At 39.7% G+C, this 130,246-nt stretch overlaps 1 protein-coding gene across 1 annotated transcript; it reads right to left on the reverse strand.

Annotated features, from left to right (window-relative positions):
- Window positions 1-27,618: 27,618 nt before the first annotated feature.
- LOC126267519 (cystatin-like) lies at window positions 27,619-121,106 on the reverse strand. The gene is made up of 5 exons (XM_049972821.1): window positions 120,949-121,106; window positions 87,134-87,319; window positions 60,561-60,665; window positions 33,747-33,852; window positions 27,619-27,978 (listed from the first exon to the last, which is right to left on the reverse strand). Exons 1-5 carry the CDS (start codon window positions 121,030-121,032, stop codon window positions 27,944-27,946), a joined length of 516 nt encoding a protein of 171 aa, XP_049828778.1. The 5' UTR covers window positions 121,033-121,106; the 3' UTR covers window positions 27,619-27,943.
- Between the last annotated feature and the right edge of the window lie 9,140 nt (window positions 121,107-130,246).

The raw sequence follows: 130,246 nt of genomic DNA on the forward strand, positions 1-130,246 counted from the left end.
GAAGACGATTTGTTAGCGTGGGTTGCCTGCATCAGGGGCAATTATATATTCAGGGGCAAACTTACTTGTCTCTTTTGATTGGCAGCTCCTTAATCTATTGTTCTGCAAGGAGGATTATGACCCTCTTTGGATAATTTTTCCTTTTATTATTCGGTTAAGTGGTTTCAAAGAAACCCCCACAAATCCCCCTCCACATCCTCCCCCTCCTCTGCCCCCATATCCCTATGGTAATATCCACACCAATATAAGCACACTTTTGATATCAATTTCATTGACTAATAAATTAAGTTGATCAATTAATTAACCTATCGCCCTCCATCCCCAACCTGGAAATCGCTGAGAATAATACTCAGTTGATTAGATATTAGGCAGGAAGACAATTGCAAAAAAATGCTTCAAATGGCTCTGAGCACTATGGGACTTAACATCTATGGTCATCAGTCCCCTAGAACTTAGAACTACTTATACCTAACTAACCTAAGGACAGCACACAACACCCAGTCATCACAAGGCAGAGAAAATCCCTGACCCCACCGGGAATTGAACCCAGGAACCCGGACGCGGGAAGCGAGAATGCTACCGCACGACCACAAGCTGCGGGCAAAGACGATTGCAGTGTATGAAATATTTATTAAACAGTTTAGAAAATGTGTGGAATATTGCTTATTTAAACATAGTTTATTTATTTAGTTAAACAACTTGTAGGGAAACTGACTGCAGTATATGGAATATTGTTTATGTGGGTGACAAGGCGACATAAAATATGTAAGCAATTGTGGCACTTTTTTCTTCTGATTGCGCATGGAAACGCTGAGTGCGTTGACTTTACATTTGTTGCCAGAGCCAGGGACGTTAAAGCACTTATTTTTTGATTTTCCTCTCGTTCCAAAGCACACTGGCCTCTAAGCACAGAAGAGAAAATCAGAACAATTGAATATCTAAAACTTCGTAAACCTACTGCCAGTTTCTGCAGACAGACGAATTACTAGAATCTCAGTGGCAAACTATTTGGTACAGTTCGAGAAATATAGAGCAGACATATTGCACTGACAGTTAAACACTGGTTGGTTGGTTGTTTTGGGGAAGGAGACCAGACATCGAGGTCCTCGGTCTCATCGGATTAGGGAAGGATGGGGAAGGAAGTCGGCCGTGCCCTTTGAAAGGAACCATCCCGGCATTTGCCTGGAGCGATTTAGGGAAATCACGGAAAACCTAATCAGGATGGCCGGACGCGGGATTGAACCGTCGTCCTCCCGAATGGTTAAACCCTGCAAAAGTGGTTTACACATCATGAAGGGAATGGAGAGTGCTATAGAAGACACTGTTTGGGGTGTCCCGCATGTATGCCTATCGTCAGGACGCCGTCACAACGGTCAAAAACGCACCACATTCTGATTACAGATCACATTGCTAAATACCACTGACGTCGATCTCATGGCCCCCAAACAAAGCATCAAGTGGCTGTATTCTGTTGATCAGGAAATACCAGACGCACTACCCGTTCTGTCTCTCTCAAGAAGCCACACCATGTTTGTCTGTAAGAACTGTTGTCTCGAAACACGCAGACGGATTTTTTCAACTCTCCTCTGAATACATTGTCCCTATTGGATAATTCTGGAGACAAAGGGAGAGCTGACGACATTTCGATGTCAAAAATAGAGTGAAATAATCAATTTGCACTAAACTACCAAATTAATTGTTTAACAGTTTACAAGAGTCAAATAGATCGCTTAAAACACCACCCACACGTTACGATGATCCTTCTTTGTAATAAAACGTATTTTCGAAGTTTGAGTATCACACACAATCATTATGCAAATCAAGTAATGAAATTTCCAGGACAAATTGATCGTAGCAATAAACGTATCCGATGTCTTGTACACACCGACGTATGAGAACACAAACACTCTTCTCCACCACAATGTTTCCACCAAACGTATCTGGTGAAGCAAAAAAATCATACCGATCACACAACCTAGTGATAGTGAGGAGCACACGTTGCACTGACTACATAGTAGCCCCATCCGCCCTGTTTAGGGGAGAGACACCCACAAACAGGCCATGCCTGGCTGTACCGAACACTTCTGTTTTGTAATACATGTAACGGAAATAATAAATTGATTAATCGGGAATTTGATGTTGCGATTGGGTTTTTAAAGCACTATACAATTCTTCTCCAGTACGTTGGAAAGGAGGGAGGAAAGGGCCTACTATCTGATAGGATAGTAACAACAAGTACTGCTGCGACTCTTACATCACACATACTCACCTTCAGGACGTCCACATTCAGCACACTGTGCCGCAGTACAGCGCCGTTAGCAGAAACTACGCCGGAAACGTGGCGCATGGCCGCAGCCAAGACAGTGCGCGTCGATAAGATAGAGGTCCGCCAGCTGTGGAGAGTCCTCTGCGGGATGAGGTGAGTGATAGGGATGTGAATGCTATCAATACCCGAGCGCCAACACTCGTCAAATTGAATCTTTTCAAATATCCATGTACTTGCAACACATGCGATCTGAAAGCTGCTCAGTGCAAACTGGTATACAAAGGATGGGCCACCCCCATCCCAGAACAAAGGCATCAGCTGAGATACTGTTTCTAGCCAAGATCTGACTGCTTCCGGCTACGCTTTCAACGGCCATCTCGAGAGGCGCAAGAATACTGGAACCCAGACACATATTTAAATATCAGTGTAAGTACAATTAAATATTACACTGAGCGACGTACTGGAAATGTCTCCTCTTGATGACTTTTGTTCTGGAAGGAACCTCACGTTGAAATCTCAATCTCTATACCACACGTAAAATCTCTCTCATACCCCTACAGTTATACCTTCATCATGATAGGACGCACAGTCATTTTCTCTGCACATGTCGGAACATAAGCCACAATAAATGTACACTGCAACATAATAACATTTTAGACAAGCACTGCAGTTACCGTTTAAATGTGTACATCACCTGAAAAAATTATGGTGCACCCAAACTTATAACGGCAAGGTGTCTCGATTCTCCTCAGTTGTAGAAATTTTTTTTACGTTTAAGCCTTCCAGTCAGCACTTCAGGAAGATGCTGCACCCTGCTTAGACTCTCTCAAATAAGTATTGTACAAGCACATGCGTCTGGCACGGTGTGATAATCAATAGCGGTCCCGCGCATGAAAGAGTTGGAAAGACGACACCAATATGGGTTGGTGTACTGTAATCAACTTCGCAGTCGATAGCGCAACAAGGAAAATGTGAAGATATGGTTAGAGAGGACGACTAGGGGACGTTCTGTGTCTCCATTTTGTTACAGTCATATTGCCCATCCTGTTTGTACACTATAGCAGATCCAGCTGAACCCTCACATTGTTATATTGTGAAGCTGTTTATGAAAGGAATCTGTCACAGCTTACGTCCAGACATAGTCCTCAATGCGTTGAAATCACAACTCACCACGTGAAATCTATCCTCCCCTTACGACTACACACATATAATTCTGTTTTCTTTTTAGATGAACAGTATCTTGATTACTTCCCACAAACGTCTGGTGAATGTTGGAATATAAGCCACAGCACCTTTACGTTCAAGCAGCAGCATAACATTTCTGAATATCATTGACAGGTGTATGAAAAAATTATTATTTTATGGATTTCACCACTTCCACGAAACCTTTTCATATTTTTCTTGCTTGTAAATCCAGCTAACACAGTGGTGTGTTTTATATATTCAGACCGCCAAGTCAGGATTTGTGTCAGTGAATTCCATTCATAGCTACCGTAGACCTATCTTCTATCATGCAGATCATACAATTTTCCCCTGACTAAGAAACTAGAGTACGTCCATTCAGAGTTAATTTTCAGGGGTCATGAGAATGAGTGGAGTAACCGCAAAATTGTTCTAGTCGAAGCGCATTTCTAAGTTCCTGTTACTAAGCGCCGTACCTGTTCTACACTTTGAAGCAGCAGTAAGGCATACAAGAGACTTCTGTTTGTCCCTTTCAACGAACCAACTGTATGTAACTGAATAATCACTATGAATCCATCACCATCGAGTTATTCAGCTTCAAGTGTGTGGAGGATGTCTGTAAATAAGGGTAATGCCATAATTCTAAGAGTGAATTTGAGGAATGGTAGTGAGTATATTGTGCAAATTACGTTCATGCCTTAGTTATCGCTATTAAAGTTGGAAAGTGACTGCACAGTTCTGTTTATTCAAGAACAGAGCTGTAGTCACACATTAGAAAAAATAATTCTAGATGTTTTACCTCCTCAGTATGTTAAGACAATTAGCCTTGGAGCTTGCGGATTCGCTGGGAAAAGAGAATGTTACTGCTAACTACGTGTTTGAGTGGGTGGAATCAAGAAATGCATTCAATGTGCTCTCGGATGTTTATATGAAACTGATCAAGAGTCATCGCCATGTGAATGTTTTGCTTACTACTGTACATGTTCCCTACATAACTTGTACCATTACTATGTGATATATACAGCACAGATTTGCTACCTGACGTGTTTAAAAGGGATGAACTCATTTCAAAGTATGAGCCCTGATTTAAGCACTATGATTCGGATGTGCGATGCCAGATTGACGGGCCACCATCAATTAAAATATGTTGTATTGGGTGTATAGCTTGAAAGATCAACAACAATAATAATAATAATAATAATAATGTCTGTTCCATAGCAAGCAAGATGCTATTACTTCTTCAATGGCTTATTTCTTTACTTCGTGTTTTCTGTAATGATGAGCATAGACAGTTCATATTTAAATATTCCTGGAAGATACTGGGATAATTGAAAGATTCCGAGCAACCATTGAATCGGCGAGGTCATTCAAGAATTTGAAGTATACTAAAATACAGAAGAGTCGTTAACACATTTCTGCTATGGAGTTCACTGGGATGATCGTCACACACTCTATACAGATATGGTGACATCGCTTTAATCATTCGACAACACGGATACCATCACCCACGTCAAGGGGAAGGAGAAGATCTCATGGATGCATGGAATCTTCAAGTTTTCTGCTACTCAAGATTTGGAATTCTCCATCGACTCAAGAAGAAGAAGTGAAAATGGTGTCATTGTTATATCTGCTAATGAAAATGGAAAATTACTTTGAGAAATAAATGAATTTTTACTTCGTAATATTTTTATGATTTCTCTTCATCCTGTTCACGCTTTGATAGTACACAGTTTCATCCAGATACTATGTCTTTGGCTTTCCTAGATATAATTTTACAGCCATGTTTGCCTTTGGTAGCAGACGTGGCCACGCTGCTTCTACCGCTATAACCCAATGCATACTCCACGATAGATGTAATTCCATGCCGCGCGTGATTAGCCGAGCAGTCTAGGGCGCTGCAGTCATGGACTGTGCGGTCGATCCCGGCGGAGGTTCGAGTCCTCTCTTGGTCATGGGTGTGTGTGTTTTTCCTTAGGATAAAATGGCTCTGAGCACTACGGGACTTAACTTCTGAGGTCATCAGTCGCCTAGAACTTAGAACTTCTTAAACCTAACTAACCTAAGCACATCACTCACATTCACGCCCACGGCAGGATTCGAACCTGCGACCGTAGCGGTCACACGGCTCCGGACTGTAGCACTTAGAACCGCTCGGCCACTCCGGCCGGCTGTCCTTAGGATAATTTAGGTTAAGTAGTGCGTAAGCTTAGGGACTGATGACCTTATCAGTTAAGTCCAATAAGATTTCACACTTTTTTTGTAGTTCCATGCAAGCATTCTATATATTTTGTCTTAAACTTCACGTCCTTCATAGCAATCATCTTCAGAAAAATGAATGACATTAGGCTCGTTTTGTAAATAACAACAACAAAGACGTATGATAACGAATTCTTTCGTTTATTCAGTTCACAAAGATACAGTATAGTTCTTGAGATTACAGCTCAGTTCTTGATATTACAATTCAGTTCTTGATGTACAGTTCATTTCTTGAGGTACAATATAGTTCTTGAGTTACAGTATAGTTCTTCAGGTACAAACTGACTCTGCTATTCCAAAGCAGATCTACTTTTATCTTACATTAATTGGTTGACAATTTTTTTTCCAGCAGCATTGGACGAGAAGGTTTACAATTTTTCCAGAAATAGTGCAGAGATACGTCTACTACAACTAACTTTCACAGTCCCAATATCATACATTTTACAATGTCCGCCCTGGTAGCTGAGTGTGGCCGGCCGATGTGGCTGAGCGGTTCTAGGCGCTTCAGTTCGGAACTGCGCTGCTCCTACGGTCGCTGGTTTAAATCCTACCTCGAGCATGAGTGTGTGTAATGTCCTTATTTAGCCGGCACGGTAGCTCAGCGTGTTCGGTCAGAGGGTTAGTTGCCCTCTGTAATAAAGAAACTGAGTTAATAGAGCAACAACGAACTTAAAACGGATGTAATGACGTCCGCCCCGAGCAGATGCAACGAACAAAAGCGAACAAAATGAGATTATATATGTATAAAAAAAAAGTGGTCAGTTCGACAGAATGTCAATCCTAAGGGCCTGGGTTCGATTCCCGACTGGGTCAGAGTTTTTCTCTGTTCGGGGAATTGGTGTTGTGTTGCCCTAATCATCATCATTTCAACCCATTCACGCGCAAGTCACCAAAGTGGCGTCAAATCGAAAGACTTGCACCCGGCGAAGGGTCTACCCGACAGGAGGAATTAGTCATACGACATTTAAATTTACCTTTTACACTTATTCTGGTGGACAGTGGACACTTAGAACCTAATTTTCACAGTCCCAATAGGTTTTTACAATAATAGTTCTGATGGGCTGTGTACATTTAAAAAATGGCTCTGAGCGCTATGGGACTTAACTTCTGAAGTCATCAGTCCCCTAGAACTTAGAACTACTTAAACTTAACGAACCTAAGGACATCACACACATCCATGCCAGAGGCAGGATTCGAAGCTGTGACCATAGCGGTCGCGCGGTTCCAGACTGTAGCACCTAGAACCGCTCAGTCACATAGGCCGGCTGTGTACATTTAAAAACTAATCTCAATCAATCATCCAATCAATGGCTAACGACAGGTGAAAACTTAAAAACTATTCTATTTACAAGATACATACGGTATATGTTTATTTTCCTTGTTTCTTTTTTTCGACACATGGTGTGTGTATAAACACACATACATAGTACACATGAATAAATAAATTTTACACTACACTACACTACACACACACACACACACACACACACACACACAAAATTACTTACAATAAGATAAAAGGGTCATACTACTACTCAGCAGTCTCTCTCTCTCTCTCTCTCTCTCTCTCTCTCTCTCTCTCTCTCTCTCTCTCTCTCACTGATTCTCTCCCTCTCAATCAATCAGAGCCCCGCCTATCTCTTATGTTGTTACAAGTGAGTAGTGTGAGTATGGGACAGTTTCAATCCTGTCACCACAAGTGACCCTTTTACCATCATGAGGAAACAGGCCAATTTTAGGCTGCAGCACAGTGAACATCTCATATCCTCTTGATCCAATACTAGTTTGCCGTACCATATGCGGTGGCTGCAATGCAGCACCGCAAGCAGCGCTACACGGTACCGCAAATAGTCTTCAATAGAGCGGGCCCTCAATGCCATAGGATGCACATCCTTAGCCTGCCTGTGGATGGCACCTTCCAATGTGCGATACCCATACAGTTTTGACCTCAGACCTACAAACTCCACAATTGACAATCCAGTCACCACATCTTTCATAAGGCCAGTAACGTTCTTATTCTGTGGAACAATACTGTAAGGATTATCAGCTGCGTATGATGACATGTAGAATTCATTACCATGGCACCTCATTACTTCACATGAACCGCAGTTCTTCACCTATTAGATGACGCTACCTGTAACCATATATTTATAATTTATTATCTGCAAAACGAGTTTTAGGAAACACTTAATGAAAGCAGTAAATGTGAAGTTTGGATAGCTGTAGCGTATACATAAATAGGTTTCATAAACTCTACTGTGGCCTTTGTCATCTCCACAGCAACCCACTTAAAATTTGGTCTGGCAATGCATTTCCTTACGCCATAACGTTCACCCCATTAGGTTCTATCAGAATTTCACGTCGTTCCCTCAAATTTTCCACTGTTTTGCTGAAAATGAATTATTGATTAATTTATAAAAATCTTTCTCAAAGTCACACATCATGGAGGCTCTCTGTCTCGTCTTCAGAGCAATACACTCCTTCAGCCAGGGGGACTGTCTGAAAGAGATACCCCAGATGATTCTAACCAGCTCCATTCCCAAGCTGAGACACTGCTGGAGATTATGATAACGAATAGTGTATCTCCACTTATTCTCCAGTGTTGTCATCTGTTTTGGGATGGAGTCTCCTCATGGAATAGATGCTCTGGACACAGTGACAAATAGACATGCGCTTCATGCAGACTAATAGGGTATGTGAGTTCTGGGTCCACCACATACCCTACATCAGAGTCAGCTGCCATACTGCTCATGATTTTTCCACCTAATCCCTTGCATTCGTCTTTGGGCACCCATCGAAACTCAACAATCGGCAGTGGTTGTTGTACTGCGTCGCCTTATAAGTTATTTACAACCAAGTGTGAGTTAATGAGCATCTCACTCTCATTTAAATATATGGGCGAAAGAGTCAGCCTTCAGGAATTGTGAAACTAACCCTGTTGTCCAGGACTGCGTGCCATAAAGGGCACAGATCACCACGAGGTGGGGAAACTCACAGTCGTCAATTGTCTATTTAGGCCTAAGCGCTGTAGTGTGTGAGTGAGACAGACAAGGACCTATGTCGCAGGGAAAGCCAGTAGAAGGCTTTTGTGGCCAAGGAGATGTATCAGTGTTAAATGTGGCGGACCTAAGATCAGCATAAAGGGAAACATTTATGTAAACTATTTAATTCTGTAGTAATGCAGGGAATCAAGCCACAGAATTTTTAATCTGCCTCCTCCATAAATTTTCATCGTGATACCAATAAAACTTGAATATTGCTAACATCTATAACAGTTTAGTATTTACTCTTAAAGTGAAATTAACATGTTTTGTAGCAAAGACCTGAATGCTAAAATCTGAACCCTTTGGTCAATCTTAACGATCAGTATTTCATATAGAAGCGCGTCATTATAATGACAAACATTGTAAATTTCAACTCTGTAACTTCATTTGTTTAAAACATGCAGTAAATTTAAATTATCAGTATTTTCAGTTAAGCATCAGATCATAGTTTCCTCCACACAAAACACATTGAATGATGACTGAATGACACCTTATTGAATCATTAGGTAATAGAATATCTGTTGTAAAGTTTAGTGCATAGTATATACTTTTGTTCTTTGTTTGTTTATCAGAAAGCACATTGGTGCAAGGCTACTGGCGGTGACATTCAAGGTTTAGAAGGAAATTGTATTGGTTTTGTGTAAAAGAATTTAACGTTTATTATGTAATGGATATTATTGTTAATTTATTTAGAACGTAAAAGTGGTAAAGCTTTGATTATTTTAGTATGTTAAAATGTAAATTAACGCAGGAAAGGGAACTGCGCTAGTCAGTTGAGTGATGATGTTCGGTCGGCGGGAAATGCCGACGGAGATGGGCAGAGGGCAGTGCTGGTCGAGGCAGGCACCAAAGGTTACAGTTCGGATTGAGACGCGAAAACGGAGAGTCGATCTTTAGGCAGCTAGGAAGTGATAAGACTTACAAAATTTCGCTATGTGTGGTATCCAGGACTTAGTCTCTGAGCGGCGAGCAGCCATGCGCCTGTTGTGAACTTTTCACGTAGTTAATGAGATGGAGTATTGGAATGGTAATTCGTGATGAGATTGTGAATGATCTTCCTGTGTCAAATGGATATGTGCTCGAGTGTAACAGTTACTCTAAATACGACCACTTTCGCTATTAGTTTGCTTTTTGAATGAAAATTACTCTAACCAAGTCGCAACTGTGTGGCTTACATCAATTATGAGTCGTTAATTTAGTTCCTGATATTATTATTATGTGTTACAGTAACTTCGTATTTCGCAAACTTGCCATCAGCCATACAATTTAACCAAAGGGTCACAAGTGTCTAATTTATGGCGTGTAATACGACACGTGTGGTTCAACCCATAGATGAGTTTGAGCCAAGACATTTTGATGAAGGAGAACCACATGTGAGCCCGAACAACTTTGGGATGTTAGCTCACAAAGTACAGTATGTAACTCGAATCAAGAGATGTGTTGAACCTGTCATCCATCTGTGCGTTATTTGCCTCCACATGCCTATGGCCAAATTGGCAGAGTTCCCCAGGGATCCCTCGCTCAAAGAAAAGTGGCATGTCAGCATCGGTCAATAGTTTGATGCTGCACTTTGTTTTCTTGTGCATTGCATCAAATGGTTCAAATGGCACTGAGCACTATGGGACTTAACATCTATGGTCATCAGTCCCCTAGAACTTAGAACTACTTCAACCTAACTAACCTAAGGACATCACACAACACCCAGTCATTACGAGGCAGAGAAATGCATTGCATCCAAAGGCACTCAAGGTACCATGTCGTAAAAGGTGGGATACAGAGAATTAATGGTCACGCATAGCCTCCGGAATTTCTCGAAAACTACCGCAAGCAAGCGGCCATCTGTGTATCTGTGGCTATATAAAGCCGCGTGTACTCTACTAAAGTGGAGATGTTGAATTCCCGACTGACATTCACAGGATGCTCATACTCTGCATTCATGGCATCGCCTATAAGGTTGCTGGAGAATGCAGTTATGTTAGGTAGCCTGGTTCGCTCAGTTTTGCCATACTATACACTACTCGTATGGGAAAACCCCTTCCTAGTCACAAGTTGAAACTTCTCCTCATTGGGAAATGCAGCTCGAGTGATATCCGTATCCTCCCAAGGTAGAGTTTCAATGAGTTTCTGGAATGGCGTCTGCAGAAAATGTAACGTGTCAAGGAAGCGGAGCGTCATGAAATGTATTTCTTGACGCTCTCAGGTAGGGCACTGACCTGATTTTTTTCCCAACCAAAATCAGCCAAGTCCTCAGCTAGAAAGTGAGTGTCATACCAACTTCAAGTATGGAAGAAAACTTGTAGTGCCTTATTAGCTGGTACATCGAATTGTATGTATTGTGTGCTTCCCCATATGATGAAGTGGTCCTTATGAGGAGTTTCTGCTTTTCTATCTAACGGAGCACACAAATATGACCGTCAATCGTGTTATTGTACAAATCTTCGTTCTCCTCCAATTATGTCATGGGAATGTTGTCGCTGTGAACCTTATCAACCTCCATGATAGTTTTTCAAGTTAGTAAGCAGCGAAACCGCAGGATTATCCCTGACATAAGCTTTGTTGTGGTTAAGGCTGAATTAGAGGATGATACAATTTGGTATGTGGCCGCATATGGTACGTGTTTTTCTATAAAGGTGGTATATGAGGTCTTGGGGTTACCTTCACAGCAGGTCACAGGAGCGAGGAGGCATTCAAAGTGAGCATACACTATAAACAGGCATCACTCCTAGTTGTGAGCATTTTTAAGCTTTATGAATTTGTTTTCCTCAGTAGACATAATAACAAGTACCGGGTCCTTGGAAGTGCAATCTAATAGATGCTCTATCAGTAATTTGTCTGAGGGAAAGTAATTTGGGCAACTTAAGGAAATATGCTTTTTACTCCTGTAGTTATTCAGTTGAGAGAATAGGTGTTGGGACATGTCTTTGATCCAAACATTATGATAATTGGCTTTCTCCATATTTTTCTCATCAGAGAGTAAGAGCATGTCTACATACATCTTATGCTTACTGGCAAAATTTGAGAAATGAAGGAGTCGATGACTATATACTTCTGCTCATCTGTCTTGCTTTTCTTCTCCAGGTCATAATCATGAACCGAAATTCAGGTATTCTGCACCTCAAATTTGGTACGTCCTGAATCTTTATGGGGAACTCGATACCATCACAGTTATAGCACTTTGTCAAGGTATCTACCGTATTGAGATGTGCGCTCTGGATGTACCTTGTAATTTCTCTCACAGACCAGGACAGACCACGCAAAACAAGCCTGATCCTTTCTATTTTCGACATTGATGCATGCCTGCTTATTAGCCATTTTCTTAGAGAGCTTGATATATCTAGACCCTCCTTTTACCGGATCATAGAAATGTGCATGGATGTCTAGGTGTAGCATTCAGCTGAGTGCTTTAGTTGACCCCCTAACTTCCACCTCGGAAAACTGGGCAAATATAGCACTCAAGGTGCATTTACGAAACCATTCAACAACTGACGTGCTCCATGTTATCACGTCTCTCCCCCCCCCCCCCCCCCCCCTCAGGGATAGTGAAGACTTGTCTCTTCAATTGCACAATCAACTTTGGGGGCAGGGAGTTCGATAGTTGATGCAAAGCACCGCATTGCATTTAATAGCGGAATAACGCAGATCATTGACTACTTTGAGAAGCTCCATTTCCACAACAGGAAGGCACACTGTTAGAGACCTGACAGAGTCATGGTATCCTCGTGCTGCATTCTCTATCGTTGTGAATGAGATTCGCACTTCAAAGGCGCATGCAATCACTGAGTGTTCTAACTGCTGTATGGTGTCACTGACCAGATGTCCTTCACTAAAAGGACGGGAGAGGGAACTGCCGCTAGCGACAGGATCATCTCTATTACTAATACTATAACTATAACTAGTTGTGAAGCTGCTTGCGGTGATGTATTGAGGGCTATGTGAGTATTGGAACAACAGGGATATGAGCACAAAGTACCGTTATCCAAGATGGCGGCTGTGACATCACAGACACACCCCCATTGACGTCATTCAAGATGGCGGCCATGAGGTCACAGACACACCCACTGTGACGTCATCCAATACGGCGGCCGTCACGTCAGAGACACACCCCTGTGACATCATCCAAGATGGCGGATTTTTGTGGGAAGTTTGGATTTTGGCGGGAAGAAGGGCTACCTCCACTAACCCAACCCCTCTCCCCCCAGAAAAATGGCCGAAAGTTCAAATTACATCATAATGCGTCACACCCCTGTTATCTCTACTAATGAAGGAAAATAATGCAATCAAGCACAGTCCACTGTCCCCTGTCCAGTAGAGTACTCAGGAGGTAGCAATAGGTGACGCATCCATCAGATGTCAAACTGTGCACAGCCCTTGCTCGGCTTCCACAAGCATGAAGTGGCGGCACCCCCACTTATACGTAACACATGAGAAATTCCTATCCGCTAGACACCGATGATGACACCATCGTATGTACAATCGACGCAGCCGTCAGCTGTCAAAACATGCTCAGGCCCCACGCCAGGGTCCCGCAAGCATGAGATGGCAGCACCCCCATTCATACGTAACACCTGAGAAATTCCTATCCAAATACGTGTTCACCTACAGACATGTGCTGACGTGATCGGGCGGGAGTGCAACCGCGAGCTACAGCTGAAGGCAGGCCTAGTTGTTTCTGTCACCAAGCCTCTCCCTTCAACATAGTGCATGGGCACAGCAGTGAAGCTGGTTCACTGCACGTTAATGACTGTAAGCGGTGATACCACAGAACCTAAACGATGTCAAAGTTAGCGTAAGGAGGACTATGCGTGAAGCGTTCAGTGAATTCTATAGTAAAATTCTATGTACCGACTTGACAGAAAATCCTAGGAAGTTCTGGTCTTACGTTAAATCAGTAAGTGGCTCGAAAAAGCATATCCAGACACTCCGGAATGATGATGGCTTTGAAACAGAGGATGATGAAATACTAAACACCTTTTTCCAAAGCTGTTTCCCAGAGGAAGACCGCACTGCAGTTCCTTCTCTAAATCCTCGCACGAACGAAAAAATGGCTGACATTAAAATAAGTGTCCAAGGAATAGAAAAGCAACTGAAATCACTCAACAGAGGAAAGTCCACTGCACCTGACGGAATACCAATTCTATTCTACACAGAGTACGCGAAAAAACTTGCCCCCCTTCTAACAGCCGTGTACTGCAAGTCTCTAGAGGAACGGAAGGTTCCAAATGATTGGAAAAGAGCACAGGTAGTCCCAGTCTTCAAAAAGAGTCGTCGAGCAGATGCGCAAAACTATAGACCTATATCTCTGACGTCGATCTTTTGTAGAATTTTAGAACATGTTTTTTGCTCGAGTACCATGTCATTTTTGGAAACCCAGAATTTACTCTGTAGTAATCAACATGGATTCCGGAAACAGCGATCGTGTGAGACCCAACTCGCTTTATTTGTTCATGAGACCCAGAAATTATTAGATACGGGCTCCGAGGTAGATGCTATTTTCCTAGACTTCCGGAAGGCGTTCGATACAGTTCCGCACTGTCGCCTGATAAACAAAGTAAGAGCCTACGCAATATCAAACCAGCTGTGTGGCTGGATTGAAGAGTTTTTAGCAAACAGAACACAGAATGTTGTTATCAATGGAGAGACGTCTACAGAAGTTAAAGTAACCTCTGGCGTGCCACAGGGGAGTGTTATGGGACCATTGCTTTTCACAATATATATAAATGACCTAGTAGATAGTTTCGAAAGTTCCATGCGACTTTTCGCGGATGATGCTGTAGTATACAGAGAAGTTTCAGCATTAGAAAATTGTAGCGAAATGCAGAAAGATCTGCAGCGGATAGGCACTTGGTATAGGGAGTGGCAACTAACCCTTAACATACACAAATGTAATGTATTGCGAATACATAGAAAGAAGGATCCTTTATTGTATGATTATATGATAGCGGAACAAACACTGATAGCAGGTACTTCTGTTAAATATCTGGGAGTACTCGTGCGGAACGATTTGAAATGGAATGATCATATAAAATTAATTGTTGGTAAGGCGGGTACCAGGTTGAGATTCATTGGGAGAGTCCTTAGAAAATGTAGTTCATCAACAAAGGAGGTGGCTTACAAAACACTCGCTCGACCTACACTTGAGTATTGCTCATCAGTGTGGGATCCGTACCAGGTCGGGTTGACGGAGGAGATAGAGAAGATCCAAAGAAGAGTGGCGCGTTTCGTCACAGGGTTATATGGTAACCGTGATAGCGTTACGGAGATGTTTAGCAAACTCAAGTGGCAGACTCTGCAAGAGAGGCGCTCTGCATCGCGGTGTAGCTTGCTCGCCAGGTTTCGAGAGGGTGCGTTTCTAGATGAGGTATCGAATATGCTGCTTCCCCCTTCTTATACCTCCCGTGGAGATCACGAATGTAAAATTAGAGAGATTCGAGCTCGCACGGAGGCTTTCAGACAGTCGTTCTTCCCGCGAACCATACGCGACTGGAACAGAAAAGGGAGGTAATGACAGTGGCACGTAAAGTGCCCTGCGCCACACACCGTTGGGTGTCTTTCGGAGTATGAATGTAGATGTACCACAATCTCCGCTTCAATATTTCTATGTCCTAGTCCGTTTACAATCTCTTCAGCCATGCCAACAAAAGCTTTTTTGTTTGTGGACACACTTTTCAGCTAGGGTGGAATCGTTATCAAAGATGTCAGCCTCAGCTCTCTCATGTAATCTTTTTACATCCTTATTGATACGTTTGTACTCTGTTTTCAAAATAGTTTGTCCAAAAGTCAGAAATCCTTCTTTTTTGCGTGACTTTTGTTCATCATCTGGTAAATTTTCGCACTTGGACTTCATTTACGATACATGTGTTTGAATTGATACTACTTGAGCTAAGCTTTCTTGTACGCTTTGTAAACTGTTGTGCCATTGCAAGTTCCTCAACTGGGCGTTCTCTTTCACGTTGATTTTAACACAGTCTTCAAAGTTTTTTGTCTAGCTGATTGTTCGTAATTGTAAATTCTGTATGTAATTTATTGGTTGCATCTGTCAACTACATGTTCAAATTAGTATGCACATTTTCGAATTCTTACAAAAGTGTCATAACTGTTTGGTACAAGTTACTGAAACTTATATCTAAATTTCCAAGAACAATGGAATGTTAGTGATTTCTGTACTCAAGTCTGTATGTAACTCAGTATTCATTTGTTAAGTATAGTTCTACGGTCGTTGCCCGTAAGTAATGACTGTCAGATAAACATACAGAATGTGCGTGTGTCTGTTCCGTTTACTCAATATCGAGTTTGGAAAATTTCGTACGTCTGTTGCATACTTGGTTTAAAGAAAGAAGATTGGCAAAGTATATTTACTTCTTCAACTACAAATGAAAAATATGACAATTTTCTGCAGGTATTTGAATACTACTTTAATTAAAGACTATCATTAATAAAGGAAAAGAATGCTTGGGGTCACAAAAGATATTAAAACTTCAGCAGAAAAGATGAGGCTGTTGCACAGACTTAGCAAACTGGACAATGGCAAATACTAAGAGTTCAAGGTATACTACAAACATTACAAAACCACATACAGCAGAGTTGCCAAATCGGCTAAAAGAGCTCTTAATGATAAAACAATTAGGTGATGCTCCAGCAAATGTAAGACTGTCTGGGGTATAGTAAATGAACAGACTGGTAGAAAGTTAACGATATAGGATAAAATCAAACTATATATAGAAGGACAAAAGACTGAAAATGCACATAAAATTGCCAATAAATTCAACAGCTATTGTTCAGAAATTTCCACAAATCACCTAACCAACTCTTCAAATACTGTAAACCCTCTCCTACAAGTCTCCTGACCAACTCCCCTAACACTGTATACTCTCTTCTCAAAAACAATACTCCTCTGAACTTCTTTTTCCTATCTCCTACAACACATTATTAAAAAAAGAGTTAAAAAGATTTATTCTGCAGGGCATGATATGATACCCTGGTCCTTATTTCATAAGTGTTTGAATCACATCAGTGGACCCCTGTCAAATATCATAAATACCTCATTTCTAGAGGGAACATTTCCAAACCAGCTAAAATTATACCTCTCTACAAAAAGGGAGAGAAAATGGACAAATCAAACTATAGGCCAATTGCTATACTATGTGCCTTCTCAAAAATATTTGAATACTGTATGTCAATTAGATTAGAAATATTTTTAAATTCTAACAACATAATTATCATCCCAATACAGATTTCGGAAAAAATTGGTCCAAGTTCCGTTGACCATAAACAACCTGCTTGAGCAGTCCAAGGCATTTGACATGGTAGACCACAAGCTGCTTCTTATGAAACTCCAGAAGTATGGTATTTGAGGAGTAGCCCATAATTGGTTCCATAGCTACCATAGTGAAAGAAAGCAATATGTAGAAATAAGAAAATCAAAAACATTCAGGCATTGCAGGTGAGACACATTACATTCAACAAATGATGTCCCTCAGGGATCTGTTCTTGGCCCTGTTCTTTTCATATGTTCCTAAATGATCTTCCAGAACACATACCAAATGCCAGCTCCTTTCCATATTCCGATGACACAAATATTCTGATACCCAGTAGAGGTGACACATTGCAGAATGCAGTCAATGAAACTACTTGTCAATTACAATCTTGGTTTGAAGCAAACAGACTACTTATAAATACTCAAAAAACTGTAAGTGTGAACTTCCACACTAGACACAAAAGACCCCCTTCAATGCTGTTATAGTTATTGTCAAAGATGACGTTACAAACAGGCAGGACACCAAATTTCCTGAACTTACCATCAGTAACACTCTAAATTGGAAACCACATATTAAGGTACTGTCACAGAAGCTTAATTAAATCTGTCATTTATTAAGATCATTAAAAGACACAGCAATTGTATATACCTTGAAGCTGGTGTACCATGCCCTGTTGGAGTCTGTCTTGAGCTATGGCCTAATCTTCTAGTGAAAGAGCTCTGAATCTCTCAGAGTCATCAAGTTACAAAAACAAGTTGTAAGAATAATGAAATGTAAAAAAGTACTGAACACTGTAAACCACTATTTCAACAGTTAAAAATCCTGTCACTGCCATGCCTCTATATAATGGAACTAGCTCGTTTTACATTATGGCACTTGGAATCCCTCCACAGAAATGCAGACCACCACCACACATGACACCAGAAACAACACCCAATTACGAATTATAGCTCACAACACAAAATTATATGATAATGGGGTTAAGAGTATGGGCATTAAAATAAACAGACACTTCCCAACAAATATGAAAACAAGCAAAAAACCCAAAAATAATGAGAATTAAATTAAAGGAATCGCTATTAAATCACTGTTTCTATTCTATACATAAATTTCTCGAAACAAAATTTTAATTACTTATAATTAGCTGTTTATTCACTTGTAGGTATTTCTACTTCTCTCTGACAACCACGCCTCCATCCTTGCTACCCTCCCTGTTTACCTTTCCCTGTTGCTTCATAATCTGGGTTGTGAGTAACTGAATCCACTTTCCCTTCTTCCCTTTTTCCCCCTCTCTCCTCCTTGATGAAGGAACAAAGTTCCAAAAACTAGGAATGTAAATTTTCTGTTCTGTTTTGTGTTATCTATTGGCTGTACAGAGCTGAGGTAAATACTGGCCAGCCCCTTTATCTCTTTGTTGGTATCTGTTTCTACTTAGTAAGATAATTTAATTATTGTATGTTATTTACATTCTGTCTATATCTCTTACATGTACCCTGCTATGTACCACCACTGTCATCTCTCTTTATATTTTGTCTATCTGTCCTATATGTCTTAACATAATTTTCAAATTGACCTGTCATATATCATGATGTGCTTTGTTGTAAAACATGTATGCTCTAGAGGACTAGTAAAAAATAAATAAATAGTTTCTATCCTAATAATTTTGAAACAGAAATTTCCTACTGCGGATTGTGAATTAACCTCATCGACTGTTGTCCTGTATTGTATTGTATTGTATTGTATTGTATAGAACTGGGGACCTACAAATGACGGAGAGGCTTCGTCCCTGGCACAGCCCACAGTGGTACACTAGCCCACAACAGTCTACAGCAGTCTGCTCGCCCCACCGCCACTCCAAACTGATCCCTGTGTTATTCTGCGGTTTGGCCTCCAGTGGACACGCCCCCCCCCCCTCCCCCCAGGAAATGTCTTCATACCAGACGAGTGTAACCCCAATAATTTGCTCATCGACTGTTTAGTCATATAACATAATTTAGTCGAACATTTTGTCCATTCACTCTAGTTGATTTCAGTTGTGTATTGTTTTTGACTGTGACAATGCCATCTTGTTGCAATGTATCATCATTTTCATTAGCTAATACATTACAATCTTACTCAGCATTTTTCTAATCTGTACTGTTAGTATTAATTTTCTCATTGATACTAGGTACACACTGTAATTGAATTATTGAAATATAACAGAAACCCAACAGTTATGGACAATTTCACTTGTGATATATGTTTGTGACAAGATGACTTCTCATTATTGTTACTGTTACAATATGAAAATCGCTTACTACTGCATTGAAAATTCAAGTCTACCACAAGTATTGTTGCTTGCAGAAAAGTTTTAAGCAAGTTAAGGATCATTATATCAAGGCAAAATTGCTTTCATATTGTATTGTACTGTATGGGGATCTAGAAACGACTGAGAGGCGTCGTCCCTGCCATAACCCTCAGTGGTTGACAACACCACAACAGGCTACAGCAGTCATCTCACCCCAGTGCCACCCCACATCAAACCCAGGGTTATTGTGCAGTTTGGCCCCCAGTGGACCGCCCCAAGAACGTCTCACACCAGACAAGTGTAAGCCCAATGTTTGCTTCATAGAGTAATTGTGGTGTACACGTATGTGGAGAAAGTGTTTACGCAGTAATCGCAGACATGGTGTAACTGAGGCAGAGTAAGTGGAACCAGCCTGAATTCGCCGAGGCAGATGAAAACCATCCACAGGCTGGTCAGCACACTGACACTAATCTGCCACGAGGATTAGTGCCGGTAACCAGCATTCCTTCCCGCCCGGAAAGCAGTGCTTTAGACCGCATGGCTAACCGGGCGGGCAGCTTTTGTATGCTATGATCAATGGAATATTCTTTATCCTACCTTTCGTTGATGTATTTCTGATCACATTCCCTAAAATTCAGTTACTTGTCTCTGAAGAAAATTTTTTCCATAATTTTATTCCATATATTATATCCTCATAAAGATATCAAAGATTTAAGCAGTAAACAAAAGAAGGCAATGCACCTCAACCACTTCTGCACCTAGTACCCAAAGCCAAGTACAACACTTTGTTATATGTAAACCCGAGACAAAAGGGGTCAATGCACCTCAGCCACTTCAGTGCCTACAGCCTGCAGCCTACAGCTCTTATGGAAAATACATCAATCCTTATAAAAATTTGGAGGGTCTATCTGATATTAAAAAATGAAAATACTTCTATAATGTGATACAATATGTATTTTTTTGCTTAACTTCATACAAAATATCCACATTAGTTTTGTGACAAACTGGAGAATTTCAAAATAAATGTTAGACTAGGTTCCAAGGTAAGTACAAAGAATCTTTGAAATCTGCTATGAAAATTTTGTTACTCTATTCATAGTGAAATAATAATATAGAAACTGTACATTAAATACATTTCCGGAAACAGTGAATAAGAATGATAACACAGTCTGACAGCCGGCACTTGTTACTGCACCACGGGAGGAGTTAGCTTAGTTGTGGGTGATAAACATTTCCCCTGTCTTCTCTTTCCCTTTTGACATAGTTGCTAGGGAATACCTTTCTACGTTGTTAACAGGGTCTGACTGACCATAGGCTGCATACTGTTTGATGATGAGAATAGCTCATTGTTTCGGCAATGACTGTGAAATACGGGCACTAGAAACCAGAGGAAATAGGCCAATTTCTTGAATTCTGACCACAACATGTGCTGTGGCATTAAAACCCAACACCCCTGCTCGCCATAAGTGGCCATACTGGAAGGGTTCTCTGGCGGACTGTAAAAATTCAAGAGCCTAAAGGAACTGTCTTTTTTGGTTGGCCCATGCACACAGAATGGTATTCTTTGTGGATTTCAGGTCCATATAAGTCGAATTTCTGTAAGGCAAAAACTCTGGGGATGAGAATAAGCTTAAATATTTTGCAGCAAGAGATGTGCTAATACAATGTGGAACTATACTGGCCAGTATACTGGAAGTATTTGAGAATGGAAGGGAGACAATTAGAATAACAGGAGATGGAAATCATTGCCCATAATGTACATATATACAATCGTGCCAGTCCTTAAAACTCGTTAGCAGAAGCAGTTGTAGCATTTCACTGAGTATGAACAGAGTCTGTTGTATCTAGTGTTAGAAGAATTCAAGGAGAAAGCAATAACTGTGAGCTACTCACTCTGTCTACCTCAGAATTCACACCAGAGATGCTAGAGCTAGTCCAATACCACAGAAACTGTACAGAATCCTGTATTATTTACAGTCAGTTATGGAAGAAAGTGTTCAGCAATAGGTCATTGCAGAAATTGTACAACCCTCTACTGGCCTCTGGGCGTCACCAACAGTGGTTATACCCAAGAAATCTATTAATGGTGAGAATAATTATCGCCTGTATGTGGATATGAGGATGGTAAATGAAGTCGCCACCCTGATGTGTGTCATTTGCCTCATACTGGTGAGACTTTGGGTAGACTGAGAAACTGTAAATACTTCACAACTTTACATATAAAATCAGAATGTCATCAGATTCTGATTGCACTCCAAGACAGGCGAAAAACTGCCTTTGTATTGCCCTCTGGGTTGTGTGAATTCTTGAGGATGACTTTTGGTATAAGAAACGTGCCTGCCACATTTTGAAAAATCTCAGACTTTTTGCTATCTGGGTTAAAGCCCATAACATGTTGGTCTATTTAGATGGCATCATTGTATTCTCTAGGACAACTGAGGAAAAGTTAAGTGATTAAGAAATGTGCTGTGAAGGTTACAAGGCACTCACTTCAGTCTGAAACTGGAAAAATGTTTTTCTGCGGAATCGCAGGTTCAGCATCTGGGACATTTTATTTGCTCTGCTGGAGGAAAGCCCGATCCATGGCAGATGGAAGAATAGGCAACTTCCCTGTACCCTCTAATATAATTAATCCCTAAGATTGATGTATTATTATTGTTGATTTGTAACTAAACCCTTAACAGAGTTATTGAAGAAAGGAGTAGCTTCTGAATAGAATGCAGAATGCGAAACTAATGCAACAGGTTAAAGATGTGTTAATTTGTTTAACCTTGCTGATACACCCTTATATTCAGAAAACGTTTATACTGTCATGCCATGCTCGAGATGGTGGTATGGGTTGCATTCTGAGCTGACCACAAGATGGCAAAGAAAAACCGATTGACTATTCCTCTCACCAACACAGTATGGCCGAAATAAATTACAGTAAAACAGAAAAGGAATTGTTAGCCATGCTGTTTTGAGTCAATTACAGTAAAACGACCTCAAATGGGCACATTTATAATTCAGATATCTGCCCAAACCGTACAACTATTTCAGTCCCGATGCATTCAGTGCACTTTTATAAGCTGATTTTTGTATAAAGCGGAATGTGCCTAACGCGGGAACGGAAAGCAAATCTTAGAACATACTTAATAATTCATTGTATAATGCGGAAAAGACCCTAAATAGTACTACTGTTTACATTCATCTGTTATTCATGACTCTACAAAGACGTTACTTTTAACACCTCTGTTAAGCGGCGCAAAACGAAGAAAAGAGGTCCAGCATAGCGTGCCACTGCTGGCATGGACCTAAGGGCCGTTCCACAATGGGACACTGGTGACAGTCACCAGCAATGATCACTGACAGAGATACATTTGTTTGGACTGGGCCATTCACACCGGGACATTATACTGCCTCACCAAGCCACTGTGACCTAGCAGTGACTCACTCTCACCACATGTGATGGTCAAGGTCACTGTGTTTACAGCAATCACCACCACACATGCGTTAGTTTGATTTGAAGTGTTCACGCTGGAACACTGATCACAGATATAACACTGCAGATTTGCCAACAGACAGGCAGTCATTTCTGAGACAGTGACGTGAAATATTCATTGTACATTATACTGTACACACTGTACCCATGAGTTTAGATTTGATTAACAAGGAAGATTTTCTAAGTGAAGTAGAAAGCTGTCCTGCTATTTGGGATGAGAAAACAATGACTATAGCAACAAAGTGATGAAAACGAATGTGTTGCAAGAAATTATAATGAAGTTTGTGCCTGATTTCAATAAGAAGATCATGGATAAGAAAAACAAAATTGGTAAGTTGTATGTTCTTTTTCCAAATTTAATACCTTATTTTTCAGATCATAAAAGGGTAGCAAAATTTAGTTGCTACCCCTGCATGAGTCCATTCCACTAACTAATCTGTTGGGTATACCTGCGGTGTCGGGCACCAGTGATCCGAGAGTGTTCACGTCACCAGTGACCATCACTGGTGACCGTCACCAGTGTCCCAGTGTGAAACGGGCCTAAAACAGCATCGCTCTGCGCAACAACGAATAAGTTACCCTTGGTGTCAGTACAATACATCAAAGGACACGGTTCATTCGTCATTGCTCTGCTTGTTGGCTTTCTTATTTTTCCTCATTACTGACACACGCCGGCGCATACAGGAACATTGCTGTGCATCTTCCAACACACTGCTATAATGTGAAGTGAAAGAGGTGGGTATTGTTCCATTAAACAATGGTTTTACCTGACAAGGTGATTATTTTCTGCCAGTTTCAGTTGACTGGTAGCACTTTAAAAGATATAGTAACATGATGTCAAACAAACGGTATATGTCATTAATACTTAATCGAGGTGAATGAGAAAGACAAATTCTCTGAGCGCGAAATTATGTTGCGTTTCAAATGCTGTAAAACACAACATTTGTGAGACTTTAAGAAACAAGGATAAGATTAGAGACGAATGGATGAAAGGGAACAGGCAGATGAAAAGAAAGGCGAAGAAGACCAGAAATGAAGAAATTAACAAAATAGTGTGAGAATGGTTTGTAAGTGCACAGGCAGAAAACTTACCTTTATCTGGACCCATGTTGTAGAGTGACACTCTGAAAGTCACTAAAGAGCTTGGAATCCACAGGATGGCTGGAGAGTTTCAAAGCTAGGCAAAACATCGTGTGGAAAGAAGAGTGTAGGGAAGCTAAGGATGTACAGGAAAGTGTAGTAACAGAATGGAAGACAATGATTTCCAAATTAATTGTTAATTATGACCCAGTGAGTTTTGTGTAATCTGGAAACTTGTCCACTTTGGAAAATTATTTTAGTCCCAGGCGATTCCATTTTGAGCAAGTTTTACTGTATTTAAAATGCTGTTCATATGGCAGGAAGTTCAGAGTGATAATTGACCATACCAACCTTTTATGGCTCCTGAATTTGAAAGACTCCACCAGTCATTTAGCTTGTTGGGCAGTGAAATTAAGTGAGTATGGCCATGACATACACCATAAGCTGGGAAAACTTTATCAGAATTCACATGCCTCAAGTAATATGACCTGTCTAATATAAGCAGATGAGGTAATTATTGCAGGTACACATCAGTATGGGCTGCCTTCCTATACACATTGTGTCCCTTAGTGCCATCTGCTTTGTGCTTGACTAGGACATCCCAAACAGGGAGTTCACCATTCTCTTCCACATCCATGGCAAATTTGGTGCTGGGGTGCAGAGTGTTCAGACGTTGAAACAATTGAAGCCTTCCACACCCATGTGGCTACCAACAAATGTGTCACCACCATATCTGAAGAAGCATGCCGGGTATCGGTGAAGCTTTTTCTAGAGCTTGGTCTTCAATATATTCCATGAATATGTTTGCTACAACTAGTGATAGAGGATACTCTATGGCAACAACATCTGTTTGTTGATAATAAACTGTAGATTTCAGGACAAATTCTAAGAGGTAGGTCATTGTGGAGATGGACTTCTCTCTGATCAGAATAAGGGAATCAGAGAGCAGCACTCTGGTCAAGAGAGAGAGATATCATCAAAAATCTCCACAAAATTCTGGTTATGAAGGCTTCTAGCCAGCAGGTTGTGAGTGAAGGGGCGGACACTGATATGAGTATAAAGGAGGTGTGATAAAGCAAAGATGCTCAATTGACTGTTATCACTCGAAGATGGCAGCAAATATTATGCTTCAAAAATGTCTGCACCCAGCTGGACATGAGAGAGGCAATGCAGTCTAACTGTGTCTTTGTGGTCCCTACAGGAGCAATTTTATGATGGTCTTACATTTCTATATTCCTCAATTCATATTGGTTCTGGAAACTTTGTAAGTATGTGTTCACAAGCAACATTATACCATAACTTGATTAAATTAAGGGTAGTTTTATAGGACATATCCTAAGGCACCAAGAATTAGTTAATTTGGTGTTGAAGTCTGGGATAACATTTTAAAAGGAAACTGAGGCTTAACTACAGTAAGCGGATTCCAATGTAAGTAAGATTTAGTGGTTATGCAGATATGAGGGGATGTTCCCAAGAGAGACTAGGGTGGATAGCTGCATGAAACCAGCTGTTGGCACAGCTGCAGCAGCACCTGCAGCTGGTTTGTCAGGGTGAAGAACTAACGTTGGTATAATATTTTAATTCTTCTCAGATGTTCAAATCTTTGTTTGCTTTTTCAAAGATTTTATCAGTGATACTTTGTCTAGAAGAAAATAGAGAATATTTTTAAAGACTTTCTCATGTTCAATCACCTTTGAAGCTAATGACACCTCAACAATATTCTTAGGGATTTTCTTAGCATATCTTTTGAAAATCATAATTTAGTTCATTCCTAGTATGTCAATTTTCATTAGAATAATCTGTGTAGCTGGCAACTCTCATTGCAGAATGTTGTGGCTGCAAACTACATTTCTGAGCACTCAACAACCATGATAGAAATCATGTCCAAATCACTTTTCAGATTGAGTGTGAGGATGGCTTTACTCTCCTTCACTACATGAAGCCTGTTAACAATTCTTATTCTCTAAAAGTGGGAAATGCCTGCAACAGTGTATCAAAACATTAACTTTCTTTACCTGTATGGTTACCTAGACATAAAGAATAGGAATTATAAGCAAGAACAATTTTTGGTCTACTCCAGTAGGATAACGGATGGTTGCTTTTGGACTTCAAGCTCTGCACTACTGTAAACAGTTTTTGGCAGCTTCATAATTTTACTTCCTGCACCAATATGATAAGTAAATTCTGCATTGCCATCCTATTCTCATGCCACTGCAGGTGATGTCTATACTCCATACAGCAACAGAAGAGCTCTGACAACTTACACAGCTGTCGCACATGTGCTTCGTGCATCGACAACAGCCAATCAGATCATGATCTTTTGTTTACATTACCATGACAATGCCCTCGTGTTACCATAGTGCTGGCCAACTGCTGATTTCAGTCAGTTGCACCACATGCTACATTCAGGTTTGTGTGTATACATGTGCATTCTGCTACTTCTGTGAGTTTCTTGCAGTATGTGTAACTGAAAATTTTTACATGTAACATGTGGTGTCACCACCAGACACCACACTTGCTAGGTGGTAGCCTTTAAATCGGCCGCGGTCCATTAGTATACGTCGGACCCGCGTGTCGCCACTATCAGTGATTGCAGACCGAGCGCCGTCCCATGGCAGGTCTAGAGAGACTTCCTAGCACTCGCCCCAGTTGTACAGCTGACTTTGCCAGCAGTGTTTCACTGACTTCTACGCTCTCATTTGCCGAGACGATAGTTAGCATAGGCTTGAGCTACGTTATTTGCTATGACCTAGCAAGGCGCCAGTATCCGTACTATTGATATTGTAAAGCATGTACCGTCAAGAGCGAAATTCGTCATTAATGGATTAAAGTTAAGTATTCCACCAGCTCCGCCCGTTTTTCTCAATTCTAATTCCCTTGTCATGTTCCAGACCTCACACCAGCCTGCGTGAGCTAAAACGCGTGCCTTTTGGCCTCCTGTAGTAACGGTGTTGGCTCTCCTGCCAACCACAACATAACATTTGTGCAGTTTGCTTTACCTTGTTAATGTTGAAAATTTGATTGTGTGGAACCATATTCATGGTAATTGTTTTAAAGATGTTACCACCATTTGATGGCAATAATTTTCATTTTATTGATTATACGATCCAGAGTTTGGCCATAGGCCATTTTCAAGCACAGTAACTTATTTATCTGTCAAAAGATATCAGACTGGTATGAAATACAGTGAAATCTCAACTGCATAACAATAAAATAAAAATTATTGCAGCCAAATGGCTGCAATATCATTAAAAAAATATTCATGTGTGTGTTTGTGTAAGGTGACAAACACTGGTAGCAAATGTGAAAAAAATACTCCATCAAGGAAGATATCGGTCAGCAGAATGCTGCCCCTACAGGAATGCTGCAATGAATGACGTGGCATTGTTAGGTTCTGAAGGAGCACGAGTGTTGCCGAAGGGCGGGACGGGAAGGTCTGTCACCCTGTTCTCCCTGCCGCTGGCTCACTGCCCGTCCGTGTCAAATAGCAGCAAGAGTACTGCCAGCTGTCAGAGCTCTTGTCTCAATGTAAGGAGTATAGTATAGGACAGAGCAAGTGTAAATCTATGATCGTGTGTAAAATTTGACAGTATACACTGCATATACTGGAAACAAGATATCAGTTTTCAGTAATGTGTAGGATTAACACTTGCTGGCAGATGTCTTGATGGAAGAGTTTTCATTCTTTATTTTGTGAAATAAAATTACATGCAAAAAACATTGAATGGAAGCAACAAGGAAATTTATTTAATTAAAACGTTTGTTCATACATTGTAATTTAAAACTTCCTTTATTGTTTCTTTTATATCTTTTACATTAATCTACTTGCATTTTTTATAATATATAAAAACAAGTTACAAAGTGCTTTTAATTTTTTTATAAATTTGTCCATCCTTCTTCACAATATATGGATCTTTTCATGCTTTAGATATAAGCATGGATTAGCCACATCATGCCATTTCTCTATACCTATGTTTCATCAACTTAAGCAATGGGCCCTGATTTAAACAGTCTGTCTGTTTTCATGTGAAGTATGAATATATGATGTCTATTCTGGAAGTTATCAAAATCAATGTTCTTTAAGATCAGTACCTATGAAGGAAATTGATGTGACTTCCACAGAATTCCTGGAAAACAAAAATAAAGTTTTTCACATTTTTACAAAGATGGTATTTCAGAGTAGAATTCAGTCGTTTGTTGAAAATTAAATTCAACTGACAACTGAATTCTATACATAAATGTATACTATAACTGCTGAAAAATAACAGCTATGACTAAAATAATAAAGTTGGAACTGCATGCGACCTTCTAAGTGCTAGAAAAAGAGTAAAGAAGAATTTGTAATAAAACTGCTCACTAATCACAAACACATTTTTCATTTTATTTGGACATAAAGAGGAGACAACTGTTTTAACTTATATATTCTTGACCTTAACTTACAACAATTTTAGGTTTGTGTGGCAACACTATTGTGTGCAGTATAATGGATCATTAACTTATATGATAAATTAATGCATTACCAATTCTTCGGAAAAAGGTGTAATTTGGTAATTCAGATTTGCAGGCAGTAGAATTATCAAAAGGTCTGCAGTCAGTCTGTGCTTGACATTAAGGAGTCACTTCCTGGAAAGAGTTTAATAGCGTGTCCGCATAGTGGTTTGAATTATGTGATGAACTGGAATTTCATACGCATTTGGAGGGGTTAGTTCTCATGTTAGAGCAAATGCACAGTAAATGCATGGCCCTTACAGGTCTGCAGGGAATATATGGTGGAAATGTATATGTGTGTGTGAAATATCTGAACAGACACATGATTAGATCAACACAAACATACATCAGTACATTGTTCTTACAAAGACAGACAGTCAGAAGCAAAAGTAACGTCTGTTATGATCAAGATAGCCTAATGAGGCCACCTCTGGCGCTACTGTTCACAATATATGTAAATGATCTTGCAGATAACTGATGTATTTCTGTATTTCTGTTAGACTGGTGGCATCATTAGCAACTTACTACAAAATGCAGCGACACATTCAGATGATCATTGCCTGATGTGAAGACTGTTAGCCTACCCTCAGTGCCAAAACGTAATGTAATGCACATAAACAGATGAAAGTAACTGTATTAATAACATTTCATTGCACAATAGGTGATCAGTCATGAAACACAAGAATCTACAAGTTTGTATGCAAAGATATCATGTGGAATGAACAAACAGATATAGCTACTGGGAAGGCAAATGCCAATCTGATTTATTGGAAGGATTATAAGGAAGAGTAATTCATGCACCTAAGGCATTTCTTACAAAACATTCTCATAATTGCATTATTAGAGAAATTCTGGACCACACAGAAGGGTACTGACGATTTCTCTCTCCGAGAACCAACAGCGAAAAGAATAGAAAAGGGGTACAATGATACAGGTGCATTATGTTTCCCAATGTGGTACCCACAGGTGGGGAGTGCCACAGTTTCTCTGGAAAACTGCAAGTGGCTGAAACAACTGAGTGGATAGCAGCTAATCTTACACAAATAAAAGAGAACACACAAGAGGAATTCAAGCATGAAGCTCAGAATCATTAACAATAGACAAACAAAATCTGAATAGCAAACCAAGAGAAATAACTGAGAATAAGCATGTTATTGTGTGCAAATAGTAATATCAGCAACCAAAAAGCTTTGGATACGTCAACACAACTGGCTGATGAATGAGCCCGCACTTTTCTAGTGGTCTATGCCACCTGAAAGTCTTGTTAACAAGCCCGTGTGTGGCCATGACATCATAAATCTCTGGAGAGCCAATGCTGGTACATCCATCTGTATATCAATGTCCAAATGCAGTGAAGATACTAAATTCTTCTCCACTTTAATGGGGTTGGAAGTGACCAGACCTATTTTTAGCTACTGGGGCAATGGGGAGCATTGTGCCCTGGCAGTGGCTCCAACAGTATCTCAATTTCCAAATTTTCCATCCCTTTGGCATCTTATTCATTTGCTGTCTAGTTCAGTTGAGGCTGTAGCTGCTGCTGAGGCACTGAGACTGTCAGTGATTGTAGCATCAGAGAAAGTGACTCAAATTCCATGAGTTGCCAGACCTGTGCTGGTTCAGTCATCAACTGCTGCCACAGCTGGTAGTAATGGAATGGTGAAACATGTTTGGAGGAGCATGGTGTTGTCTTTCCAGAAAATGGAACCAATTACTCCACAGAACCACAGAGTACCACTTCAGTAAGCAAACAAATCAGAGCTGACCAGGATGTAATTTCTTGCAAGTTCTAGTTTCTTCAGCTTCTCGATGAAATGTCCCAAGTCCTTTATGTATGTATCAGTCTCTCAAACATGCAGCTGGAGTAAAGAGGCCAAGTGTTTTGGAAGATTATACATTGGTGAACCAGTAGCACTAACAGTCAGTCTTAATGGAACATTATTCTTACGGATCTTTGATAATCCATACAGCTGAGGTGTTAGTCTTCTGTGTCCTGGAGGGTCCTCTTTTTGTCTGCTGAGAACTAAGTGCAGATCCACTACATCAGATCTGCACTTAATTTTTGGTGCACATTGCATCTAATAGGTCCAGGTTCTTCTGCTTGTAATCTTCAGTTTTCATTATGATGGTCACATTTTCCTTATCCAAGAAGATCAAAGAGTGTCTTAGATCAGCAAAGGAGAAAAGAAACCCACTTGTGATGTCAGGAATATACTCCATACCATGTAAAGGTGGAAAAGTCTATGTTGGAATGACTGGATGATAAGTCAACACTAGAATCACTGAACATGAGTGGCATTTGTGGTTGGGCCAGGATGAAAAATCAGTCACGGCAGAGCACATTCTGTGGAAGACCAACCACATAGTAAAATTTGTGAACATAGAAGTTCTTGGTGTAGAAAAGAGTTGTCACACCTGCTTATGCAAGGAAGATGTAGAAATACACAAACATGACAATAGCTTCAACAAGCAAGAAGAAAGCCTCAAGTTAAACAGATGCTGAATTCCCATGTTGCAGCAAATGATCTTTGCAGGTAGCAAGGGGAGAACCCCTCTGCAGTAATTAACACAGAAAAGCTCTTGGACACTGGTGTGCCATATACAGAGTGTCTCACCTAACTCTGCCACCTCAAATATCTCTGGAACAACAATAGATATTCAAAAATGGTTTCCACCAGCATGAATGTATGGCAGGGGCTTAAGAAACCAAATACTATGTGAAATTTTAAAATGTAAACAAATACTATTTTTTACACAAACTTGTGTATTTTTAAATGGACACCCCCTATTATTTTATATGCAATCAATAGCATGAAAAATCACAAACATAATGGCATTGGTTGCATAGTAATATGTCAGTTACATCCCGAGAAATTCTGAAGCTAAGTTGACACTTGAAATAAATGAATGCACACCTAGTGCACATCCTGAGACTCAAGCTGCCAATAATTGTGATGTGATTGATGTACTATGTCAGTGGAGTGTTAATGTATGGTGTGGTAATGTATGACAACACAGCATTGGCCCATATTTCATTGATGGCACTCCTAAAGGGGAATAGTTTAGCCCCTTCTTGAGCTGTACCTTACTTGAACCTGTCCTCCTCTTACAATGTGTTTTCTTGTGGCTTGTTACATTTGCCATCATCTAGTCGATATGTAGGCCTTCAGTAATGAAGAAAAACTAGATATTATTTTAATTTATGGCAAATGTCACAGAAATGCAACCACAACTGTGACACTGTATGCTGAATGCTAGCCAGATCAGCAGTGTCCATTGTGTCGACCCAATGGCAACATCTGCAAGACACTCATGGAAACAGAAAGCTGGGTTCCCACAAAATGTTGACGTACAACTCCAGTGGCTGGCAATGGAAATGGATTTGCTGTTCTGGCTGATGTAGCGGATAATCCTCAGGTGGGTGTATGAAAAATTGCTCGAGGTGTAGAAATAAGCCACAGTAGTGTGTGCAGAATCTTGCATCATCATCAGTTTCATCCGTTCCATATCTCGGCTGCACCAAGAACTGTACAGGACTGACTTTGAATTCCACATTGCATTCTGTCATTTTACACTTCAGCATTTTCAAGGCACTCCAGTATTCAGAAGCAATACATTGTTTATGGATGAGGCTTCATTTACAAATCATGGTAATGTGAATCTGCGGAACATGCACTTCTGGTCCATGCAAAATCCCCACTGGATTCGCCAAGTTGCTCATCAATGACAGTGAAGTGTCAATTTTTGGTGTGGATCATTGCAAACTGTATTGTAGGTCCCTAGTTTTACCATGGAGCATTGAATAGACAGTGATATGCATCATTTCTTCAACACACACTAGCAATCCTCATAGATGATCTAAGATTGGAAAATTGTCTGTCATTGTGGTTCCAACAAGATGGATGCTCTGCACACAATGCAAAAGTTGCCAAAGACATTCTAGATGCAACATTTCCAATTAGGTGGATCATCCAAGGAGGTACTGTGTAGGCGGTCCCCCCCCCCCCCCCCCCCCCCCCCCCCCCTACTTAACATCATTAGACTTCTTTCTCTGGGGTGCAGTGAGAGACAGAGCATATCGAGAACCCCCAATGACAGCAGAGGATATGCAACATTGTATTACTGAGGCATGTAATGGCAATATCTGTAGAAACTCTGCAAGCTGTGCAACACTCTCTCGTTACCCATCTGCAAACATGTATTGATGCCAACAGAGGGCACTACTAATATATGTTGACATTATACAGTTTCATTGGTCAAGATGTGGACGTATTTTCTAAGCTGGATGTAATGCAGAACAATATAGTTCCTGTGGGCGACAGGGCACTAGTAAATGTGTTTAGCAAAGTGAATTAAAGTGTAGCTCTAGCCGTCATTTTGCTAGAATAAAAATACATTTACAATATGAAAAATGTAACTTTGCATTGGATGTGTCCCTTACGTGGTTTTGTGGATTGTTCATACCTTCCCATTGTGTGAGCCCCTGACACAGGCAGCATGAGGTGCATGCTTAAGTCTCAAGATGCGTGCTATCTGTGCACTTCATTTATTTCAAGCATCATCTTTGCTTTTCTTGGGATGTAATTGATGTACTGTGATGCAAACAATGCCATTATTTTTGTGATTTTTCATGTGATTGATGGCATATGAAACAACAGGAGGTGTCCATTTAAAAATACACAAGTTTGTGTTGAAAATAGTAGTTGTTTACGTTTTAAAATTTCGCATAATATTTGGTTTCCTAAGACCCTGCTGGTGAAAACTATTTTTGAATATCTATTGTTGCTCCAGAGATATTTGAGGTGGCAGAGTTAGGTGAGACACTCTGTATATCAGCTGCACCTGTGAGCTCGACTCCAGTCCACCATCAGCAAAGCATGTTGAAACTTTGGCAGTGCCGGCCACTTGCGCTGACAAAAATCAGAAAAATCATCAAACATATGTCAACCAAAGACTCAGAGAGAGAAGGGATATTACATGTAATGTAGGTGACACTTAAAATACTTAAAAGTTTAAAATTTGGTACCCTCAGCCTGAAAATTAACCTAAACCAGTCTTTTTTGTTTATTCTATTTCTTGTAGTATTTTCCAAATACAGGCAATACATGGCACAAGTTTAGAATAGGTATATGTTAACTTTTTGTCAGATACTTTACATCAGTAAAACAGATAGTAATTTTGATTAGTCAAAATAAGTAAAAAATAAATTTTCTCAATGAGCCTCTCAAAAAGGGGGATGGGGAGGAGAGGGGGGGGGGGGGGGGTCACCTCGTATTCAAGATCATCTTATACTTCAGTAAATGTGGTAAACATTGTGAGGCAAAGAACAATCCTCTTATACTCACTGCTACTAGATAACACAGCTGCCTAAAAACATTTCATAATTTGTTCTTCAGAACTCTTCACTCACCTCTCTTTTTCCGCCTTGAATTTATTGGAATGCAATTTACTTGTGTAACTTCTCGTTTAGGCAGCCATGGTCTGTCCCACACCTGTACATCACACACTTGCTGGTTCTGAAATAACACCACACCATCAAATGAAAATCTGTGGATTTAGTTTTAACACACATATACACAAAGAGTCAAGTTGTATGAAACTGAGAAGTCTCCTGAGAAAATTTAATAACTACAAGGAGACAGAATGGCTGGCAAATGATTACTTTCAGGAGCTGAAGCTGAAAGTACTGCTGATGGACACAATTAAAAGTAGAAAAAAACTACACGAAATTTTTGGAATTGTCAGTTTGTTCCACAAAGATGTTAACAATTTTGAGATACTACAAAGACAAAAGTCACTAATTTTCAAAATAATTATGACAATTTGTGCTATTATGCAACCCAAACCACAACAACAAATCTTCAGATGATGCCTTTTGTGTAAAGGCAGCATTATTGTTAACACTATTAAAAGCTCTATTAAATATATACTGAAGTGTGGACATGGTTGTCACTGCTTACAGTCATAAACATACAGTGAACTGGTTCTATTGCCGCATCCAAGCGCTATGTTCTAGGGAGAGGCTTTGTGATGGGAAATGTTGAGGGTCATTTTTGTCGGTGACTCACATTTGTTTTTCCATACCTTAAAACATAGTACAAACAATGTTTATCATTAAAGTCCATACATACAGATTCATTGCACTGGCAGTATGATTCAGTCACCGATCCTGGAGGGTATATACTCTGGTGATGAGCTGTAGCACAACCATGTAGATTAGACAAGACAAAGGCTGTGTCTCCAAAAGTTCAGTTTTTGCCGTGACATGTGGATCGTTATGACTTTCATGGGTGCGAGAAAAAGCTCTACAAAATGAATGGATGCATGTCGTGAAATGAGCAAATGTGCAAGATTTCACATAAATGTTTGTGGTGAATCACGTTAACTTGACCCTCGTGGTTTATGGTAAGAAAGATCAGAGATGGTGAGAAAGGTTGGAGAGATGAGTTGCTTCGCTTAGACCAGCTCACACTGCCTGCCTGCTTTGCCCCACCTAGAACTGTGCATGATGCACCATTGCCAAAATTTGGTGTAACAGGAAAGCTCCATGTTTGGGCTATGCGAATACCTGGCACCATTTGCATGTGTCAGTTGTGCTGCAGCTCTGCCCTTCTCTCGGAGGTCAGAGCTCCATAGCCACGAAAAAATATGGTGATCAATCTGTGGCACTCATTTGTTTAAGTTCGCACACTGCATGGTGACAGTGTGGGCGTGGCTGCGATTGGTCGCTCAGCAGTTAAAGGGTGGTGGCCATAATGTCAGCACACCAGACTGGTGTTGTTGGGCTTGTCCTCGCACGGTCAGCTAGTGATAATGCCGCAGCATGCACTAGCTAGGAACTTTCCATAGAAAAGTGCGGTGTATGTGCATGGCTACAAGTCAGCTGGGAAGATGTCTCAAGGGCCAATGCACTGATATCTTAATAATGATCCAGAGTGTTCACTAGTGATACAGTTAACGCACTACAGTAGAACAAATTTCACTTTTTAAATTGTTCAGAGTGACATCAAGAATGACAAGTCCAAGTGTTCACACTTGCATGTTCCGCAAGTTCATCAACTGACTCAGATGCAGGAGCACAGTGCATTTCTTGATCCCGCCTGAAGGTTCAAGACAATGGAGGCCCAGAGAGTATACATCAGTATGGTGTCTTCACGACTTGAATGCAGGTCCTAGAGCTGCTAAGGACAAATCTGGTGGCAGTGTGGGTGATGTGCGGAGCTCAATGACAACGCAAATACAGTAGCTGGCACAAACGCCACTCTGGCCTCAACATCCAATGCAGCAGAAACACAGGGGTGCAAACAAAGGTCCAGGAGCTGTGGCAGACAGAGGAGGCATTATCTGGAGCTCAACTGGAGCTCCTGGCTGAAGGTGTGTTCAGCTGGAGACGGGGTCTCTACAGCTCAAACATTTGAATCAGAGGCGGTGGCTGGTGCATGTGATATAGTCCGCTGGTGGCTGTGGTGGGGGTGACCAGTGCACCTGTGTTGGGTGTGGTCCAGGCTGCAGCACTGACTACCTGGGTGGTGTGGTGGGAGGTGTATGTGGTGCCACAATGACAGCAGGCTGCTGGGTACAGGTGCGGGATCTGTCAGACTGCTGGTGGAAATAGTGTTGTCTGCTGTCAGATTTTCCTCCGGGTCTAAAAAGTGTGTGGATGCTGGAGCAGGCAAGTTGTAAGCTGGCTTGACATGGTTGGTTGAGACTGTAGACTGCTTCATGTTGCACTCAATGTTCAGCATTTTTTCCGTTGGTTGATCACATGGTGTGGTCCAGAGCAGGGCAGCTAGAGAGGTGACTGTACTACATTGGTATGCAACATAACCTGCATGCAGCGCTGCATGTTGGTGTGCACAAATACCTTCCCTGTGCCGTGCTGCATCGGCTTGTGCTCTCAGAGGCCAGCCATTTGAGTGTACAGGCATTTTGCCAGAGTGGGTGCCATGGCATCATGTGGAGGCGATACTTCTACAAAATCACCCAGGCCTGTCAGAGGCTGTCCATAAACAAGATCGGCAGGTGGCACATCGATCTTCTCCTATGGCATTATTTGCAGGCCGAGCAGCACTAGTGGGAATGCCTCTGTCCATGAGGTGTGATGGCAAGTTAGGGCAGCTTCCAGAGTCCTGTGGAGCCGTTCAATCATGCCATTTGATGCCAGATGGTAGCGTGTTGTCCTGTGTAATAGAGTGACACTGTCTGACAACGTGCATGAACAATGCACAGTGAAACTGGCAGCTGTGATCAGTTGTCACATTACTGGGACATCCAAAGAATGCCACCCAGGTATCAATTAATGTGGTGGCAATGGTCTTGGCAGTGAAGTCCATGATGGGTGTTGCCGCAGCCAGTGAGTGAAGCAGTCCAATATACTTATAAGATAACACTTGCCTCAAGAGAGGGAGAGAGCAGGCCAATGAGGTCTACATGGACATGCACAAATTGACTTGTTGCATTGGGGAAGGTGCCCACGGGTGCGTGGGTATGCCTTCAAACTTTGGCAAGCTGACATGGCATACGAGAGCATGCCCATACGCAGCAGTCCTTCCAAAGCCTGCCAGACGAAACACACAGCAATGAGGATCAAAATGCTGTTGGTGCCAGGGTATTACAGCATGTGCACACAGCTGAGGGCACTGCACCGGAATTTCTCTGGGAGGAACAGTCAGTGCGCACCAGTTGACATGTCACACAAAATTTTCCATGTAGAGCTGCGGACAGGCACCAGCCCCTGTTGCAAGCTGCTGGACATGGCGTGACAGAAACTGTGCAGTTCTTCATCGTTCTCCTGTACTTTGCCAATGTCCTCAAAGTTTTCACAAGGATGATATAATGGCACACGCTCAGGTCAAACAATCAGCAACTATGTTGTCTATCCCCAAAATATGACGGGTGTCAGTAGTACATTGCTGGAGATGACGCAGTGAGCAAAGTGACTGTTGTGAAACGCTTGAGTAATCAGTTTTTGGGCAGTGAAAATGACGAATTGTCAGGCTACTAGTGATAGGTGGAAGTATTTTACTGGTTGCATATACCGGAAGCAACTCTCAGCCATAAGCACTCCAAGCACATTGCAATTCAGATACCTTCTTAGAGAAAAATCCGAGCATGTGCCAGGTCCCATCTAGGTGCTGTTGTAATGCCGTGCTGACGTTGGTCTGGCTGGCGTCCATCACTAAGACTGCACAGTGTCTGGGTGCGCCAGCTGTGTTCCTTCTGTGAGATTCTGTCCTGAGCCTGTGGAGCTCTGCTCCACAGTGTCCATCCAATTAACAGGGGTCTTCCCTTTTGAGTTGGGACTGTGGAGTGCCTTAGTCATGGGTTTTTGCATGGTTGCAGCATTGGACAGAGCAAGTTCAACATGCTGTGGTAATGGTGCAATTTCTTGTGCATCTGAGGGTGCAGCATGTTTAGAATGACTTGCACTTTCTGCTGCAGTGGTGTCAATCTGGAAGGAGTAATTAAGTGCCCATGGAACTTGTTTTCCATCACACTGAATGCACACTTCACTCAGGTGCTGAAAGATGGTGGTTAGGTGGTGGCAGTGGAGCTTGGGCAACTTGGACTGCAGTAGGACATGGACTGCTGCCAGATCTGGGCAGCATTCCAAAGACCAAACGTCACAGACAGGCTTTCAAAAAACCCAAAGGGTGTTACAATAGCTGTTTTCTCAATGAATTCGGGTGCCACTGGAATTTAGGTGTACGCCTTTGTGCAATTGATATACTAAATAATGCACAGCCTGCCAGTGCGTGGCTGAAGTCTTGAAGGTATGAGGTCAGATCTGTCTGGCACTATTTGTGAATTAAGGGCATGATACGCCACACATGGGCACCATGAATTGTCTTTTTTTGGGACTAAATGTAGCACCAATGCCCATGGGCTGCTTTACAGTCAAACAACGCCTTCCCACAGCATGACCTCAAAATCTACCTTTGATACTGCAAGTCTGTTGGGCTTGAGTTGACGTGGGTGGCTTGATATGGGAGGGCAGGATGTGGTTGTTATGTCGTGCAACATCAAATGTTTAATGTCATTTGGTGCACGAGCTGGACAAGTGAGGTCAGGGAATGTTTCGAGGATGTCAGCATAAGGTCTAGGGCACTTCACAGGTTTTATACTGTAGAATGTGGCCTGTCAGTACTGTCCCACTATCTTTAAATTTGTTGTTGAGTCAATGAGCTGGCTGGTTGTTATGTTGGCTAGCAGCCTGTAGTGGCCAAGAAAGTCTGCACCCAGGATCAGCTCATTGACATCCACCACAGAAAATATCCATGAGTATGTGCATTGTAGTCCTAGGTCTAAATTGCTGTTGTGTGCACCGTATGTTTTAATGGCCGAATTGTTCACTGCCTGTGAGGGAGAGTGCCTCAGCCTGCATGTGGTCTCCTAATATAGAAAGGGTGGAATATTGCAAGGTCTGAACTCGTGTTAACAAGATACGTCACGCTGCCCACTCATTATGCTACGAAAAGACATCTTGATCCTGAATTGCAGCCAGGTGTGTGTCGGCCCAGTTGCAGTTGGCTTATGGGAGCTTGCAGGGAGGATGACACTTTGTTACTTCATTGACGAAGCATGCATGGAACAAGCAGAAGTTGCTAGCCAGCTGCTCTGCTATCCATGGAGTACTGTTGGAATGGCTGGTGCTGTACTGCCAGTTGCATGAGCCAGTTCATCAGTGGATGGGTCAGCTGCCACTGTGGTGCCTGCTGCCCTCCGCCCTTGAATGCGCCAACTAGTCAACTTGAGTGACAAGAGCTCCCACCTTTGCGGCCAAGTTATGCACTAGCTGGGGCAGGTCAGTGTCTGAGGTGGTGGCTGCAGTGGGTCACGCTGCCATGGAGGTGGGAGAAAAGTGTCATAAGCTGCTGCAGCTGTAGCATTAGGCGCCATTGCCAGTGCATTGTGCACCCAGTCAGCCAAGTTCGCAGCAGCATCCAACAGCATCTCTATCTGTTCTGTTATCACTGCCTGCTCCTGAGCTGGTAGGCTGCACACCCAGATAATGCGTAAAAACGAGCCCGGCACCAAGTCAGACTGTGTGGTACTCTGCAAGTGGTGCAGGAACTGTGAGGGCCACAGGTCATTGCATTCCTCTCGTCACAGTAATTGGTGCTCCCCTTGTTCCTCAGATGATGAGACCTACTGAGTCAGCTCTTCCTTGAGGCATTTATATGATGACTGTGTCAATGAGGTGGTGATTATATCCAGCACTTTGGCTTCATTTATTTGGTAAAGCTGGCTCACTACATGCCCACATTTTGCAAGTTGTTAGGTTATGTGGTTGCTCATGTAGACTGCCTCCACTTGGCTGAACCACATTATGGGGTCATGGGGCCAAAAGGGGGGTAGCCTGACCAGCACCTGTCCAGTGCTTGTGGCCACTCCAGCAATTGTAGGAGGTGTTAGTGTGGCGGGACTTAGTATGCCAAAATATTGCTGAGATGTCTGCAGTTGTGCAGAGTCCATGTGTGTAGGGCATGCTTGTAACTCACTCTCCAGCCTCTGGCTGCAGGTGAACAGGTCTTTGATAATCTTTTGCAGCTTTTATTATGTTGCTATCTTAATTAAGTCCTCACACAATGGGAAAGCATACAATGAAGATAACAAAACACATGACAAAAAAGCACAAAAAATAACACTAGGCAGTTCACAAGTGAAGCATACAAACACAAAAAGAAACACAAAAAACATGTTCATCCAAAAACCTCAGTAATTTTTCACTATGGAATACTGTTCAGGTGCCAGTCAACTCATAGTTCCATGTCACTCATACCAATGAATGTTCATAACCAAGTGTTAGCCTCAGATCACGTTGGGGTCAACCGTGATGCAGAGACGTGGTTATCACTGCTTTCAGTCATAAACATGCAGTGAACTGGCTTTACTGCTGCGCCCATACACTGTGCTCAAGTAAGAGGCTTGTTGACAGGAAATGAGGAGGATCATTTTTGTTGGTGACACACATTTATTTTTCCACACATTGCAAGATGGTAAGAGCAGTGCTTATCATTAATGTCTGTCCATACGGGACGGTTGCACTGGTGGTACTGCTTGATCAATGAGCCTGGAGAATATATACTCTGATGACGAGTCATGATTCTTGCAGATGGGAGAAAAAGCACTGCGAAAGGAATGGATGTGTGCCATGAAATGAGTGAGTGTGCAAGATTTTGCATACTCGTTTGTGCGGAGTCATGTTAACTCAGTTCATGTGATCGACAATAAGAAATGTAGGACATTTGTGTCGCGTTGCATTACCAGCTTGTACTGCCCATCTGCTCTGTCCTGCGCACATTGGCCACGTGAATGAAGGCATAATTTGCTTATGTTGGCAGTGCTGCAGTTCCACCCTTCGTGCATTTCTGTGGTGTGGCTGCCACAATATTATATACGTGGTAGGAGATTTATGCTTCATTTTACCTTCATATAATGAAAGAAACTACAAAATTCATTGTTTGTTCTGCATGTTTGATGTAAACATGTGTAATAACATTATTTTTTGGATGAATTGTACATCTGAAACTAATAAGAGTGTTTGAAACAATTTTGTACTTATGTTGAAACAACTTACTGTGATGATTTTTAATTATGTTATCAAAAAATTGTACTGTTAACAATGGAGCATTTGTCCAAAGTCCTATGTAAGGGTGGGAGTTGACCACTAGAGAGCATTGTTGATCAGAGGATTTGTGACAGATCACTTGTGTCACTTTGTACAACAAAAATGTAATGAAAAGTATAAAGGCATAGCTGTTACTTAATCCATATAGCACACTGAATAGGCTTTTGATCCAAATCCCATTCTTGGAAAGAATTCCTGTACAGTTAACATGATAAACCACCCATACGGAATGTTAACATTTTGTCAAGTTTAAAATTGCAGCAAGTTTATATAATTTTTTACTGTTAAGAACAAAAATACACTTATTATAGAGGAATGAAAGATGATGTTGCATTACAGCATGATGAAGGAGCTGGAATCCGCTGAAACTAGTCAGGATGGTCATATCAATTTCTTTCAAGTTGGTTGTATTAACCTCTTGTAAGTTTCATGTGTATTCATATCACATATCATATTTCTCAAAAATCAAAGTCACACACAGCACTGAGGACCTATAAGGGTGTAACAAATGTAAAACTGAGTGATGGTTTTGAAGTAAACTGAAGTTTACTGCCTGCTGTTATCAAAAACTGGAATGAAAATCTGGAATGAGAAAAGTGCAATAGCAAACACAATAAACATGGAACACCAAAACAGAAGAGTACAGTACAAAACTTTTATTTTACTTTTGTGGGTGCTATGCACAAAAATTGTTTGTGATGGAACGTTTTTGCGATATTTCAGACTATAAGTAAACAAAAAAAAAAAAAATGTAAAATCAAACTATAGTCTGTGACAGAGAACAATGGGAAGGGACAAGTTTGGGCTAACATAAAAAGAAACAGAAAGTTATTGAATATCAGAGTGCTGATTATTTCAAGAATTTCTAGACTGGCTTAAACCACATGTTGTTAATGATGTAAGAGGACAGAGTATCAAAATAGATGGAAAATGTGATGAACTGGGTCATAAATTATCTGAATAATGAAACGGTTCAGTTAAATAGTGAACCAATTATTCAAATTTTGCAGGCAGGAGGTGATTTGACAAGTGCCAATGTAAACAGTGTTCATCTTGCAGAAGTTAAATAAGGAACACATGAACTTCTGATTACCGACAAATCTAAGGTAGAACGAGAAACTCATCAGGCATATCTTGACTTTCAGAATGAACTAAATGATATAACTACAGTACTGCCAAAAATGTTAATGGGCCTAGTAATGACAAAGTAACTTGTGTGATGACAGTATACAACTCTATACTTTCAGCGACATAGATGACAATTACAATGAGATTATATATTTTCCAGTATTAAAAGATGAATATCTAACCAAAGATTAGGAAGACATTATATTTGAAAATTTTGGAAGTGGAGAAATCTACACCTTTAAATGATGCTCAAATTTCACAAATTAAGTCTGAAGTTCATGAGCTAACTCTTAAAATTGACATGAAACAATTATGTGAATATGCAGATTCAGTTTTAGAAAACGAACAAAGTAGTGTGACTAACATGGAAAATAGTCATGCATCAGTTGCAGCCAATGACAATCTAATTATTCCATGCAGTGATAATTTAGAAACAGACATTTTGAGTGAAACAGATTACACTGAAAGTGTTGTAACTAGGCTGTCTGAATTAGTCAACTTTTCAGCCGACTCTACAAAAAAAATTTTAAACCTGTTGCACGGAGGGGGGGGGGGGGGGGGGATACACTCAGTACATGAAACTCAAAAACGATACTACATGTGGATTTACTAGAATTTTATGAGTATTTACAGCTTGACTGGTAGAAGGCATATACAAATATATTGGAAGGCATATACAAATATATGCTGCAAATAGTTTAAAACAATGAAACATGAGTCTGTAGTAACACAGAGCACAATGTAGACTTGGGCAAGACACTTGAATCTGTGGATAAACTGTGTAACACTGTGTGACACACCTATTTCTTGTTCTGTCGAAAACTTACAAGGTACTGTATTGATTGGTTTTGAGCTATCATTTGTTTCAAGTAAAGAGTAACAGTGTTTTGTAATTACAGAACTGTATTTGCTTGTACTAAAAGGTCAAGTAGATCGAAAGTAGACTTGAAGGAAAATTAATAATAAAGTTTAGAGACACAAACATGTTCATTATTGTTGGAAAGGTTCCACAAGAATGTACAAAAAGAGAAGCCATGGACACCTCCAGGTAGAATAAATGAAGTGCAAGACCAATAGTAATTCACAGAAGTTTGCCTTCATGAAGGAACAACATTATTTTTTAATCCCATTTTCAGTATTGACTGTAACTTTGGACACTGATAATGTTTATGTTTGGAATTTATATTGCACTGAGATTATGTCATCACTGTTTGATGCTTTTGATTGTTTTGTGTTAGGAGATATAATATAGTGTGAACACTGAGGACTAAGTTGGACTTGGTTTATTTTCTATTTTCAGTTATTTAGTAGTAGGATTGAAGCTGTGTTCGTAATGATTAATAGTTTTACTTTTCTTTATGTCTTTTTCCACAAAATGGATTTACTATTTTCTATTTTCATAATACTTGCTGAAAGGTGTGATAAGTTGCACTTATTAATAGCACTATACAGTATTAATGCAAAAAATGTTGGGAAATTAATGATTATGATGTATAGTAGCTGATATAGGAAGCTTCATCAAAGTTTTACTGGAATAAATTACTGATTTTTTTATATGAAGAAGGAGATTATGTTGAGAAAGCTTTGTGTTATGCTGCTGGGGAGGATAATTTTGTAAATGGACTCATCCATCAGACACTTGTAAATCTGCTATATGGTTCACCTTGCTGCATAGTGATTGACATTAAAGGCTAGATTGCATTATGATGTCTTCATGAACTAATAATTAAACCTTGTTCATAATAATCAATAGTCAGTGAAATGTGTTCTAGTACACTAAGCTAATGGTTGATGGTAGGGAATGTCATCACAAATTGTGGAGATTCAATGAACTGTGTATCATATCACGGACAGGATTTGAAACTCAAATACTTTATCTTTGTGTATATTACACTGAAGAACCAAAGAACTGGTATAGGCATGCATATTGCAATACAGAGATATGTAAATGGACAGAATACAGCACTGTGATTGGGAATGCATATATAAGACAACAAGTGTCTGGCACAGTTGTTAGATTGGTTACTGCTGATACAATGGTAGGTTATCACGATTTAAGTGAGTTTGAACATGGTGTTACAGTTGGTGCAAGAGCACTGGGACACAGTATCTCCGAGGTAGTAATGAAGTGGGGATTTTCCCACATGACCATTTCATGAGTGTACTGTGAATAACAGGAATCTGGTAAAACATCAAATCTCTGACATCACTGTGGCCACCTGAAAGAATGGGGCCAATGATGATGGAAGAGAATTGTTCAACATGACAGAAGTGCAACATTTCTGCAAATTGCTGCAAATTTTTCAATGCTTGGCCATCAAAAACTGTCAGCATGTGAACCATTTAATGAAACATCATTGAAATGGGCTTTCAGAGCTGAAGGCCCACTCTTGTACCCTTGACTGCATGACATAAAGCTTTATGCCTCGCCTGGACCCAGCATCACTGACATTGGACTCCTGATGGCTAGAAACATGTTGCCTGGTCAGACAAGTCTCGTATGAAATTGTATTGAGCGGATGGATGTGTACGGGTATGGAGAGAACCTCATGACTCCGTGGACTTACATGTCAGCAGGGGACTGTTCAAGCCAGTGGAGGCTCTGTAATGGTGTGTGGTGTGTGCAGTTGGAGTGATATGTGATCCCTGATACATCTAGATAGGACTCTGACAGGTGACACATACGTAAGCATCCTGTCTGATCATCTGCATCCATTCATGTTCACTGTGCATTGTGACGGACTTGGGCAATTCCAAAAGGACAATGAAACATCCCACATGTCCAGAATTGTTACAGAGTGGCTCCAGGAACACTCTTCTGGGTTTAAACACTTCTGCTGGCCACCAAACTCACCAGACATGAGCATTATTGAGCATATCTGGGATGCCTTGCAACATGCTGTTCAGAAGAGATCTCCACCCCCTCTTATTCTTATGGATTTTTGGACAGCCCTGCAAGATTCATGGTATCAGTTACCTCCAGCACTGCTTCAGACATTAGTTGAGACCATGCCATGTTGTGTTGCGGCACTTCTGCATGCTCACAGGGGCCTTACACTGTACTAGGAAGGTGTACCAGTTTCTTTGGGTATGCAGGGTATGTTTGAGGAATGAAGCACTGACATGTAGCACCTAAAGTTGACACCACATTACAATGTTTAATCAATACACTTCTAGTTAAAGCATGACATAGCTGTCATTAGGAATATGTTCTGTGTGACTGAGTCATTTTATTTGTGTAAGCATTATCTAGTCTTAGTCAGTTTGGGAGCATTACATACTCAGTTTCAATTTATTTGATTAGTAAGAGATTCAGAGATATTTTGGCTAAGTAATTACATTCTTTGTCAGTAGATAATAATGGAAATGTTACAGAATATTTATGTAATTTGATCAGATTATAGTTTCAGAATTTTCAAGATTAGTACGGGATCTTCATTAGCATGAAATCAAAAGTTAATTAATTTGCATTTTACTGCTCCTATTTCATAAAATATTTCAGTGTGTTGTGCTGTATGAGCACATAGTAAGCACATAGTAAGTAGTGAGAAGTTAGTTAGGTTGCATTTCATTTTTCCTGCTAAATTCATTGTGACTTGTGAGAACAGAGTTTATTGTGTGGAATTAACAACAAATGTTGGCAGTAAATGGCAGAGTATGGTATGGAAACAACCAAATAAAGTTCAAGACCCAATTGTCCACAGGAAAACTGATGCTTACAGTTTTTTGGGATGCACAAGGCCCAGTACTGGAACATTATTAAAGGGGCACAACAATAAACAGTGTACATTACAGTGAGATGCTTACTGCTAGGCTAAAGTCTGCAATTCGAAGCAAATGCTGAGTATTGCTGTCAAAAGGTGTTTTGTTGTTGAACGACAATGCCCATCTCTATACTGCTGCCCAGACTGCTGAAACGCTCCAGAAACTCAAATCTGAAGTACTGGATCATCCTTCTCACTATCACTTGTTTGGTTCACTCAAACAGGCATTAAAAGGCTGTTGATTTGCCTTTGATGAAGCTGTGAAAGAAGCGGTGCATTCCTGGTTCACAGTTCAACTGAGAACCTTCTTTTATGAGGGTATCAGGAAGCTTGTATAACAAGGGACCAAGTGAGTTGAAACTCAAGGAGACTATGTCAAAAAATGATCTTTTGGTTAGTTTCCTATTTGGGCACAATAAAATTTTATAACTACTTTGTGGATAATAATTGACTTAACCTCATATTTGTTTAAATTAAAGAATCAGTTGCATTATGTTCAATTTGTGGAAGATGTGGAGCAGAAAAGTTTCAATGTGTTAATATAAGAGGACTTCCTTATTGTTATTATGATTATGTGGCTCATCCAGTTAATTTAATTAACACTTGTACTTATTATGCAGCATTTTACTGACATTTCTGAATTGCTTTAGTAATGCATCTGCTACAGATATTTATTTATTTATTGGTCCAAGAATCAGTTTCGTACATTGTTTCTACTTGTATATAGGATAGTGGTAAACCTAGTTAGTGTACAATACAGTAGTCATTTGCCTACATTGTTGACTTTATAAAAATGCATAATAATGTAGGTTGGTGTACTACATTGCTTCTAAATGTGATAATAGCAGTTATTAAGTGAGATGACATGATAAGCATAATGTAAACTATATTACGAATTGACAATTAGTGAAATTTAGTCAATGAGGTTTACTTATATGATTTTCCATAAACTCAGACAAAGAATAGAAGCAGTGGTCAAGCAAGAACTGTTTTAACTTTATTTCAAATGCATTTAATGTTGGTATGCATTTTAAGTAAGAAGGCATATGGTTATATAACATAGCTCCAGAATGAAACACTCCTTATTTGCATAAGTTTGTATTTACTCTGTTCCTGTGTAGGTTCATCTTCTGTCTAGTTTCATATGTGTGTATATCATAGGTGTGTTTGAAGAGATTTTTCTTTTTTAAAATGCTCCCTTTTGTGAAAATTAGTATTTCATGTATATACAAACAAGGCAGTGGCAATATTTTCAGAGTTTTAAAACAGGAATCCTTAGATTTAGCTTTTTTTATCACCCTGATAATCTTTTCCTGTATTTTAAATGTTTCTGTAGTATTTGTAGCATTAACCCAAAAAAATTTTCCGTACTTAATTAGCGACTGTATATTGCAATGATACATTGTCAGCACTGTCGAGCAGCTTGTGTTTCGAGTGAGGATCCTAGCAGCATATGCTAGTGAATTCAGTATGTTATATAAATTGTTTAGGTGTATCTTCCACTTCAGATCTCCCTGAACACATACACCTAGAAATTTTGTATGACTGACCTTCAACATATTTTTTCCTTTGATTGTGAAACGAGGGTTTGCAGGATGGAGGTTTTGTGTGGTATGAAAGTTAACTATCACAGTTTTTTCAGAATTTATGATGAACCTATTTGTCTTGAACCAGTGTATTAAGGTATGCATAACTGATACTGCAGCCTTCTGCGGATTTTCCTCATTCTGTGATTTAATTAGAATATTGGTGTCATCTGCAAACAGTACAGTGCAATTATGTGGGTACGCATTTTAGGTAAGAAGGCATATGGTTATGTAACATAGCTCCAGAATGATACACTCCATATGTATTTTACTAGCCAATTCATTTACATACAGCAGAAATAGGACAGGTCCTAGAACTGACCCTTCCTTGTCTCCATACTTGATTTTTCTGCCCATCCCTGTAAAAACTAGAAATTTTTTGTCTCTCACTATCTTTGTTTTTTATTTCTGTAATCTGCTGATGATTTCTGAGGTATGACTGGATCCACTTTTCAGACTGGCCTATAATTCTAAAATTACTCAATTTACACAAGAGAATGCCATGCTCACTCACATCAAAGGCTTTACTTAGATCCAGAAATATCCCAGATACATGCTGTTTATCATCCACTGCTTTTAATACTTCATTTAAGAAGGCAAAAATTGATGACTGAGTTGACTTTCCAGCTCTGAAACCATGTTGGGAGTCACTTATTAGCCTCTATTTATATAAGAAAACTTAAGCATCTAAGGAACATATTTTCCATAATTTTGCTGAGGCCTGACAAAACTGGAAGTGGTCTATTATTAGCAATATAACTTCTGCACCCTTCTTGTGCAAAGGTGTTACTTTTACAGTTTTTAGATTAACTGGAAATACAACACTCTCAAAAGATGAATTTACTATGTCCATTAGTGGTTCCACAATAAATGTTGCACTAGCTTTGATAATAGCATCTGGTATCTCATCAACACCCACTGAATATTTATTAGGTAATTCTTTTAGGATTCTTAGCAGTTCCTCATGCGTTTGAATGAATTTTTTGATCTGAGTGACTGGTTGGCTATTGGTCATGGTGTGTATTTATTAACTACTGCACTATATTTGAGAAATACTTGTTGAAAGCACTAGCAACATGTTTTGGGGTAAGTTAGTTTATTTTTATTCATAATCAGCTGTCTATTACTGTGATTGAGTGGCCTTGAACCCATTTCTTTCCTTATAATTCGCCAGGTTGCTTTAGTTTTATTCTTGGAATCACACAATATTTTGTCATTTTCTAGTTTTTTTTTTGCTTTGAAATAACTCATGTTAGTGTTCTTTTGTATCTTTTGAAATATGCAGTAAAGTCAGGACTGGTATTATGCTTGGAGTACTCATATAATCTCCTTTTGTTTTAACATGATATCCTTATCCCTTTTCTAATGCACTTGTTTGTTTTTTGAGTAGAGGTCAACATAGTTGTTTTCTTGGGAAAAGCCATTTCAAAAATATGTTTGAATGTAGTCATAAACTTATCATATTTCTCGTTGATCTCATTACAGTCATATACATCTTTCCAACTTTCACCTTCTAGGAGAGGAAAAATTCCAAATTTTTTTATACTGAAATTCCTTACAGTGTATTTTATTCAACTGGGGATTTGGGGTCCTGAAACATTCATTGCAAGAATTTGAGCATAGTGACTGCTAAAACCCATGTTTACAACTTGTGTGTTATATGCATATTTGCACATATTTATCAAGATCTGATCAATAATAGACACAGAGGTAGGTGTTGAACGATTGTAGTAAATTAATAATGTCACCTATGAATTTATTGATTGTAAAATACTTTTTGTCTCCATCTGGTGACCTGTATACAGAAACATACATGACCTGCACGAATTAACTGGAGGAATGAGGTTTCATTAAGCTGACTGATACTTAAGCTGGCATTAACATAATAATTAGTATAATGCATTAAATTAAGTAAAATTCAATTATAATAACCATAATTATGAATTATACATTAGAAACGAAAGAATAAATTATTTACACTTGCAAGGATGAACTGGACTTAATGATGTTTTTACAAATACCTACATTTTCAATATTTCTTGCTACACGGTTGCTTTCTTGTTTTGTTGGATCAGGAAATTTACTGAGTAGCATACTATAAACGGAGATAAGTAATTAACATTAATGTTGCTAAACAGCTGTTAATGAAACTTAGTACATAACTAAATTTTTCAAAATATTTTCTTGCTGATTTTAACATTATGTGTCTTTATGAGAAAGTAATATTTACTTTGCTGTGCCTAGGTTTGTCACAGGTTCAGATTTACTGTAGTAGTTGTAACAACATGTTACAGCTTAACTGTGAGTTGATGCAGAAGTAGCGATCTTTGAAGCTATTCATTTTACTTTAATTTTTTGAACATCCATGTTATCATGTGCAATGATATAGGACTTGTCATATGTTGATGTTGTTTGTTGTTGTTGTCTTCAGTCCTGAGACTGGTTTGATGCAGCTCTCTACAGTAAAGCTGCATGCATGCACATGTTGATACAAAAAGAAAAAAGCTTAAATAATAGTCTCCCTATAGATAATTAAGTACATAAACAGAAACAAATAACACAGATAAAATCAAACAGATTACCAGATACATGAACCAAACAAATTCTAAGTTTATATTATATCTAGTGACACATGGCCACATTTAACTTTAGTTGTGGATGTCCTTGAATTCATAAAATGCATGTGCTCATCAACACTGTAAAAGCTTTCAATTACAAGCATTTTCTTAGGCTCATTTTTTTTAAAAAGGTAATATTTTTTTAACTCTTAAACGAAGTGCACTAAAAAAATGGGGCGATATATTATACTTTTTTGATACTGGGCTTTCTTAGGTACTTCTCCATGGAAGACAGTTCTTTATCTAGTTTCATAGTCATGGTAATCCCTGTTAACAGCAAGGAAGTGGTGATGGGATTTCAAAAGGCATATATTTTCATGGATATACATGGATGGAAGAGTCATAAATTTCAGTTCTTTGAATATTTCACCACAGGACTTCTTAAGTGCAAACCATTTTATAATTCTTATTGCTCATTTTTTTAATAGTAAATGAGCATTTTGCTGGACTTGAAATACCCCAAAATATGATACCATATCACAGTACACTATGCATGAATCCATAAAAGGCACTCATCACTGTTTCTTCATTGCAGAAATTTTTGAGTGTTCTTAATATATAACAGCTTTTATTTTTTTTTTATTGAGCCATTCTATATGTTTATCCCATTCAAGGTGCATGTATAACTGAATTATTAAAAATTTTGTATTTAAAGTTTTTTCCCATCTTTTGGTCAGTGTATGAACCCCGCATCAAAAAAATTGTTCACCTTTTGAAGTGATACATGAATCGAACCAATTTGTGACTTCTTCATGATATCAAAAGTGTTGGTCAGCAGGCCATGCTACACTGATCTAAACAGGTGATAGTCAGAGGCAGCAATGCCTGGAGAATATGGCAGGTGGGGTAGGACTTCCCATTTTAATGTTTCCAAGTACATTTTGAGCTCTTTTTCAATGTGGGGTTGAGCCTTGTCATGCTGCAAAATAACTTTATCATGCCTCTTGCTGTATTGTGGCCATTTGTCTTTAATTGCTCTGCTCAAGTGCATCTGTGATTGTTTCACTTGGTTTTAACACCTCATAGTACATTACATTGGAGCTGTGAATATTCGGTTTGGCTGTCAACATGGAAGCGTGGCCGGGATATCCCCATGATTTTTTGAATTTAGGTTTATCATAATAAACCCATTTTTCATCCCCGGTCACAATGTGATGCAAAAATCCCTTCCATTTTTGCCTCTGAAGCAACTGTCCACAAACACACAAACGCCATTCAACACCTGTTGGTTTCAGCTCACATGGGGCCAAAGTTCCTTCTTTCTGAATCATGCCCATAGCCTTGAGACATTTTTAAATGGCTTCCTATGTCACTCCCACTAATCATGCCAATTTTTCTTGAGTTTGATGTGAGTCTTCACTCAGCAATGTCTCCAATTCTGCATCTTCGAAAACATTCTCTCTTCCACCACTATGACCATCTACGACGTTAAAATCGCCGTTCTTGAAGTGTTGAAACCACTCACGATACATTCTTTCACTAATAGCATCTGTACTGTATGTACTTCAGAGCATTCGATGAGACTCAGTAGCAGGTTTCTTCATATTGAAACAAAACGGTAACACCTCCCGCAAATGATGAGAATTAGGGTCATAAACTGACATTTTCAATCAAGAATAACTATGAATACACAAACTGACTATTGTTTGAATGAGGTTATGTTGGATGAGGTCCAAGCTAACTGCATGATGTCTGCAATCTGTTTCTTTTGACCGCTACTTAACATTGTCACCACCTATTGGCAAATGACCGAAGCAAAGTTGTACACCTTATGTATATCAACAAGCAGAGAAACAATATATTTGCTGTGTTTAATTACTTTAAGTGGAATACCATCTACACCACATGAAACTTTGTTCTTTAGTTTGCTTATTGCATTCTCTGCCTATTGTACTCTTACAGGATAGAAAAACATACATGGCTCTAAGCACTATGGGACTTAACTACAAAAACATAGTTTTGAGATTTACAGAGATGATATGATTAGTCTTTATATGATTTTCTACTGTACTTGTAAAGGGCCTATTGGATATAGTGGCAATTTTTAAAGGAATATTTATAGTTTTAACCTTGGTTTTTGCTTTGCTTGTGCCTAATTTTGTATTTATCACATTCCAAACGACTTCATTTTTTTGTTACCCTTGTTTCAGTTGATAGATGAACCATTGCTTGATTTTTTGTTGTTGCTGTGTTGACTTTCTTGTACAATTTTCTGTAACAGTTTACATACTGTTTCAGAGATAGATTTTCCCTAGCTGATTTAATTAATTTTCTAAATTGCTCTGAAGATTTTCTTGTCCCCTGTGTTATCATTTATTTCTGTTTTGACGTTGATTTCCTTAAGAGGGGATGGAATTTCATTGTTATATTTTTAACAAGATAAAAATGACTCAGACTTCATATCTGCATGCTCACATTTATCCAAATACGTTTGAAATTTTCAACAATGAATTAAAAGTCCTAACATTGTCCTCATTTATAATTCTCACTTTTCCAGGAATTTGTGCTGAGTAGATTAATTACAGTAAATTTTGTTGCTTCATTATCTGAGAATCCAGTATCAACCACTTCCATATTATTACAAATGTTTGCACGTCAGAAAAGATTTGATCGATTGTAGTTTTAGAGGTCTTTCCAGGTTTACTGTATTCATGGCCAGTGGATGGTAAATTGTGTTAATACAACAAATTATTCAGTTTAAATACATTTTGATAGGTTATTTAAAAGTTACATTGAAATCTCCAACTAGAATAATGTTTTCTTTAAAATTCCTTAATTCACTAAAGAGTTTTTCCACACTGTCTAAATTGCCATAAAGGTGCCTGATGGGGATTGGTATATGCACACAATGATTATTTTGAGTTCTTTACATTTGCAAACACAATGTTCAAACACTTTTTCAATGTTATTTATATTACTGAACTTAATTTCTTTGCATTCAATTCCTTGCTTTCAATATATGCATTTTCTCCACCTATAAAAGTCTCTCTACAAAAGTTACTAATAATTTCAAATTCTGTTATTCTAGTGGTACAAGCTTCATTTTCCTTCAACCTCATTTTCCTTCAACCAGTGTTCACTCACACTTAAAACTGAAATATCCTTTAGCTGATCAAGCAAAAGTACTTCTAATTCAGCAGTCGCACTAGTTCAAATATTCTTTCTTAATTTGCATTTCATTAGTGGAAGTGAAGAGTTTTTTTCACTGTAATGTAACTTTATGTGCATTTATCAGTACAGTTCATTCTTAGATACATTTTAGTTGAATTTCAGTAATTATTACAATTTATCCTAGTGTTTCAACTTTTCTTTTCATAATATTTGCACTCCACGCAGGATTTTCCATTGTTTGGTTATTGACATGAAAATTGAAAAGTAATGGAAGAATACAGATGTAATTGTTACAATGGACACAGAGAGCTAAATGAAAATATTTGGCATGTGTATCAGATATCGTTGCTTATCCCATTTATGTTTAATGACTTTTGTTGACCATGAGAGAAGAATAATAATATGTCAGACTATGTTATTTGATGAAAGACTTCTAAGAAAGTTACTTGTCCTAATCTGAGTGTAGCTGTTGCACTCTATGTGTCAGCTTCCATGTGCTTGAATGAAGTCGTGTGTTTTGCACCGATGGTACAGTGCCGTGTTTTCACAGCAAGAGAATCACTATCAAGTAGTTGTGCACTGGGCACCAGGAGAGCTGAGTTGCATGTGCAATTCATTTCTCCATGCTCATGTTTATGCTTAGATTTAAATTTATTTTCTGTTTCAACTACACTCTGATACCATGCTATGAAGTTTTTCAGCACACTTTCTGATAAAAAACTGTGATCCTGAAAGAATCGAGTTATTCTTGAGTTACAATTGGAGAGTAGCCTAACATGATGGAATTAATAAAACCTATTTTTCCATTCCTGTGGTTTTCCTCCTGTAAACAGAACACATCTGACAACTGTAGGGCAGCATTTCGCTTGTAAGCACTGACAAATGGGGATCCCAAGGTGCCTGGAAGGAAAAGTAATGTGTCAGAGACACAGTGAACCATGCAATAGCCAAAGAATGCATTGTTTCAGGATTAGCACAAAGCCTTTGCCACCATTCTGCCCACACAATCCTGTTCTTTGGTTTGCACAAGCAGAAGCATATTTCTGCTGCATGGGAAAAATGGCTAATGTGACGAAGTTTGCCCTTGTCTTAAGTCCATTGGACCACAGATTTGCAGCCGAGGACCAAGATATCATTACCTCACCACCTGAAACAGGCTCATACACTAAGCTCAAGACAGAATTGACACAACATGCGGCTGCCTCCCAGGAAGATCACATAATCACATTCGGCAAGTGCTACCACAGGAAGAGATCAGCAATATCAAGGCATTGCAGTAACTGAGTCATGTGCGCAGTAAAGATGACATGGGCACAGTATCTGATACCTTGCTATGAACATTATGGGATAGCCATTTGCCACTGCATATCAAGGCAATCATTGCCTCACAGACAGACATGCAGCTCAATTGAGCAACACATGGATATGTTGGTAAGATTGTTGGTTTGGTGATCAGGCAAAGAAGTGTTCACCATCTTGTTTGTTCCCAAATGTTGCTGACAGTTGGTAATAGATGCAACTTACTGCCGAACATCCTCCAAGTGACTGTTTTAACTGATTGAGGGTCCGGCATCAAATTCCTGGTAGACACTGGCTCAGACCAGAGTATATTGCCTTGTATGCCTTTGCATCATTGCCAGGCACCAATTGCTTTTTGCCTAACAGCTACTAATGACTCATCAATTGCAATGTATGCCACTCAACAGTTGGACTTTAACATTAGACTGTAACACCACATCACAGAGGCAGAGGCAGAGCAGCTACTAGCAAAAGCGTTGAATGCCTGCTTGGTGGACAACGTCACCAGCCTTGCTGTCACCACCTTCCACCACTGCATAGCAGTCCACAGTGCCAAGCTGATGTCCAGTGGTGAGTATGCTGCATTACAGAGGGACTACCCGACATTTACCAGGCCACCCAGTGCCCCAAGTTGAATACACCACAATACATTGCACCATATTAAATCAATGGATGGACTCTCAATGGTGTGTATGTCTAGACGTTTGCTAAATGTTTGGCTCCTGACTTTTTAGCAACTGCAAAGGCCAAATTTGATTTCATGTTACAGGAAGGCTTAACGCGACCATCTAAAAGTTCGTGGTCATCGGCATTATGTTGTTGTTGTTGTCTTCAGTCCTGAGACTGGTTTGATGCAGCTCTCCATGCTACTCTATCCTGTGCAAGCTTCTTCACCTACCAGTACTTACTGCAACCTACATCCTTCTGAATCTGCTTAGTGTATTCATCTGTAGGTCTCCCTCTACGATTTTTACCCACCACGCTGCCCTCCAATGCTAAATTTGTGATCCCTTGATGCCTCAGAACATGTCCTACCAACCGGTCCCTTCTTCTTATCAAGTTGTGCCCCAAACTCCTCTTCTCCCCAATTCTGTTCAATACTTCCTCATTAGTTACATGATCAACCCATCTAATCTTCAGCATTCTTCTGTAGCACCACATTTCAAAAGATTCTATTCTCTTCCTTTCTTCTTGAAGTCTGAGGGTATTTCACCTGTATCATACATCTTGCTCACCAGATGGTAGAGTTTTGTCAGGACCGGCTCTCCCAAGGCCGCCAGTAGTTCTAATGGAATGTTGTATACTCTGGGGGCCTTGTTTCGACTCAGATCTTCCAGTGCTCTATTAAACTCTTCAAGCAGTATCATGTCTCCCATTTCATCTTCATCTACATCCTCTTCAATTTCCATAATATTGTCCTCAAGTACTTCGCCCTTGTATAGACCCTCTATATACTCCTTCCACCTTTCTGCTTTCCCTTCTTTGCTTAGAACTGGGTTTCCATCTGAGCTCTTGATATTCATACAAGTGGCTCTCTTTTCTCCAAAGGTCTCTGTAATTTTCCTGTAGGCAGTATCTATGTTACCCCTCGTGAGATAAGCCTCTACATCCTTACATTTGTCCTCTAGCCATCCCTGCTGAGCCATTTTGCACTTCCTGTCAATCTCATTTTTGAGACGTTTGTATTCCTTTTTGTCTGCTTCATGTAATGCATTTTTATATTCTCTCCTTTCATCAATTAAGTTCAACATTTCTTCTGTTACCCAAAAATTTCTACTAGCCCTTGTCTTTTTACCTACTTGATCCTCTACCGTCTTCACTACTTCATCTCTCAGAGCTACTCATTCTTCTTCTACTGTATTTCTTTCCCCCATTCCAGTCAATTGTTCCCTTAAGCTCTCCCTGAAACTCTGTACAACATCTGGTTTAGTCAGTTTATCCTCTTTCATTTCTCTCCCAAAATCCATATTCACCCACTATGTTTCCTTCCCTGCCTTTTCCTACTCTCGAATTCCATTCACTCATGACTATTAAATTTTTGTCTCCTTTCACTACCTGAATAATTTCTTTTATTTCATCATATATTTCATGAATTTCTTCATCATCTGTAGTGCCAGTTGGCATACAAACTTGTACTACTGTAGTAGGCATGGGCTTCATGTCTATCTTGGCCACAATAATGCATTCACTATGCTGTTTGTAGTAGCTTACCCACACTCCTATTTTTTTTATTCATTATTAAACCTACTCCTGCATTACCCCTATTTGATTTTGTATTTATGATCCTGTATTCACCTACCAAAAGTATTGTTCCTCCCACTATCGAACTTCACAAATTCCCACTATATCTAACTTTAACCTATCCATTTCCCTTTTTAAATTTTCTAACCTACCTGCCCGATTAAGGGATCTGACATTCCACACTCCGATCCGTAGAACGCCAGTTTTCTTTCTCCTGATAACGACGTCCTCCTGAGTAGTCCCCACCCGGAGATCCGAATGGGGGACTATTTTACCTCCGGAATATTTTACCCAAGAGGTCACCCTCATCATTTAACTACACAGTAAAGCTGCATGCCCTCAGGAAAAATTACGGCTGTAGTTTCCCCTTGCTTTCAGCCGTTCGCAGTACCAGCACAGCAAGGCCGTTTTGGTTAGTGTTACAACGCCAGATCAGTCAATCATCCAGACTGTTGCTCCTGCAACTACTGAAAAGGCTGCTGCCCCTCTTCAGGAACCACATGTTTGTCTGGCCTCTCAACAGATACCCCTCCGTTGTGGTTGCACCAACGGTACGGCCATCTGTAACGCAGAGGCACACAAGCCTCCCCACCAACGGCAAGGTCCATGGTTCGGCATTATACTTAGTGCCAAAGAAAGGTGGCACCTGGCACCCATGCAGTGATTATTGTGGCTTAACTTTCAAACAGTTTCTGACAGATACCCTATACTGCTGTTAAGGGACTTTTTACATGCTACATGGTGCCACCATTTCCACTGTCTTGGACTGAGCAAAAGCTAACACCCTGATACCTGAAGCTGCAGGAGACATACCAAAGACAACCATAATCTCACCTTTTGGTTTATATGAGAGCATGATTATGACCTTCAGCTTATGCAGTGCAGCTCAAATGTGGTAGGGATTTCTAGATTCTGTTCTTCACAGATTACCATTCTGCTTTGTTTCCTTGATGATGTCCTGTTGTTCTCCACCAATCTGGAACAAGATGGTCAGCACCTGCTTGAGGTCTTCGGATAACTAGAACAATATGGAGTCATACTGAACATAGCCAAATGTGTTTTTGTGCCACCAGAAGTGACGTTTCTTGGTCATAAAATCTCAGCTGTGGGCTTCCTTCCTCTAACCCAGAAGGTAGAAGCAATGCTACAAACACTCAGGCCACCTACAGTCAAGGAATTATGACGTTTCTTGGGTTTACTTAATTTCTACATATGACACCTTCTCCATGCAACAGAGATACAGGAACCTTTGACTGCAATATTGTCAGGTTCTAATGTTAAAACAGGAAGTCTCTTGTGCACTGGACAGAATATATGTTCTCTGCATTTGAGGATGCGAAGTGGAGCATGGCTGAGGGCAGCATTTTAAGCATCCCCAAAACTTGGTGCACCACTAGCTACAGTCAAACTTGGTGCACCACTAACTACTGTCATGGATATGAGCCAGATACCCTTTGGTGTGGCACTCTAACAAAGCCTGGCAGCCACTGGCATATTACTCCCACAAACAAAGTGGAGTATATATGACTGTGAGCTTCTGGTTGTATATCAGGCAGTCAGATATCTTCATCTACAAGCCAAAGTATGAGTCTTTACTTTCATGACTTCTCTTCTTCTACATTGATCTATAAATGTTTACCAACCACAGGTAATGTATGTGTGTGAGAGGGTGGAGAGGGGGAGGGGGGAAGGGGGCTGTGGTAGGTAGAAAGCAGAGCCAAATCTTGTAAATAGGGTGGATAAATTTGAGCTCCAAATCCCTCAGCTTTCCTTTGCCAAAGGACACCTTATATGCAGATGCATTCTCCTGAAATGGGGTTACTTTGTTTTTTTCCTTCATCACCTTTTTCTACAACATTTGTGTTGTATGTGCCAGTTATTGATTTGCCCTTAGTAACATAATTATCAAGAAGAACTCTTTTTGTATTCCAAATGAGACTTCTTATCATCTTTCTTACAGATGAGATCAACTTGACTTTTTGGTGCAAAATTAATAGCTGCCATTGACTGCAAATGGGTTTGTTTCTTACATGAGGTGTTATCCACAGTAAAAAAAAAAAAAAAAAAAAAAAAAAAAAAAAAAAAAAAAAAAAAAAAAAAAACCAGTTCACAAGGTTGACTGCATTCTTTTTAAAACGATCCAAACATTCAGTCTTCATGATTTTCTTTTGGCAGCTTGTTCTTGCTCTCAACTTATAAAAGTGAGGTTGACAATTATCTTTGAGGCCATTGCTTTCCATTGCTTTTATTTATTTGTTAATAGTGGGTATATCTTTCACAGTGTCCACAGGAGCATGCGCGCATGCGTGCTTGTGTGTGTGTACACTTCTGCAAGAAAAAAAGCAAGAACTTCAAAGCTAGTGTGAATGCTGTTATTTCCTGTTATGTGTCTCTGTGCACTACATGTTGGTCCGCTGTAGGTGAGGAACAGCATTTCTCATATTTTACATATACACTGTGTATCACTCAAGTGTATGATGGAGGATTCTTTTCATTCATATTAAGATTTCTTCCTGCTCCATTCATGGAGTATGAGTGCTTGTTCACCTGTGCGTAAGTTATTATTTGCTCATATTTAATATGTTCAATCAGTATGGGATAGATATGTAGAGGTCCAAAGAATGTCCATACTGTGTGTCCTGAAATATGGTTCACGGATTTTTCTGAGCTAGTTCTTGTGATATATATATATATATCTTTCTTTCAGTGTCTCCCACGTGAGATTTTACACTATCTCAGTTGTACTCTTTCACAAATCACACAAGACTATGACAATTCATACTACTCTTCTTTGTATACACTCTATGTTTCTGCAGTGACACAGGTCCCACCCTCTTGAGTAGCCTGCAAGCATGGGCTATGTATATGTTTTGTGTGCAGATATTTGTAGACAAACTATACCCAGCATCCTATCAATGATTTGTAGCCTGTCATTTGTTTCACCTATTACTGAGGCTATATGGTTGTTCCACTTAACATCTCTATACATGGTTACTCACAAATATTTGTATAACATGACTGACTAGTTGTAACTAATTAATCCTGTAGTCAAAGGATATCACACTTATGTTTCATGAAATGAAACATTTACCATTTCCCTACATTAATAGCTACTTGTCAGCCTTTGCACAAGGCTGATATTTTGTCCACATCTAAACAAGTACTACTGCAATATGTACTGGATTGCATTTGCTCATATACAAGTCCATCATTTGAGAAAACCCTGAGATTGCAACTAATACTATCAGTCAATGCATTATGTATAACTTGAACATCAATGATCTTACTACACTCCTCCGAGTCAAACCAAACCTCCTTTGGTGTCAGTAGATTATTCTCAATCCAGAGTAATGTGCTGTGTCCTCTTTGTCAAGAAATTCTCATGTGTCTGCCTTATAAGGCAAGACAATCATCCCTATTGTCATTTTGCTCAGTAAGTTGGAGATGAGTGGGGTAGCAAATTAGGGATGGAGTGGAGAAAAGTAAACACAAAAGAGAAGCCAGGTTAGAGTCAACTCCATTAAATTCATATATATGAACCCATAGTACAGTGATGGTAACAAGACGTATAGCAAGGCCAGGTTTGGTATGAGATTTGAATGCACTGGACTACAGAAAACATTACAAATGGGAGAATACAAGGCATGAGAGGCTAGGCTCAGCTAGTTACATTCTTTACTATATGAAACTTAAATGTCATACAAACTATTCACAGTGGGAAAAAAATGAGATAAAAGAGATACAATTTCAAACACAGGTGACAGTGACCACAGATATTATGAAGAGAAATGGAGATTCATTAAATATGAACTGTTTTGTTTCATGTTTCTATGACATAATGCTTACCGATTCTCCTGTTATAATGCAAGCAGAACTGGCATCATCTTCTCCACTGTTGGAGTTGGTGCTACAAACTTCTAGCCGGATGTAATAAATTACACCTTCAACAACCTAAAACAAATGTGCCTTTTTATATATCAGAGCCACAATGAAGTCCAAATCTGAAGGCAGGTTCATAAATAAAGCATAACACTTACAAGAAAAAGCACATTTAGTACTGACTCCAATGTGCAACCAGCACAGAACTGACCTCTTGGATGGAGAATGCAGCTATTTATACAAACAGTGAATATTGCTGGATACCAGTATTTACACAATTATCAAGTATTCCTGAATTTACAGAAATTACAATCGTAAGATATTTCAGCAACCTTCCACTTTCGTGTGTGTGTGTGTGTGTGTGTGTGTGTGTGTGTGTGTGTGTGTGTGTGTGTGTGTGATCTTCTCCCAAACCCCTACATTTAAACCAAATGTAGCCTTTGAGTATCATCATTGTAGGATTTATATCCTCCTAGCTCCAATAGGAGTATAGATGCAGGCAAAAATGTCTTTTTCAGACCTTGGCATGTTGTCTCCCTGTACAACAGACATGTTCCACTGGAAGGATGGTGCCAAGTGTAAATTTTGGTTGTGTTCATTACCAGAATAAACTCAACATAAATGTTAAAAAGTGTTTAACATGTGAAAAAATTGATGTATATCATGATAATATGTGTATCGCAGGTTTTGTTATTGAAAAAGTTTCGGAAGGAAGACATGGTGTGCCCCAAAATTGCATAACTGAAATCACGCATGGAGCTACTACAACATCTTACAAATCACAAGAGCAAATACAAAGACTTTGCTACTGCAAATCATGTGCCATGAAGAGTATAATGTGCATAAATTGTAAAACTGTATACCATTTCGTATGTGTAAAGAAAAATCCAAGACGAAAACTATAGTGTTGCAGAAGGTATAATGAATATCGCCTAGACAAAGCACTACAGAAGAGTGACTGCAAAGTCAAAATTATTTCTATGCTGTTAGAAGAGGTACATTCCTTAAAATACAAATATACCAATAACAATCAATGTGAGTATAAAATAAACAGTGACCTTGTAATTGATAATCATACTAGAACCAGCAGTAACAAATATGATACCAACTGCAAAAAAATCTAGGAAAATTGCAAAAAGTGGTATAGCATGTGTAAAATGTGGAACAAAATTTCACTTTCGATGTGCAAAGGTGGACTGCACATTGAAAGGAAATGAGAAGTTTACAAAAACATTGAAGTGTAATATGTGTAGGCCTACTGATATACTAAGCAGGGCCACAAATATCCTGCTAACAAACAGATTTGCAGTGCTCGATGTAGACAGTAATGATGATACTCTTGAAGCTCAAACAGAACACTCTCAATCATCGAATGATGCAGTAACTCTTCCTGATAGCACTACAGCTTCTGAACTTCAACAAAGACATCAAATTCTGTGTGATGCTGCTATTCCTGTTCTGAAGACCACCTGTCAACATGAATCGCTTTATAGTATTCCAAGGAAGCTTATCATTCTTGCTGATAGTGACAGTTGAGAGATTGCTACTCGTATAAATGAAGTTGCTGAAACTGTGAAGGCAACAGGATTTGTCAAGCCTTGAGCATCTCTCTCTCAAATATGTATGTATATACATTCAGAAGAAATCAGTAAGTTGTCATCCAAGGATTTCATTGTACTACTTGGTGGCTCTAATGACATGCACCGTAATGAAACATCAGTAGCCTGCCAAGAACACACAAATGTAATATATTAAACATTCTACAGAGGTATGACTTACATCAGTTGTCTTGTGTGAACAGAGAGATCAAACTTGCAAATGAACAGCTTGCAAACATATGTAAACAGTTTAAAAATGTAAATGTTCTAGATGTAAGTGGTGTTGGTTGAAGATTCCATACCTCACATGGGCTTCATTTGAACAGTCTTTGAAAAAGATTTTTAGCACAAAAACTAATTGAAAGAAGCACAGGCAATAGTTTTACTACAAATTCAACAGTAATGACAAAATGTGATTCGTCGCCAACCACATAAATGAAAAATAATTATTTTTTTCCCACAGCAACACATTCCAGTAATAGTCAACACTCCAATAAGACCTTTTTAGGCAGAACAGAAAAGATCACAGTGTAAATGTTGTACATTTTGATAATTTAACTTGTGTGAAAGCTAACATTAAGGAACCAGTTAAAAATACAATTGATATGCTATATTGTTTAAAAATATTTCATCAGAATATAAGAAGTCTTTTGATTAAAAGTAGAAGAGTTGCTGCTTCCTCTGCAAGAAACAACTGACACAGATGGAATTATTAGTAATGTGCTCTGTTTAACTGAACATCACTTGGAAGCCACAGAAATTAATCAGCTACATTTAAATAGTTATAAAATTGGTTCTTCCTAGTGTCAGAACAACTTAAGACAAGTCGGAGTGGCAATTTACACACACAATACTATTAAGTCACAAGATGTAGATGTATCTAAATACTGTATTGAACAGCACTTTGAATGTTGTGCAGTCAAATTAGAGCTCAAAACACAGTTCCTGGTCATAGTAACAGTTTACAGGGCATCTATGGGAAACATTCAAAAATTTCTCTCTCAGCTAGAAACAGTTCTTACTAAACTTTATAGAAACAATAGTAATGTCATCACATGTGGTGCCTTTAACATAAACTTGCTCACAAAAAATAACAACCAGAAACTATTAGAATCACTACTGTTAATCTTCAATCTGCTCTACATGACCTCATTCCCAACAAGAGTACATGGCCACAGCAAGACCCTGATTGATAAACTGTTCCTAGATCCCACAAATTACAATGAAGAGATGACATGGGCTGTAACAAATGGTCTGTCTGATCACGATGGTCAAATGACAACCTTAAAACTTGCCAGCAGAAAACCAGCACATGGCCATTGTAACCAAGTCAAACATGTTAGAACAATAAATGCCAAATCTACTTGCTTGTTCAGAAATAGTTTATGCCATGAACAATGGGAGGAAGTATACCAGGCTGACACAGTGAATGAGAAGTTCAACTCTTCCCTCAACTTATTCCTTAAACATTTTGAAGCTTCTTTCCCCCAAAGACAGATTAAAATCATACCATCCTGTAGTAAAAGGAAAGAATGGCTAACTACTGGCATAAAAATATCATGTAACAAAAAGAGATATCTGTATGTACAACAGAGGACTTGTACAGACCAAGCAGTAAAGTTACATTAGAAGAAATACTTTAAAATTCGAACAAGTCTAATCAAGAAGGACAAACAGTTGCACTTTAGCAAATAGCAACTCAAAAAATAAAATAAAAACCATATGGCACATCACAAAAAGCGAGACAAATAGGGACATAAAACCTGACAATAATAAACACAAAATTGCAGCCTCAGAGTTCAAACATTTTTTCTCACTATAGCTGAAAAAACAGTGATCCATAATAAACAGTCTCGCACAGAAGCTATTGAACTACTTAATCCCATTCAAATAACATCTAAAGTAGCACTTCATTTCAGAAGTACAACCCCTAAAGAAATTGAAAAAAAACCATAAAGTTACTCAAAAACTCAGATTCCTGTGGATACGATGGCATATCAAGTAGGATTTTAAAATCATGTGCAGTCTTAATCAGTTATATATTGTGCTATTTGTGCAACCAATCTACGGAAACTGGTGTGTTCCCAGATAGATGAAAACATGCAGTAGTGATACTAATCCACAAAAATGGGGCAAGGGATGAAATAACCAACTATCGGCCCATCTCTCTGTGCCAGTGTTCTCAAAGGTATTTAAGAGAAAAGCATCTGATAGGATTTATAGTCACACTACACAAAATGGCTTACTGGCTCCAATACAGTTCGGCTTTCGTAAGGGCTCCTCCACAGACAGAGCTATATTTAACCTAACAGATGAAATTTTAAGTGAATTACATTACAAAAGGTATCCAGTGAGGATATTCTGTAACCTTTCAAAGGCAAATGATTTTGTAGATCACAACACACTCTTAAAAAAAGCTTCCACATTATGGCATTAAAGAGAAATCTTTGACTTGGATAGAATCATACTTACAGAACAGGAAGCAAAGGATTGTCTTAAGGCGGACAGGTACAACATTAAAACCAGACTGGGGAAATATAAGGAATGCAGTTAAAATTTCTATTCAATCCAAACCATGACCATGAGCAAATTTACCTGCTTATATATGTCAGTAGCATAAAAATATGCACTATCACTTATTCTACTATTTTAAACAGCCACTTAAACTGTTTCTGGCATAATGCAATCTTTAATACTGCACGCAAGTAAGTGTTCTTGCTAACTAAACAAATGTCTGTGCAATGTAATGGATAAATGTTCATGTACTATTGTAATTGTATCAATTGACTTGTACTATATTACTTGTACACTGGTTCTATAATATGCAATCAACAGGGCCAAATAAATAAATAAAAATAAATAAATAAACAGTGTTGACCCTCTGACCACTTGGATGAAGAATACAGCTATTTATACAAACACTGAATATTGATGAATACCAGTATTTATATAAACATCAAATATTCATGAATGTACAGAAATTACAAACATAACATATTTAAACAACCTTCCAGAAATGATAAATATCAAATCTGTTAGTGTGTGTGTGTGTGTGTGTGTGTGTGTGTGTTTGTGTGTGTGTGTGTGTGTGTGTGTGTGTGTGTGTGTGTGTGTATGTGTGTGTGCGAATGATCTTCTCCCGAGTATTAGCATTGTGTGATTTATAGCCTCCTAGCTCCAACAGGAGCAGAGATGAAGGAAAAAATATGTCTTTTTCAGCCCTTGGTGTGTACTCTCCCTGCACAACAGGTATGTTCCATGAGAACAGTGTTGACCCGCCAAATCATTCTGCTTTGCAGGGCAGTTTACATTCTGGGGTAAGAAACGGTGGTCCATGCCCCTACAAGTAGGCTGCCTATCATGACTGATATGTTGTGTTAGAGTAGTACTGGCCTACATTATCCATCTGTTTTCCAAGGCAGCCTGTATGTCAGGGGCAAATAAACGATTTTGAAGCCCCTGATGTATAGCCTGCCCTGTATGACAGATGTGCTGTGGGAGCAGTATCAGCCTGCATCACTTAACAGTACTGCAGTGCCTACATGTGGAGATGAGCTTGGCTGGACACTGTCTTAAATGGATAGAGGAAGGGATGGATAGAGCATAAGGATGCAAGGGAGATGCATGAGGCAGGTGGAAGATGTAGAATGGTAATGTGCAGATGGAAAAGGAAGAGAGAGAGACAGAGCTGGAAGGAAGGAGGATTGGTTAGAGGAAGGGGAGAGAAAAACCCAGTCACAGAGAGGGGATGGAGGAAATACAGAGAAGTGAAGGTGGAGATGAAGAGACAAAGAGAGTGGGGAGTATGAGATTGACAGATATAGTTGGGAGAATGGGGTGTATACAGAGAGGGGAACAAGGTAGTGTGTTCAATATACATGTCAAACTCCTACGCAGGAGAAGCCAAGGGGGAAAAGCTAGTAATAAATAATTGCTGGTGGTCAGGTTTGCACTGGTGATCTGCAATGTGCCAGCCAATGATGCAAACCTTTATGCTATGGTGCATACCATGACATTACTCCCTCACCTGTAGAAACAGCAACTTACTCTTTCAGAAGTTGTCATTGGTGCTGACAACAGCACCCTGGATCTAGACTTTGTCTATGGTTCTACTTATGGTGGCACTGGTCATGTTACTCTTCATTGTGGTGCACATCGAAGGTAGCCCCTCCCACCATAGCTCCACAACTGTTGAGAGGGTCCTTGTTTCCTTGAACCCCCCACTGTTAATCTGCACCTCTGGACTGTAGCAGGGCTTCATAGGCAAGATAAGGACGATGTCCATGTACTTTTGTTGTCTTGTTGAAGGGTTATAATTCTCAACTTCAAATGTGACATCCAAGTAGTGACAAAGTATATCATACCACCAAAAGCAGTGCTTTAGAACTTTTTTCATAGTCCTGTTGTCCACACAAGTGTAAAAATCCATACCAAGCCTCCTGGACTCTATCTCAGTCACCAATGCTTAGCCTTACAACACTTTTGTCTTTCTCCTGGACATCCAGTGTCCACATGCGAGCCAGCTGTCTTGCTTCTTCGGTGCTGGTGATTATGTATGAGAGTTGCCCAGAAAGTAACGCAGTGCACATTTTTTCTTCAGTAACTCTTTATTGAACATAATGAGAATTACACACACAAAAGACTGGTGTTTTATCTACACACACTATTTTTCCACATAATCTCTATCCCATTTTAAGGTCTTCCTCCAGCACAAAACATGGGCATGTATGCCTGTTGGTACTAATCCTTGTCCTGATGGTGGAGCCAGTGATTCACTGTTTAAATCACCTCCTCATCACACTCAAAATGCCAAGTCATAATGCGTCTGTCCTCATGAATGACAACATCAGCTTGCTGCAACATGTTAGGTGTGACAGCTGTGAATGTTCCCCCCGACCACTGCAAATCATAGAGGTCCATCGTGCCCAGTAACTAACTGTAGTTCTGTCGACAGCAGGTGCTCCATAGACTTTCCACAAGCGTCTGTGAATGTTCCCCACAGTTTCTTTCTCTGTAGTGAGAAATTCAGTGAAGGCATGTTGCTTGTAACGTACGTCACATACACTATTTTGAAACTGTCCTGCAGCTATGCTATCTGTTGGGTGTGACGGAAACTTGGCCTGCACACTAAGGAGATTTCAAATAATACATATGTAACATTTCACATTCGTAGCATTGTTTTTGGTAGATAAAAAAAAATGCTGTTCATTTTTTTCTGGGCAACACTCATATTTCATTTAGAGATCCTGAGTACCATCTGACTGAACAAAGTACTTATTGTTGACTAGACCTCATGACAGTGAAGCAAAAAGAACAGTGTAAAGTGTTCAGTGTCTTGGTTCACTGTGCTGTATGTGAATGTTGTGACAGGCAGTACAGTACCCCATTCTCTCCATTTTACATTGATGTATATTGACAGCATATCTGCCAATGTTTTATTAAAGTGTTGTGTGGGACCACTAATCTGTGGATGGTAGACAGTTATTATTCTGTGTGTGATGTCAGAACATGGAATTATCTTTGGTACTAGCCTCGACTCAAAAATCTTTTCAGATGAGACATCATTACACAGGGTGATTTGTGCTTCCAAAAGATGTCTTCTGCAAGGAACTCCAAAATTTATGGAGCTGCAGCAGTTGGCGCTTTTGGTGACTGCATAGCAAGTGAGGCAGTCAGTGCAGACTATTATCCATCAATTCCTGTTTGTTGAGTTCGAGAACCTCCGTTAGAGATTGATATTGATTCCTATACAGCACAATGGCACTGCTACAGTTGGGACTGGTACCAGATGCCCCAGAGGTAACTGCAGCATGTCCTTTTATTATTGGCATCCCTTACAGTGTCTCACAGCATAACGGACCTGTCAAGACATGGACAGTGATTTCTGCATCTCTTTCTATCTGAGGGTGTATATGTGGACAAGGAAAAAAATTCCAGGATTTTTTCCCGATTAAAAATAAACTTCAGTTTTATATACCGATGTAGAATATCCTGGCACTTTAGAAAACAAAACTCATGGGGGGGGGGGGGGGGGGACACGTTTTGAAAGACCTTTGATGTGCAGCAACATGTACGCTGCATATTTTCGTATTACAAAGGTATAACTTTGAATTCCACCAAACACCACATGTCACTTTCCAAAGCATTGAAATCGAGATTGCGATGCACTTTTGTTAGCCAGTCACAGCTCATGTCACGTGATCTCGCCAGCTGATGACAGCACAAGACATGTGATGTAGTCAGTCAATAGCAAGATCTCTCTTAAGTAGCGCGAACACACAAATAAGAAAAGTTAATGGTTTAAACTAATATACATAGCATTCACATATAATATTGGCCTTTAAGATAGATAAGATGGAAGAAGAGCTAAGCTCCCACTTATAATGTTGATCTTTTTTACTTTAAGATAAATCACACAAATGTGCCAGTAAGATTTTTAAAAATAACATAAATTTCTGATCTTCTGGGCTCGAAATTCTTCTAAATGGTCATCCTCAAAGAGTTGATTTTTAAATGAGTGTCAAATGCTTTGTGATTTAAGAAATTCATCGTACATTCTTGCATGTAGTTCATCTTGCATAAAAGGAAATTTACTTTGAAAATAATGCTTTTCAAACCACCATTCACAATATTTTCTCGTGACCTGTTAGAAATTAGTTTGTTCCAACAGTTGCCAGAGAGTGCCAGATAATACGCCTCACTGTACTTGTGCAGCTACTATGACGTAGGAAGCCCATATGCTCGTACGTTTAAAACATTTAAAGATCTTGCATTATGTCATAAAAGAAACAAGACAAAGGATAGAGGATACTTCAAGAGCATCAGAATTTTGCTAACCATTCTGAAATGCATAATTTGGCTTAAAGTGCACATTTGTATGTCCAGATTCAGATGTAAATTTTCTTGAGTACCAGTATTGTATTATCTCATGTTTGGTTCTTTATTATGGCATAATGACATCCGAGGTAGAAGATGAAAAACATGCACTTGAAATGCAGCAAACAGTTGAAACTAGTGAACAGCGTGAAATTAAACACTTCATTTCAAATAAATGATTAATAAAAGCCAAATCTCTTTAGCATACCGACAAAAATAGCTTCATTATTCTGCAAGGTGACTGTCATAAAGGTGGAAATAAAACCTGAAACTAATAATATATTTTAGCCTTCCATAATTATGTGAACGTATTTTAATTCATTTGATGGCTCCCAGCCAAAGAAATCCATTTTGTTTTCATTTAATGTGAGAGCAATAAATGAAGCGGAAACAGCTAAATCACTAAATGTAAAACACAGGTCATGTGGAGACTCCCCACCTCCCCACTACAACTCAGACTGCTCTCTGCATCAGCCCCGGATCTACGATATTTTCGAACAGGGGCAATACTGGACACTGCCACACAGCTGTAGCCAGAAGCAGGAGAAGGTACTACTCATACGCGACTCAATTGCGCATGCCCAAGAGCCCACACATAACTGCTCAAACGAATCTAATTCAAACAGTTGTCACATTGGAGTCAATTTGTTGTTATGAAGCATTGCATAGTCTTCCTAAAGCCTTTGACACACTTTGCTGTTGGCAGATGCTTGTATGAGCACTGTTTTGTCATTGTATACATCGCATTTCCTTTGCAACAAGTTTTATTTTCATTTTTTTCTCTTGTTAATGTTTCGTTGCTGCAGTATTATTCTGCAGTAGTGGAATACAGCAATATCCTTTGTTAGAGTATCGGTTTTTACCAGTCAAAATCACAAAAATTTAACTGAATACGAAAACAATGAAAAATTCCCAGAATTCTAAACAATTCCTGGGTTTTTCCTGGTTTTCTCCTGGATGAAAAAAATTCCTGGGTTGTTTCTGGATCTCTCGGTTATCCCAGGTCATATACACCCTGTGTATGGAGTTGTCATGAATCCCAGGTCCCCTGATGTTGGAGTGTCATGGGAATACTTGAAGACAGCTGGCTGTAGATGAGCTGGGATGACTAGCACCATTTCAATCCAACTGGATCACAGTTCCCCGTATACAATGCACCACTTATTAATTAGAACTCTCCTTTGTTCAGTTACCGATCCTTCAAGGTGTCTATGGTTTTCAGCAGTGCTGGATCTTCCCTCTGTTCAATAGTAATGCCATTTAATGAGGCAATGACAGATTTCATGCATACTTCTGTGTTCCACTACAGTATTACTTGAAAGGCAATTGGCATCTTTGTTTTTGCATCTACTTTTGTATACCACTGTGACATTGTACCCTCAAAAGCCTCAGTGACCATCGTGGTAGTCAACCCAATGGATCCTTCAAGCCAATAAGCCAGCATAGAGAATGGTGGTGTATCACAACAAAGAATGATTGGCTAAACAAATAAATCCAGAACATGTATATGCCCCAAACAGCTGCAAGGCACTCTTTCTCATGTGTAGAGTACTTCACCTCTGACTTAAAGAGTACTCTGCAAACATAAACTATCACATTTTAGTCACCTTCTTGAATTTTCACTAGAACTGCACTTATATCATAACTGACAATGTCAGTTTAAAGTTCTGCCTCAACAATCTCTTACTACAATGCTAGGACTGAAAAGTTATTGCCTCCTTAATGACAAGTAAAGAGCTTTCTTGCACCTCATTCCAGGAAAATTTCTCATCTTGCAACATTAGTTACTGTAATGGACATGCCTTGGTACAAAAGTCCAATCGCTGGTAGCATGTGCTCTTTCCAAGAAAAATTCTCAGAACACAAATGTACTGGGAAGTCAGAAAATATGTGATTTTTTGGGTGGGGGGTTGAGAATGACACCCTCACACTAAGTGCCCAATATTTTTATTTCTTGGATGGTGAAAAGGGACCTTCTTGGACTGGGATACAGGCCTGCAGTCTGAATACATTTTGCCATGGTTGCCAGGTGGCTGAGATGTAGTTCAAATGTTTTCAAAAAATGACAATATGAACCATATGGCACAGAGATGTCAACCATTTAAGATTTTGCAGCAGGTTGTGCTTCATATTCTGGTGCACTACACAGTCTAAATGAAATAACTTTAAAGTCGCAGAGGCTGTCAAGAGTTATGAAGGCAAGCTCTTCCCAGTCAGCCTCATAAACCCTGATTCACCAGTATCCTTTCTCCACATCCACAGTTGAGAAATATGTAATTTTCCCCTTTCAGGCAGTCTACGATGTTAGCAATCTGTGGCAATGGATAGACATCTTTCTTCACTTTAGAGCACTTGCCCGCGAAAGGCAAAGGTCCTGAGTTCGAGTCTCGGTGTGGCACACAGTTTTAATCTGCCAGGAAGTTTCATATCAGTGCACATTCTGCTGCAGACTGAAAATCTCATTCTGGAAACAACCCCAGGCTGTGGCTAAGTCATGTCTCCACAATATCCTTTCTTTCAGAAGTGCTAGTTCTGCTAGGGCGTGAGTTGTGCTTGGGTAGCTCAGTTGGTAGAGCAGTTGCCTGCAAAAGGCATAGGTCCCAAGTTCAAGTCTCGATCTGGCACACAGTTTTAATCTGCCAGGAAGTTTCATCTTTCTTCATGATTTTGTTCAGTTGTTGGTAGTCAACACAGGAACATCATGTGCTGTATTTGTTCACCATGGCCACATGAGATGACCAGAAACAATCTCAAGGTTAAGTGATGTGATTTTGCAGCATCTTCTCCCCTTCCTACCAGATTATCTGTCATTTAGCCAGTGACACTATATGAGCACTGGCTAATTTGAGTACACTGAACAGCCAGAACATTTGACCCCAGAATTATTGTTGATATAAACACATCCCAGCAATATCAGCGTCACCTGGTGAGAAATGACTGCTGATCAAACACACAAATAGTGCATGTAGTATCAGTGAGTGTGCCATCCATGTACAGAATGGGGAAGGTCTATCTGAGTTTCCCAAGGTCAGACTGTAATGGCCCAGAAGCTCAACACAAGTATGTTGGAAATTGTATGGCTTGTCAGGTCTTCAAGGAGTGCTGTGGTGAGTGTCTGCAACATGCGACAAAACCAAGGTGAAACCACATCCTGACATTGTTGGTTTTGGTGGCCACCCCTCATTACAGATATCAAACTTCATAGGCTGGGTATGCTGGTACAACAGGACAGGCAATGAACTGTCGTGAAACTAACATCAGACTTTAATGCTGGGCAGAGAAAAGAATGTCTGAAAACACAGTGCACAAAATACACCTAATGAAGGTCCTCTGCGGCTGACAACCCATGCACATGCCAATGTTAACACCATGACATTGACAACTATTACTCAAATGGGCACATGACCATTGGCAGTGGACATTGTCATAGTGGCAGAGTGTTGCATGATATGATGAATTCTGATACCTCCTTCATCATGAAGATGACAGGGGAAAAGCTCCTTGACAACTGTACTGCAGGACAGAGACAAGCTGGCAGGACAGAGACAATGTGATGTCCTCTGGCCTTCAAATATCTATTTTCCTGTGGGGCATTGTACTTGGTGGAGAAGCTACGCATGCACTGGTCAGGAGATGGGTTTTCATTTGACAGCTGCAGCATAAGTCTGAGTTGCTCAATCCCTTTTCTTATGCATTTGGTGGAGATTGGTGCTAATTGTTGATACACCTCTTCTTATACATTCTCCATTACCTCCCGACTTACGGGTGGACAGTCATGACAGGTAACTCTTGTGGGCATGGTCCAACATCTCTGGCCATCATATTCTGCTGTACCTATTCTTTTCAAAGCTAGCATATGAGAGAGGCATGCTCATGGTGGTCTTCCATAACTTCAGCAGCTGGTCATACCTCTTTTATTCAACTCCTTTGTTTCATTTCCTTGATTCAATGGCTTCTGATGAGTTCCTTGATCATCATGATACCCCCTACCAGAAGAGCTGGTATATACCACCTGTGACCTTTTTTATCAAGTGTGTGATTTTGTCAACTTCTGTCCTGTTTTGATTAAAGATGTTGCATGGAGCCAAAATGTTCTGTATGTATGACTGTGTTGTTTTCCCTGACAAGTGGCCTTGTTCTTAAATTGTTTGTCCACTAAGAAGACTTGCTGTTCATTATCACCAAACATTTTCTTCAGCTTGACTTAAAATTTGGTCCAACTACTAGGCTTCTCTTTGTTTTACTCGAATGACTATTAGGCTGGTCTGTCCAAGTAAAAGTACATATCTACTGAACACAAAATGCAAATCCAAATGTTGTAACTGGTGAATTATTCAAACTCTTAGAGCAATTTCATCAGGTTCTAAGCAATATCTCCTCAAAACACTGATGGGTGCCTGCTGTGCAGCTGACTGGCACTGCTGTCTCTCTTCCAATATTATCTGGTGTATGAGTATATCCTGAATATATGGGTCTTAGGAACCATGTACTGTTTTTGTAACACTGTGACTTTGTCAAGCACAAAATGCATGTGGCAAGGCCACAGCATCTGTCCAGACCAGACCTGCTTCACAACAGAAGAGAGAGTAATAAAATTAATTCTTTAATGCTGATCACAGATTTGAACCCCAAATAAAATTTTGTGTAAACTGATACATAACTGAGACCATTTGATTCATTAATTAACAATTCATCAAACCTAATTACTGAACTGACGCTGCTGGATTAATTTTGCCAAATCCACAGAAAGTACCAAGGTAATGTCTACAAAGAGGACCATCGTTTGAAGAAGGCATGGCAAATTTAACATTTCTTGTCTAATTAATATAGATAGTGGCCAAAATGCCGAAATCTAGCTTGGTTTTCTGGCCATTATTTCAAAGTATCATTGAAGCCACATGGTGATGGAGGCACACACAATTCTGAGAATTTGTGCCAGGTCAGATCACCCAACTTGAGTGCTGGAACTTGGCCAATCTAGGCAGCCAGGACAGTAGGAATCGTTCCATCTCTCAACCACTGTTAAGTTGGCTATAAGGAGAAACCTGGGGAGCAGCTCTCCAGACCATTCCATTGCAATTTCTAGAGGCATCAACATCGCAAGGTTCAGTGTATGGTACTTAGTCCCTTTAGCGGCTACTGCTTCCCATCACCTCTGGAATGTTAGTCATCTCCAAATCACTTGTGATGTTTAGGGTTACTAAGCACATTGGAATTACAATGACCGCCACTTTACTACGACTACATATGTATCACAAGATACTGGAACTGCAGATTGACATGTACAGTAGTGTGGTACGCTGTTTTGACCCTGTTACTGTTATAATAAGCATGACCCATGGTTAGTTTCTTCTGTTATTGTGATACCTGCTATTTTAGTTCTGTGCTCTGTCTGGGGACTGATCTTTATTGTAAAGCTGGTTTTTTTGTATGAATGTGTGTACTTTCAACTTGTCCTATAGGAAATCTGTTGCTCATACAGTGGCTACATTTTGTCAGAGATAGTTTATGGAAACTTGTGACAGGGCTACCCGGTCATTTATGTGTTCATTTTTGAATATATGTTTCTCCAGATTCTCCTGACTTTCATTGTCAGTAGCTACCCTACAGCCCCTTTTGTAAATCAATTACTTACTAGGCAATGAAACACCTGTAGTAAGAAACCAAGAGCGATGCCTGGGACCAAATATCTGCAGGTAAGTGATATGCTGGGTAACAATGTTAGTTGGAGCTTCTTTCCTAATCTGCTACAGTTACATCCACCAACAACTGCAGGCTACAGGCATGCTGACTGTGACAGGACCAATTAGGTTTCCCAGCCTGGTCACAAGTTCCAGTCACTGCTGTTGTTGGCTGCTCTTTGCCAAGTAACAGTTACAGTAATGTGACTTGTTTTCTGCTACCCTTATTCTGTAGGTGGCGACCTAGGTTTATTTTTAAATTCAGAGAGAGAGTGGGTCTTATTATTCATTTCTTGTTGCAAGCAGCAGCAATGTTACCATGAAGGAATGCTTGCAGTACAGAGCAGGTGGTTTGGCAGACAGAGAAGAACAAAGGTAGGATGACTTGTGAGATGCACAGCACTTTCCCCCAGAAGCAGCAGAACCCAGCCTTTGTATGGGGTTTTCCTTGCTAATAGACAATGCTCAGCAACCAAGGTGGGAGAGCTGGCTGATCACCCTGGCTCCTTGCCCCAGGCAATGAGAACTGCTGGCCACAGCTATGTCTGACACTGCTGCAACTAAGCCGCCATCAGTGTGGCAGTGACAACTAATGCGGTTGTGGCCCACAGTGCCACCAGTGACACTGACATCACTGCCCTCAGCATGCCAACATCAAGGAGACTCCCATGCCTCCATCAACACTGCAGGTTGCAGTTGCAAATCACAACCTGGCAAGTGACACTTTTTTTGACGAGCTGTTGTTGCAGATGTGATGCAGGCTATGTTGGACCAGTTGCTGACAGTAATTACAACTCAAAGCACTGGAACTGTGAGCATAATTACTGGAGTTACATGTACAAAGTGCAGAATTGTGCACATTTTTCATTGCAGATTTGTGTGCACAACATGAGGAACTAAGTTCAGAGTTAAAAAGCAGGTTTTAGCCGCAATTGCTGATGTGCACACTGTTGATCTGCAGAAGCTTGGTGATGTGCTAGACTAGGTTGAGTTGAAAACAAGGTAGCATGGAATAAGATGGAGGAAAAGCCCTGTTCATAGGTGTTAGTTTTAAAGGGGTTGATGAGCAAGTAGTAAAGGTCGCTTGTGAAATTGAAGGGTGAAAAAATTAAGCTTGAAATACTGAGTAGATGGGTAGGAGAGTCCAGTACAGTCATTTCTGTTCACAGCAAAATGTTCAGTACTCTGGAATTCTGGTTTGAGTCAGCAGAGGAAAAACTGGGAGAGTTTTAAACAAAGATTGTGGACAAGGTTGCCATGTAATACATGGTATTTCAGTTAGAATCTAAAATAGGTGATAAGATTGCCAGTGCAGTGCATGTCCAGAAAATTTCTGAGTCTGGGATGGGACAGCTGTTGTCTCCAAAAGTGCAGTGGAGGGCAATGTTATGAGTGGCTGCTCTGAGTATGCACATCACAGAGAATGGCAGCCTGTCAGAAGGATTAGATTTGGTTGCTCTCCTTTTGTCAGCTGACGAAGGGACTTTGGTGAGCACCAGTGGCTGCACCCACTGGTGCTACTGAGGCAGACCAACGAAATAATATTAGATCTAAAGCTTCTATCAAGAGAGCCACTACTGTTCTGGTTTGAACTAGCATTTTGAATTAGATGAAAAAGGAATTACACCACTTGCTTGGAAGCTACACTCATCTGTTTGTACAACAGACAATTCCTTACATTTCCCCTAATTGGGAGTGTTTTAGTGGAATGAATTCGAAAGTTCATCCCATGCACTTCTCCAAAAATTTGCAAGATTGGCGTGAGTCTGGAAAAATCAGTCAACAGCAATTACTGAACCATTTGGACAACACCTCATATCCAAGGCATGCCTGTGGTGGAAATAACTGGATGGTAAGGTGCAGACCTTGTGCAGCTGCGCCTTGAGTCCCTGGCTCACTACTAGAACTGTGCACATCAGGAGAGAGTTATATGATGTCTGATGACGGAGCCACATTTCAGATGTAGTGGCGCGAGTCTGCAGGAGTTTTTTCTATGTGAAGATTTGGCTGTATAGCAGAGCTATAGCCACCCATAGATCCCAAGGAAATGATTACATTAAGATTAGGATACCAGAATGGGTGAGGTAACAATTATTAATTGTCAGTATACAACAGTCCTTGGAAATACTGTCAGCACTAAACAACTTTCAAGAGGAAAATACCTATCTTAGGAATGGGTCACAGCAATGCCCAACTACTGAATCAAACTTCTAGAGCCGATAGGTCCAGACAAGACAATGGTCAGACAGGTCAAGGACAAGGCAAAAACTCCCATCTGAATAATCAGGGTGACAGCAATGTTCTGTCAGTGCAGCATTTTAATTTGAAAGGAAGGAAATGCAAGGACAATTGGTGCTGTGTGGCATCTCAGAACAATAATGACATACAACTGACAGCTTTTGCTTCTATTATGGGAGTTGTGACATAAAACTGACAAGCACAGTCTATTACTCCTGCTGGCTTTGTGTAGTTATTCAGCAAGGGTGGTGAACTCCTCACTGAATCCTTTGGAGGACTTATGGGTGGGACAGTGGGAAGTATAAAGGGCGCCACTGATGCACAATCCAAGCTGGTAAAAAAAGCAGTTGTTATTGTAATTGTCACTGCAAAGGATATACATCACACCAGCTTGCTCTGGTTGTGGCCTGACTGTCAGTACCTGTAATCCTGGGTACTTATTGACTGAGTTGTATCAATGTCATAATTGATTGTGAGCATGAAAAAGTCAGCATTTGATTGAACAAGAGCAGACACACTCTACAATTCTGTGAGCCGCTGAAGGGGTGCTCCCCAGTAGTGTGGCTTACCCAGCTGCTGGCAGCTTAGGTGGATTCCCTGGTACAGCCTCGCAGTCCTGCAAGAAACAGATGGCCCTGCCAAGTGAGGGTGTCCCCCATCCCCTGGTTGCCTGAGGAAAAGCTTGATAAAAGGATTAGGGTAGGGAGCCATCTGACCTTGAAGCAGCAGGCCACCTCATTTGTGGAAATGCAAGACAGGCAAAGCTCATGGAGTGGACCTACCTGTTATTTAGACACTATTGGGTGGCAAAGTGTCCCGCTATGCTGAAACAGGATGTGCACTCCAAGAAGATGGAATCAGTTACTGTCAAACAATGAACTGTCTTCTGTGCCAGAAGGCTAAGCCAGCAAGAGAAAGAATTATGAGATTAATGCAGCATGTCTTTGTATCTGCAATGTGAGAACTATTGTCAGTAGATATGTAGTGGGAAGTCTCCCTATAGGCAGAGGTGGCACTCAGTTTCTTTTTGCCATCCTAGATTAATTTACAAAGTCCTGGGGTATCAAAAAGAATCATCCAGTTCCGCGTGCCTGTATTCCTGAAACTAGTAAACATAAACAATGATTTTGGTTTTTTGGTGAATGGGAAATTCAAAAAGTGTTTTTTTTTCATACCTTTTCATAAGTGTTTAATATGCACCCTTGAGATGCATGGCACATGTTGATGCAGTATTCAAATTGTTCCCACACTGCAGGGAGCATGTCTTGAGTTACAACTTCCGCAGCTGCTGTTATGTGAGGTCTCAGTTCATTCATTGTTGTTGGTAATCGAGGCATATAAACAGAGTCTTTTATAAACCCCCCACAAGAAATAATCACATACAGTCAGGTCCGGTGACCTTGGAGGCCAATAACATAAGGTTGAATCATTTGTTCCAGTGTGACAATGGCATGAACAGTTCCAAGAAACAAGCTATTTGTGTAAAGGCAAATCGCTGGGCCATCCTCAAGTGCCTGACAGACTTCGAATGCATCCACCATAGTTTCACAGGGAGGCTGCAGAAACCAGTTTGCCATGCAGCTCAACATGCCCCCGATGTCCATCTAGCAAGTGCTGTGTTGACATACTCCATATTCTCACATTATGATGGTTCACCTTTCCATTTAAATTGAATGTTGCCTTGTCACTAAACACTTCAGTGTGGAAGAAAACCATCATCCTCCATCTTGCTAGATGGACATCGGGGGCATGTTGAGCAGCATGGCAAACTGTTTTGTGCAGCGTCCCTGTGAAACTATGGTGGATGCATTCGAAGTCTGTCAGGCACTTGAGGATGGCCCAGCAATTTGCCATTACACAAATAACCTGTTTCTTGGAACTGTTCATGCCATTTTCTAATGTTCTGTGCTATAGGAGTATCCGCACCACACCCAGTACGAAAGTCATGCTGAACTGTACAAAATGTAGAACACAAAACACTTTCTGCTGTCCCGACACCATTTTTACTAGACCTGAAGTGGGTGCACACTGCTGCTATCTATCAGGAACCATGTAAAAGTTGATAGTCTGCTCTTTCCAACAGTACATTGTTCACACACATATCTCAAGTAACATAATAGTTATGATTTTTTTAAACCAGATGATTCTATTTGATAGATCCTGTTTATTATGTTCTACTCCATGAGAATCACATCAGCTATTGTTCTTGTGAGGTGTTTGTGGCATTACATTGATAAGTTTGGTAACCCTAAAGTGATCTTGTTGGACAATTGACCACAGTTCATATCTTGGGCCTTGATCACTACAATGCAGCAGTGAGGAATCACTATTCACCTGAGGCCTATGAGAAAGACAGGCCGCGGTGCATACATCACAAAGGTAGGCCGAGCTCACTCACTAGCTTGCTCTACTCAGCAGAAAAACTTGCTCGCACTACTCAGCAGAAAAACTGCATTTCTATGCCTGTTAGCTCATAACTGGAAGTGTATGTACAAACAAGAATTGTATGTTCTTCTGGAATCCACTATTATGGTGATAGAAAGTGCTTAAGCCTAATAATTATTCGTTATGGCTGCACTGGGGTACAATAAAATTAAAATCATGTCAAGATGATTAAGAGTAGCATAAGACAATACATCTTGTATGAAATGAGAACTGTTATGCAGCAGAGATTAAATGCAACAAACAAGCTGTTATACCATTTATGTCGAGAATTGATCTTAAATTTTGTTGTATGACCAGTAGTCAATAAGACTCCACAATACCAGATTCCAGTAGAAGATGCAATTTCCATTGGCACATACACACCCAGTTGTGATTTAACAGGATTAGAAGTGCATTTTGTCAGCTAAGTTAAGTAAGCGAGTGAGCTCAGGCCTGCCTTCATGATGTATGCGCTGTGACCTGTCTTTCTTGTGGGCCCTATATTCACCAGACAAGCATTTACCATGCAGACATGAACACAGCTTAATGGGTTTTCACAAAATGGGGAATCTGGCAAGGATTCACTGTTCAGCTCGAAATACCAAATAGGTTCCATATTTCGTGCAGTGCATAGAGATCATTAACAATTTAACTCACAATGCTAAAAGCTGTTTCCCAGCTGAACTTATGCTTGAGGGGCCAGTAATTATGCCCCTCAGAGTCACAGTGCAATTACCTTCTTCCCCAGAAGAGGAACTACAAACGAAATTGTCAAATGCCTTAACAAGAATGAGGAGGAATGAAGCACGCAGGAAGGTCACCATGATTGCATAGCCAAGAGCCCTATGATTAAGGAAGGTGATTTGGTTCTAGTCTGAAACTATCATTGGTCTGATCTCTTAGAAAAGAAAGCCAAGTTCTATCAACTGTATGACTGTCCCTACTGAGTTGAAAAAGTTCTATGTGATCACTCCTATAGCTCCTACATAGTTGCCGGCCGAGATATCAGTGCTGAAAAAGGCATACAGAGCATTGCAAATATAAAGCTGTTCATCAGCCAGACCCATTCATGCCCTTAAATAATTTCAAACTCCAGTTTAGCATTCATGAAATCAAATTTGTGATAATATTGAAGTCCATTTAAATTTCATTTGCTTAGAAATAAAGGGTGATTAAAACAATTTTGCCCTTTATGCAGTGTGCGCCTAAAGTAATGTTTTCACATGGGCTAATATAACAATGAAAACAATCAGTTTTTGACAAAGTACTTTAATAGGATAGAAAAAAAAGCTACTCATCAAACAGCGACAGAACACATTCCCCAGTTATAAGTTGTGTTGTGATTAACATAACTGTGTAATGATAGCAAGTATTAAGAAGGAAATTGAGGAGAAATTTACAGAGTTCAAGAAGGACAAATGGCTGATACTGTTGGGAAAGGCTTGGGTGGATTGAAATAGTGGAACCTGGAAATATAGAGCACATGTCTTGCAGTGGGTGTAGGTGGAAAGGGTAGTAATGAAGCAGAGTTTGTTCCCCTTGAGGCAGCAGGAGGCACCGGGAATGGAAAAGTGAATGCCATGTATGACAGGCATGACTGGGTGCAATCATAACCCATCTCCCCCTCCTTATTATTTGCCAAAGACAGATAATGTTTGCGAACCAATCTCTAATACCAAGGACTTCACAACAGCACAACAGTATCAAGAAGTTAGATTGAACAACATGACAAACACACACACACACACACACACACACACACACACACACACACACACAAACACACACACATGTATGCACGCACACAGCTGTCACTCGGAGTACTATCTATAATTGAATCATAAAATTTATATAATGCTAACATTACACTAGGGAAATAGGATGAAGGGGGGTTAAATGTGTCAAGTTCTTATATTTTTATGTCAAGGGAGGTCAAACCCTACTATCAGGAAGCATCTCAAGGAATACACTGCAAAAAATGCATAATAAGAGGAGAATCACTTAATGTGGGGAAGAAAATTAGTTAAGAAAAAGGAGTAGCTGGAGATGAACAATCACTATACCATTATCACTGTGTTGGTCCCAATTCACAGTTCTTTCAGCACTTCTAGAGCAGATAGTATGGGAAACATGAATCTTAAAGGAAAAATCTGTCTTGTGTTGAGACTAGTATCTATCTAGCAACCTCATCCAGGCATAGTGATTTCAATGAGAAAATAAATGTGTGAGGGAAGAGAAAAACAATAAATGTATTTTAGAATAAACAAACATAATATATTTCAAGAACCTTCCAAAAATGATAAATACTAAATAACAATTAACTGTTGGGGCTATGGTTTGAACTAGCCCACAACACATCAGTTAACAATGATAACTGCTGCACTACAATGCGTGCACCAAAGCTTGTGGCTAAGTCTAAGTGCTTCTAAAAGAGCTTTTGATTTTTTTAAGTAATGTGAAATTGTCCTTTGGTAACTGCAATGTCTGCAGTTTTGCAATTTGTTTGGACAAAACACTTAGAGGCCAACAGAGCTAAATGCATTTTCTGTTTGTATAGATTTGGGAGTGTTTGTGTCTTTTGTAGAGAGAATGAGGAAGGTAAGTTGGGAATCTGATGGGTGCTGAAATTTAGCAGGAGAACCAACTACAAGGTCTGATTTCATCAGTTTTTCTCAGTGGACAATAGAGATAACTGCATAGCCCTACTGTTCTTGTTGTTACCCTCAAATGGCACACTGTGATTTGGAAGCAATAAATATGGATTTTGATATGGACTTTGAACTTGACAACACTTCAGGGAGTAAGATTTTCAGTCGCAATGTTAGGGAAAATCACAAACAAATTGATCAGGTGAAATGCATTAAGAGACTGTATGATTAAAATTGACATCACCAAAAACCAATTTCTTGCTTATTGAGATTCCTCCAAACATGGCCACCAGGTGTGAAGTACATTGAAGCCTTTGGTTGTAACTGTGGTTGGGAAAATAGAAGCCATCTGGTAGTAAAATTCTGTCTGGGGGTCGTGAACAATACAGGTATTGCAGCATTAACCACCAGTTGAAAAATGCATCTGTCAGAGCACAAAAGGCAAATATGCTCCTCTTTAAAATACTCTGACATGAGTGTAAAATAAGCTGCATCAGTCCTCATTCAGCCTTCTTCACCAAAAATTTAGCATGCAAACAAATTTGTACTCTTAACATTCTCAATCCTTTTCTGCTTGTTTCTCTCTGTAGTGAAACCTTCACCAAAGGCCTTGCCACAGTGGTAACACCAGTTCCTGTTTGATCACCAAAATTAAGTGCTGTCAGGCTGGGCTTGTGCTTGGATGGGTGACCATCCAGTCCAGTGGGGTGCACTCAGCCCTTGTTAGGCAAACTGAGGACCTACTTGACTGAGAAGTAGCAGCTCTGGTTTCATAACCTGACATACGGTCGGAGGTGCAGTGTGCTGACCACATGCCCCTCTGTATCTACATCCAGTGACACCTGTGGGCTGAGGACAACATGGCAGCTGTTTGGTACCAATGGGCCTTCGTGGACTGTTTGGGCATAGTTTTCTTTTTAGTTTTAGTTTTTTAGTAAAACCATACTCAGTATCTCCCTCCCACTGCACTGTCTATATACATCCATCTCCCAACGACACATGGTTTTTCTTCAACTGGCACTTTCTTTTGTCTGTCTGTTCCACTGTCAAAAGTCTTCAACCATTCATCCATCCCACTGTCTCCTTCTCCACGACTCTGCCCCACTGCCATTGTCTTTGCCCCATTCTTTTTCTCTCCCATTGCCACTGTCTCTTTCTTTCTCAATTACAGTTTGCTGCCCTTCTCTTCAACAAACATTGTCTCCTCTCCACACATGCCCTCGAGTATGGAATGGTGTGGGGGTTTCAATTCCTAGAGCAGTCAACTTTGATACATGAGTATGTGATATGGGGCAGCATGATCAAATTTTTTCATTTTAAATTTCGTTGGTCTTGATGGGTCCACACACCCCCAAACCTAAGTATGGGCTCCACTCATCTTTTTCATTTCCATCGTCTCCTCACTCTTTGGCTCCCACTGCAATTGTCTTCATTTAGCCCTCTTTCTCTCTCTGACCATCACTAAGCCCTTTCTCTTCCTGTCTGTCTGGCACTGTTTACCCTCTCTTCCATGCCACTGTCTCTCTTGTACTCTCTTTCAGCACAAAAAAATTGTGAATATGAACACATGCCGAAATTTTTGGTGAGAAAGATAGAATCACGATTGTAATAACTGGTTCCCCTTTTTTCTCTCAGAGTTCTTTAAACAGGACAATATTCACCTTTTTACTCTCCATTTTTCAACTTCTTCCCTTCTTTCTCCGGCTACAGCAGGGTGTGCTGCTTTTATAAAAAGAATTCTGTAGGTCAGTAGAGTTTTGACAGTTTATCTATATACTTCTACACACTTACATACTTTGACATGTAAAAACAAGAAATAAGTAAGCCTAAAATAACTCAGCCAAATAGCTCCTCAATTGACCTCACAGAGGCTTAGTGCTTCCCCCTTGCCAGTGGCACTGAGCAGACTCAGACCGTCACCCATCCAAGTGTTAGCCGAGCCTAACAGCGATTACCTTCAGAGATCTGATAGGAACTGGTGTTACAACTGCAGCAAGGCCATTGGCAAGCATAATATAAGGTTAACACAAAATCATCTCCCATCAAATGAAAGTTCACTGCACACTACTTTACATAAAAGTGCACAACATTTTTAGGCTACACCTACAGTATACCAAAAAATGTGGTGTTTGATTTGCAAGTACAAAGAATGTAATATGACAGAATAAATTTTTATAAGGTGCTTACACTGCCATGTGGCACCACTCATTGTTGAAAAAAGCCAAATAGAAACATAGTTTACTGAACTCAGAATCCTTACAATGACGTCAGAATGACCCCACATCTCTTGCCAAGTGTTACATTGGTTAAAACTACATTTATTCCTCAGACCAGATATTACAGGCATATTTTATTTGCATAAATATGGTAACTTTGAACTTCCTGATCTTGGCAATGATATCAAAAAAGTTTCTAAGTTTCTGAGAATATCATCATAAGAATAGATGGTGAAAATTTCTACAATTTGCTGTGAACAGAACTAATAGAATTGGCCATCCCCACAATCAGTACTTTTGGTACCCAAAAATCATGGTTTTTTGGGATTTCTCAGGAACTGCCCATGAGCAAATGGTGCTTTTATAAGCTGCCTAAGACCTGTCCTAAACTACACCTAATGCAAAAGAATCTAAATGTGACAAAGTTATGCAAATGTTTGTTTCACATACAAGCAGAAAAACCACATCCACGTGCAGCAATTGCTCCTGGATATCTGATGATGGATAAATCCCAAAAGGTGTCATATGAGCAATAATGTCTTTTCTTGCCTGATGGTTGACTTTTACCATTGTGATCCAGTCAGCGTGTATGCAGAACTACTGATTACTATAATGCAAAAGAACCAACCAAAATCCTCAATTTTCTTGGTATGGAGGAAGTGTCTAATGTTAAAATTTTGACCCTGTGCTATAGGAGACCTAAATTATGCCCTTCCTTCTGATACGTATAGAAATGGTCACTAGGCCGAGAGCTAATACATTTGACCTTATATCTCTATACTCAATTGAAGCCACATATGACTCCCAGAAAAATCACATTTTTTGCATGGCTTTTTGTAACATGATGGTACATGCACTGTCATGCATGTGCAGATAAGGCTCCACTGAGTCAGCATTATCTGAATGAGTGTCATTATTTAAGGATCACTGAGAAAACTAAATGTCACTGTTGCAGAGAAATTTATGTTTCAGAGCACTGACAAGGCGTGGTTGCTCAAGTTTTGTAAGTATTTCCTATCACACGGATGGAAAAAAAGACTTGGAAACAAGTTAACCCCTGAGACTATCTTTAGAATGTAGTGAAAGGCATATACCATATGTAGTGTATGCTTTTCAAGAAAGGAGAGTCATTAAAACAGTTTTATAAGCAGTCGATTAACATAATATTGGATTTTGAAAAAAACAGACCTGAGACCACAGTTCTGGGCAAGCATACACAAGTTGTGTTTCCAAAGCTAAATAAATTTAAATACATAAACTTTATGGGCCTACTGTGCTTTGTACTTCCAATCTACGATCCATCTGACACATATCTGCATTATGAACACCCATCTACACTGCTAGGCAAGGCTTGCCACAGTACAGAAGTGTTGCAAGTATTGCCTTCGAGAAAGTGATATACATCAAGAGCGTAGAAAGCTTGAGCATCTTGTTGTAATGGTGTACAAGTTGATTGTGTACCTTCCTTTAGTTTGAATTGTGTGTGATCTCACTGGGAATTTACACAACCTTTGTAACCCATAAACTATGATTATGTTGCAGAAAAATAAATCAAAAGCTTTACAGAATCCATATGCTGGCTAATTATTCACATAAGTGGGTTCAGCAACTATGTTGACTTGTATAGGTTATAAAAAAGTAAAAACAGCAACCAACTCCTTATATTCCATGGAAGAATTTCTGTTATTGTAAAGTGTAAAAGGTGGCAGGTAGGAGTAGTTAACTCACATCTGTGTATTTAAAAAAATATATAATATTATTAATAATAACAGTAACTTGCATGTGAACATACAATGACTTATTTCATACCATGATGAATTATCATGCAACTTATTCATGGAACATGAAACTAACTAAACAGCCAATCGCTTTTAGTAACATCATTTATTATAAAAAAAGTGCCATTAATGATACTGCACCAACATATTCATATCCAGATGGGTGTTCATATTTAAAACTGAATTTAACTTGTGCTGTACTCGTGATGTTTAATTTTTCTTGTTGTTGCAAAAACAAGCATCAAGTATATAGCACACGGTACATATAATTTTAAACATTCACAGACATCTGGGAATGCCTCTGTCAGCTTGGAACCAATAGTGATACTACATGATTTAAATAAATAGTACTATTAATTTTACTTCTTTGTAATAATGCACTTTTGTTTTTACACAACATAGTCCCACTGTTGCAATTTCCAACAAAACATCATACTGATGTACATAGTTTAATACAAGTGAATTGAAAATATTAAATAGGAGTGACAACAATAGAAAGTGGGAAATCTTCAGAAATACAATAAAACGAAAGGAAAATACACACTTTAGAGAAGAAAACTGATAACCATGGTGTTATATAAAAACAATATGGAAGAAGGAGGCATTTTAACACAATGATTCTTGCAAGATGCCTAGTTCTAAATAAAAGATATAGCCTACTGATATTAGTAACGAACTCCTCCAAATGAACCTCATCACTTCAGTGAAAATCATTGACAAGCAAGTGCGAGAGGTATCTTTACAGCAGTTCATTAATACAGCAGCAGAAAATTTTCACAAATCAGACTTAAGATTATCCATTACAATAACCTTAATAGAAATTCTGCAGTAATAACTGATATTTTTTTGCAGCTAGCTGTAAAGAATAAGAGGGGTATTACTATTGTTGGTCACAATAATAATAACCTGATAGATCAGTAGTACCATTCAGTGATGCACAAGAGTATTTTATTTTAAGAGATTATACAGATATGTCCTTGATGATTAATAGCAATAAAAAGGACAGACTGAAATTGCAGCACATTAACTTCAGCACTTCCAAATGTTACAATCATATTTTGAAGTTGAGTTTTTTCTTTACCTGAGTTTCTGCACTGATTATTCGAGCTATCTTGAAAGTTCCATCTAATCTGTTATCAATTACAGGCAGCGCAAAAGCTGATATATTCTTGATGATTGGATCACTGACATTAGCTTTCGTACGACCTCCAGGAATAACAGTAGGATAAGTGGTATTACCTTCTGTGTGACCTGCATTAACAGCAAGCTGTAAAATAAAATAAATTTCAATTAAAATGTCAGACCCGGAACATATTATATATACAATGTTTTGCTGAAAAGTAATGCCTCTGATTTTTTAATGTGGAAACTCTTAAAGCTCTTTAAATAAAACAAATGTTATTAACACTCTACATCCTTGTTCTCTGTGTCTACGTATCTGTTTCTCAATGGTGATAAACACGTTTCTCCAAATGAGAGACCAGTTTGATACTCTCACTGTAGAATGTTTGATTTTACTGATGGAGCCACAATCTCACGTCTGCTTGCACCACTTGCTTACTATCTCTGAGTTTTTGAAACAGGTAAATCAGACAGATCAAGGTGGGACCATATTTTGGATGAACAATAACAGTAAACCCAATGTGTCTTATTGTTGCAGATATCACAGTGCTCAAGTGTGCCCTGGCAATGTCACACTGAAGGAGATGATGCTCCACATGTGGACAAACGTTTTGAATGAATGATTTCAGTTTTCTCAATTACAGCATACTGTTCCTCATGCACTGAGATAGGTACATTGCACACCGGCATGTTATGCTACCCAATGTGGAGCCCTCTAGTGGCAGAGGATTGAATTTGTGACAGTGAAGCAGGAAAGCTCACTGAGCTTTATAAATGACATGTAATACCTAAACCAATATTCAGTGCAGGATAAAAAATTTAGAGGCATTACTTTTCAACACATTCTCTTATTGTAACATGGCATGATCACAAATATGACCTTTAATGTAACAGAGTCTCCATAAGGCTCTAAAAATGCTTTCATCTTTCAAGCTATTGATGGATAACAAAACACAGATAATTCAGTAAAATCTTCTTCCAGAGTCCTTGAGATTTTTCTCATCACTCTATTAACCTGCTGGGAACATACAACAACTATAGTTCCTCAACATACCTCACTGTTTACTGTTTTGCTAATAGTTGTCCTCTCTCTCTTTCTCTCTCAACCATGATTTTTTTTACCAACCCTGAAGACCAAAATTGGAAACCCTGTTCCTGAGTATTTGTTTTGTATTTTTTAATTTTTTTCCATAGTCCTGTGATCCATGCTATCTTTGTCTTTTTCCAGAAATTCAGGAATGTTTGTTTTGTTAGCCTGACCTCATAGATTTGGTGGAAGGGTTCAAAAAGGGTAACAAACCTTTATATCTAAAGATTTACGCATATTTCAGTGAATCATAGCATTGCTTCTCATTTTCCAACTCTTTTGTTTGTGTTCAACAATTTGTCTTTATAGCATCTCTAGTCTAGCTAGCTTGCAGTTCTGTATTAAAGCTTCATACGCATATAAACATTCTGACCTTACAATTTTAGTATAATGTTTTTTTTTGTTATTTCTAGAACTGCAATACTTGAGGCAAATGTTTTTAGTTGGATCATAAGGTCTTTACATTTTATTAATTAGCAGTAAACCACTGATTATTTAAGGAATTGAACTCAAATGTACAGAGCATCTTCAAACTTCTGATTACTTTACAAACGAGTTAGTGTGTTAAACATAAGCATATAAACAAGAAAAAGTTTAGAAAAGTTTTGATATCCTGTTCAAAGTTCATTAGAAGTCACTAAGTGCTCTAATTGTCAAACATTAAATGAGTACAGTCTGGGTAATTTGTACTCTGTTTTAAGCAAAAGCTAGTTTTTCACACATCTCAATTCTTTATAATGCCATATCACCTAAAATGTGTGTCATACACTTATATAACTCTGTAGGGACATTTAGTGGAATACATGGACAATGTCTGCAAAATGTCATGTGAACAGAGTTAGTTGTAAAGAAGTAACAAATTAAATTTTCATGCATCATGTGGCAACTTTACTGCATAAACAGAAATTTTTATTTTATTTAATTTAATTTTATTTATTTTTGTGCTCTGTGGATCCTTAATGCAAGTGTTGTGTTAGACTGTAGAATGTGTCATATTATTACACTAATTACTATACATAAATGGTAATGAGGCTTACAACCTTATTTAAATGTTAATGGATACATCAAAAGTGCAGTGTAAGGATTAAGGTGACAGTAGTAATAATAGTGATACGAACAGTTTGTAAGGATTATAGTCTAATTAAAAAAATAAAGTTTTCTTTCAATAAGGATATACCTGTGCTATACAGTAAGTTCCCTTTATAATACTTCCAAGAAAACTCAGTTCACATCGTCAAAAAAATTTCTATAAGGAACAGGAAGAGCTATCTAAAATACACTCCTGGAAATTGAAATAAGAACACTGTGAATTCATTGTCCCAGGAAGGGGAAACTTTATTGACACACTCCTGGGGTCAGATACATCACATGATCACACTGACAGAACCACAGGCACATAGACACAGGCAACAGAGCATGCACAATGTCGGCACTAGTACAGTGTATATCCACCTTTCGCAGCAATGCAGGCTGCTATTCTCCCATGGAGACGATCGTAGAGATGCTGGATGTAGTCCTGTGGAACGGCTTGCCATGCCATTTCCACCTGGCGCCTCAGTTGGACCAGCGTTCGTGCTGGACGTGCAGACCGCGTGAGACGACGCTTCATCCAGTCCCAAACATGCTCAATGGGGGACTGATCTGGAGATCTTGCTGGCCAGGGTAGTTGACTTACACCTTCTAGAGCACGTTGGGTGGCACGGGATACATGCGGACGTGCATTGTCCTGTTGGAACAGCAAGTTCCCTTGCCGGTCTAGGAATGGTAGAACGATGGGTTCGATGACGGTTTGGATGTACCGTGCACTATTCAGTGTCCCCTCGACGATCACCAGAGGTGTACGGCCAGTGTAGGAGATCGCTCCCCACACCATGATGCTGGGTGTTGGCGCTGTGTGCCTCGGTCGTTTGCAGTCCTGATTGTGGCGCTCACCTGCACGGCGCCAAACACGCATGCGACCATCATTGGCACGAAGGAAGAAGCGACTCTCATCGCTGAAGATGACACGTCTCCATTCGTCCCTCCATTCATGCCTGTCGCGACACCACTGCAGGCGGGCTGCACGATGTTGGGGCGTGAGCGGAAGACGGCCTAACGGTGTGCGGGACCGTAGCCCAGCTTCATGGAGACGGTTGCGAATGGTCCTCGCCGATACCCCAGGAGCAACAGTGTCCCTAATTTGCTGGGAAGTGGCGGTGCGGTCCCCTACGGCACTGTGTAGTATCCTACGGTCTTGGCGTGCATCCGTGCGTCGCTGCGGTCCGGTCCCAGGTCGACGGGCACGTGCACCTTCCGCCGACCACTGGCGACAACATCGATGTACTGTGGAGTCCTCATGCCCCACGTGTTGAGCAATTCGGCGGTACATCCACCCGGCCTCCCGCATGCTCACTATACGCCCTCGCTCAAAGTCCGTCAAATGCACATACAGTTTACTTCTACGCTGTCGCGGCATGCTACCAGTGTTAAAGACTGCGATGGAGCTCCGTATGCCACGGCAAACTGGCTGACACTGACGGCGGCGGTGCACAAATGCTGCGCAGCTAGCGCCATTTGACGGCCAACACCGCGGTTCCTGGTGTGTCCGCTGTGCCGTGCATGTGATCATTGCTTGTACAGCCCTCTCACAGTGTCCGGAGCAAGTATGGTGGGTCTGACACACCGGTGTCAATGTGTTCTTTTTTCCATTTCCAGGAGTGTATAAAGTTTGGCTATTTTTTTGAATTTAGTCAGACCCTCAGTGTATGATTTAACATGAGCTGGAAGTTTATTGTAAAACTTATTAGACTTCTTAAGTGCCCTCATTCTCAAACACTGGAAGAATTCAAACTGGGTATTTTGCATGGTAAGATACATATACACAATGTCCAACTACAACAACTGTCTTATAAAACCTATAAACCAACATCGTAACTCTTAATGAGTAAATTACAGAAGCATTTCAAATTTTTAAATTTTGCCAATTGTTACACAAAATATTGAAAACCAAATTTTGACTGGCACTGAACAAGATGTTGGATAGGCAACTTGCAACTGTTCATGTGAACCATGAATCAGGATATCTATTTAGTAACACAGATTACATCAGTTACAGATATTTTGAACCCATTCAATTGTATTGTACCTCCATGATATTTAAATTTATATACCCTTTCCATTTTCCATTTGCTTGATTCGGGTAGTAGCATTTCGTTGTTATATTACCAATGGTAGTTTGAATTGAAAGTGATCTGTAGAATGCCTCCCTTCCATGCCTCATCCCAAAGATATTAGCTGTTAATGGACAAACATTGTGTCCGGTAGGTGACATGCATGGTAAGTTGAGAATTCTTTGTTTTTCGTGGCTGATTTACTGGGTGTCATGGATTTTTCAGTTAACTTATCTCTGGGTTGCAATTTCAAACACTACACAGGGCTTGTATTAGATTATGCTGGTAAGATTTTTTACTTAAAATTTTTTCCTTGTCTTGCCAAGGGGTGGCCTGAGTCAATGCACTCTAAGCCTAAGGTTCTGATTTTTATGTCAGTAATCTCGCTGAATCAAGGCTGAAAACCTATTGCAACTACTTGCACATTTTCCTGACATTCTGACAAATAAACTGAGGATCAGCAACAGAAGTAAGTACAAGATTTGCTTGGGTGATGATGTACCTGTGAGGTAAACCATGTATAGACTGTCACCCCCCTATGCCTTTCCAATTTTTCTCATCCCTACCAAGCAAGGGAGGGGGGGGGGGGGGAGATTATTTATGACCTGATGTTGACTATAAGGCATTGAATGAGTAGGTTATTTTGGAGTTTCTTCCCTTTCTGGATCTCTACAGTAGTTTTACGTGGTTTCTGGAGCATGTTTCTTTAGTGTGTTGAATTAAGCATACTATCACATTCTCTTAACTGTAGGTGCCAAACAGGTTTACTGGCATGGCCAACTATCACAAATTTGTGCCTAATGTGGTACAGCCCCCCTTAATAGCATGTGTAGGAAGGGAGAGGTTTTTGAGTGGGGCAAAAGTTAACAAGCCTCATTTGAATCCATCAAAGAAGCTCCTAGTAATCCACCAGTTTTGATGATACCTAATTTTGAGTTGCTGTTTATTGTACAGAATGTTGCCTTCAGCACTCACTGAAATCTATATGAATTTAATTTGGTTTCCTTCAGCCTCTCAACTGGAGCGGCTGTGTTATCTCAGCTACTGTGATCTTAAATTCAAATCCATTTATAACTCTCTGAATGATATCATTATAACACTACACCTACTGAACATCTGGGACATCTTGGGCAAGTCTTGCTTCAGTTTAGTGAGGCTGGGCTCACTCGTAAGTCCTCTAAGATTAACATAGGCTGTTGACAGATCTCTTTCTTCGGCATTTGGTGTCAGTCTAGGGCGCCAGAATTAATCAAGAACATACCCATGATTTACATAAATTACCTCCATCTAAGAACAAGGAGGGGTAGCCAGGTTTACTGGCATGGCCAACTTTCACAAATTTGTGCCTAATGTGGTACAGCCCCCCTTAATAGCGTGTGTAGGAAGGGAGAGGTTTTTGAGTGGGGCAGAAGTTAACAAGCCTCATTTGAATTCATCAAAGAAGCTCCTAGTAATCCACCAGTTTTGATGATACCTAATTTTGAGTTGCTGTTTATTGTACCGAATGTTGCCTCAAATGCCAGCATTGCTGCCATTGTTTATAGGAATCTGAGGGCCAATGCAGTCCAATAGCATACATCATGAAGAGATTATCTCCTGCTGAGTTTATATATTTGTTTTATGGGTGGGAAACTCTTGTTAGATAAATTTTATCTTGAGCTTAGGGAATTCCAACTTGAGACTGATAACCATGCCTTAAGTTGTGTGTTGGGGTGCCTAAGGGAGATGAGGAGGATTGCTCTTCAGGCAGTCCACATCTTGGCTTTCCAAATTACTGTCAAATACATTAGAGGCACAGAAAATGAAATTGCTAACTTCCTCAGCCAGGGACAGTCATGCTGGGAGTGGTTGTGAAGCTCCACCTATAGCCTGTGTGTGTCTTAAGTGACGCACTAGAACTCTTTTTGGGTCTGAAGCACAAACAGGATCAAGAGCCTTCTATTCATTCTACTAAGTGTGGGTTCCTGGGGAAATTATGTTTTAAATAAAAGTATGATTTGCTGTAAGGAAAGGAAGGGCAAGAATTTTAATATCTCCCTACCCAAGGAGTTGGCACCAACCGTCTTCCATTATCTCCACAATTCTGTTCTGGCTGGTCATTTAGGAGTGTACAAGACTGTTGCTAAAACTAGACAACATGTGGCATAGCCCTCCTTGTACTTCACTGCCATTATTACCTTGAAAATCTTTGATCATTGTTTGTAGTTGTTGTTTTCCGTCTTTTGGTACTGTCATTTAGGGCGTTCCAAGCAGACTGGCATGCCGAGCAGAGATTATACTTGACAGCCTTATTTTCTCACCAGATATTTGGTGGGGAGTTTTGGGTGTCACCTCTGCACTTGATAAGCAATGACTGCAACTGAATACTTTGTGAACTAGTTTTATGGCAAATTTAAATGTTGTTTTGACCCAAATGTTTTAAGATTTAAATTTCCTTGGGTTGTTCTCTTGATTTGGATGTAGCTCCCCATGTGTTTGTAAATTGTATTCCATATGCTCAATTGAAGTTGTATCATTACACTTAAGGTTTCATTCGCACGTTCTGGGCTTAGTTGTGCTAATTTGATTTTGTGTGCATCCAGCTGGCATCTTGACAATTTAATATTTACTAATGTATGCTCCATACTCCAGGTGTCTATGTTAAGCTTGATTGCTTGTGTGCCTTATACTGATGCACAGAATTCATATAAAAGATATGTTGTTTTTTACTACCCATCAGTGTCTTTGATACAATTTTGGGTTTCATATGTCAATGATTTCCTAAAAGTGTTGGTGGGAATGAAGAATTTCACCTGTTGTATTCACTGAGGGTATCAGGGTCTCTTGTCCCTGCTAGTGGTGATTGTTGCATATTGTTCATTGTTACTCCAATAAGCAGGGTTTGTGATCCCTCACTTTCCTGGATAAAATTCTTGCCCTTTCTTGGCATAATCTTGTTCCTTCTTCAGGCTAATTATTATTAGCATGATCACACCCCTTTGCACTTATTATCAATTGTTAATAATTTCTGAGAATTATCATTCTCTGTCCGACCGTTTGTCAACTGCTAAAATTGTAATTTGAAGTAAAGTGTTTCTTACTGATCTCTTGCCCTCTAAGGGGTTGTTGTAGGGTGAGACAAACAATTTTTTTGTTCCTTTAAATTGAATTATTGTCTTTTTCTATCAGAAAGCTTTATATTGTTGAATTAGTGTTTTAAAATCATAAGTTCATTTGAATTTCAAAAATCATCTATATTTTCATGTAAAGTTTGTTGCTTATTTAATTCTGAAAACTTGGATGAATAAATCATTTATGTGTAATAAATGGCGAATAAATGGTGACTGATGGTCCTAAACCTTGATGTCCAGTCCTTCTTCTAAAACGCTTTATTGGCAATTAAGGGTACTTTATTGGTAATTCAGGGTACCAAGACTTTCTGATTACAATATATTACTATATATTTTTGTGCATTTTTTGTTATGTTTCTCATGCATTTATGTTTTTTCATCTGAAATTCTGGGATCAGTTTCTGTTTGCTATTCCCCCTTTAAAATTTTTTATATGATTGTTTCTGTAAGATTTGGTGGATGTATTGCAAATGCTATCCAGCTCACATCAATATCCTCTCAGATTTTTTTGTCTTCAATTATGTATGTTTTTCTTTCTGAAGAAACCTCCACCTGCATTTGTTCACTCGTTCATTAGAGTCTTACAGCCCAGCAACTGTCAGAGACAGTGTAAAACAGAAGTAGTGAAGAGATTGATTTGTAAACTGTGAGGGCAGGCTAAAAGTAGTGGCTCAGAAATTTTTATTCTGTTCTCAATATGACTGACTTCCTTACTTCATTGGCACAAGCTGCTGCCCTCTGCTATTAGTGGGCTCAAAATTATAGTGTATAACCTGGTGGTGTGTAACACCACTATATCTGTGCATGAGAAACACCACGCTATAGTCCAGTCTCTAACAGCAGAAAACATGCCGCCAATTGAAACCCATAAATGATTGCAAGCAATGGTGATTGTACTGAAATCAGTATTGTGGGATTCTGGATTGGCAGTGCTTGTAATGAAGGAAACAGTGGTATTAACCTTAATGTGTGTGACAGAGCTTTGAGTGGATGTCTGTATATATCAAACAACAAGGCTCATTGGAATTCGGTTGATGAACTCAGCACAGAAAATCATAGGATAACACAGATGCAGCTCTTAGGCAAGTGTGGCATATAATGAGAAGTGAGACTCTAGATCTGTCAACAAAATCAAAGATTCTACAGAGATGATGTCAACAAACTGTTACTCATTGGGAGAAATGTGTTCATCACCAGGATGACTAGATTGAGAAATAAAGATGTAGACACGAAGGATAAAAATGTAGAATATTCATCATGTTTGTTTTGTTTAAAAAGCCTTACAAGTTTTCATATAAACAATTTGGAGGTAAAAATTTTCAGCATGCCCTCATATGTACAGAGATAAGTAGAAACACTAAAATAGATACAACAGGTATGAAATTGGAATTTAACCATCCACATCTTGAGTGTAGTGTTTCTTTACAGTCTCATCAACAGATGACTGCCAAAAACTATATGAACTGGTAACAGACATAAACAATTTAGTGTCTTCAGTCACTACTGTCTCACAGAAAATCAACACTACAGCCTCCACAAACAGCTATTAAAACTGTCTCTAGATGTTTTGTGAAGTTTAAGATATCTCCAAACACCATGACTAAGTCATTATTTATGATTTTGCAGTACAGTATTTATCTTCTTTGATGTGAACCTAACAAACCAGTGTGTTTTGTTGTTTACATTTCACAATAAATGACTACCACTTTTACATTAAAATCACTTAAGGGGTTGGGTCTATAATCAAAATGTCCACTGCTCTTCCACTAAGTCCTGGAATCGTCAGAGGGCACTTCACTGCATCTTGTTGCTTGGTAGCCGTTGCTCATCAGTGGTTATATTTTCTGCATGGCAGTAAGTGCAAATACTGTTTTCAATTAATTTTCACCAAATTTCAAATGCAAGAGCATATTTGTTGACTGCCAAAAATTCAGCTCAGGTTGATCTGTCATCAAAACGGAGAAATCTGCAAAACTCCTGAAATCTGTCCCTTGGCATAATGTCCCTGATAAAAGCAGGCTCCTAAGAGTGCAACCACAGATCATCCACAGACAGACCTTTTGTGCAGAATACACTCCAAACACACATGGTGGCTATCATTTTCTTCAGTTCCTCAAGTGACACAGTCCAGTCATTGTTGTTAGTACCTTTCGAGCAATTGTGAATTTCTTCATGAGACGTAGCAGTGCTTCATCAAAAATAAGACCTAAGGCACTGATGTCAGAGCTGTCTACTCATTAGCACGCATAAGCAGTTTGACCCCATCTCTCCTTCAGAACATTCACAGCTGACCGTCTTCCAGAAGATGAATAATTTAATATCTCCCACACGGTTCTATCCCCTGCAATAATAGTTGTAGATGCTTCCAACTGTACCTGCTGTGATGAAAGTGGTGATAACTGACATATCATCATTTGAATCCTCTTGCACTAATCACCCCTTGATCACATTGACTTCGTCTTCACTTGTGTCAGGTACATAGTCATCATTTTCACGTGCAAAGTCAATTTTCGATTCAGCTTCAGAATTCCCTAAGAGATGTAACACTTCTTCATCAGAAAGTCCCTGCTGATGATACGTGTTCAAAAACATGTTTCACAGACAGAGAATGCCTGAGTGACACAACATAAGCTGTGGTGGACTGGAATGTGCATGTGCCAATTTGCAACACAGCAACTGTTCTGTATTACTGCTCATTGTTGCCACTGTATTGTTGGAGAATTTACTTATATTCAGAAGAGAAATTACAGTGGGCTCAAATTGACCCCTTCCACTGTTCTAGGTATACTGAATGAAGTGGGGAAGAAAATTAAAATATTTTGTAAATACTAGTACATCTTCAGAAAGAGGAGAAAAAATTAGAAAAAGAAATATAATTTCATTGACAAAGTAAATAAATTGGATATGACAATGAACGAAAAACATACTAGTGTAAATATTTTGTGGTGATTTCTATGTAGATTTTCTAATGGATTCACATGAGTGTATCACCAACTTCTCCTTCGGAAATAAAAAAAAAAAAAAATGCATGATATTTCAAATAAGGTTTCCAAATCATTTTTGATCTGGAAATCTTATATTAATCCTACAACTTTCCCTTAGTTATTAACTTGCCAACTCGAGTCAATTATGACAGTAGGACTCTAAGTGATAATGTTTTTGTTGGTGAAGTTTAAAAAAGCTCAAAGCAAGAAAATAACTGTTTACACAGAAACAAATGCCCTCGCTGATCTTGATTCACAGTTAGGATAAATAACATAATGCTTCTAAGTATGAGTACTCCTCAATGGAAATTAGAATAATTAATGACTCCAGGACAAATGATTTTAAGAATAGTTTACAGATAACGACCTGTGATGAAATTTATAATGAACCAAATGCTAATATTAAATTTAATCTGTTCCATGATAAATTCATATCATTTTTTGATAATAGCTATCCATGTTAGATAACCAGAAAGGACACCAAGCAGACACTAGATAGATTAAAGTATCTTGTGACAAGAATAAGTAGGGATCCTGTAGTAGTTGCACACTATAAAAACTACTCAAAATAACTAAGAAAGCTATTAAAACGTCAAGAAACCAATAATTCCGATGACAGCCTTAAGGCTAGATGCAATGTAGTGAAACAGGAGACAGAACAACTACCCACAGAAGAAGATTACATCAAGTGGAAATGCTAGAAATGATGAGTCACAAGTAGCAAGTTCATTTAATAATCATTTCTTAAATATGGTAGACAGTGTAGGAACAAAAGTTCAAGAGAAAAATCGTAGCACCAAGTTGAAAAAGTAGCTCTCATAAAATTCAGTCACATGAGTGAATCACCAGCTTCTCCTTTGGAAATTAAAAAAAAAAAAAATCTCTCAAAAATTCGAGGGTCATTCCATAATTAAAGAGACAAATTGGTCTGGAGAAAAAACTGTTAGCAGGGAAAGTTTGGTACTTTTATGGATTTAAGTTGGCGTCACTGGTATGAGCCCTGACCAGCTGATGTATCAACATTGTTTTGTTTATAACCTCAAAAATACATTTCATGATGGCGAGTATTCTTGAAACGTCCACTTTAGATGGACAATGTTCTGTTATTAGTTTTTTACTTTCTGCGGGAGAGAATGTCTAACGTTCATGGTGAAGGTTGTATGAATGGTGCACATTCTTGCAAGTGGGTAGAGCAGTTCAAAAATGGTCGTGACTCAGTGACTGACAAACACTGTTCTGGCTGACCTGTTGCAGATTCAACTCCCTCACTTGAAAGTCGAATTGAAGACATTATTTGTCCTGCCCATCGTGGGACTGAGGAAATGACAGTTGATAAGATTGAAGGTAGTACTGGTGCAGTTCATAACATTATCTGTAACAGGCTGAAGTACCGCAAAACATGTGCAGGATGGGTCCCAATGGAGTTGATGTGGCTACACATTGAAACAAATTTGAGACCGTGCGCAGAGCTAAAGGAACGTTATGAAAGAGAAGGTGAGCACTTCCTTGACAAATTTTTAACTTGCGGTTGGAAGCACACCGACTCACCTGTCAAGAAAAAATTCAAAACCCAAGCATCAGCAGGAAAAGTCATGTTGACGGTGTTTTGGGAGGCTGAACGTCCAGTCCATTGTGATTATCTTGAAGAGCAGCATACAATGAACAACCAATACTACTCGGATTTGATTTTAATCAAAGTGAAGCCAGCCATGAGAGACAAACATTATGGATGTCATCCTCATATTGCTCTACTAATCCACGAAACCGTAAAATAATGGGCTGGAAGTACTGCCTCATTCCCCTTACAGTATTGATGTAGCACCTAGTAATTTCCATTTGTTTGGTGCACTGAAGGAGACATTACATGGAAAGAGTTTCCAGGACAACAAGAACCTGAAAAAGTTTGTTGGGAAATTGGTTCAAACATCAAGATAAAGAGGTATTTGCAGCCATAACAGAAAAGCTTATAGGCCATTGGAACAAGTGCGTAAATGTTCAAGGGGATTTTGTTGTAAAGTAGAAAAAGTATTGTTTTGTAAAAGTAAGCGGTTTTTTTCCAGACCAATTTGTCTTTTTAATTATTGTCTGACCTTCGAAAGAGCTCATGTGGTGTTGGTGGGGTTTCCAATAGGGCAATAAAGATTTGTTCCCATACAACAAGCTCAGTCACATCCAAAATATGTAATGCATCACAAACTCAAGGAATTTTTCCACAGAGAGTGAAATTTGCCATTGTTAAACCCCTCTTTACGAAAGGCAATAAAAAAGATGTCAGTAACTACCGACCTGTTTCAATGCTGACTACCTTTTCCAAACTTTTTGAAAAAGTGATGTATTCTAGAGCATTATCTGCCTTAACAACAGTAATATCTTGAGCAAATCACAGTTTGGGTTTCAGAAGGGTTACTCTACTGAGAATGCCATTTATAATTTCACTCACCAGATTTTACAAGCATTAAATAACAAAATAGCACCAGCTGACATCTTCTGCAATCTCTCTACAGCATTTGAGTATGTGAATCACCGTATTCTCTTGGATAAATGGAGCTTTAAAGTACTGACAGTACACCAAACAATGCGATAATGTCATATCCAGCCAAAAGAAAGCAAAAAGGTGTAGTTTGTAATTCCACCAATATGTTCTGGGGACATAATTCTGACAGGAGAAATCACATATGGGATTCCCCCAGGCTTAATTGTAGGTCCACTATTATTGCTCATATATGAAAACTATCTTTTGCCTAATATACAAAAAGCAGAATTAGTTTTTCTTGCAGATAGTACTAGTATTGTAGTTAATAAGGCACACACATAACAGAAGAAATGGCAAACAAAGATTTAAGATCTTAGTATTAAGTATCATCGACTAGTTTTCTGCAAATGGCCTCACACTCAATTTTGAAAAGACACAAAGACACAACAGCTTCAGTCCTGCACTTCTAGGGGTACTACATCAATGATAAGTGTAACACATGGTGAGAAAACAATAAATAGGTTGTAAACATCTGAATTCCAAGGTGTCGATGATAGTGAAAAGATTTTGGAACTGCTACAACAACTTAGTTAAGTCATATTTGTATTTAGAATCAGAGCAAATCTTGGGGAGAGACAAATCAGTAAGTTGATATATTTTCATCTAGTAATGTAATATGGAATAATGTTCAGGGCAGTGGCGGCTCGTAAGTACACATTCTGGGTGTTCGCAAATTTTTAGATGCATAAATTTGAGAGTGTGAAATTAATAGCGTATGCTGTATAACAGTTATGCTTATCAACACTTATATACAGCTACAGCCACTGCCAACAACAATAACAATAGTAATAATAACAATAATAAGATGTGCAACTTATCTGACAAAAGAAAGAACTGTTTTTGTGGAAATTTGTTGTTTTGTACATAATTAAGTACAGTTCAGAGTAATAACGAAATAATAATCTTCCGCAACTCCCCATTTCACATGGGGAGTTTTCGTGCTTTTCCATTTTTCGGACAAATGTACAAGGACCCTAATAGATATACTAGTTCACGAATTTACTTCTGGGCTGAAAATCAGACATTGTTATCCTGCACGCACACAACAACTTGTGCTAACTCTACACTTCCTTATTAAATGTCCTCTTGTAGTCATCCTTAATTGATGCCGTCACTCTCTCAATCAAAGTATCTATTCTCGGTGGCCATAGTTCCTTTGCGTCTAACTTTTCCTGGTAATTTACTTTTCTGTTCCCATAGCGAGATTTTCTCTCTCCAGTAGAGTGTGCGCTCATATGAGACTTCATGTCAGATTAACGTTGTGTGCCACACTGAAACTCGAACTCGTGACCTTTGCTTTTCGTGGTCAAGTGCTCTTCTGACTGAGCTATCCAAACAGGACTCAAGATTCGTCCTCACAGTTTTTCTTTTCGGGCAGCATTTTAAACAAATTCAACACAGTTCATGTTTACAGTGCACACAAAAGTAGATTCCCACAGTAAACAACCAACTCCAAACACAAGGGGCTGTTTGTGGAAATAATTAAACTAAAGTAGTGATGTCTACCAATATGGTCATTTGACTAGAAAAAAATGAGACACTGAGATCCGTAAGGGCATAAAGCACACCGCCGTCGATCCCAAATTTAAATAAATATCAGAGAAACCAGTGATACAGCTTTTCGCCAATTTTCGTATACACTATGTGGACCTACAGCACAGATATACCTGACTCACCATAAGATCAACAGATGACAGAAGCATGGATGAATGCTACAGTCTCACAGTTGACAGCAACGTGCTTTAGGTCCTTATTGTTCTCAGCGCCTCGAATGGATTACTGTATGATAAGACTTCTCTTCAAATCATATTAATCATGGAATGGAAACACACAGCAACAGAACGTACCAGCGTCACTTCAAACACTTTGTTACAGGAAATGTTCAAAATGTCATCCGTTAGCGAGGATACATGCATCCACCCTCCGTCGCATGGAATCCCTGATGCGCTGATGCAGCCCTGGAGAATAGCATATTGTATCACAGCCGTCCATATACGAGCACAAAGAGTCTCTATATTTGGTACCGGGGTTGCGTAGACAAGAGCTTTCAAATGCTCCCATAAATGAAAGTCAAGAGGGTTGAGGTCAGGAGAGCGTGGAGGCCGTGGAATTGGTCCGCCTCTACAATCCATCGGTCACCGAATCTGTAGTTGAGAAGAGTACGAAAACTTCGACTGAAATGTGCAGGAGCTCCATCGTGCATGAACCACATGTTGTGTCGTACTTGTAAAGGCACATGTTCTAGCAGCACAGGTAGAGTATCGCGTATGAAATCATGATAACGTGCTCCATTGAGCGTAGGTGGAAGAACATGGGGCCCAATCAAGACATCACCAACAATGCCTGCCCAAACGTTCACAGAAAATATGTGTTGATGACGTGATTGCACAATTATGTGCGGATTCTCGTCAGCCCACACATGTTGATTGTGAAAATTTACAATTTGATCACGTTGGAATGAAGCCTCATCCGTAAAGAGAACATTTCCACTGAAATGATGATTGAAACACTGTTGGATGAACCATTCGCAGAAGTGTACCCTCGGAGGCCAATCAGGTGCTGATAGTGCCTGCACACGCTGTACATGGTACGGGAACAACTGGTTCTCTTGTAGCACTCGCCATATAGTAACTTGGTCAACGTTACCTTGTACAGCAGCAACTTCTCTGACGCTGACATTAGGGTTATCGTCAACTGCACGAAGAATTGCCTCATCCATTGCAGGTGTCCTCGTCGTTCTAGGTCTTCCCCAGTCGCAAGTCATAGGCTGGAATGTTCCGTGCTCCCTAAGATGCCGATCAACTGCTTCGAACGTCTTCCTATCGGGACACCTTCGTTCTGGAAATCTGTCTCGATACAAACGTACCACGCCACGGCTATTACCCCGTGCTAATCCATACATTAAGTGGACATCTGCCAACTCCGCATTTGTAAACATTGCACTGACTGCAAACCACGTTCGTGATGAACAATAACCTGTTGATGCTACGTGCTGATGAGCTTGATGCTAGTACTGTAGAGCAATGAGTCGCATGTCAACACAAGCACCGAAGTCAAAACTACCTTCCTTTGGGCCAACTGGCGGTGAATCGAGGAAATGCAGTACATACTGACGAAACTAAAATTAGCTCTAACATGGAAATTAGGTGTTTCCGGGCACGTGTCCACATAACTTCTTTTCTTTATTTGTGTGTGAGGAACGTTTCCTGAAAGTTTGGCTGTACCTTTTTGTAACACCTGTATACATACGTACAGATAAAATAAAAGCTAGCAAAACACCTTTGTTGATTTTACTAAAACTATTATATACCAGTACTTTAGTTAAATATCACAGAAGTTAGGTGGATAATTAGATACATACATGGATAGAAGAAGTTTTGTTTTATATAAAAATGCTTTGCTGTATATGAATTTTTGGTTAGAGAATCATGAAGCTGATCTATGGATTTGAGCAAAATCCCAGGTATTCATTAATGCTGTAGAAGCTGTTGTTTATTAGTATATTTCTTAGTTCTTTTTAAATGTATTAATATTTTGGTACTTTTTTGATATTATCTGGCAAAGCTCTGTAACGAATTTTTGGTTTGAGAAACAGAACTGTCCTGATATATTGATTTTCTGTGCACATCCCTATAATAGTTATCGCTGTTTCTTGTTTGATAATTGTAGATCTCACTATTCAAAGCTGAAACTTGATGGTTTTTAATGAAGCAGATACTTTCAAATATAAATATAGATGGTAAGGTCATGATTTTTGATTCCTTAAAGATTCCTCTACATGATACTCTGTAAACAACATCACTTATTAATCTTAGACCTTTTCTTTTGAAACTTGAGAGATTGCTTTGCAAAAGAAGTATTTCCCTTGAATACTATACCATACCTCAGTAGACTATGCATTTATGCATAATAAGCAATTAACACTGTTTCAGTAATGCAGTAACCTTTAAGCATTCTTAATATGTAACAGTACTTGCTTAATTTTTTGTTAATCATTTCTGTATGTTTTTACCATCTTAGATGCTCATCCACCCATAATCCTAAAAATTTTATGTGATTCTTTTGCTGAATTTGGCTATTTAATAATGGGAATTTTAAATTGATCCTTTTTTTTGTTTCCTTAAAGAAGGGAAAGCAGAAAGGTGGAAGGAGTATATAGACGGTCTATACAAGGTCGATGTATTTGAGGACAGTATTATGGAAATGGAAGGGGATGAAGATGAAGATGAAATGGGAGTTGTGATACTGTGTGAAGAGTTTGACAGAGCACTGAAAGACCTGAGTCGAAACAAGGCTCCGGGAGTAGATAACATTCCATTGGAACTACTGACAGCCTTGGGAGAGCAAATCCTGACAAAACTCTACCATCTGGTGAGCAAGATGTATGAGACAGGCGAAATACCCTCAGACTTCAAGAAGAATATAATAATTCTAATCCCAAAGAAATCAGGTGTTGACAGATGTGAAAATTACCGATCTATCAGTTTCATAAGTCACAGCTGCAAAATACTAACGCGAATTCTTTACAGATGAATGGAAAAACTAGTAGAAACTGACCTCGGGGAAGATCAGTTTGGGTTCCGTAGAAATATTGGAACACGTGAGGCAATACTGACCCTACGACTTATCTTGGAAGCTAGATTAAGGAAAGGCAAACCGACATTTCTAGCATTTGTAGGCTTAGAGAAAGCTTTTGACAATGTTGACTGGAATACTCTCTTTCAGATTATGATGGTGGCACGGGTAAAATACAGGTAACGAAAGGCTATTTACAATTTGTACAGAAACAAAGTGGCAGTTATAATAGTTGAGGGGCATGAAAGGGAATCAATGGTTGTGAAGGGAGTGAGACAGGGTTGTAGCCTCTCCCCAATGTTATTCAATTTGTATATTGAGTAAGCAGTGAAGGAAACAAAAGAAAAATTAGGAGTAGGTATTAAAATCCATGGAGAAGAAAAAAAAACCTTGAGGTTCGCCGGTGACATTGTAATTCTGTCAGAGACAGCAAAGGACTTGGAAGAGCAGCTGAACGGAATGGATAGCGTCTTGAAAGAAAGATATAAGATGAACATCAACAAAAGCAAAACGAGGGTAATGGAATGTAGTCGAATTAAGTCGAGAGATGCTGAGGGTATTAGATTAGGAAATGAGACACTTAAAGTAGTAAAGTTTTGCTATTTGGGGAGCAAAATAACTGATGATGGTCGAAATATGGAGGATATAAAATGTAGACTGGCAATGGCAAGGAAAGCGTTTCTGAAGAAGAGAAATTTGTTAACATCAAATATAGATTTAAGTGTCAGGAAGTCATTTCTGAAAGTATTTGTATGGAGTGTAGCCATGTATGGAAGTGAAACATGGACGATAAATAGTTTGGACAAGAAGAGAATAGAAGCTTTCGAAATGTGGTGCTGCAGAAGAATGCTGAAGATTAGATGGGTAGATCACATAACTAATGAGGAGGTATTGAATAGGATTGGGGAGAAGAGACGTTTGTGGCACAACTTGACTAGAAGAAGGAATCGATTGGTAGGACATGTTCTGAAGCATCAAGGGATCACCAATTTAGCGTTGGAGGGCAGCGTGGAGGGTAAAAATCGTAGAGGGAGGCCAAGAGATGAATGCACCAAGCAGATTCAGAAGAATGTAAGTTGCAGTAGGTACTGGGAGATGAAGAAGCTTGCACAGGATAGAGTAGCATGGAGAGCTGCATCAAACCAGTCTCAGGACTAAAGACCACAACAACAACATATGGTTGCAGTTCATCCATACAGTTTTCTTGTTATTGACAACTAGACAGTTACCTTTAAACCATTTTTATGCCACTTTTGCTGTTTCGCTGATTTTTTGCTGCATCTTATAATCATTCTTTCCTTTTATAACGAAGGTGGTATCATCAGCAAATAATATAGTATCAGCTGCTGAAAACTGTCGTGGTAGGTCATTAATAAAAACCAAGAATAACAATGGACCCAATACTGAGCCCTGTGGCACCCCATAATTTTTTGTATTCAGAATGGTGCATATTTCCATCTGGAGAAATTTGAACTCTTTGTTTCCTGTCAGCTAAATATGGCTTGAACCGCTCATAGGAAACTCCATGGATACCATAATTATATAGTTTTACTAATAGTAGATTATGGTTTATAAGATCAACCGCTTTGGAAAGATCCAAAACAGCCTAAAGATCAGTTCCTTGTCCTCAGTAACTTTGTAAACAAGTTTTAGGAAATTGAAGGGAGCCATTTGTGTAGGTTTGCCTTTTGTAAAGCCATTCTGTGCATTTACAAGAGTTTTATTTCTGTTTAGGAAGTCTAGCAATCTGTCATACATCATTTTTTCTATTATTTTCGAAAACATAGATAATAATGATAGTGGTGTGAAATTTTTAACGTCAAACCTGTCACCACTTTTATAAACAGGTATTACTGTTGACTCTTAAGTTTACTCTGATTATGTCCCAATTTGAGAGACAACATTATCGGTAGTATATTTAATAATTTTGTCAGGGACACTATCAAATCTGCAGATCATTTTACTTTTTAATTTACTGATAGCCGTTTGTACTTCTTTGGGTGTTATGTGGCATAGCTAGATTGTCCATTCATTTACTGGAGTTATTACCTTTGTCTCTGAATCATATTTAGTTGTGATCCAGTTTTGGGCAACATTAACATAATGATAATAAAATATATTACAGTAGCTGTTAGAAGTGGATCATCAACAACTTCATTTCTGTGTTTTATGGTATTTCATTACTTGCATTTTCATATTTGCCTGTATGATTATTAATAACTTTCCACTCTGATTTCATTTTGTTGTTTCCTTTTGATATATGAATCTTTATTCTTCTTTTTTGCAGCAACTCTAACTTCCCTGTGCTTTTTCCTATAACACATTACATGTGTATGAAACATCGTAGCAGTATTTATAATTTGACAAGAATGTGTTGAATTGTTTATCTTGAATTATTGGTTTCCATGTTCCAATATACATTTTTTAACATGATACATGAGATTAAAGGCCCTAATTCTGTCATCATTAATTAATCTTCTCTCAATATACCTCCTGTTGTCACTTTTCCATAAGATTTCCTTTAAGTCAGAACATATACATGTTCCAATATACATTTAAAGAAAAATGAGACATGAGATTAAAGACCCTAATGCTGTCATCATTAATTAACCTTCCCTCAATATATCTCCTGTTGTCACTTTTCCACAAGATTTCCTTAAAGTCAATTTAATTTCTTGATGCTCAGAGAAACCTGTATCCAATACCTCAAATTTAAAGCCACATTTTGATTTGTCAGTGAATATTTGGTCAATAGTACTTTTACTTTTGCTGCCGTATGTGGTGTTATCTTCTACACGTATGTCCATATTGTACGTTTTTAGTAGATTAACCAGTTTCCGCTCTTTTTTAACAGTTGTTCTTGAAATTATCATTGAAATCCCCAACCACTACTATTTATTCTGACTATTTAGACAGTTCAGAAGATTTTCTAAATTTTCAAAGAAAGATTCAAAATTGCCAGATGGTGATCTATATAAACATGCAGTTATAATTTTACTTTCTGTTAGTTCACATAAACAATATTCAAAGTCTTTTTCGATACAGCAGACATTTTCAAACCTAATTTCCTTTGATATAATATCTGTTCTGAGATATACACATGTTCCACCATCTCTGTATGTTCCCCTGCAAACGCTGGTGATCAACGGAAGTCTGAAATCCCAGCTGCACATTTTTGTATTTCTAGCAGCCAGTGTTCAGTTACACAAATGACTGAAATGTCCTTCAATGCATCATTCGAAAGGACCTCTAGCTTGTATACCTTACTGGTTAAGCCCTGTACATTATGATATAGGAGAGTTAAAGAATTATTCAGTTCTATGAGAGGTATATTTCTTGTCTGGTTAATTCTTTGAAGAGTAGGATCTAGTCTTCTTTACGTTTCTGTCTTGATTTTCACCTCCTGGGGGTCCTGGGCTTCTTCTTAGTTCTTTTCTTGTGCAGTGGATTGGGCCATAAAGAATCGTTCATGTGTTGTTTGGATGCTGTCCTCTGCTTCGTGCTTCGCCGTGATCTGTTGTTTTTGTCTTCCGTCCACCGCCTTAGTCTTTTTACTTGGTGATATTGTCTTCTGTGCTGCTTCCCTGCCATTTGTTCATTCTACTGAAGACATATTTTTTGTTAACTTTCTGGTTTCTTCTCTTGTTATTTTCTCATATTGTGGTGGTTTTATCTTCTGTGCTGCTTCCTTGTCACTTGTTTGTTCTATAGCATGCATATTTAATATAATTTTTTGGTTTCGTCTTCTGTTATTTTCCCATATTGTAAGCATTCAGTTTCGATGACTGACTGATCTAAGTGCCATATCTTTTGGGTTGTTGCATCTACGTTGCGTTTAACAACATGCAAAGAAAAATTACCAATAAATGTGCAAAGGTGTAGAAAGTAAGGTTGTTCAGTATTCACGTGTTCTTTGTCCTCTCAGCTGCCACTGGTTCTGGGATAACTCATCTTTAAGAAAGAAAGTCGTCATTGTGCAAAAACGCTCTGGAAGAATAATATATGGTGCTCACCAACAAACCTCTTGTAGACGCCTCTTTAAGGAATTGGGCATTCTGATTATTGCTTCACAATATATTTATTCTCTCATAAAGTCTCTTCTAAATAAGACACTCTTTGAGTTCAAAAGGAATAATGATGTACAAAATTACAATATCTGAAATGAAAAACGACATTCATCACTCCACATTAAGGTTGTCTTTAGCACAAGACAGATACACGACGCTGCTACAATAATTTTTGGTCATTTACCCAGTGATGTAAAGTGTCTGAGGAAGGCAAAGTAAAATTTGAAAACATAGTTAAGTAGTTTCTCATTGACAACTGTAAAAGAATATATACATAACTTAGAATTGTTCAGAATGTAACCACATGCATAAATTAGTGATGTGAATATAAAATGACTTGTTCCACATCATTATGATCTATCTCGAAAAATGATCCATGGAACATGTAACTAACTAAATAACTAATTACTTCATAAGCCACCTTAAAATCTGTGGCAACGGCTACTTCTGATACGACTTCCCTTTCTCCCTTTCCTGTTCTATTTGTAAAAGAAATACAGGAAGAATAAGTGTTGGCCATTCTCCACACAGGTTCTAAGTTATCTGATTTTCTTGTCACAGTCATTTTGTAAGAGGTATGTGGAAGGATTTAATACATAGTTTGATTCTCTTTGGCAGACTAAGAAACTTAACAGGAAACATACCTTATGATGCACTAATCTCTCTTGTAATGCCTACCACTGCAGTCTGATAAGAATTTCTACAAACCTCTTACACTTACTAAATTAATCCTTGTTGGAACACACCATTCTTCTTTGGATCTTCTGTTTCATATATATAGTTCATATCCAGTAATGGCCTCAGACTACCAAGCTTATATAGAAGTGCAACCAACCTTCACTGACCGATTCTGCCAATTAATGTGTAACTTTGCTATTTCTACACTGCTTAATGCTCTACTTCATAACATTATTTATGAACACGATGGAGAATGAATCCTGACAGTTTTACTGCCCTCAGCCTACTTTACTTACATCTATATGCTACAAATCACTACAATGTGTGTCTCAAACAAATTTCACATTGGTATGTACATACATCCACGAAAACCGAAGCAGAATAAATCAAAATGAAAGACAGCATTAAGCCACTTCCTTGTGGTAGCTTAATAAATATATATTATAAAAGTAAGTGTATAATTTGTGCACCACTAAAGCACAGAAAGGACTCCCGCTATGATCAAGGGAGTTTTATGGTGTGGTAACCCTTTATCCCCCATCCACGAAGAAGGTTCCCGTTTTTACCTGAAGGGCGTGATTCTGAAGATATAAGGGCTGGGAAGTTTCACCCTCTATAAATTTCTAGAACATTCGAGAGTATTCGAGAACATTCCAGAATATTTGAGAGTATTCGGGACCATTCCACGACATTCCAAAATGATACACAATGGTCTGGGATGGTCTGGAATGTTCAGGGGATAGTCTGGAACATTCAGGAAGATTCTAGAATGTTCGGGAACATCCCAGATCACTGTGGAACATTGTGGACCATTCGAAGCCTTTTTGGTATATTCTGGAATTCGTCACTGGTGGGGCTGCCCATTGGAAAGGGTAAATAAAGAAAGACCTGTCGTGGGTTCGAACGTCAGTTTCTTATCAGTGATGAAGGAAGGAGCCAAAAAAGTACTGCAGTGAGCGCATAAAAACAAACAGTGAAGCGTGAGTAGTCAAAGTGATACAGTGACAATATAAATCGAAAATAACGTGTGAAAAGTATGCGAAGTATATTATGTAAGTAAAATTTTTATTTTTAGTTTGGACAATGCCCAAACGTAAAAGTTATGAAGTAAAACGGCGACAGTAAAAAGAACACGAGATTGAGCACCGTGAGAAGCAAAGAAACCGAAGAATAACGAAATTAACGGACTGAAGAATCAAGAATTGCGACACAATCTTATAATAAAAGACTGCGAACTGAAGTGAGCCATGAAAATATCACTCTACGAGAAGTGCGGACAAGGAAAATTGAACAGTACAACTTGGCATTCCAGTACGACTCGACGAAAGAATATTACAAACACAAACATTTCGTAATCGGAAAAATGGATAACATCTGACAATTTTGCAACGCGAACGAATTCAGTAGAGAAACACCAGGATTCTGTTGCATGAATGGAAAAATTCGACTAACACCATGGGAAGCGCCTCCGCAAGAATGTTTACATTACATGATTGAGGAAACTCCAGAATCAAAACACTTTCATTAAAATATAAAAGCGTTCAGTGCCTGCTTCCAAACGACTGCTTTCGGTGTCATTTCGATCAACACTAACGGAGATGAAATCGATCATGTTTTCTCCATCCAAGGAGAAATCTATCACAACATGAAATCAATACTACCACTACCGAATGAACACTATAAATTTCTGCAAGCACGTTTCATCAGAAACGAAGAAGCAGAAAATGATCAACGATGTACCAAATATCAGTGGACTGAGATGGGTAGTAGACCGAGATGTACAGAGGATCTTATTCAAATACATATCAAGTGATTCATATATTCAAAACAGCACTAGACCGAATGATTTCTCATGACTATAAAGTTATAATTTGGGCCGACGTCGATTTAATGCAACTCAGATATACTAAGTATCCATCGTAATTGTGGACAATGAAAACACAAGCCGTGACGTAACTGTTCAACGAGGAAGAGGACTACAAAGAATGTAGACACACAAAACGGATTAGAACACTGTTGCAGAAACAACGAAACAAACATGCCAATAATAAAAAAAAAAAAAACAAGATTGGCGATCTTTTACAGGAGCTCGAAATTTAACTCGGACTTCAATGCGAGATGCTTATAACAGTTTCTATAACGAAACTTTACCTCGAAACCTGGCAGAAAATCCAAAGAGATTCTGGTCGTGTGTGAAGTATGTTAGCGGCAAGAAACAATCACTGCCTTCTCTGCGCGTTAGCAATGGAGATACTGTCGAAGACAGTGCTGCCAAAGCAGAATTACTAAACACAGTCTTCCGAAATGCTTTCACAAAAGAAGACGAAGTAAACATTCCAGAATTCGAATCAAAAAGAGCTGCCAACATGAGTAACGTAGAAGTAAGTATCCTCGGAATAGTGAAGCAGCTTAAATCACTTAATAAAAGTAGGTTTTCTGGTCTAGACTGTATATCAGTTAGGTTCCTTTCATAGTATGCTGATGCATTAGCTCCATACTTAACAATCATACATAACCGTTCGCTCGGCAAAAGATCCGTAACCAAAATCTGGAAAGTTGCAGAGGTCACACCAATATTCAAGAAAGGTAGTAGGCGTAATCCACTTAATTACAGGCCCGTATCGTTAACGTCGATATGCAGCAGGATTTTGGAACATATATTGTGTTCGAACACTCCGAATTATCTAGAAGAATTCTGTATATTGGCACAGTCAACATGAGTTTAGAAAACATCTTGTGAAACACAAATAGCTCTTCATTCGTATGAAGTGTTGAGTGGTATTGACAAGGGATTTCAGATGGATTCCGTATTTCTGGATTTCCGGAAGGCTTTTGACACTGTACCACACTGTAGTGAAATTGCGTGCTTATGGAATTTCGTCTCAGTTATGTGACTGGATTTGTGACTTCCCGGCAGAGAGGTCACAGTTCGCAGTAATTGACGGAAAGTCATCGAGTAAAACAGAAGTGATTTCAGGCGTTCCCCAAGGTAGCGTTATAGGGCCTTTGCAGTTCCTTCTCTATATAAACGATTTGGGAGACAATCTGAGCAGTCGTCTTAGGTTGTTCGCTGATGACGCTGTCGTTTATCGACTAATAAAGTCTTCAGAAGATCAAAACAAATTGCAAAACGATTTAGAAAGATATCTGAATGGTGCGAACATTGTCAGTTGACCCTAAATAACGAAAAGTGTGGGGTCAGCCACATGAGTGTTAAAGGGAATTTGTTAAAATTCGGTTGCACGATAAATCAGTGTAATCTAAAGGCCGCAAATTCAGCTTAATACCTAGGAATTACAATTAAGAACAACTTAAACTGGAAGGATTACATAGAAAATGTTGTGGGGGAAGTCTAACCAATGACTGCGTTTTATTGGCAGGACTCCTAGAAAATGTGACAGATCTTCTAAGGAGACTGCCTACACCAGGCTTGTCCGTCCTCTCTCAGAATACTGCTGCGTGGTATGGGATCCTTACCAGACAGGACCGACGGAGTACATCGAAAAATTTCAGAGAACGGCAGCACGTTTTGTATCATCGCGAAATATGGCAGAGAGTGTCACTGAAATGATACAGGATTTGGGCTGGACATCATTAAGAGAAAGACGTTTTTCGTAGCGACGGAATCCTCTCACGAAATTCCAATCACCAACTTTTCCTCCGAATGCGAAAATATTTTGTTGACACCGACCTGCATAGGGAGAAACGATCACCACGATAAAACAAGGGAAATCCGAGCTCGTACGGAAAGATATAGGTGTTCGTTCTTTCTGCGCGCTATACGTGATTGGAATAATACAGAATTGTGAAGGTGGTTCGATGAACCCTCTGCCAGGCACTTAAATGTGATTTGCAGAGTATCCATGTAGATGTAGATGTACGTACGCTCATTTCCATTTTACCGTTCATAAGATGCCCTCCGGTATTAATTACTATTTCTGCACGGAGACGACGGATGTCATTTTAATTTGAAACAAAACCAACCGACACAGGCGTAGATATAAACAAAAAAGGCACTTCCAAGGAGTTCCATGCTCACCGTTTAATGATAAGAGACAATGAAACAAACGATCACGTTCCCAAAACGTGGCGTTTATTCCAACAATTCGTGGTAGATTTGTATACAAAAAAAGAAGCGGAACGGATGCCTTCCGTAAGACTCAACCAGAAGAACTAAGCACGGAAGAATACACCCACCTTCAGGATGTCATTATAAATTATGGAAACACTGACGAGATCGGGACAATGGAAAGCTTACCGTCATCATACATAAGTCCAAGGCTTGCACGAGTTCACACAAGATGCCATGACCTGCATAAGAAAATACGGTCTGACTGACCTCTTCATAACTTTCACATTCAACTCGTCGTGGTCAGAAATCAAAGAATAACTAAGATGCGGTCAATCCCACATGCATCAACACGACATAATAGCCGGAGTTTCCCGACAAAAACAAATGAGATTTACTAAAGTCATCACAAAACATCACATCCTTGGAACCGTCAAATGCTGGATGTGCACAATCGAAAGGCAAAAACGAGGACTGCCTCACTCACAAATCACATATGGCTGCACGACAGAGTTCCTCCCACAAATATCGACAAAATCATCAAAGCTGAATTTCTCAACCTACACGCGTCAGTACTTGCACGACACGCAAACCGGAGTTGATGGCTATCCCAAATACAGAAGACGATCACCCAAAAACGGCGACTGTACAGCAAAAATACGAATAACGAGGCAGCGACGAACTGGAAACAGATAATCAATGGGTAGTACGGCGTAATTCACTACTTTCCAAAATGTTCCAAGCACACCTAAAGGTAGAATACTGTAGTTCAGTGAAATTCATCAAAGGACATTGACATGGCAGTATTTCATATAACCAAAGACAGTGAACAACAAAATAGAAACAACGAAATCCGCATCCACCAAATGGGACGATACATCAACAGTAAAGAAGCAGCATGGCGGATTTTCAGTTTACCCGTACACGAATACGAACCAACTGTGCAACATCTAGCAGTACATTGGAGAATGGACAGAGAGTTTAATCCACAAAAGACACCGCCAGAAATATTGCAAGCGAACCACCTGACCGCTTTTTACCATCCATTCTCGAAAACATTATGCCTCCCTACCTATTATACAGGGTGGTCCATTGATCGTGACCGGACCAAATATCACACGAAGTAAGCGTCAAACGAAAAACCTACAAAGAACGAAACTCGTCGCGCTTGAAGGGGGAAACCAGATGGCGCTATGGCTGTCCAGCTAGATGGCGCTGCCTTAGGTCAAACGGATATCAACTGCGTCATTTTAAATAGGAACCACCATTTTTATTACACTCCTGGAAATTGAAATAAGAACACCGTGAATTCATTGTTCCAGGATGGGGAAACTTTATTGACACATTTCTGGGGTCAGATACATCACATGATCACACTGACAGAACCACAGGCACATAGACACAGGCAACAGAGCACGCACAATGTCGGCACTAGTACAGTGTATATCCACCTTTAGCAGCAATGCAGGCTGCTATTCTCGCATGGAGACGATCGTAGAGATGCTGGATGTAGTCCTGTGGAACGGCTTGCCATGCCACTTCCACCTGGCGCCTCAGTTGGACCAGCGTTCGTGCTGGACGTGCAGACCGCGTGAGACGACGCTTCATCCAGTCCCAAACATGCTCAATGGGGGACAGATCCGGAGATCTTGCTGGCCAGGGTAGTTGACTTACACCTTCTAGAGCACGTTGGGTGGCACGGGATACACGCGGACGTGCATTGTCCTGTTGGAACAGCAAGTTCCCTGGCCGGTCTAGGAATGGTAGAACGATTGGTTCGATGACGGTTTGGATGTACCGTGCACTATTCAGTGTCCCCTCGACGATCACCAGAGGTGTACGGCCAGTGTAGGAGATCGCTCCCCACACCATGATGCCGGGTGTTGGCCCTGTGTGCCTCGGTCGTATGCAGTCCTGATTGTGGCGCTCACCTGCACGGCGCCAAACACGCATACGACCATCATTGGCACCAAGGCAGAAGCGACTCTCATCGCTGAAGACGACACGTCTCCATTCGTCCCTCCATTCATGCCTGTCGCGACACCACTGGAGGCGGGCTGCACGATGTTGGGGCGTGAGCGGAAGACGGCCTAACGGTGTGCGGGACCGTAGCCCAGCTTCATGGAGACGGTTGCGAATGGTCCCCGCCGATACCCCAGGAGCAACAGTGTCCCTAATTTGCTGGGAAGTGGCGGTGCGGTCCCCTACGGCACTACGTAGGATCCTACGGTCTTGGCGTGCATCCGTGCGTCGCTGCGGTTCGGTCCCAGGTCGACGGGCACGTGCACCTTCCGTCGACCACTGGCGACGACATCGATGTACTGTGGAGACCTCACGCCCCACGTGTTGAGCAATTCGGCGGTACGTCCACCCGGCCTCCCGCATGACCACTATACGCCCTCGCTCAAAGTCCGTCAACTGCACATACGGTTCACGTCCACGCTATCGCGGCATGCTACCAGTGTTAAAGACTGCGATGGAGCTCCGTATGCCACGGCAAACTGGCTGAGACTGACGGCGGCGGTGCACAAATGCTGCGCAGCTTGCGCCATTCGACGGCCAACCCCGCGGTTCCTGGTGTGTCCGCTGTGCCGTGCGTGTGATCATTGCTTGTACAGCCCTCTCGCAGTGTCCGGAGCAGGTATGGTGGGTCTGACACACCGGTGTCAATGTGTTCTTTTTTCCATTTCCAGGAGTGTACATATTCGTGTAGTACGTAAAGAAATATGAATGTTTTAGTTGGACCACTTTTTTCGCTTTGTGATAGATGGCGCTGTAACATTCACAAACATATGGCTCACAATTTTAGACGAACATTTGGTAACATGTAGGATTTTTAAATTAAAATACAGAACGTAGGTACGTTTGAACATTTTATGTCGGTTGTTCCAATGTTATATATGTACCCTTGGAAACTTATAATTTCTGAGAACGCATGCTGTTACAGCGTGATTACCTGTAAATACCACATTAATGCAATAAATGCTCAAAATGATATCCGTCAAGCTCAATGCATTTGGAAATACTTGTAACGATATTCCTCTCAACAGCGAGTAATTCGCCTTCCGTAACGCTCGTATATGCATTGACAATGCGCTGACGCATGTTGTCAGGCGCTGTCGGTGGATCACGATAGCAAATATCCTTCAGCTTTCCCCACGAAAGAAATACTGGGAGGTCAGATCCGGTGAACGTGGGGGCCAAGGTATGGTACTTCGACGACCAATCCACCTGTCATGAAGTATGCTATTCAATACCGCTTCAACCGCACACGAGCTATGTACCGGACATCCATCATGTTTGAAGTACATCACCATTCTGTCATGCAGTGAAACATCTTGTAGTAACAGCGGTAGAACATTAAGTAGGAAATCAGCATACATTGCACCATTTAGATTACCATCGATAAAATGGGGGCCAATTATCCTTCCTCCCATAATACCGCACCGTACATTAACCGCCAAGGTCGCTGGTGTTCCACTTGTCGCTGCCATCGTGGATTTTCCGCTGCCCAATATTGCATATTATGCCAGTTTAAGTTACCGCTGTTGGTGAATGACGCTTCATCAACAATTAGAACGCGTGCAAAAAATCTGTCAATTTCTCTTGTGCCCAGTGGCAGAACTGTACACGACGTTCATGCAATTCCTGGTGCATAGAAATATTGTACGGGTGCAATCGATGTTGATGTAGCATTCTCAACACCGACGTTTTTGAGATTCCCGATTCTCGCGCAATTTGTCTGCTACTGATGTGCGGATTAGCCGCGACAGCAGCTAAAACACCTACTTGGGCATAATCATTTGTTGCAGATCGTGGTTGACGTTTCACATGTGGTTGAACATTTCCTGTTTCCTTGAATAACATAACTATCCGGCGAACAGTCCGGACACTTGGATGGTGTCGTCCAGGATACCGAGCAGCGTACATAGCACACTCCCGTTTGGCATTTTGATCACAATAGCCATACATCAACACGATATCGTCCTTTTCTGAAGTTGGTAAACGGTCCATTTTAACACGGGTAATGTATCACGAAACAAATACTGTCCGCACAGGCGGAATGTTAAGTTCAAATGGCTCGAATGGCTCTGAGCACTATGGGACTTAACATCTATGGTCATCAGTCCCCTAGAACTTAGAACTACTTAAACCTAACTAACCTAGCGACATCACAAACACCCAATCAACACGAGGCAGAGAAAATCCCTGACCCTGCCGGGAATCGAACCCGGAAACCCGAGCGTGGGAAGCGAGAACGCTACCGCACGACCACGAGCTTCGGACTGTTAAGCGATACCACGTACTTATACGTTTGTGACTATTACAGCGCCATCTATCACAAAGCAAAAAAGTGGTCTTAACTAAAACATTCATATTGCTTGACGCACTACACGAGTATGTAATAAAAAATGGGGGTTCCTATTTTTAAAAAACGCAGTTGATATCCGATTGACCTATGGCAGCGGGGCAACCATAGCGCCATCTGATTTCCCCCTTCAAGCTAGACGAGTTACTTTCTTTGTAGTTTTTTCGTTTGATGGAGCACAACAAGAAAAACCTTTCAACGACAGAAACAAGGAATTCCAGTAGAACATTCAGGATCATGAAAACTGGCGCACTAAGCCGAGTATACTCCGTACATCCGAACAATACAGAATGTTCCTATCTCCAGGTTCTAATGGCTCTGAGCACTATGCGACTTAACTTCTGAGGTTATCACTCGCCTAGAACTTAGAAAATTAACCTAACTAACCTAAGGACATCACACACATCCATGCCCGTGGCACGATTCGAACCTGCGACCGTAGCGATCGAGCGGTTCCAGACTGTAGCGCCTAGAACTGCTCGGCCACGCAGCCGGATCTATCTCCAGATGCTGCTACATGACATACGGGGACCAAAACGTTTCACAGATCCCAAGATTGTTGACGGTTACCTGTAACAGACGTACAGAGAAGCATGCCAATGCTTAGTACTATTGGGAAACGACAACCACTGGGAATTAAGACTACAAGAAGCCTTACTCACAGCCTCAGCTGAACAAATGAGAGAATTATTCGCACTTATTCTAACAGCATGTAACCCATCGAAACAAAAACAGCTATGCGACTTCTTCAAAGAGTGTACGAATGCGCAAGCTCATCCTGAGCTGCCCATCGAATTCAACAACGACATCTTCATTGAAACATTCAATCGCTTAGAAGACAAATGTTTAGCAAGAAAGAAACAGATCTTTAGTACAACTTGAGATGCAAGCACCACGAAAAGATGCTATTAGTGTGCTAAACTCCGAAATTACAAAGGAAAAAAGTTGCAATATCAACAAGCTACGATACATTGCTCACAACAAACCACTCCTCAATGACAACCAAAAGGAAATTTACAATCTTATCAAGAATTATGTACTTGGACGCACTAGGCGGCACCGAAAAAATGTTTCCAATAAATCTATTGCTGGCGGAAATACGTGCAAAACAACACGTCGCTCGTGCGCTGGCATCGTCCGGTATTGCAGCCACACTTTCCGAAGGGGGTCAAACTGCCCGTTCCGCCCTGCAGCTAGCGTTGAGTACAGCTGAAGTACAGTTCCCGATAAGTAAAGTTTCAAGAGCAAGTGGACGGGATGCACTTCTAAAGCAAGCTAAAATTATCTTCAGGGACGAATGCACAATAGCACATAAAAAAACGCTCAAAGCCATAGACAGACATTACAAGAGTTGTGAGGAATCTCTGAAGTGATGGGAGGAGAGTTAATAATACTCTCAGGAGACTTTCAGCAAACACTTCCAGTTATCCCCAAGACGATACCAGGAAACGAGATCAGCTCATGCTTAAAAAAAGTCACATCTCTGGCCACGCTTACAAATATTGGGACTAACGAAAAGTATGAGAGCTGAACTATCAAACGACGAAACAACATCACATTTTGCTCAACTTTTACAAACAGTCGAAGACACAAATCCTATTGACAGACGACAGGCCTCGTTAAACTCAACAGCGACTTCTGCAACATAGCCGCTGCTGAAAACGAGCTCGTCGACCAAATTTATCCAAATAATCTTCACAATTATACCAATACGGACTGGCTATTTTAAAGGGCAGTTTTGGCAACTAAAAACTCCTGTCGACAATATCAACATTAATATTCAAAAGATAATTCCCGGTGAAGAGAGAATATACAAATCGATCGACACGATGGCAAACGTTGAAAAAAGTGTTAACTTCCCTGCAGAATTTGCAAATACCAGGAATGCCATTACACCGCCTTAGACATACAATTGTATCTCCGTTCATACTACTCAGAAATCTCAACTCACCAAAACTATGTAATGGAACAAGTACGAATATCAGACAGCTATCGAATAACATTATCTCGGCCGAACTTGAGACTGGAAAGTACAAACGACTCACATATTTTATCCCCAGAATACCACTGATCTCTACTGAACTGCCATTCTAATTTAAGATACAGCAATTTCGAATCAGATTAGTCTACAGTTTTACAGTTAAGGAAGCGCAAGGACAAACTTTAAATGTTGCGACATCAACATCAAAGACTCCTGCTTCTCTCATGATCTACTACAAGTAGCTTGCTCTCGAGTAGAAAATTCGAAAAATTTGTACGGATGCACCTCAGGAAACAAAATGAAAAATGTTGTTTATAAACAAGTGTTGTACAAAGCTAGAATAAGTTTTCAATAAAAAAATTACTTTAACAAATGCTGTAAATAGTTAGAATAAGTTTTCAACATTATTTTTTTGTTTCTTTTTACCTCTCATACTTTAAAGTTTCTCCTTTTATTCCATCTACCACACATTCTCATATCTCCTTCCTGAGCGACGCTGGGTACCCCAGCTAGTATAATTATAAGCAATAAAAAAATAAAATAGAAAACTATAAATGTCTGTAGATTTTTACTATAAAAATGATGAAATACGTTACTGAAATTTTTCGGTTTGAACCGAACTACACACGTATAAATTTAAATTTGTTTAACCATCTTTTATCATTGTACATGCTAGTGATGATGACACAGGTTGAATAATGTAAATAATGCGCCAAATTAACGACAGCAACTCATGTTAGCCAACAATGAAATGCCGCACAGGTGGTAAGTAAAGATAAAACCAAACAAATTTAGAAACAACGAGTCAAAATGTAAGGTCTTCTTGTATGACTCACAGATTCTCAATTGACTAACTTTCGTTTTGTAAAGGCGATTTTGAACACCTTTTTGACAGTCTTTAGTGAAACTGCGTGTGAAGGAAGTGAACTAAAACGTTTAATGTCCAGTTATAAATAATTATTTTGTTTTTTCCTAAGTCGACGAACGACATGTAAACTTTATTTCTTTCGTTTTTACCTCGAACCAAATAATTAATAAAACATATATAAAGCTTGCAACTTTAACTCCCTTTTCATTTTCTTTTTCATCCACATTCAACGTTGTTTCCTAGATATTTGCTAGTAACGTAAGGAAAAATATTGTATATCGATTTCTGAAATTTTTGTACTTACTTCTGTCACATTACACGTATATGGAGGGTGTGCATTTACCGAAATGCATAAACAGTATAACACCAGAAAATAAACTAGTTTCATGGTCGAAAGATTTACAGCGGCAGCAGCGCAGCAACACAATTTCCTTTGCTCTACTCGCAACGACTAACGATACGAACAAGGCGCCACTAGTATTATAGTGTGTCATTGGCGGTGACGTTGCGATGTAGGGTGGTGGAGGGGGGGAGGGGGGTCGTGACAGTAGCTGAGCGGCTATTGGACGTGCACGCCTTACGCCTCGATAGCTTTGAAGTATACGGCGTGCTTGGTAATTTTCTGTACGTAAAACGAAGCGCGAGATTATACCGAAGCAAATTATGCTCCCAATAGCACAGCAGCACGAATAAAAACAAACAAGATGGCGAAGACTTTCACAAGATTACAAAGAAGGAAATTAAAACCATCAGTGTTGTCGCCCTGCGACTAGTTACACAGAAATAGAAAAATCATTCGGAAATTAATACTGTTCATTAATGTTTTTTGCCGTTACAAAGATGTGTGCAGCGCGTGAAGAATGATTTCTTAGAGGCCCCTGTGCGAACTTGCAGTAGTAATTTCCGGTTCCCTGTCTTTAGTGACGCATTGGTGCCTGAAAAATATTTATCGATTTTACTCTGAAGATAATTTTTTTCTTCTTTCTTCATGCGGGATATTTACTTACATTTTAGTTAACTGAGATGTTTAACCATTTATCGAACTTCCGCACGAAGGGAACGTGCCAGGTAAGAAATTCACGTCGCCCATCTTTGCGCACGCTCCACGTCTCCTGTCGTTCTCATTCATTCTTCTTCCTCTGGGAAACGGAGTGAGTAAAAGTGATGGATGTGTGGCCCTGTACGAGACCTAGTGTCCTTTATTTTCCCTTACTGGTTCTTATGCGAGATGACCGTTGGCTGCAACAGAACCATTCAGCACTATCAAATGCTGCTTCCCAATAGCGTTTTGTCAAACGATCGTCTTCTAACACACCAAGGATTCCCTTCTAAGTACACGGAGTACTTCTGTAACACACTTGTACACCGAATCGTGCAGTATCAAATGTAGCAACACGACTATGAACTGTTTCGATGTCTTCCTTTACTCCGACTTGCTGGGATTCACAAACACTCTTAACAAGACGGTGTCCAAAAGTGGGTCGCACCAGTGTTTTGTACACGGTGTCCCTTATAATATGTAAATGTTAACACTCTCCCAGAAAGCTACCAAAAATTCGCAGTCGTTCATCGCCGTCTCTAAAGCTGAATCTGTGTACATACTCGTTCCACTTTTTTTTGTTTCGTAATTTTACTCCCAGATAGTTAACCGACATGTCACTAATACTTCAAAGATTGCTGGTCTCACAGCTTGCCAGAACGCCTGTTATGTAAGCGAGAATAGCGGGCAATAACGTTGGCCAGTGGCCCATAGACGTAGTGTACGCTAATGTTGTGCAACGTTATTGAATTTTTTCATACAGTGCTCAATAAAAACGTGCAATATTCAGTATGGTTTGAAATTATGAACGACGAAGAAGCTGTTGCTGTGTCAGTTGCTCTACTTGAGGTTCAATGAGATAAATGTCAATCAGAATATTTTACTTGCTGGTGCAACATCTGATCTACACAGCGACAACGCTATGCTTGTTAGTAAGGAATTCTTGTAAACGGTTTTTCCTTGTAGCTGTAGGCTATCGCCTCTGTACTTAGGAACAACAACGCAGAAGGGTAATGCTTATGTTTCCGGTTTATACAGGGTGTTACAAAAAGGTGCGGCAAAACTTTCAGGAAACACTCCTCACACACAAATAAAGAAAAGAAGTTATGTGGACACCTAATTTCCATGTTAGAGCTCATTTTAGTTTCGTCAGTACGTACTGTAGTAGCATCAACAGGTTAGTGTTAATCACGAACGGGGTTTTGCAGTCAGTGCAATGTTTACAAATGTGGAGTTGGCAGATGCCCATTTGATGTTTGGATTAGCACTGGGCAATAGCAGTGGCGCGGTACGTTTGTATCGAGACAGATTTCCAGAACGAAGGTGTCCCGACAGGAAGACGTTCGAAGCAATTAATCGGCGTCTTAGGGAGCACGGAACATTCCAGCCTATGACTCGCGACTGGGGAAGACCTAGAACGACGAGGACACCTGCAATGGACGAGGCAATTCTTCGTGCAGTTGACGATAACCCTAATGTCAACGTCAGAGAAGTTACTGCTGTACAAGGTAACGTTGACCACGTCACTATATGGAGAACCAGTTGTTTCCGTACCATGTACAGCGTGTGCAGGCACTATCAGCAGCTGATTGGCCTCAACGGGTACACTTCTGCGAATGGTTCATCGAACAATGTGTCAATCCTCATTTCAGTGCAAATGTTCTCTTCACGGATGAGGCTTCATTCCAACGTGATCAAATTGTAAATTTTCACAATCAACATCTGTGGGCTGACGAGAATCCGCACGCAATTGTGCAACCACGTCATCAACACAGATTTTCCGTGAACTTTTGGGCAGGCATTGTTGGTGATGTCTTGATTGGGCCCCATGTTCATCCACCTACGCTGGAGCACGTTATCATGATTTCATACGGGATACTCTACCTGTGCTGTTAGAACATGTGACTTTACAAGTACGACACAACATGTGGTTCATGCATGATGGAGCTCCTGCACATTTCAGTCGAAGTGTTCGTACGCTTCTCAACAACAGATTCGGTGACCGATGGATTGTAGAGGCGGACCAATTCCACGGCCTCCACGATCTCCTGTCCTCAACCCTCTTGACTTTCATTTATGGGTGCATTTGAAAGCTTTTATCTACGCAGCCCCGGTACCAAGTGTAGAGACTCTCCGTGCTCGTATTGTGGACGGTTGTGATACAACACGCCATTCTCCAGGGCTGCATCTGCGCATCATGGATTCCATGCGACGGAGGGTGGATGCATGTATCCTCGCTAACGGAGGACATTTTGAACATTTCCTGTAATAAAGTGTTTGAAGTCACGCTGGTACGTTCTGTTGCTGTGTGTTTCCACTCCATGATAAATGTGATTTGAAGAGAAGTAATAAAATGAGCTCTAACACGGGAAGTAAGCGTTTCCGGTCACATGTCTACATAACATATTTTCTTTCGTTGTGTGTGAGTAATGTTTCGTGAAAGTTTGGCAGTACGTTTTTGTAACACCCAATATATTTATCTGCTATAACATCACACAATGTCTGCAATGATTTGCACGTTTCGATGCACTCTAGTATGAATGATCTTTCTTCTTGTCCTGAACTCTTTTCAGTAGATAAACACAACACTCAAGACAAAGAACCATGGGCTCAATTCTAGTGTTCGATCCCATTCGTCGGCTATGAGCAAAGACGTTTTACCTAGGGCAGAGACGTTACATAGAGGCAATCTTTGAAAACAACTGATCATACTCGTGAACAAACGAATGTAACATAGATGAAGTTACAATAACAATCCACGTGATTAATTACTTAGTGATAAATTATATCGAAAAGAACTGAAGGTAACGAAAATAAATAAGAACATTAAACGAGAAGCATACGTGTCTGAATAAATTATTATCGTAATTTATTCGCGTAAGAAAAGCACAGAGATTCTTTAAATCCATTACAGTACAGCGCATGATGAAGACGTAACATTGTGAAATAGCGTTAATTTTTAATAATAATTATTGAATCTCACAGATCTAGAACACAAGTAACGAAAATTCGCAAGAAGTAGGGTCTAAAGAATATTGTAATCAGTAACTAGAATTAAGCTATAGAGGTCAATTCCAGTTCCCGATTCCAAGCATTGCATGGTACATAATGGTTTTTCCAGCAGGTGTGTGCACTGAAATGTAATATGATTTCAGCATTTGTAATTGCTCTTTGAAGTTCTGCGGAAAGAGACTAATATTGGAATCGCTAACTAGAATTGACCTATATGGGTTAATACTAGTTACTGATTACAACCATTCCACGGTTCGTTATTTAGACAGTTTTAACAACAAGCGTGTGCATAAAATGTTACAGGATTTCTACATTTGATAACACTCTCTGCACCACTAAGAAAAAAAATTGGAATCTTTACCTACAATATCTCTTACTTTTTCGTAGTACTTCTCAGATCAATAAGAAATATAGAAATCCTACAAAAACCTAATATCAACATTATGAACCATCGAATAGTTACCGATTCCAATTTTTGTTATACCAATACACTAGTTTTAAAGAGCAATAAAAAAAATGTAGAAATGCTAGTACGTTTCAGAGCATACAACTCCTGCAAAAGTAACTTATATACGAATCATGAAAAGGTTGGAATTGGTAACTAGAATTTTCCTATAGAGGTTAATTATAGTTGATTCCAATATTCGTTACTTTCTGTGGATTTTCGGGAGTTGTGTACTGGCTTTCCTTCTATAATTCAGCGTGCTGGTTTCTCAACATTTCATGCTTCAGTTTCGTATTTTTTGTCATTCATTTCGTTTTCCCGTTTTTCTGTTACATTTTATTTTCTCCCCGTCCAAAACCCCAAAGTTCCTGCTCTTCTCCCGCTAGAATCAATGGTTCAGACTAAAATTAACCCTATTTTATAATAGTATGACTTCACCATCACTTTACTGTAATGCAATTTCAAGGTTGTCTGTGCTTCTCTACTCACATAAACGACGGGAATAATTCTTATTAGACATGAAAATTTGTTTTTAATTCCTGTTCTTATTTGTTTTCGTTATCTGCAATTCGTTCATAAAACAGGGAGTCCCACTTAAACCTACCTGATTTCAAAGAACCAGGGAAAAATAACACAGTAGATACGCCAATGAAAAATGCACCATATTGCAGAGCATCTCAAAGAATTTATTTATTTATCATCATTATAACTCTACATGTGAACCAGTTGTAGCACGAAGAATATCTAGTCTATGTTTAAAAAAATGGTTCAAATGGCTCTGAGCACTACGGGACTTAACAGCTCAACTTAAAACTTAGAACTTAGAACTACTTAAACCTAACTAACCTAAGGACATCACACATATCCATGCCCGAGGCAGGATTCGAACCTGCGACCGTAGCGGTCACGAGGTTCCAGGCTGAGTCTATGTTCAATTTCTTGCCAAGTTCTTTGTAACATTTTCCACGTAGGGATTCGATTTTGATGTAGGAACGCTGGACATTACGTGTAATACTACATGACTCGGTTTCAGTTTCAATTTTAGAACTGAATTACACATGACACAGCTACGCGAACCAGCTAACACATAAACGGCCGTCACGCCAAGTCTCGCTCACAACAGACATGAATTTCAACTTGATCAGGCCACAGTAACGGTTGAGCATGCACAGTTTACAGGAGATTTGAAATGACCCTCGTAGTAGACTTCTTTTAGTCAGGAATGCTCTTTTTCTCTGTGCTATGTCGTTTCTCGTATCTTAATATCTTCGTTTGTCATTGCAATTTTGCGTCGAAGTTGACAGAATTTCTTCACTTCATCTATTACGTGGTCCCCAGTTTTGATGTTAATTCTTCTCTGCCTCACTACCTTAATCTTTCTTCAGTTGAGCGTTCATCCTCTTGAACAGATGCTGTAACTCTAGCGCCATCAGTGAATGTTTTCACCGATCGATGGCACTGTTATCATGTTTGAAAGTGAGGAAAAGCTACAAGACTTGTTCGGTGAATCTTACATGGTGAGTTAATGATGACTTTACAACTTTGGAATCATATAGACATTTATTGAGATAATTTACAGAATCTGTAGATATGTCAATTTGTAGCAAACAAACTCAGGTTTCCCATGAAAGTGTCAAATGTCATTTTGGATCGTTGTGACTACCATTTGCGATGCAGGAAACATCTCACCGGTAATCAATTTCTTCCCGCACTTGTTGCAGCAAATCGGGCGTACCTTATGCAACGGCAGCGAAGATAAATTGTTTGATAGGGGAGGAACGCACACACCCCAGAGAAAGAAATCCAGTGAAGTCAAGTCTGGGGAGCTACATGGCCATACGAGTTCCCCTTCAGGGCCAATTCACCGACCTGGGAAGCGGTTATCGAGAAGACCTCGAACTTCCGTGAGGAAATGAGGTAGTGTATCTATCCTTTTGCTGGTAGTAAACTATTCCATCTCAGTAATCTTCATCGACCTACGGAATTAACAAGTTTTCAAACATCTACATATACACAACACCAGTGATAAGTTTCTCCATGAAGAAGAAAATGAAAGTAGCCATTTACCTCGCACTACGCTGGTGTTCCTGGTAGCGGAATGGGGTCCTGATGCACTACATGAATCAAACTTGAAACTTGTTGTTACAAACTGACCCATCTACCGATTCTGTAAGTTATCTCAATAAATTACTATATCATTCAAAAGCTGTAAAGATCTTTTTGACTTTCCATATATAGTCGACGTAGTTTATAGTGGTCCTGTGGTAAATCTCTTATCCTGAACACAAGAACATTCGAGATCGAGTTTCGGATGGACAACGGAAATTTTCAGTCCCAGAAATGAAGTCGAATTCAAAGACTTGCAAACTGCCATGGAGTTACGTGAATTATCATTATTATTATTACTATTATTACTGGATGCTCCCCATAGCTGCTCTCACATATTTATAATTTTGTCACAATGACTGATGGTGAGTAAGAAGGCTATTGTACGTGCAATAATATCAACTGCTCTCACGTGTCTTCCTGTTCAGATAAGCCTGGCTCTGATGTGTGAAGGGGTGTGGGCATCAGCAAACGTTTATGCATCGTGCTATTGAAGCAGCTGTACATCATACAAGGTGTACATTATGTAAGAAGTCAATAATTTTTTAACATCATTTATGATCACTATTGAAAATATTGGGTTTCTTGATAATGTACGTCTTTTACAAAGTGACAGGAAAATGGCCTGACGCCCCATCCCCCGAACTGGAGAATCATTTGATTTTTGTTCAAGGTTGTCTTTGCCCAGATTGGCTTTCTTTCTGGACTTCAGAGACCAGTCTTCCCCTTTCTTCCAGTTCTTCCGCAGCTCAGATGGCTTCTTGGGCACCGTCGACCATTTCTTGAAGATAGTTCCTGTGGTTTATCCATCGCTGAAACGCAAGATTGTCTTCAGTCTTCAAAATCATTGAGTGTCTTCACCTCAAATCGTGGCAAGAGACCCTTATAAGGTGCTACCAGCTGGGCCCACTCTTTACCTTGCTTTGTGACAGTGGAGCCTAGTATCCCAATGTTGGGTCTAGGTTGGCTGGTTTAAGGTGGCTGTTCTTGTGGACAAAAATGTAGGTCCGTTTATGGTGTAACCGCCTTGCTGGAATCACAACTGTCGAAAAAAATAAATAAATCAAAGTAAAAGCCTTTAGACTATTAATCTTGAAGACGGCAGCTGAAACAAAAGTTCCTGAAGTTGGACAGGTATAAATTGTTAAAAAAAAATTGCGTAAACTTAACTTCTTTTCGTTGCTCCAGTGCTGTTGATTTTACCTGTAAATTTCTTGAGCATGGTTCTCCAATAACGTGAAAGGTCAAAAAGTGATCCAAGTGTACTCAGATTTAGAACTCTGAATGTTGTTTATTTCTTGAGTTGACGATATGTCACACACCACAGCTCAAAATCTCATATTGTACTGGCCCCCTCTCGCTTATTTACATTCACATTTATAAATATTAATATAGTTTGTATGGCCAGCGCAGTAAGTAAGTAAGTATAGTTCGTTATTGATAGTTATTCTACGTCCCAGGGTCGAATCCTGCCTCGGGCTTGGATTTGTGTGATGTCCTTAGGTTAGTTAGGTTTAAGTAGTTCTAAGTTCTAGGGGATTGATGACCTCAGATGTTAAGTCCGATAGCGCTCAGAGCCATTGGAACCTTATTGATAGTCATTCACTCATAATATTAACCCTACTCTTGAATCTTGCTTTTATTTATTTCATAACTTCTTCGAAATACTGATTGAAAAGTTGTGGAGATAAAATGCATCCCTGTCTCACGCGCTTTTATTTCAAAACTTCTCTCTCGATCTTCCATCTTCATGCGTCCTCTAACTGAACGTGAAAACGCACGTGGACGAGGAGCTGGTGACGTCACAGAGTGGAATTCCACGTTCCACTACACTACGCAGAGTGAAATAAACAATCTGAAAATTCACGCCGGGCGGTGTGGCCGAGCGGTTCAAGGCACTTCAGTCTGGAACCGCGCGACCGCTACGGTCGCAGGTTCGAATCCTGCCTCGGGCACGGATGTGTGTGATGTCCTTAGGTTAGTTAGGTTTAAGTAGTTCTAAGTTCTAGGGGACTGATGACCTCAGATGTTAAGCCCACAGCGCGCAGAGCAATTTGAACCATTTTTGAAACTTCAGATTATTGCCTCGTGGAGAGGAATGTGGTCAATGACATGCGATATCGTTTTACGTCAGAAGCAAACGAATGGAGTCGCCATATTGTATGGCGTTAAACATGGTATTTGGTGCGTTTTCTTTATAAAAATGAGTTGACTGTTTGAATAGACGCTGTTTCAGAGCGTCAGTAAATTGAAGGTCTCTCGGAAACGCGTCGTTATAGCTACAATTTGTTATAATAAAATGAAACTACGTATCCTTATGTGAAGGCTTCGTGTAGTCGATTTTTTTTAATGTTACAATTTATGTGCTACGGAAGTTTACCGTTTCAGTGCTACTGCACAATGATGATCTATCAAATGCGCGTATTTTTGGTACAATTTTCATTTTAAATATCAAATAATGACATTGGTAGACACAGGCTTTAGACAGTGTATGCCATATATGGACACCTGGTTGCAACGTCGAAGCTGTAGCGCAGTTGATGAGGTATGAAGAGAAAGGTAGAAGAATAGCGTCTACCTCCTTCTACATATTTTTTCCGCGTTTTACTTTCCAAAAGATTCTGGATGTTTCTTATTCATTTAATAGAAGAATTTTTTCGAATGTCCAAGGTATTTACTGTTATTCTTGTTGCACAGACAAAAATCTTAATGTCACTGTCAGTACATGTCTGAAAGTAAACACAAGCTATGCATTTGTACTTTTTGCTATGTTGAAACTTTCTGTAAAATATACCCACCCATCTCTGGGTTTATGGACTGGCTTAAGTTTGCATCTTGCCTTTAAATTATTTGTCCATTGATGGTGAGCAGCTTCGAAAAAATCTCTTCCATTCGAATGAAATTACGCAATGAATCTCGGTCTTGACATCTATATGACGAAGTACGTTACTTCAGAATTTTGGTGGTCAATGCAACATCGAGAAAATGGGTATTACGCAC

This window comes from Schistocerca gregaria, chromosome 4 (assembly GCF_023897955.1).
Source record: "Schistocerca gregaria isolate iqSchGreg1 chromosome 4, iqSchGreg1.2, whole genome shotgun sequence".
NCBI classification, from domain to species: domain Eukaryota; kingdom Metazoa; phylum Arthropoda; class Insecta; order Orthoptera; family Acrididae; genus Schistocerca; species Schistocerca gregaria.

Excerpts from the sequence above, each read along its gene's own strand:
- LOC126267519 (XM_049972821.1), bottom strand. The coding sequence starts at position 121,032 with ATGAAACTAGTTTATTTTCTGGTGTTATACTGTTTATGCATTTCGGTA. Across the intron at positions 60,666-87,133 it reads TAATCAGTGCAGAAACTCAG|GTTGTTGAAGGTGTAATTTA; the intron begins GTAAAGAAAAAA and ends CATTTGTTTTAG. Across the intron at positions 33,853-60,560 it reads GCATTATAACAGGAGAATCG|AACCAGCAAGTGTGTGATGT; the intron begins GTAAGCATTATG and ends GTGTTATTTCAG.